Consider the following 122,695-nt stretch of genomic DNA (forward strand, 5'->3'; position numbering starts at 1 on the left):
GTGTGTGTGTGTGTGTGTGTGTGTGTGTGTGTCTTCTGCCCAAGAGCAAATCAGGGACCTCCTCCCAGCATGACCAGGAGGGGGTGAGCGGGGAGGCGGCGGTGGCCTCCGTCCAGAGGGCCCCTCCGTCCGTTCCAAGCCGGGTCCGGGGGGGGGCCGCCGTGCCGCCTCTAAGGCGATTCTGACAAGCACCCTCGTGGGCACGCCCACCCGAAACCGAAGCCAGCCGTCCCAGGACACTTCCGGGGACCAAGACGCCTTGAACAGGAGGTGTTCCTGAGGAGGTGATCCGACCTGGCCCCTTTCCTCCCAAACACCAGCTTCCTGGCGTGGCGCCTCACCCCAGACGGGGCTCACGCGGGCGCCACTCCACCGGGCTGTCCCGCCCTCGGCTGCCGGAAGGGCCGGGGGCTGCCAGTGTTCTGCTTGACAAGCCTCCGGGGCTGGTGAGGAGGAGGCGCTGGCTTCTGGGCGCGGTGATGCCGGAGGCGTAGAGGGTGAGGGTCCCAGAGGGACCTGCCCCTGACCTGCGGCCACAGCACAGCCTTCCTGCACATCCAGAGGGAATAACCCCCCCCCCCGTGCCCCCCTCCAGGGCCGGGCACTGAGGTCCCGGCCTTGCCCCTCCGTCCTCACCTCTGGCCGTGAGCCAGGCCCCTCAGCCCTCCTCCCCTCACACCCAGACCCCCACCTGCAAACACTTCGGCACGGAACGCTCCCCACATGGTGTGTTGTGAGCCCTGGGAAGGCAGCCCCCTGTGCCCGGTGCTGACCACACTCGGTTACTGCTGGACAGACGGACAAAGGGACAGCGGATGCAGGGGAAGCCCTAGGAGAGCGCCTCTGGCCGATGGAAATGAACTCTGTCAGCGTTCGTCCACACGGATCCGAGAATGAGGGGCCCCAGGGCCAGGGCCCAGCCCGTTGGTGAAGGCGCCCACAGCGGTTTCAACACACATTCCACGAGAAGGCCGCGGCCCAGTGAGGTTCTGCGCTGCTGCTCCCGGGGCAGGGGGGCATGCTGGAGGCACGCTCCCCGCTCGGGGGCTTCCTCCCTCCCTCCCCGCCACATGCACCCAGCCCAGGGGCTGAGGCCGGCAATGCGCTTGCCAGTGAAGATCTCTGAGCCTGTGTGCCCAGGTGCCCAACATACGTGTTCTCGTTCCCACGCACACACAGGCACACGGACCACGTGAAGGGCATGCGGTTCACGAGGAGGCCGGGAGAGACAAGGATGACACAGCGGAACTCAACGGGCCCGCAGCGGGACCTCTGGGGTCTGCCGACAGCCGGTACAGGCCGTGAGCCCGCGGGGGCCCCCACGGAGCGAAGCTCTGCCTGGCCTCCCGACGGCTCACACTCACACCTCACTTGCATTTGCACACGCGTTGCTCTGTTTTTAAAATTTCCCTTGGAATGCTGTACATTCGGGCACGTGTCGCGGATGGGAAAATCCACAGCTAAAACTCCACGGATGTGCAATTACATTTCCTCGAATTGCGTTCCTCACAGCACCTTTCCACACAAGCCCTCACTCCCCCAGCCCAGCCTTGCAGGAAACATCACCGTGATGTCCCCACAGCGGTACGACGGTCACCGGATTATTTTTTCTTACTTTAGGAAGATGTCTCTTGCTTGCCAGAGTTGCCCTCCAGTGGAGGGCGCCCAGAGGAAAGAGAGAGACCTCCAGGGCAGAGGGCAGCCCAGGGCACTGATAACTCCAGGGACTAAAATCCTGCACCCAGAAAAGCGGACGTCTCCCCAGCCTGGATCTTGACTCCTGAGATGAGTGAGTCCCCCGACTCCTCCCACAGCTGCAGGCGGCCAGGGACCGGCCCAGCGGGCTCTGTACGCGAAGCTCAGACATCCGTGCACATGGGACCGGCCAGCTCGCCCTGACACGCGGCACCTGGAGCCTGGGCTCAGGGGCAACAGGCCCCGAGGCTCTCTGAGCAGCTCACCATCAGGGCTCCCCTCCCCCAAAGCCAGCCAAGTGCCAAGCTTCACCTGTCAGTGTCGGGGACAGACACCAGCCAAGGGCACGGACCGTCACCCACAGACACAGCTAGACCCAGGATCCGTCCTCCCCACACCGTGCCGACACTTTCTTAGAAGGGTCTCAGCTGTTACAGGACACGCTCGTGCCAAATGAGTGGGAAGATTCTGGCCTCTGTGCTGTCCAGGCTCCCGGGACACGGGACAGGGGTTCCAAGAGGGCCACCAGGGAACCCCAACAAGGGCCTGCTGCCCCCTTTGTAGACCGAGGCCTTCCAAGTGACATTTCCTCCATGGTGTTAAGCAAATGCCTTGTCCAATATTTGCACTAAGTTGACTTTTATGATTTTTTAAGCTCCTAGGCTGGCTCAAGAAGAAATCTTTGAAAAGAAGGCCGGCTTACCGCAAAGGTCAGGGTTTGAAAACCAAACAGTGAGCTTAAGCAGCTGGGCCAGAGCACGCTTCCTCCGGAGTCGTTCGGGGCAGCCTCAGCTGCTGGCCGGCAAAGGGACGGGGACCCAGTGGCCACCAGCTGGTGCCTTCCCCTGGGGAGGCTCCTGAGAGTGGCGACCAGATGCCGCCACCCGTGGGAAGACCCCAGGGTCACCCAGGGCTCCCACGTGGTCTGGCACCGTCCCTTCTTCTTGTGACCAGCATACCCAGGTCCCCATCCCAAGAGCCATTTACCTAGTTGGTGGACTTGCCTTCCAGAGAGCAAGCTGGTCTTACCGTCTGGGGTTTAACGCCACTTTTGCCGGCCTGGGCCTTCCCCCGCACGCCCTGTGAGGCCGCTGCACCATCCCGTCAGCAACACCCACCCGCAGGTGTCCACGGAGCCCCTGCTGCCTGCCCGCACCCTCAGCGTCCAGAGCAGCCCTGGCGGGCGCCGTCCATTCAACCACCACGCCCATTTTACAGATGACAAATGGAGGCACAGGGACTCTAAAGCAGGTGCCGGATTTCGAAGCAGCGAGGCCGGGACGGAGCCGTGCCGGGAGCCTCCCAGCCTGCTCTACCGGCTTCCAGCAAAGGGAGGTTTGTGCTGTCTCTGAAGGCTGAGTTTTTAAGCATGTATTTTTATGTGCTGGGATTGCCTGATGAGAACATCAGGTTTCTGCAGAGCAGGCAAGTCCAAAGCCAGTTGAAAAGAGAGGAATAAATACGGACCCATTGCTGGGCTGGTCTGTCTGATCAAGCTTCTTAGGCCTGACCTCTTCCTCCCACACCCCAGCCTCGCCCCGCTCCACCTCCTCCAGGTTCCCGTTTTCAGCACAGCAGGGACAGCCAGACAGGCCCCCCCCCCGGGACCCCCAGGGCCACCCTTCCCAAGCCTGCTGGACATGGGCTCTGAGGGGGACTTCTGATGATTACATCCAGGTGGTGATAAGGGGCCAGAGTGCCCACTGGAACGCACGGTGGGACAAAGCCCAGCAGGGTGCCAGGTGCAGGACCACGTCGTCTGGGGAGGGGCGCTGCTCTGCTCCCGCTCTCTGCCCCCCCACTCACCACTCCCACCCAGTTGTGCCAGAGCCCCCCTGAGCACCCAGAATGGCACCGTGCGGGCTGTTCAGCCCACGGTACCCCTGTCCCTCCCTTACCCACCCCCCCACCCCCCAGAGCGCTGCAAGCGACCTGGGGGCAGTTCCCTTCCTGGGGGTGGGGGCAGGGCGTGAGAAGTCGGGAAGACCCCAGACGAAGAGCACGCTCCTGGGAGCGGTGTGGGGAAGGAACCCTTATCCCCTACGCACCCCCGGCGGCGCGGGGGGACCCGCCAGCCCCACACTCAGGCTGGGCGGGGACAGAGGTTTGGGCCGCCGCCGCCGCCGCCGCCGCCGCCGCCCCCCACGGCTGGGCGCGCCGCGCTGCCGCCCGCTGAGTGGAGGCGCGGAGCCCGGGAGGCGCGGGCGCGGCGGGCGGAGTGCGGGGCGGGGGCGCGCGGGGAGCGCGAGCGAGGACCGCGCAGGCGAGGGAGGGAGCGTGCCGGGGCGGCCGTGCGTGCGCTCCGCTCGGCGCCACAGGCTCTCCGCGCGCCGGGGACCCGCAGAGCCGCGGAGGCTGGAGTTCGGAGCGAGCCGGGCCCGCCGGGAGCGGGAGGGAAGCGGCGGCCCCCGGTGAGCGCGCCGCGGGCCGGGTCGGGAGCTGCCCGGCTGGACGGCGCGCCCGCTCGCAGTCTTGCGCGCTCCCCGCCGCTCCCTCCGCTGAGGTCCCCGCCGGCGCCGCGCCCACCATGCGCCTCAACGGCTCGGCGCCCGGTCCCCAGGGCGCGCCCGGCGCCAAACCCTTCCCGCTGCCGCCCTCCGGGCTGGAGGCGGCACTCCTGGTCCCTGGCTTCGGCAATGGCACCGGCAACGAGTCCGAGCGCTTGCGAGCGGCGCCCAGCAGCGACCTGGACGTGAACACCGACATCTACTCCAAGGTGCTGGTGACAGCCGTGTACCTGACGCTCTTCGCGGTGGGCACGGTGGGCAACTCGGTGACGGCGTTCGCGCTGGGCCGCAAGAAGTCGCTGCAGAGCCTGCAGAGCACCGTGCATTACCACCTGGGCAGCCTGGCGCTGTCCGACCTGCTCATCCTGCTGCTGGCCATGCCCGTGGAGCTGTACAACTTCATCTGGGTGCACCACCCCTGGGCCTTCGGCGACGCCGGCTGCCGCGGCTACTACTTCCTGCGCGATGCCTGCACCTACGCCACGGCCCTCAACGTGGCCAGCCTCAGCGTGGAGCGCTACCTGGCCATCTGCCACCCCTTCAGGGCCAAGACCCTCATGTCTCGCAGCCGCACCAAGAAGTTCATCAGCGCCATCTGGCTCGCCTCGGGCCTGCTGGCTGTGCCCATGCCCTTCACCATGGGCCAGCAGAACCGCAGCGCCGACGGCCAACACCCCGGCGGCCTGGTGTGTACGCCCGTCGTGGGCACCGCCACGATCAAGGTCGTCATCCAGGTGAGAAGCCGTGTCGGGGGAGAGGGGCGGGGAAGAAGTGGGTCTGGCCAGGGGGCAGGGTTGGCAGGCACTCCCCCCTCAGGGGTGCCTCGAGCATCTCGGGCTTCTCCTTCCTTCCCTCCCCTCAAAAGTCCTTTCCAGCCTGTGTGCCCTCTGGGGCAGGGAGCAAGAGGATATCCCCAGGAGACTGTATTCCTGTGCAGCCGGGAAGGGGGTGGAGGCAGGGGGCTGGGCGCTCAGGAGCAGCCTGACCCCCTTCCCCCACCTTTCACTCCTGAGCTGCCAGATCTCAGACCCCATCTTGTCCCCTCCTCTCAAAGGGGACTGGGCCCTCAGATCAGGGACATCTCAGAGGGTCCGTAGAGGGGCCTCAGCTGTCCCCGAACTCCCTGAGGTTTAAGGTAAACACGTGTGGGCTGGAGACGGCCCCATTCGCCGGCTTCCCGGAAAGGATCTGCGGCCCCAGGAGGCTAGGTCTGTCTCCTCTGCAGGCCAGCACTGACCTCCCCCCACCCCCGCCCTCGGCCAGTGCCTCCTGGCTGCCCCGCCCCCACTCACACTTGGAGCTATAGCCAAACCTGCTGGCACCTGGGACTGGTTCCTTAGTTAAGCCTCAGTATTCCCATCTGTGAACCGGGTAACCCCAGCCCGACCTCAGGCGGTAGAGGATTCGGGAGAAAGTGCGTGGGAAGCACTCGTGTGGTTCCTGGCTCGGGGCAGTGCTCAGAAGCACAGTGTTGGTGGTGGTGAGGACAAAGTTGCTTCTGCTGGGAAGATCCTGAGGTGTTTGTGCGTGGTGGCCGGTGGGGGACCGTTGTGAGGTGGACAACACGGTGTTTGTGCCCAACAGCCCTCCGAGGGTCTGAGCAAGAAGCCACGGAAGCCCCGGCGGGAGCCCTCCTTAGGGACCGGCTGGGGCGAGGCGTCCTGGCAGGGTGAGGCACCGCAGGACGGAGAGAAGGCTTCACCTGGGCAAGGGCCCTGTGTGGAAGAAGTCCAGGGAGAGATGCCACTTCGGATGGTGCTGTGGCCCTAGGACCAGGCGGCCGTGGAGGTGCAGGGTGGGACAGAGGTGAAGGGTCTGGGGGGGCCGGTGCTGGGCAGAGCCAGAGGAGGGGGCCGGGGTGCCCCGTGCCCATCTGGCCATCCTTTCCCACCTCTGACCAGGGCTCCTGCTGGAAGCAGGACAGTGGGCTGGGGTGGGGGCCGGCCACGCGCACAGGAGCTGTTGTCTACGCGTCACCCTCCGGGCTGCAGCTTATGGCCACAGGGTCCCCCCCCGAGGAGCCCCACCCCCAGCCGCACGTCTCAGGGAGGGTCGTAGAGCCCGGCTGCCTGCCTGTGACGCCGACTCTGCACGGGAGGCAAAGCCACACAGGGCCGCGTGCGACGAGCGGTGGGAAACTGTCTTCCGGAGGCCTCAGAGGGCCCACGTTGTCTCCCTGGCTCCTGTCTCTGACCGGCTGTGCAGGGGCCTCCCCTGAGCTGCGCAGGGTGGGGGCCCAGCAGCCACACCGCCAGCCTCCGAAGGTGTCGTGGGGCAGGCTGGGCTCAGCAGCTCAGGTCACTGGCCCTCGCTGCCCACGTGGCAGCCGCCTCTACTCTGACTCCTGCCCCTGCCTGGGCTCCCCAGGGCTTGGCCAGGAGCAGGCGGGTTTGAATCCTCCCAAAGAAGCCACGGTGGCATGAGCGCAGCACCCCCAAGCAGCGTTTCCCCACTCCGGCCTCCTCTCCCTCGGCCCCATGTGATCAGACGTCTAGGTGACACCACGTCTCCCCCACAGGGCCGTCCCCCGAGTCCCTGTGCAGGGACACCGGCAGCACCCAGGGCGCGTCCTGGCGGGTGTCTGCAGCAGCCCCTTCCGCGCCCACGGGCACAGCCTTCACTAAACGCTCGCTGCGGCCCGACTCCCTCGGGGACCGGACGTTCCGTCTCCCCTGAAGGCCCCAGGCTCCAGCTGCCTTCCCTCCGGGCAGCCGGCCGTGAGCCGCTCCCGGGAGTGTGGCCGGGGCCTCACCACCGTCCCCGCTCCCTTCTGCACACCCGGCTCCAGCTCAGGAGATGGGCTCCAGGTTCGCGTCCCCCATCTGGGCTTCGGGGCCCCTGGGCAGGTCGGGGCGAACGTCGCTGCTTTCAAGCAGCGATGCTTGCCTGGGGTGGAGTGGGGGCGCTGCGTGCTTGTGCCCGGGCGTGTCCCCTCTCACCGGCCGCGCTGGAAGTGCAGGGGGGGTCAGCCGATCAGATGACCCCCCTTTTCAAAGCAGGAGAGCCTGCGTGTCTCCCAGGAGGCCGCCAGCCCCCTGTCCACAAGGGCCCCTCCTGGGCCCTGGCCTGCGGGAGCCTGTTTAGAAATGAGGGGATCCAGGATCGGATTTCCGAGCCACTCTGAATAGTCATTGCTGAAAGCAGCTGCGCGATGTCCGGGTGTGTCTCCTGGAGCTGGGCCACGCGGAGCCTGTCAGAGGGAAGGGCAAGGCCCAGGCCAGCTGAGACCCCAGACCCTGAGCCCCAAGTTGACCTGGTAGCTGGGAGGAGGAGGCCACGGGGCCTGCCGCCTTCCCTCTGACCCCTGGAGGGCGCTGATTCGGTCTTTCCGACAGACTGTCAGTCGCAGCGAAGACTTCCTGCCCCTGAGGGCCTTCTCACTAGAAACAGGAGAAACAGCACCACCCCATCACCCCCTCGGTGCACCGTCTCCCCAGGGCGCACACAGTCCCCACAAGGGCCCTGCCCGTATGGGTCAGCCCACACGGGTCATGTCTGATCCCCCTGCGGCCCTGCCCAGTCCCCGGCTCCAACCTCAGGCACCACGTGGATCCTGCCGCCCCAGGCTCTCTGTGGCTGGCTTTGGGGTGGGTCGGGGGCAGGGTTCATGTCCATCCCCCCAGCGAACCTGCAGTGTGACCAGAGACAGGCGGCGGCAGAGTCCTGGAGGGTTTGAGCATCGGTTCAGATCTGACTCGGCCAGATGCGTGCCCGGCTTCCTGATCCCGGCAGCCCCCCAGCCCCGACCCGGGCCTCTGCCTGCCCCGAGGCGGTTGCCATCCTGGTCGCCAGCTCTGGCCTGGTTCCAGCCGCAGCTCCTCCTTGTCTCCTCTCCCCAGGTGTGTTCTCAGTTTCCCAGTTAAAGAAGGAGAGTCGGGTTGGTGCTGACCCCCTCCGGCCCAGTGTCGTAAAGCCTGGGGGGCTGTGTCCACGCATACGCAGACACACAGACGCACACGCAGGGACACGTACACAGACACGCACGTGCGAGTGTGGACACACTGAGATGTAACACGTGTGCACAGGCAGAGGAGACCCGTATGTGTGCACGCACATACAGAGAAACGTGCACACACGTGTGTACACACGCAGCTTGTGACCAGGTTCCCGAGCAGCACCCCTGTCCGTGTTGCAGGCGTCTCTGCCGCTCCGTTAACAGAAGGGGGTCTGGGAGGTCCCATCTTTTCCGTCAGAAGTACGGAGGCCTCTGTGCCACTCGGAGCATGGGACGTGGGGGACGGATGCGCACGGTGGGCAGGAGAGGGAAGGGCAGAGTCTAGACTTCCCTAACAGGTGCCCTGAGCACTGACCCCCAGAGTCAGGGTCACCCCCAGCCCTCGGTGCTGAGGGACACAGCTGGGCAGAATCCCAGAGCCCCACGCTAGTCCTCATGTGGGGCGCAGTCCCTGGCAAACGTCCGTGGGGACGGTAGGGCTTCGTCTCTGCTGAGACCTGAATCTGCTCTTTTCTCAGTAAATTTAGTCTTTGTGATGCTCAAACCAATGGTCAAGTATTTCCACCCCGGGAGCACCTGAGCTCCGGGAACAGAGACAGAGGGCACCTCAGAGCCTCCCCAGGGCAGAACGGCCCCTCCGCACAGCAGCGGTGCCCAGGGGAGGGCAGGGGTCGGGGAGCGGAGGGCAGGGGCGGCGCGGCCTCGCCCACCGTGGAAGCAGCGTCTGGGTCGCTCTGTGCCAACACTTTCCGGCTGTGATTTCGGGCTCCTGGGGCTCCTGCTTCTGTACTCCTTCTCAGACGGAAGTGCTCCTGGTGGGGGTTGGGCCCGAGCTCGGGGGCAGCTGGCCGCCCTGGGCAGGGGTGCGTCCTCTCGCCCCCGGAGCTGAGCCAGGGCGTGGGGGAGGGAGAGGAGCTGGTGCCCCACACCCTCCCGCCCGGGGTCTGCGGCCTCTCTGACGCTCGGCCCTTAGAGTCTCATGCGACTGCACGGACACAGGCAGCAGGATCCATCTCCACTGAGCGGAAGAAAATGGGTTCCACTAGAGTCAGACCATGAGTCGTTTTCTCAGGATTTCCGTCCTGTGGCACCTTGGTTCTCTGCTCCTTCCCCTGCCCGTGAACCGCAGGTAGCGGCTGACCTCAGTGGCGCAGGCTCTCGTCAGTAACGTTCGGCAAGACACAGGTCCCCGCGAAACAGACATCGTCGAGGGGAGGGCGTCCCCCACGGAATGGCTCCCCACTGGCGCCGTCCTGTACCCCTTCTCCGCAGCCCGAGGACAGCATAGCCCTGCCCCGAGCACTGAGCCTCCTTCCCATGCCCGAGTCTCCTGGCTGGACAGACTTTCTGGACTCCCGGCGCACCCAGCCCTGAGAGCAGAGCCCGGCCACGGGCATTAGACCCAGAGCGCAGAGCACCACACCTGTGTTCCAAAGAGGTGCTGGGACCGCCGTGAGGCCCACGGCAGGGGCATTCGCCAAACCCGGGCACCGTCCATGGTGAGATGATGAGGCTGAGTCGCTCTGGGGTGTGGGTTCCCATTTGGAGAGTTGTGCTGCTCCTCTATAAGAGAGTGTCCTTGTCCCGGGACAAAGTCCATCCCAGGGCCTTCCGCAGTGCAGGGTGGGCCCAGCGGGGTACCTGGGGGCCGTCCTCACTCCCAGGGAGAGTCTCCTGGATGGGGACAGGCCGGCCCGCTCGGGATGCCAGGGAGCCTCTGTCTGTCTGCACCGGAGAAAGAGCAGCCAGACACCCCATCTGGTCTCCTCGGGGTTTGTGTTGGAGCAGAAAACAGGATCCAAAACCTTTCTTTCTTGTTTTCTATTGTGGTGAAAGATACACAGCATGAAATTTCCCGTTTCAACCGTCTCAGCACAACCATCCCTGACACCTGTTCCCAGAACGCAGCCATCGTTTGAGGCAGGGAGCTCTGACCCCTTCAGACCCTGACTGCCCCTCCCACCCCAGCCCCTGCACACACTCCACTCTCTGTGCCTAGATTCCTGCCCCCCTCCCCCCCCCGTGGGCTCTCCAGCCCGTCTGCAGGCTTCACTGACAGCCAGAGTGTCCACGACGAACCCTCTATGCCAAGCGGGGACAGCAGCCTCAGAAGGCCGCCCGAGACACGCGTCCCACTGCTGGACATTCTGGAAACGCCAAAGCGACAGACAGATTCGTGGCTGAGGGGCCGGGGTGGGGTGGTGTTGGGCCCCAAGTGTTCTGCCCCTTGACTGCGGTGGTGGCGACGTGGCTGGGCGACGTGGCTGGGCGTTTACGACGAGCTGTGGACTGAGGGCTCCTTCAGGGAACAGGAACTATTACGTCTCTGTGAGTCTGTCAGAAACAAGCATGAAGGGCGCCGAGGCCTCATCCCATGAAGGCTCTGGGGGGTGGCCAGGTCCCCTCTCTGGCGGGTCTCTGGGGCCTGCATGGTTGTCCTGGGGACTCGATGGCCCACAAGGACCAGAGGGGTCCCGGGAACGTCCGTGGGGAGCTCCAGGCCTCCGGCAGCACTCTCTCCCCTCCACTCAGCCCCCGGGAAACCCCGAGTTCCACAGCCGGGGGGGACGATGTTGCTGGGCTCCCAGCCGTGGGGTCTGCCAGCGCCCTGCACCCCTGCCATTCCCCAGCCGCACCCCAACATTCGGGCCGACCCAGCACACCAGCAGCCGCCTACGGGCCAGGCGCCGTCCCGGTGGAAACACCGGGTTCTCCAGGTCCCACCTGGAAGCCGAGGCCGGAGAGGGCAGGGCCCTCGAGCCAGACCCGGTGCCCCATGGTGGGGCCACTGACCTGCAGCCTCGCTCTGCCCACGTGGAGGGCGTCCCACATCAGCTCCTGCCGCTCCTTCGACCTTCCGGGCTGGTGTGGGGGCAGGGCAGGGGGGAGGGGAGCGCCCGTGCTGCCGGGGAGCGGGCACCTTGGGGGTCGTCAGCAGCAGCACAGTGGGCTCGGCATGGGCCAGCGGCCAGATCCCAGGCCAGTCGCGTGACCTGGTGCGTCCTTTCGCCCCCGGAGCCAAGCCGGGGCGTGCGGGAGGGGGAGAGCTGGTGCCCCATAGCCTCCCGCCCTGCTGCCGGTTGACTGCCAGGGTTGTTGGCCTTGAGGCTTGGGGACGTCATACGCTCAAGGTGCCTTGGATGGCTCCGGGTGCCCAGTGAGGGCTCCGTGACCCGCACACAGCCGTGAGGTAGCCACAGGTGTGGGGAGACCTGGCCCTCTGGTTTGGGACCCCCCCCCCCCCCGCCGGGGCCAGGAGCTGTTCCCTGTTATCCACAGGCAGGGTCCTGCAGGAAACCCTTTATTTCAAAGTGGACACCTGGTAAAAATCACTTCTTTTTTTTTTTTTTTGAGAAAGGGACGGTGAGAGAGAGCATGAGAGGGGGAGAAGCAGGGAGTCACAGGGAGAAGCAGGCTCCCCGTGGAGCAGGAAGCCTGATGCGGGACTCGATCCTGAAATCCCGGGATCATGACCTGAGCCGAAGGCAGCCGCCCAACTAGCTGAGCCACCCAGGCGCCCCTCACTTCCCTCCTGTCGACTTCTGAGTTCAGGCGCATGCGTAGAGCCGCGTGACCCCCCACCCCTGGAGGGTCGAGGTCAGTCTCGGGGCCCCCCCGCTTCCTCTACTGCTGCTGCTCTGGGGTCAGCCCCGGCCCCGCCCCTGGGAGATCTCGTGTCCCCGCCGGGCGCCTCTCCAGGACGTCTCGGGAACGGAGCCTCTGCGGCGTGGCCCCGAGTGTGGCTTCTTACTGTGGCCCTGGGCACCGCTCCGCAGCGTCGGCTGTATCGCCATCTTGTTTGTGGAGGACGCCGTCGCTGTGTATCCATCTGGCAGGTGAAGGACCTTTGGTGGCTTCCGGGTTGGAGCGGTTGCGAGTGAAGCTGATGCCATACCCGGCGACCGCGTGTCCTCCTTTCTCCCGAGTGAACGCGTGGGAGCCCCACAGCCGGGTGCCCCAGGAAGTGTGTTCAGCCTTCTGGGAAGCTGCCAAGCTTTTCCAAAGTGGAAAATGCCGAGTGTCCGCAACCTCGTGGAAGGACGAGGGGCCCCGCCTCCTCGCTGACACCCGCCACAGTCGGTTTTCAGTTTTCCGCTCGTTTTCACTCAGCTGTCCCGGGGGCGTGTGATGGGACCCTGTCGTGGCTTGGTTGGCCTTTCCGTGATGGCGGGTGACTTGGGGCGCGTCCCTTCTCTGCCAAAGTCAGCCCATAGGTTGCCCAGTGGTGAAACCGACTTGCTTTCTTACGGTTGAATTCGGAGAGTTTTTAAAATATATTCTGCCTGAGAGTCCGTCGTCCAGATACGTGATTTGTAGATAGTCTCTGCCTCTCTGGGGCGGATCTTTGCATTCTCCTGACCTTGCATGTCCCCAGGGACCACCGATTCTGACGGAGTGCAGTCTCTCCGACCGTGGCGTGGACGCTGCCTTCGGGGCTGTGTCTAGGAATTCCCGGGCACCTTCCTCCCGCCACCTTCCGCCGTCTTTGTGGGTTCACGTCTTGCATTTAGGATTCTGACCTGTCTGGAGTTCATTTCTCTAGAGCGTGAGATCGGGTGCTCTCTCCATATGTACGTGTCCACGGGGCCAGCGCTGCTCACGAAAAGACGGTCTTTCCTGCACTGAAGCTTTTTGGCGCCTGAATCAAAGGCTGCCTGTCCTCCCGCGCGGCACCCTGCCTGGACAACCGGTCTGCGCGTCTGCACCGGCCCTGCCTGCACACCGGCGCCGGCACACTTCGGGAAGCTCGTTCCGAATCGACTTGGCTGATTTCAGCCCTTTGCTGTCTGCGTAAATCTCAGAACCAGCTTTTAAATATCTACAGAAGAGCACTGGGGTTGGGTTTGGATTGGGTCAGCACATCAGTCGTGGTGGGGAGACTTGCCGTCTTCACCCTGGGACCTCCAGTCCCTGAGGACGCTGCATGTTTCCTTTGGGTTGGGTCCCCTTTGCCGTCCTCGGTGCTGGCCCCCAGCATACAGATCCCAGCACACTCACGTTTGAGGGATTGTTTTTCTGTTTCCAGGCTTTCATGGCTGGCGTTCGGGAGTGTGATCGGGTTTCGGATGCTGACGTTGTGTCCTGCAACCGTGCTGAGCACACTAACGAACTCCACAAACTATTTGGTAGGTTCCCTGGATCTTCTGTGCAGACAGTCGTGTTGTCTGTGAACAAAGTTCTATTTCTTCCTTTCCACTCTGCACACCTTTAATTTCCTCTTATCGCCGCATCGCTCCAGCTGTGACTTGTAGCATGACGTGTCATCAGAGTGGAAGAGAAAACTTCCTGCCCTTGTTCCCGATCTTAGAGAGAAAGTCTTCATACTTTCCAATCAAGGACGAGGTTTTCCGTTTATTTAAGTTTTTCATGGAGGCCCTTTATCGGGTTAAGCAGTCGAGAATGGATGTAGAATTTTGTTCAGTGCTTTTCCTGCGTCTATTGGTGTGGCTATGTGGTTTTCCTTCCACAGTTAACACAGTGAATTACATCAGTTAATTTTTCGTTGTGGCAAAATGCGTAGAACGTGCAATTACCGTTCCAGCCATTTTTAAGTGTACAGAGCAGTGGCACTAGGCATGTTCACATCGCTGTATGACCGTCCCCACCACCGGTATCCAGCACGCCTTCACCTCCCCATCCCCACGAAAGAGCCCACCCCCCCCGCCACCCCTCCCCCAGCCCGGAGCCCACCACTCTGCCTCTGTCTCTGTGGACCTGACGACTCTGGGGACTTTGTATCAGTGGAAAATGTTACTGGTTTTCACTGCTGGTCCAGCCTCACATTTCTAGCACCGGCCGCACCTGGCCATGCGTGGTCCTTTGTATCTGTTGCCGGGTTCGATTTAATATTTGTTGGAATTTTTGTGTCTATGCTCATGAGAGATACGGGTCTATAGTTTTATTTTCTTGTGTGTCTTTGTCTGGTTTTGGTGTCAGGGTCGTGCTGGCCTCGTAGAGTGGTTTAGGAAGTACCGGTTCCTCTTCTGTTTCCTGGAAGCGATCATCTGTCTTCCTGAAAGTGTTGGTATCACTCCTCAGGGACTCCATCTGGAACGGGAGTTTTGTTGGTAGGTTCCCAGCGGTGAACTCTGTTCCGTTCACGGGCACAGAAGGATTCCAGTGTTGTGCTTCTGCCGGAGAAAGTTCTGGTAACTTGTGTCTTTCAAGGAACTGGTCCGTGTTATCTAAGTCGTCCCCTTTGGGAGACGGAGCTGGTGGGATTCCTGCCACCCCTAGGCTGCCCACGGGTCCTGTGACCGCCTGTTCTCTCATTCCTGGTACTGGTGACCCGTGCACCCTCTTTCCCCTGGTCCATACGCTGGGGGTTTACCAGTATTACTATTATTTTTCAAATAACCAACTTTCGGTTTCCTGGTTTTTCTTTCTGTTTTCAGTTTTATTTATTTATGCTCCCGTCATTTCCTTTTCATGGTCGGTTTGGATTTAGTTTGTTCTCAGCTCCCTGAATTTCTTGAGGCAGAAGCTTGGAGTATTGACTCTGGGCCTTTGTTCTTTTGTAGGTTAAACATCGAACGCTCTAAGTTCCCTCCTGAGTGGTGCTTTAGTAACGTTTCAAGATTTTTGCAACGTATTCCGATCCAGGTCAAGATATTTCGTCATTTCTCCCGGGACTCCCGCTGGTCTATGGACTGTTGAGAATCATGTTGTTTAATTTCCAAATGTTGACGGCATTTGTCATTGATTCGTAATTCCTTACGGTTAGAGAACACACCGGTGTGACTTCAGTTCCCTGAAGGAGTTCAGGCCTGTCTGACGGCTCAGAGTCGCGGTCTGTGCCGGGGATGACGTGAGCGTCAGGACACTGCTTGCTCCGTCCGGTGTATCTGGGGGTCACTTTGGTTCATAACCTTATCATCTCATTCTAAAACTTCCATTGGTTCTTTCGATGTCGTTTCGTTTCATCTTTGAAGAACGTGCATGTTTCTATTCATTTCAAGAGCGTTGCCTTTATCTTGTAGAGCACAGTGCCTGCACCTGTTCCAAAGTCCTCTCCTAGAGTCCCACCATCTGAGTCTTCCCGAGAGCAGTCTGTATGGTCTTTTCCACGAGAGTTGGTCCTATTTTCCTGGCTCTTCCCATAATAAGTCATCTACAGTTGTGTTCTGAACACTTTGGATATTGCTGTGGTGTTTTGGGTTATTTAGAACACTCTGGAGATGTCGGTGTTTTTAGTGGTTTCTTTGGGCACGGAGCCCAGGTGGAGCAGCCTGATCTGCCCCCCGTCTGGTGGTGGCTCCACTGTCAATGCCGTTTGCAAACCCTCTGTAGTGCTGTCCTGCTCTTCCCCAGGAGCACACGGCTCCAGGTTTTGTCCTGGTTCTGGGAGGTAGTTTATGTCTCAGTGCAGTTTTCAGGTCCTTCCTTTACCCCAGTTCTCTAGGTATGTTCCATGCATTGGCAGGTGAAGGATAAGCCCAGGATTCATGTCAAATCATGCACGGAATTGGGGGGCCCCTTTCCAGCTCTCTCCCTGCTGAGATTTCCTCCCACGCTCACCAGTTTCCAGAGATCCTTTTCTTAGTCTTCTGATGGGGAAGCCAGAGTATTCCATTTTATTTCCCCGACTAACTGTTTTAGGAATACCTGTCTGTAGTTGTTCTTCTGATGGCTGCCCATCAAAGTCTGATGGACTCATCAAAGTCCAACAAGAATTTACCTTGTACCTGTTCACACCTGATATTTCCCACTTCCCGTTGCTACCTTGAGGGCTGTTTTAACCAATTGGTTTTTTCTTTTCCTTATCAGTGGGTCACATTTCCCTGTTACTTTGCATATCTAGTATTTTTTATTTATCCTGAACGCTGTAGATGGTGCGTTGAAGAGACTCTGTGTTCTGTTATGTTCCTTCGAAGACTGTCAACTCACTTTTGTAGGCCGTTCAGCCGCAGACCCGTCACCCTGGTTTACACCTCACCCGCACAGCTTTCCCGAAGCCCAAGCCCTTCTAACTTGGGAGGACTCAACTCCAGTCTCAGCGTCCCCTGCGGGGTTTGCTTCAAGGTTTAGGTGGCAGCATCTAGAGCACCTCCCTCTAGGGCACAGAGCTCGTTCCTCGGATGTGACCTGGCATGTCAGCGGGACACTTGGTGTGTGAATGAGGCCGCTGCCCTCCAGCGCTGTCAGAACGCCAGCCACGGGCGATAACCAATCAAGGTTTCAGTCTGTGTACGCAGCACGCAACGTGGAGGCCATGGAGAGCCCCTCACGGGCTTCTGAGGACCCCCCACACTGAGGGCCCCCTCTCAAGTGCCTTCTCTGCAGATTTAAACTGCTCCTTGGCCCCAGCTTCTGAGTTCTGCCTCCTCGGCCGGAGTAGCCGTGCTGCATCCGGACCCCAGCTCCTCAGGTTACAATCCGGAAAATGTCCCCAAGGAGAGAAACGGGGGATGCCGGGCTCACGTTGTGAGTTTCCCTGCTCTCGGCCACCACGGTCTTACACGGTGGCTCACCCTGTGTCTGAAAACAACTGGCTGGGGCAGGGTACAATTTCACTTTGTTTATGACAAGAGAGTTAGTCCAGCAACCCAAGTGGGAGTCAGCCCTGGATTTTAAACACCGCCTGTTTTCAGAAACATCTGAGACAGTTTACGATAGAGGGCTTGGCTTCAGAGGAACTATTAAAACAAAGGTGCGGCAGAAGGCCCAGCAAAGCAGCAGAGTCCTCCTGGAGACGGGAGGCCGGAGGGCGCCTCTGGGCTCGCGTCAATCTTACACCGAAGCTTACGAGACAGAGTGACATTATTTGGACTCAGACTTTTTTAGTTCGTTGTCTGTTACGAGGTGAATTTATTGTAAAGCTCAGTAACTCTCCCTTGACAGATTTAAAGGTTAAGAGCATTCTTCAGTGAGTTTGTGCCCTGATAACTCAAAAACACTTCCTCTGTTAAAAAAGAAAAAGAACCCCACAGATTTCCACTTCCGCAAGTTCGAGAGGCCTCGGCCGTTTGGGACTCGTCCCTACTCAGGAATGGCGAGGTTGTAACTGCTCACGGAGTATCATTTCCCTGTTGTCTGGCGGGACCGCGGAGCCTCTGGCTCCCGAGGGTCAGACGGGAGTGAGAGTGCATGTGGGTCGTGTCACCCGGGGGCCCCATGCTTCGGGACAGCCAGCACTTGCTGGCGCAGAGCCAAAGTCCAAGGTGCGTCCAGCTGTAAGTCCGTCTGCTTCAGGCCCTCTGCCCGACAGGATGTGTGCGCTCGGGAGCTGCCGAGCGTCACTGTGCACCGCCTGGGGCTGGGGAGAGGCGATCACATCTGTGCCGACCTCGCTCCCCGGATCTCCGGGTCTGGGCGCACCAGCTGCTGCTGGAAACCCTGGCTGGAAAGGAGCGCCGAGTGGGGGCAGGCGGTTCGCCCACGCAGCTGGGACACCCCCTTCTGGGATGTCCTTGGTGCCGGGAGCCCCATAACCTCGCTGCTTGATCTTCCCCACTCGGGGGAGGGCCTGAGGGAGGCAGGGACCAGCCACAGAATGATGCTGTGACTTCGGGGGACAATCTCCTGAGGGAAGCTCGCCGTCTGGGGTCCTCCGGGTGCTCTGCCCATCTTCCCCTGAGCGCCAGCACCAGGGTCCAGGACAGGAGGGAGGGTGCGAGATGATACAGACAGGCGCTCCTGTGAGCCAGGTGTTGAGTGGCCGGGTCCGGGCCCATCCTGGGGTGCGTCTACAGGACGCGCTCGTGAGGCAGGAAGCAAAGTGCCTGGCCCAGAGGCCCCTCTGTCCCCCCAGGCTGCCAACATGCCTGGCCTCTAGGCTTTGCCCCGGCCCGAGGCCTGTGCGACCGATGTAAGCTGTCCTCCAGAGGACCAGAGCCCGCCTGCGGGCCCCCTGCTCTCCTTGGTGCTGGGTGGTTTGAGGAGGAGCAGAGCGCTTGCCAGGCTGGGGGCGGGGCGGGGCAGGGGTCCTGGGGGGCACCCTTTCTGCCCCCAAAGGCCCGGAAGATTGGGGAAGTGCAGCAGCCAGCCGCAGCGGGGCGCCGAGACACGTGGGCGGTGATCTGGGGTTGCGACGCGCACCCCAGCCGCAGGGAGCTTTTCTGGAGCAGCGAGGCGCCTGGGAGGCACCCCATTCGCGCTTGCCGGCATCCTGACGCGGATGAACGCGGGGCACTAGACGAGGTTGACACCCGCTCGACTGCCTGCAATTCATTCTCCTGACAGCTTGTTTAAGAGACGCCCGTCTAATGTATTAAAATACCTACGTTTATGTCAGATCTGGAGATCAGCTGGAAGGTGTTCAGAAAGCTCCAATTAAAACCACCAGGGACAGATACTGGTGCTGGGAGAAGGCTCTAACCCCCAGCACCGTACCAGCTTCCCCCTGTCGTGAGGGTCTCGTGAGCCGAGTGCAAGTGCCCTGGGGCCACGGTGACAAGGGACAGCAGACCTCACCGCTCACACTGCTCGCCGCTCTGGAGGCCAGAGGCCTGAAGCCAGGGGGCAGGGGGCACACCTTCGTGGTTCTAGAGGAGGGTCCTTCCTGCCCCTTCCAGTTTCCCGTGGCCCCGGGCGTCCCTCCAGTCTCTGCCTGTCTTCACAGGGTGTCTCCTCTTTGTCTGTGTTTCCTCTCTTCTATTTAGGGACACATGTCATTGGACTTAGGGCCACCCTAATTCAGCATGAGCTCATCTCCATGTCCTTAAGTGCATCTGTAAAGACCTTTTCTCCAAATAAGGTCACACTCACAGGCTCTGGGGTCCACCAAAAGCCCCACCAGACCACCGTTCGGGACGGAGGCAGAGGGCGGCACCAGGACAGCCTGTCCGGGAGGGGCTCTCTTCCGGGCAGACACGCACTCTGTCTGCTGAGCACGGGACTGGTCCCCTCAGTCCAAGTGCAGAGCAGGAACCCGTACGCGCGCGAGGAAAGGGAAGGGGATGCGAGCGGACCTCACAGCCCTCTGACGAGGTGCCCGGGAAACCTGCCTGGTTCCCGGTCCAGCCCTTCTGCTCCAAGCCCATAACTTTTAGTGCACCTGCAGGTCACTGAGTGTGGGTCAGGGGCCCCATGGAGGTGCCTCCGTTAGCCATTAGGAAGGCCAAAGGGACATGTGTGCAAAGCAGGTCTTGACTTCGTCCTGGGACGGAGACCCAAGGTGGCTTTGCTGTGCTGGGCAGGCCGGAGGGGCGGACATGGGTGCTGGGACCCAGTCAGGAGGTCGCTCTGGCCCAACGGCAAGCTGGAAACGGGACAACAAGCAGGGAGGCCAGGATGGGGTCAAGATCCCTGGCTCTCTTCAGCCAGACGCATGGGGACCCCTGCCACCTGCCAGAGCTCCTGCCCCTGGCACGGGAGGGCTCCCGGTGGCTCTGCCTCAAGCCCCAAACCCTGCCCCACACACTGCCCGGGCCCCAGGGGTTCCCAGAAGAGCCAAGGGGTCTTCTCACCTGTCCCAACCCCAGGGCTTGACCGGACAGGAGCCGCAAGGAGCAACGCTCCAGCGAGTCTCCACAGGGCCAGCAGCGTGGGCCGCGGTCACTGCGTCACCCCAGCCCCCAGGGGGAGCATCTCCGTAGGCTTTTAGAACATTTGGGACCACTTCTGTTGCTTTCTGGGGGTCCCCTGCTGAGTTTTAATGGAGCCCTTCCCTGAACTTAACCAGTTCATGGGATGGATGGGCTCCCGGCCGGGCGCTGGGAGCTGGGGTCGCCAGCAGGACACCGGCAGAGTGGCTCTCCGGGGGCCCCGCACAGGGATTTTCACTCCCCTCAGCAATAAACTCAACGTGTTTTCGTCCCTCCCGCCCTGGAGAAACGGCCACCGTGGGCGAGGGAGCCCAGAAGGACAGGTTGTCTCTGAAGGACATCCCAGAGGTGCCCGGCCTGGGTGAGGGCTGGGGGTGACCGGCCGGGGCCACCCCTCACTCTGCATCCCATGTCCCGCCCGCGAGAGGGCGCTGCTGTCCCCTGCACCCGCGGGCCCGTCCGCAGAGAAGCCGGCCGTCCCGCGGCGCGGCTGCTAGAGCCCAGCCAAGGGCTTTACCAGCGTCGCCGAAGGCTTTCTTCTTTACTATTCTTCGTTATTGATTACTGATCTGGGGATCAGCTGGGACCGTTCTCTGTGCCAGTAATGGGGCCACCTCGGGCGCAGCCGGGAGACCAGCTCGTCCCTTCCCACGTCCCACTGCGAGGCTGCAGGTGTGGCGAGGCCCAGTGAGTGCCTCAGAGCCCACCTGCCGGCCAGGGACTGGGCCTGGTCCCTCCCTCCGGCCCCTCTGAGCCCAGGCAGGGAACGGCAGCGCTGATGGGCTGGAGGGTGGGCTCTGGTGCTCGCCGGAGTATATGGCAGGGATGAGGGTCTCAGCCTCACCTGCGCTCACGGATCCTAGAGGCGCTCCTTGAGTCCCAGAGTGCCCGTCTGGTCTGGCTGGGAGACGAGGTCTGGTTCCACCGTTCCCCCCACGAGGACCCGTGCAGGCTCCTCGGACTCGGCCACCCCCACCGTCCCCCAGCCAGCCCCGGCCCGGGGTTTCCAGGACCAGAGGTTAGCGTGCCGGAGCACGGCGAGGCACCAACCGCTTTGTCTGCCACCAGAAAGAAACAAGGTCGTCCCCGCCCGGAGCCGCAGCCTGCTTCCCCGAGACCGAGCCCCCCAGCAGGCAAGTCTGGAGCCGATGTCTGCACTCTGCGTGGCCACCGACACTTAGCAGAAGGACTCTGAGGAGCGTCGCTGTGCGTGGCCGCTGAGCCTGGGGCTGGCGGGGGAGACTGACACACAGGCAGCTGGACGTGAATTTTCACAAGGACACGGATCCGGGGAGACTGGAAGGGGAGGCCCGGGCTGGAAGTAGTGCACCCTGAAAGCTTTCACAGCAGATGGCCCCAGGCCCGGGCATCCACAGCCCAGGGCCGGGCCTCAGTCTGCAGGGGCTCCCTGAGGGTCACTGCGGACCTGAGAGGCGCTGCCCGAGGGCAGGCCCACATAGGTGCCCAGGATGCTGCCCCAAGCTAATTTGAAAGAGGCCTGGATCCTTCCTCGGAGTCCAAGGAGAGATGTTGTCCCAGACCACCTGGTCCTGGCTCCTGAACAAAGCCGTCAGCCGTGTTTTGTGTCCTGGGCCCCTGGCTCTGTGGCCAGTGCAGGACCACCCAGCCCCAGCCCCGTGTTCTCACTGTGCAGCATCCGACGGCCCCAGCACAGCCCTGGGACCGCCTAAAGCCCCAGAACCTACGAGCCCAAACAAGACCCGTCGGGCTCTTTGCATCCCTCCCAGGGTTCCCTATGAGGACAAGGAAGAGCAGCACCGACTTGTGAGCAGTGTGAGCGGGAACAGCAGGGAGGACTTCCTGGAGGAAGGGGTGAGCAGTCTTGAGTCTGGGAAAGCGGGTGGATCACTGCACCCCGTGTTCTCCCAGCTCTAATCCAATGGAAGGGAGGTTTGGGCTCCTTGAATTTGTGCCCTCATCTCTCCAGATGTCCACGTTCCCCCACTTGCTCAGCTGGGCCCGGGGGTCGCCTCCTCCACGAAGCCCTCCATCCGTCAGCCTCACAGCTCCTGTGCCCCGTCCCTGTGCTCTGCTTCCTCACTGGGTCACAAGAGCAGAGCTGGACAAGGCAGCTCTGACCGCCAATGGGGCCCTCAAGCCCCGAAGCTCAGCTAGGGGACGGCCCCTCGGACGGCCCCCCCGCCAGTGAGTGGAGCTTCTGTTCTCAACAGGCCACTCCCGCGGATTTTTGCTGTCTGGTTTCTAAAAATGGCAGAGGGCTCATTTCTCAACGTCCCTTCTGCGAGGCGGTTTCCATTTTACACTTGAAGCCATTTGCGGCTCTAACCGCCCGCCAGAGCCAGGCCCACACTTCCCCATGGGCCGGGTGAGCTCTCTGCCACAGACAACCTCTGCTCTCCCATCCCTCTGCGCACGAGTCACGTGCGGGGAGTGGTCAGGCCGGACGGCGCAAGGCCTGCAGGAGGGCAGGCATGAGCCCTCCTCAGCCTCCACGTCCCCAGGGACCCCTGTCCAGGTCCCCACCCAGGCACAGCCCAGGGAGCAGGCCCTGCCCAAGTCCAGCCTCTGGAAGCCGTGCCCAGCAGCCCTGGCAATGTTCAGGGTGACCAGCCGGGAGACGGGTGGCCGTGCGTCCGGCGGGGAGGGGAGGGCAGGAGAGTCAGGAGGGAGGGATGGCGGTGGTGATGCCTGAGGGAGGGAGGGACAGCCTGGCGTCCCAGCCTGTGGGCCTCGCATAGCCAGCCTCCCTGCCCTGGTCCCGTGGCTACGAGGACAAGCGGCCTTCAAGGACCTGAGAGACTCGGGCACCCTCTCTGGGCCTCAGCGTGGCAGCCAAGCCCTCAGCTTCCTCCCCTACAGGCGGGGGTGGGGGGTGGCGCTCACCCACCGGTCGGGCCCCCCGCCTCGGTGTGAGGCTGGAGGCTGTGGTTGTGGGGACAAAGCAACAGGAAGGCTGCGGGGGCCAGAGGGCTCAGCCCAAGGGTGTCGCTCCCCAGCCTCCTCCCCCACGGGTGCCGGGCAGCTGACCTGTGCGGGGACGTCCACGAGCCCCGTGGGGGACCCGAGCTCAGCCCCGCAGGCCGTGCCCAGGGAAGGGTCAGCAGCAGGATCTCAGCCCCCGTGGCCATGGGGGGGGCGACCCGGGACTGTGGGCTTCCCAGATGTGTGTCTTGGGCACACCAGGCAGGGTGCCCCCCAAGTGCCAGGGACAGGGCCCCTGCTACACCCTAAACTAGGGTTTAGGTCTCAGTTGGTTTGGGACCCTTGCTCTGGCAGGCTGCGGACGGCCCCCGGGCGGCTCCCTGCCGCTGGCTGTCGTGAGGGCGCTGCTGTGAGCGAGAGTGCGTACACTCCCTCTGGGTCCCTGCTTCCAGGTCTTCGGGGCGCACCCAGACTGGATTGCTGGGCCGCGTTGTCGTCCTTTTCATTTGTTATTACTTTTTTAAAAGATTTTATTTATTTGAGAGAGACGGTAAGAGCAGGAACACAAGCAGCGGGAGTGGGAGAGGGGGAAGCAGGCTCCCCACGGAGCAGGGAGCCCGATGCGGGGCTCAATCCCAGGACCCCGGGATCAGGACCTGAGCCGAAGGTGGATGCTTAGCGACTGAGCCCGCTAGTGCCCCCGTGTATTAGTAATTTTTGAGGACCTGCCAGTTGTTTGCATAGAAACCAGTGCTCAGGAAGGGACAGGGCCTGTCATCGTGTGGGATCAGCCTCGGGCCGGCGGGTCACGCAGCCTCGACAGAAGGTCGGACGTGGTTGGGTGTGGGCCCCTGCCTCCCTCCGACTGTCCAGGCTCACGGGCAGGTCACCAACCCTTGGTCAGCGTCCGTGGCCACTGCGGAGAGGCTCCCCGAGGCTGTCTGCTCTGTGCTGGGCAATGGACGAGGAGGGCCAGACTGTTCTGGGGGAAGCCATCGATCGTTCTGCTCCCGGGGCATGGCCATGGCTGAGGTCAGGGGAGCCCCAGGTCTGTGCCAGCGCCCCTCACAGCCTCCCGTGGTTGAAGGAAAGGAGGTCAAACAGAGGCCCGAGCAGTCCACCCCCGTCCGCCCCGTCCGCCCCCACATTCCCTCGTCCAGCTCTCCTGCTCCTGCCGGCTCCGTCTCCCAGCCTGTCGGGGTCACCGTGGGGCAGCCCGGGGACCATGCTGACAGCCTCATGGGAGGGACCTCTGGCGGCTTTCAGGTTCCAGAACATTCTCTGGAGAGAAGTCACGGGAGACATTGGGAGGACTTGTCACATCACTGCCGAGAGGCGTGGCCCCCAGGCGGGCTGTGTACTGGGAGCGGGAGGAGAGCCGGCGAGGGTAACACATCATGAATATTCACGCCGGCATCGGACTTGCAAATGCCGAGTAATTTAAATGTCACAAACAGCCTGTGGAGAAGATCTGTCAGAGAAAATGAATCTTGATCCTAACAGGGACGCGGCCGCCTGGCTCGTCAGCAGGCGGCTGGCCAGGGGCTCCGTCACAGTCCCAGCTCTGGGGGACGTCACTGATGCCCATTAGGGAGGCGAGCGCTGGCTCCCGGGGAGGCGGTTGGCTGCCCTGCGTCCCTCTCTGTGGTCCCTCGGGCCGTTCCAGCATCCCAGGCTGCGAAGAGAGGCGCCGGTGTCCCCTCGCTGAGGACGAGGACGCAGCCCCCGGCGGGAGGCCACCGCGCTCCGACAGCCACTCGACCTGGGGCCTCGGCGGGCGCAGGGAGCTCCAAGCTGGCTGCGCAGACAGGACCGTGGCCGGCGGGTCGGTGACCTGTCGACTCGGGAAAGCCCTGCAGCTGCCCCCACGGGATGGCTCATGCCGCTCGTGATAGTTTTCAGAACTAACTCGGACCTCACGGCCACCCTCGGGGCTGGGGCTCCTGGGACTGTCCCCACTGATGGAGCTCCCGATGGGAACGCTGTGGGCCGGACACCCTGCCGTGAGTCTGTGCTGACCCCCGGCGCTCCCCCAGCATCCCGTCCTCGGCCGTCCTTCATTTCTGAGATGAGGGTGACGAGGCAGAGAGGACGGCGCCGTCACTGGCCACGCCCTGTGGGCCGCCTACCCCGTGAAACCCGTGGTGCACTGGGCCCCGGTCCCTCACGCTCGGGAGCGGGCCTCGTGGGCTGCAGGGCAGGCCTGCGCCGTTCGCGGAAGCGTGGCCTCAGACGCAGGTGGTCCGGCGTCCCCCTGACGCGCTCACCATGTTTCGCGAAGGGGCTTCCTGCCCTTTGTTCTTGTAGGAGGGCTTCAGTTCCCGGCACAACGCTTTCATGGGCCGTTATGAATGTCCCGTGCACACGTCCTGTTTCGGGGGAGCTGGGGCCGGGGGGCTGTGCGTCTCCCTCCCCCATCCTCGGAATCATCTGCTGACTCTCTAACTGCCCCCTCCTCCTGGGGGACAGACGGTGTCAGGAGGGGGCCCCAGCAGGTGAGCAGGCCATGGGCGTGGTTAGCGCTGCTAACCCAAGACGCCAGACAGTCGCCTCGTCCCCCGGCTGCCCGTGAGGGCACAGGCGGGGCCGTCTGCAGCAGATCCCTGTCTCGGCCCCCCGCATCCGAGCTGTGGGAAGTGCTGTGCTGTGTGTGAGCCCCTCGGGCTGGGCCCGTTGTCACAGAGACACGAGCAGACAGCCCCTCGTCTCTTGGTTCATTCACGTAGGAAGCCCTCGGGCTCACCGGGCCAGGCTCTGCCCCCACACGACTGGCTGCGAGTGGGGATGGCCGCGCGCCCGTGTTCACTGCTGTTGCCGCGCACCCGTCAGGGAAAGGCCGACTCTCCCTCCAGCCGGCCCCGCGCCCGCCTGCCGCTCCAGCCACACGCGGCCGGCTCGCCCGGGCACCCAGGGGAGAGGACGAGCCTGCGGCCGTCTGTGCCAGAGAGGTCAGCCTGTCCGCACGTGCTCCTGTCCCCACTTGGAGCTCTGAGCAGGGCTGCGCGCCTCCAGCCCCGGGCAGGTCCGCAGGTCGCCATCCCAGTGCCAAGTGGCAGGGGTGGGCGCACCGGGGCAGGGCCAGGCGGGGACGAGCCAGGGACTCTGCCTTCCACGGCGGCTCACGGAGGTTCAGCTCGGTCCCCAGTCGGCAACAAAGGCCCCGGCGTTGCTTGAAATGCTCCCAAGTGTGACAAATGTACGAATTAGTCTTTTGACAAACGCCTTATTAGGAAGGAGATAAAACTCCCTTCATGGTTGGAGGAACAATGCAGCGGAGTGGCCCTGGGATGAGAGGCCGGCTCCGGGAGCGGCCTCCCCACGAGACTGAGTGGGTTCCGTGGGTGCCCTCCGTCCTGCGCGGGGGACAGTGACCCCATGCCCCGTGCTTCCCAGGTAGGCTGGTGCTGGGACAGCTCAGCTGGCCGACATACAACCACTCAGAGCCGCTCCGTCCGTCTGCTCGTGCATCCGTCCTGCCCATCTGCCGAAGCTGCTCTGTCTGTCCACTCCATCTGTCTGCTCCGTCTGTCCGCTCTAGCCGCTCTGACAGAGACCAGGGACCTCACAACTCCAGACGCTGAGGTCCACAAGAACCCAGCAGCAAGAGCCCAACGCCCCGGTCGTGATGGCGGCCTCTCGCTGTGTCTCCACACAGTGGACGGGGCGTGGGAGCTCCCGGGGTCTCTGCTACGAGAGCACCATCCCATCGTGAGGGCTTCACCCTCATGACCACCGGGTCAGCCCCCGAAGGCCTCACCTGCTTACACCATGTCCTTGGAGCGTGAGTCCAGCCTGTGACGCTACAGGCACACCGCTCAGTTTGTGGCAGAATCGCTCCCCCCGGGTCACGTGAGGCGAGTGTACCCCTAAGGCTGGCGTCGGGGTGAAGGAGGACGTGCACGGGCCGGGAGCGCGAAGCGGGGAGGCGCTGCCCGAGAACTGGGGCCCCTGCGATCCCTGTTTCGGGTTCAGTTTTATCGTCGGGGATCCGGTCCACGCGCCAGAGTCGTCCCCCGTGTTCGACCACCGTCCGGACCGCAGAGCCTCGCCCCCAGCCATCAGAAACCACGACAGCCCACATACTCGCTGGGGAAAGTCTGTTCTGAAACACGGCGCTTCCGCGGCAGACAGAGGTTCCGGAGGTGGCGGCTCTGCTCAGAATCCCGAGGGCCACGGACGAAGGCGGGAGGCCGAGGCGTCCAGCCCCGCACCGTCCGGAGGCATTTCCACGCTCGAGTGACTTCCCGGTTCTGGATGAGCCGAGGCAAAACAGGAACCTGTGTGGGAGCTCAGCACACACACACACACGCACGCACACAGTAGTCCCAGCACGCACACACACGCGCACGGGCATGCACACACTCAGACACCCATACACACGTGCACAGACGCACACACGCGCGTGCACACACGCAGGCGCGCGAACGCACGAGAGGCCAGTTGAAGCCGGAGCCAGCGTTGGCTGCAGGGACTGAGGGATGAGGCCCGCACAGCCTCACAGGACCCGGCGCCCCCCGCCCCTGCTTGGGAGCTCCCGCGTCTTTGTTGTTGCACCTGAACCCGAGCCCCGCGGAGAGCTGGTTCTCCTCTTTCGAGGCGGAAGGACGCGCTGCTGCTGCTTCAAGAAGTCAGAGCCGCAGAGGAGCCTCTCTTCACGGGAAATAAAAACAAAGAGAAACCGTCCCCGTCCTCCTTCGTGCCCGTCACCCAGCTCTGTGGCACGGCGGGGGGGAGCGCACCACAGGTCTCCTGAGTCGCCTTTACAAAACCAGCCCCAGTTCCGGGCAGGACGCGCCGGTCCCCGTGCCCCCTCCCTGCCTCCCTGGGGCATCTCGTCGGCCCCGGCGGGTGTATTTTCCTTTCTCAAGGGTGTTTCTCTCCAAAGAGAAAACGTGGTGGGCCATGACTCAGGGAGCCCACGGTGCATCCGCCAGCTTCTGCCGCAGCGCAGGACAGCCCACGGCCGTCGGCTCCAGCAGGGACACCGCCTGTCTCCTCCAGGCGGCAGCTGGGTTGGCTCAGCCGGTCTGAGCTGGGCTCGGGGCTGCGTCTGCCGTCATCTGGCGGCTCCACGGGCCTGGGCGAGCCCGAGACGGCCTCACTCTCCTGTCTCAGTTTGGGGCGGGCTCTTGCCTGGGCCTCGCTGTCCAGGAGACAAATCTGGTCCCCGCACACTGTGGCGGCCACATTCTGGGGGAGTGAGAGCGGGACACGTGAGCCTGGCTCAGAGGGCGGCATTTCCGCGGCACGTCCCAGGCCAGAGCCAGGCCAGCAAGGGGACGGGCCACAGACTCCCTGTCTCCGTGGGAGGAGCGGCCAAACACGTTGCAAAAGGTGTGTGTCCAGGCTGCGGGACACCGTCAGCCGTCTTGGAGGACCCTCCTGCACGGGCCACCAGCGGGCGAGTTCATGACGGTCCTGGTAGTGGAGGGACCCGTGACAGTGCCCCATGGCCTGGCCCCAAGAGGACATCACAAGGCTGGATCCGCCAGTGACAATTAAGGCCATTAACTCTCAGGAAGCCTGGCGGCCCCGAGGAGGGCAAAGGTGCGGGTGGGCAAGCGTGCCACCTCGGGGCATGTGGGGACCGGTGGCAGCCGGTCTGGGGACAGAGCAGGCACAGGAGGCCAGAACCAGGCCTGGGGTTTGGGCAGAAGCAGACACGTTGGTCAGATGTCCCACAGCCCAGAGGGTGGCCTCCAAGGTGTTGCTCCAGTTGTAGGAACATTCTTTCTCCGCTCAGTCCCCGCAGAGCTGTGGGTTTTCCCCACAGTTTCTGGCCGATGAGACTTCGTCTCCAGGTGGCTGAGTTCGCTGGGATAACAGCAGACCGGCCACGAGAAGCTGAGACCCCCGACACTGACCCCCGGACTGACCACATCGGCACCTTCGAGCCTAGTCCACCCACTGGCCCGGCCGGTGGAGGAAGCAGGTGCACCCGGAGGCCGTGGTCCTGCCAGAGCCGAGAAAACTCCTCTGACCGTGTAGGGCAGGATCGACGGCGGCCGCGGATCGCCCCACAGGGGCTGGGTAAATGCCCAGGACCGCCGCACACCTGGGACGGGGCTCCAGAGCCCACAGCGAGCCCCGCATCAACAGCGGGACGTCTGCGGCAGCCGCAGCCCGTCGGATATCCGACACGCGTTGCCGTGGCAGACGAAGGCAGTGCATTCGCCCCCTCTGCCCGCCTCTGCCTGCACCTTCCCGCCCGCCTGGGCTCGGCCGGGGGGCACCTCCGAGAACCCATGCTGCGGTTTTCTCTGACTCCACCAGAGCAGGGCAAACCCTGTGTCACCCACGCCTCGTGCGGGAATCGCTGCGGGGACGGACGCTGACAGCCTGCAGACGGCTCTGAGGGAAGGCCTCCGGGCTGTGAGACATCGCACCAGAAAAAGCCTCGCCTCGTCCAGGAGGCCGAGGAGGCCGTGAGGGGAGCCTCTAACCTGGCAGGACGTGCGAGAGGAGATGCCACGGGGGGTTGCTAAAGCGGGAGGAGACGCGCCTCCGAGGAGCCACGTGTGCGGCCCGAGAGGCCAAGAGTCTCACTGGAGTCCCTCCTGGGCTCACGCTGACTGCCTCCTGCCTGCCACTATCCCCACACCCGCCCGCCCCTGGGTCCTGCCTCAGCCCCCAGTTTCTCCCAACCGTCTGCTGTATCCGTCCCCGTGGGCACCGCTCTCTGGGCCTGGGTCCCTCCTTGCACCCGGAGTCAACCCACTTCTTCACCCCCTCCTCTTGCTTCTGAGATAGCCTTTCGTGATGCGACCCCCACCCAGCCCCCATGGGCCCGAGGTCCCCTTTTTCCCCCATCCGTGCCCCTCACCTCTCGGGACTCTGCATGAAGATTCCTCCTCCAGAGAGCGGCCCCTTGTCCCCACCAGACAGCCTCACACTCGCCGCCAGATCGTGCGCGTTCCCCGTCCCCCGCACCTATCTCAGTCTGCACACGCTGCCTCGCACACAGCAGAGGTTCCATGAACGCTCGTGACGGTCAGATAAGGAGGACCTGGGCACCTGGTACAGAGGACGAAGGGTGGGCTGCCGAACCGGGGGGCAGGGGTAGACACGAGGAGGGTGCAGCCTTAGGTGCTGAGACATTCCTAGAGGAGACGCCAGGGCAGGACGTGGGGCTCCCCCAGCCTGGGGTTCCCGAGCTGGGAAGGAGCTGCTGTCCTGGGCCTGTGTCCAGCTGACGGCCTGAGTCCCAGGGAGGCCCTGGTCACAGCCTGGTCCCCTCACACCACTCCGGCGGCCGCTGTGCTCCTGCGAGAAAAAGGGCTGCTGATCCCCAAGTGCAACACCGGGAAATCTCGCAAACCCTCCCACCGCCTGTCTCCGCTCACAGGAGTGAGGTCTCCCTGGAGCCCATCAGCCCCCCTGGCCCTCGGGCTCAGAGCACCAACCACAGCAGGGGTCCACGGCCCAGGGTGATGGGGTCCTTCCAGAAAACCACCCTTCTGCCCACGGGAGCCGGAGGCCACAGACCACATTTGTCCTGGTCCTTGATTCATTTCTGGCCTGGACCGTCCCCGTTTTGAGGACCAGGGTCTTCGAGAGGGACCAGCCCACCTCCTACTTCACAGGCAAGAAGCAGGCCCAGCCTGAGAATAGATGAGCTCAGGCCGTTGGGCCCAAAGCCCGGCTGCCTTGCTCTTTGATACCTAGAATCAGAGAGCTGGGCCCCTGTCACCGCCGCGGCCGGCTCTCTGTGGAGGGCAACATGTCTCAGTTCCATCAGGCCTCTTTACTGTTTCAAAGTCCGTGGCTGAAGGAGGGTAGCAGAGTGAGGCCCCGTGGGTCACATGGTCGTATTCTCTCGGGGGTGGAGGGAGGAATGGTCATCGGAGGCCCTGCTCTGGGGTAACCGGGCTTCCGCCTAGCTGAGGACTACAGCCAAGCTCCTTGCTGAGTGGGGCAGGGGGGAGCCATGGCAGGGGACCCCGTCACCCTCTCTGAAGTCACAGCTGCCCTGGGTGGAGGCCCCAGTGGCCGCCTGGCAGGGAGAGAGGGAAGCATCGCCGCTGGGAGGGAAGCCAGAGCACAGGGTCCCCGCCGGGCCCCAGAGTCACGTGCAGCCCTAGTTGGGCTTGGGGTGTGGGTGGCCCCTCCCGGCCCTCCTCCCTCACGCCGGCCACCCCACTCCGGGTCCACCATAATCAGATTGACCTAAAGCAGGGACAGAGCGTTAATTCTATTGAAAGGCACTGGGTACAGACCAGATGTCCACGGGAGCAGTGACCAACTCTGCCGGGGGACGGTAATGCGAAATTGGGAAGGAACAGGATATTTGCTGAACTGCCCACACAATTACACGGCGAGAAAACACTGAAGGTCACGGGGTGCAGGTCCATCTGCTGGCGATGCCGGGAGCACGGAGGACAGAGCGGATGTGGAGGACGGTCCGCGGCCAAGCCCTGGCTGCGCACGGCTCTCCTGACCCCGCACGGCTCTCCTGACCCCGCTGCTGAGATGCCGTGGACGCCTGCTCCTGCTCTGGCTTGGACTCCCCGTCCCACAGCCCATGAGCTCCCCGTCTCACCGACACAGCTGAGGGGTCTGCTGAACTGCCTCGACACCCACCCCCGCCGCATCCGCGCCTGGCCCCCCACCCCGCCTGGGTCTCGACGGGGACCAGGTCCCACGTTTTCCTGGCGTGGAACAGAGCTTCGATGCCCCGGGCTCTGTCAAAGGCACAAGCAAAATGCCCGGGACGCTCCGCGGACTTGGCACGACATGTAATCCCTTGGAGTCTAATTAATTCCCTGCACATTAGAAAAATGCACGCTAGAAGCTTAGCAAACCTGATCAAATCAGCAACCGTTTGAATTCTTACGAACTGGGAGCCACCCCACAAGACAGATTTGGTCACCACAAGAACACCGTCGCCGTCACGGTGTGAGGAGCAGGAGGGACGAGAGCCGGGCACGCCGCACGTGCACCATGGTCTCCGTGTGTCAGGTGACCACCGAGGCACCTTCCTGTCCCCCTCGCAGGCACAGAAGCGGGGGCCACGCCCCAGGGTTGGCCGGCCATGCACTTGCTCACTACTCTGCCGTCCTTGTCAACCCGTAGCAGATGATCTGAACATTCTCTTGGGCTTTTTAGCCAGCCGATACTTGAAAACACGGCAAACAGGCCTTCAGCCCACAGCCCTGACAGCTTGCCGCACCGCACAGATGGCTTCCGTGTGGTTTCGAGAGGCAGCTCGCCACCCCAGCTGCTGTGGAGGCTAACGAGCCCCCAACTCTGAGCCAGGGCCAGGCCCCGCATGCCCCTCCTGTGTACTCCGTGCCCCGGGGAGGGGCCCTCCTGCTCCTCCTGGGGGAAGGGATAGGCTATTGGGAAGCTGTTTCCCTAATCTGATTGAGGGTCTCCCAGCAGCCCAGCTGGAGCCAGCACAGCGGCACAGCCCCGGCAGACAGGATGCGGCTCGGTGTGGGGGGGGTCTCCAGACTCACTCCCAGACTGCAGGGCTGCGGCTGCAGGAGTGACAGGCAGGGCGGGGGGAGCCCCTCCCACACAGGTCACACAGGTTACAGATGCTCCCCTGCCCCTCATCAGGAGAAGAAGGGTCTAGAGACGGGGTAGAGTGTTCCTGAGGGTGCCTGCTCCTAGCTGGCTTGGGGTCTCCCCGAGTGCTCCCCAGCCCAGCCCAGCCCCGGTCCACGCACCGCAGACCATGACCTCTGGTCTCCCCCAAGCTCTCCCCCACCCCCGTCCCCAGAGCAGCCACCAGCTTTGGTGTCACTGTCCATGGTGCTGAAGCCCCAGCTTCCCGGGCTGGATCATGTCCTCCCTGTGGTCCCTCCTCTCCCAGAAGATCCAAGCCCTAGGGGACCATGGGGACCGTGGTGGAGCAAAAGGGAGAGCAAGAAAAGGAGAGAGAAGTGGACAGAGGTTCAGCCCGGAGAGATCACCAAGGAGTCATGAGTTTTGGACTAGAACTTGTTCTCAGAAATTCGTACTCACCCCAAAACAGTGTCCTCTCTGGGCAGTTGAGGGCAGGGCTTGTGTCCGGCAAAGTTTCGTGGCTGAGGATAGAGTGGCCGCAAGCTAGTCCGGCCATTGCCCAAACCCAGGGGATGCACGTTCCTTCCATCGACTCCCTGCCTGTGAGACGGCCCCGTGACGTGGGAGGCGAGTACGGCAGCTGTGGGTCAGTCGGGGTCTGGGCTCATAGCCGGGTCTGGGCGGCGCTTCTGTACAGTGAGAACACCGACAGAGTCTAGATTGTTCATCCAGTGTGCGTATTCCTTGAAGGACGTGCTGAGCACGGAGCTTGCTGTCCGGCTCACGACAAGCTCTCCGTTCATGCTTAGCAAACGGCTGTGTGTCACCTGCCAGGGGAAGTTAGAGGCGCTCACGGTGTCCTTCTTACATCTGCTTATTAGAGCTGGCAGTGGTGGGAAGGACGGTGGTCAGTGAGCTCCGCGGCCGGAAGCAGACACCTGACCCCTGGAGTCCTCCTCCCTGGGGCGGCCCTGCAGACACTAAACATGACTCTCGTGGCCTCTCCGGGTCACACGGCCCATCCGCTCCCCTCTTCCACCTGTTGGCTCAGACATGTCCGCAGCTCCGCCCCAGAAGCCCAGGCCTGCGGCCAGCACCGACCCACAGTGCAGCGTGCAGCTCAGCGCTGGTCTGTCTTGTTTCCCAGGTGCGTGTCCAGGGGTAGGTGTCCTTGTTGGGTGGTGGGTCTCAGCAGTGTCTGGGGCATCAAGGTGCTTGTTGGATGAGGAATGGAAGATTCTGGGCTGTGTCACCTTGAAGGACCCTTTTCTTATCTTTGGTCCACCCCTGAAGTGAGGACATACCCACTGAGCTCCGGTCCCTTATGCCTCTGGCCCTTCCCAGTCCTGGGGTGGAGGCACGTGGGATTTTCATGTGACCATGCGGGCAAGGACCCCAGGCCTCTGTCACGGACGGTCACGTGGGAGAAGCAAACCACGTGTCCCACTGACCCCGTTCCTGTGCCTTCAGTTCAGGAGAGCGTGACGGGAGCCTCCCAGCCCTCCCCACAGGTCAGCCCATATTGGCCTCCGTTGGGGTCCCCCCAGGAACAGTCTCCTTAATTCCCACTCGCTGTTCCGGGCTTGCTTTCTTCGCTCAACTAATGTCCCGGCCCCATGCCCGGTCGGACTCATTCCTGACGCCGACAGAGTGGTGCCTGCTGTGGCTGCACCACGGCTCACCGGACGGCCGAAGGGTGGACTCTGGTGTTCGTGTTGGGTTCGTGCTGCTCTGAGGGGTGGCGCCACGCCAGACTCTGGAATGACTCCGGTCACTGTCCCTGCTCTCAGCAGCGCCAGAAGAAAAAGGAGCCTGGTGCGTGTTTGCTCGTGTGACGCGCTTGCTGGGTCTGAGGAGGGATTCTGTTCCACCTGGGGACTGACTGGAGGCTGGAGGCCACCCCTCGCCCCCTCTGAGCCTGGGCCTGGTGGCGGCCGCTCACCTGCCAAGCCAGCTAAGGTCCCAGCACTCTCTCCGTTGGGGAGTTTGGACAAGAAGCTGAACCACCGGGATGCGTGCCTTTCCCCTCACTACAGGCTGTTGTTGAGCCTGGAAGCAGGGTGAGCCCAGGGCCCAGCTCTTTATTTAAACACATGGCGTAAAGCGGAGAGGAACGGGCACCACAGTACATGAAAGATGGTTCTGCGGAGGAGGTGAGCAGTGGGCGTAGGTCGTTTGAAGGCAGAAGGGGAGGAGCCTCGTGGAGAACCCCTCGCAGACGGAGGGCCCCAGGGTCGGGCTCGGCTCCCTGCACCCCCCCGCCTGCTGCGTGTGTTCCGCAGTACTGGGGGTCAACCCTCCCTTCCGGGCAGACCTTCTGTCCCTAAAGGCAGACCTCCTCTTTATTGCTTCCCGGTTCCACTCCGTCCCCCTCGCTCGATGACCAGTGCTGGAGCCAGAGACCAGCCCCGAGTCCACAGACAGGGCTGGCCGTGCCCATGTCTCGGGCGCGCTGGCACCGTCCCCGCACTGAGGCCCCCACCTTGCCTCCTCGGCTCTCCCAGTGACAGCCTGGGCACCCCTGAGCGCGGACCGTGCTCACAGCACTGAGCTGAGCGTCTGCACCATCCCCCTTTCAGAAGTGAGAAAGCCAGACCTCGGGAGCCATTCGGGACCTGCCCAAAGCCACAGCTCACCGGCCAGTGCGCAGCCAGGTCTGTCTGAGACCAAGGTCCACACCCCTACCAGGCGGGCGCCCTTGCTTCCCGGAGGCCAGCCCACCCCAGGAGTCTCCAGCTCTGGCCTGGGCTTCGGAGCCCAGAGGCCGGGCAGGGAAGGAGGGAGACAGGAGGCCTCCACAGTCCTGGCCTGGCGCTCAGAAGAGCTGTCCTCCCCCCGTCAGTCAGAGCTGGCCGAGCGGTCAGTCAGGGCCATGGGGGATGGAGGACATGCTCCGGCGTGAGGGGTCTCTGGAGGCCGCGGGGCTGAGAGAATGTTTTTTTCCATCATTGATTTTTTTACAGCAAAACCTTAAAGCAGTGCCCGGACGACTTTATTTCCCAAATCCCGATAGCCTGGTGTATGTGATGAAAGTAGCCCTCCGCGGTCCTCCTGGTAGTTTCCCGGCTTTGGTTTCTACATTTTCATCTTCACTCCATCTGGGTTTTTGGTTTGGGATCTCTGAGCTACGGGACAAGCTTCGAGAACCCATTCAGATGGTCCTAAGGGGACTAAAGAAACCTTTATCTCACTGAGGAAGATCTGGAAGTCTGGCAGCGGCGGCCAGCGGCTGGATCCGCAGCTCCCGCGATGCCCTGGGTGCCCTCCTCCCCCTCGGGCTGGGTTCCTCCTGGGCCGGGCTCCTCGCAGGCTGGGAAAATGGGACCAAATCTTGCGAAGGTGAAGGCGCCTTCCCTCTCCGCGGCGGGCTCAGCAGGACGAAGAGGTGGCGTCTCCTTCCTGAATTCAAGGCCTGCGGGAGGGTGGGCCACGGGGTAGAGGGTGGGCGGTTTCAGGGAAGCAAGGGGAGGTCCCGGGAAGGGGACAGAGGCTTTGCCGGCCGTCACCCGCCCTCTCCCTCCTGCTTGGAGGCCGCACTTGGCCTCGTCGGGAGCCATTTCTGGCCTCTGTCTGCGCCGCCCGTCTCTTTGTCCGTTTACCTGTGCCAAACCGTTCTCACAGAGTCTCTGCATCGTGTGCTGGGTGGTTGGTAAGTGGGTGGGAAGTTGACGGTACTGACCCGCCGCTCTTCCTTTCCAGAACTTTCCTGGCCACTGCCGCATCGTGTGTCTCTATTTTAGAAGTGGCCAGTCTGTCCCCAGGCCTTCTGTGTCCCTGGGACAGATGTGTAGGCCAGGCCCGGCGCCCACCTGCCTGCGGAGGCCCCGGCTTCCCGCGCCCGAGCCCTCCTGCCCTCCTGTGGTGACAGGACAGCACCCCCAGAGATTGTGCGCGAGGCTCACGAGACGTGGTCCTGTTCGCACGTGGCGAGAGGGTGGGCTGCTCCCCTGTTCCCAGAATCAGGGGACGGAGGGCAGGAAGGAGCCCCCCCATCCACACCGCAAGCTTTGGCAAGAGAAGGCAAGCCCTAAGGTCACGTGTGCCTCCCAGGGCATCCACAGTCCAGTTTCGGTCTCGGTCTCCGGGCTGGAGGGGTGGGGGACTCAGGGGCAAGACGTTCTGCCCTCCAGCAGCCGGTGCCGGCCTGAGCCCGCGATCAGGGCAGGCCTGCGGGGTCGGGCCGCTCCTCGCTCCGGACTTCAGCGGCAAGGGCCTGGACCCCTTCCCATGGGGGATCCATGGGGGCCTCCGAGCAGACCCCAGAGGCCCCCAAGCTGGCCCTGCCCGCTGCTTACAGCCCCCACTGGCCCCCGGAGGCGGCAGTGTTTGCCGTCTGTGCTCAGCGGGGTGTGGTATCTCAGTGTTTTGACATTTAAAATCTGTGTTGGATACATTCGTTCTGTTTAAATTGTGCCGGGCCGAGGTGAGTCACAGGGAATTAGTCTGTCTCCGGGGCCCAGAGCCGACGTCCTGCTGCACCCCGGCCCGGCTTCCAGCCCAGGAGCAGCCTCAGAAGCCTTCCTGGATGGCCTCTCTGCCCCCGTCACCTCCCCACCATCCTGCGGGAAGTGGATTCCAAACAGCAGAGCTGGGAAGGGGCCCCCCCCGGGGGCTGCCCCCAGGCTCGGCAGACCCAGGGGAGAAGGGTGCCGGCGTGGGAGCTGTCAGGAACCCGGGCAGGCAGGCAGTGAGCGAGGCACCCTGGGGGCCTGGGGGCCTTTCTCCGGCCTGTGTGTCCTCCCGTTGAGCACAGCCTTGTTCCAGTGGAACTGGAGCTGACCCTCGGGCCCCTGCCTCCTGGGAGGCCTTGTGACCTCCCGGGTGGGGCGTGGAGCACCACGAGGGTGGGCAGGCCCTCTGCAGGTCTGAGCTGGTGGTCGCAGCCGACGTCTGCTCAACGGAGCAGGCCTGGGAGTCCGCCCTGTTCTGGACAGACGCCCGACAACAAGGAGGGCCGCAGAGCAAAGCTGCCCGCAACCATGGTGGCCGCTGGGTCTGGCTGGGCTCTGCCTGTGTGAGCAGGACAGAGGTGCGGCCGTCCTCACCCCGACGAGGCCGTCTCCGTTGAAAGATTGAGGGTCCTCGGGCCGCAGACAAACCCGGTTGGGGGGGCGGCAGGAGGGGCCGGCCAGAGCCCAGGGAGCCCCCGTGCAGACCCCTGGAACTGTCCAGGCCGGAGCCGTGCAGGCAGCATCTCCAAGGGCAGCCAAAAGCCTCTGTGAAGGTGAAGTTCAAAGGAAGCACACGGGGCAGCGTGGCAGGGCCTGGGACGCGCCCCTGTGACTCCCCTCGCAGGCGAGGCCACCCGGCCCCTGCCACAGAGCAAGGGGCACCAGACAACAGAAGGTCCAGGAAGAAGAAACAGCCAAGTGTGGTTTTACACGCTGAGAACCTGCCCTGGAGCTGAAGCCAGCTTTAGGACCGGCCCCAGGGGGTACCTGTTCCCCATCCCCCACCACGGCCACCCCTCAAAGGGGCCGCAGGGATTGGTCTTGCTTGGCCTAGTGTCCTGGAAGGGCCCGGTCAAGTGTAGCCCAGCCCCTCTGACTGTCCGGGGCTCAGTCTCCCCGGATACAAATGACGTGGAAGTTAGAGGTGCTCGTGAGAAGCTCTTCTCAGTGAGCCGAGGGGCCGTGGGTGGGGCAGGAGAAGGGTCTTGCCTGTTTGTCCAAACATGGACTGTCCGTATACGGGAGGGATGCTGGGCTTGGCCATCCTGGAGGAGAGCCCGGGGCTCGGGGACTGCAACCACGACGCGCCGTGTCCTGACCTGGGACCATCGAGCGCAGCCCTTCACCACAGCGAGGACACAACGGAGTTTGTACCCGCACTGTCGGTGGGCTGAGCCCTGTGCAGAGGGGTTTGCCAATGTGGCAGACAGTCTGTGAAGCCCTTCTGAGCCCGGGGTGGGTGGGAAGCAGGCGGCACTTGAGCGTGCCCTGCCAGTCTGCCCCCAAAGACCAAGCACCTTCCATACTCCAGGTCCCAGCCTGGCGGGGCTGATGGCAGGGTGGTGTCCCCTCCGCACCAGCCTGACGGCTGTCCTTCTCTGCCTCTCTGCAGATTAATACCTTCATGTCCTTTGTGTTCCCCATGGTGATCATCTCCATCCTGAACACCGTCATCGCCAACAAGCTGACCGTCATGGTCCGCCAGGCCGCTGAGCAGGGCCAGGTGCGCACGGTTGGGGACCAGCACAGCTCATTCAGCATGTCCATCGAGCCTGGCAGGATCCAAGCCCTGCAGCATGGCGTCCGGGTCTTACGTATGTAACTTCTGGGCCCTTAGGGATGGGCGGCAGCCAGGGGCCAGCAGAGCAGAAAGCCACACACCACCAAACAGGGCAAAGTTTAAGACCCAGGAAACGGAGCAGTCCCAGCAGACATTTAGAAGCCTGACTCCACCCAGGGGTCAGTGCTGTTTTCTCCACGCACTCATCTACCCGTCCACCCACCCGTCCATCCATCCACACATCTACCCATCCATCCACCATCCATTCATCCGCCTCTCTCTATCCACCATGCACCCACCCACCAACTGGTCCATTCGTCCATCCACTCATCCGTCCATCCACCCATCTATCCTTCCGTCCGTTGACCCAATCACCCATGAACCCATCTGTCCATCCACCCATCCTATCACTCACCCATTCACCGATTCCCATGTCGCCTGAGCATGGGCTCAGGGTCAGGCAGCTCGCTCACCCAGCCAGGGAGCAGCAGAGGTGTGGGTTACCGTGTGCGCCAGGAGACCCATGTCGGCTGGAGAGACGTGAAGTGCAACCCCCCGGACGGCGGCCCACATTCTAATAAGGAAGCCTGAAGACCAGCCCTTACAAAGACCCCAAGTCAACCCCCTTCACAGGAGAGTGCAGGGTCGAGCTTGCGCTCATGTGGATTGTGGTGCTCCCTGTGGGGGTCCCTGGGCCTGGCTTGTGCCCAGAGAGGGCATCCTCGAGGACGGCTCTTCCTCAAAACACCCTGCCCCCCGGTCCCCACTGCTGAAGGCGGCCCCCCAACCCAGCGCCCCCCACCCCGACCGCCTACTTCGTGCTTCCCAGCAGCAGCAGCCACTGTTCCTGGAAGAAGGAGTCCCAGAGCAGCACCATCCAGTAGGAAGGTGACCCAGGCCCACACACAGTTGTAAATGCTCTAGTGACCACATTTTTTAAAGAAGAAATAGATAAAATTCATTTAAATAATGAATTTGGGCTCAGCATTAGTCATGGTAATAGTAGAAGAGCGTTCCTCAGCCCACGGTAATCTTGCGGCCAGCGACCAACAGGCTGTGTCCAGGGGTCAGCGTCACAGCCTTCGCTTCTGCTGTGTCAGGGACAGGCTTCCTGGAACATTCTGGTGCCACCGACCCGTCTCCTGCTGCCAACAGGCAGGCCTCCCCTCATGGGGTCTCCCCCAGGCCAGATCTCCTGGGCCAGTGGGGTCAGGGCAGCCGCCAAGGGGCCCGGGCCCCCAAACCAAGCACCTGCTGCAGGTTCCCCCCATGTCTCAAGACGAGGACACGCCACATCCGGGACGAGCTTCTCTTGGCACCAGGACAGCCCAGCCAGCCCCGGGTTCTCCCAAGTGGCTTTTTTAGTGCTTTCTTTCTCACTGTGCTGGAACACACCTAGCACGCAATTTGCGGTCTGGGCCGTCTGTAAGTGTCCGTTCAGTCCATTACAAATGTTCATGCCATCGGTCTCCAGACACTTTCATCTTACCGAGCTGAATCTCTGTCCCCGTGAAACACAAACTCCCCAGTCACTCTTCCCCAAAGCCTGACAACCACCCCCTCCAATCCGTCTCTATGAATTCGGCCGCTCGAGGGGCCTCGGTAAGTGGGATCGTCTTTTTGTGCCGGCTCACGTCTCTGAGCGTGATGTCCTTACCGTTCGCCCAAGTCATGGCAGATGTCGGAATGTCCTTTCTTTTTAAGGCTGCGCATACTCCAGGGTCCGGATACGCTGCGTTTCCCCGCCGGGCGAGTGGACACATGGGTTGCTTCCGCCCTTTGGCCATCGTGAACAGTGCCACGGGCATACAGACATCGGGTTGAGTTCCTGCAATGCCTTGGGGATTATACCCAAGGGCAGAATTGTTGGATCATAGAGTAATTCTATTTTTAATCTTTTGAAGAACTGCCATACTGTTAACCAAAGCGGGTGTTTTGGACACCCGCCGGACGTCCGAAGTGGACATTCCATTTTGCATTCCCACCAACCCTGCAGAAAGGTTCTCATTTCTCCACATCCACACCCAAAATCCCCATTTTCTCAGGGTTTGGGCGTTGGTTTGTTTTATAGTAGCCATTGTGGGCATGAGATGGTACCTTATTGTGGTTTGGGTTTGGATTCGTCCCAGGGTGAGTGACGAGCACTTTTTCATGTGCTGATTAACCATTTGTGTATTTTTGGGAAAATGTCTGTTCAAGTCCCTTGCCTATTTTTATTTTTTTAAAGATTTTATTTATTTATTTGACAGAGAGAGATCACAAGTAGGCAGAGAGGCAGGCAGAGAGAGAGGGGAAAGCAGGCTCCCTGCTGAGCAGAGAGCCCGATGCAGGGCTCAATCCCAGGACCCTGGGATCATGACCTGAGCAGAAGGGAGAGGCTTAACCCACTAGCCACCCAGGCGCCCCTTGTCCATTTTTAAATACGTAATTGGGTTGTTTCATTTTTGCTGTTGCCTTTTCGTTCTCTGTGTGTCCTGGACGTTACTCCCCGGTCAGATGTGGGATGCAGTGTTTTCTCCTGTTCTGTGCATTAACTTTCACTCAGTTGCCTGTGTCCTTTGGTCCTGCATCCAAGCACTCACTGCCGGACTCGGTGTCGTCAAATTGGTGCCCATCATTTTCCTCCAAGAATTTTGTACTCTTTGCTACATTTAGATCTTTGATCCATTTTGAGCTAATTCTGTATATGGTGTGAGGTAGGCGTCCAGTTTCCTTCTGCACGTGGCTGTCCCGTTTCCCCAGTATTGTTTCTGGCACAGTGGTCTGGGCAGCCTTGTAGGTAATCGTCTGCCCATATCGGTGAGGGTTATTTCTGGGCTCTCTGTTGCGTGGTCTCTGTGTCTGTCTTGAGGTCGATGTCCCACTGTTCCGACCACTGCAGCTTGGTGGTGGGTTGTGAAACCGAGACATGAGAGTCCTCCAGCTTCACTGTTCCCCCTCGAGATGACCCCCTCGAGGGGTCCCTCAAATCTCCATGTGGACTTAAGACGGGTTTTTCTTTTTAGCAAGAAGCGCCGTCAGCATTTTGAGACGGGTGGCACAGAGTCTGTGATAGCTGTGGGTGACGTTTTAACAGTGCTCAGTCTTCTGTGCGCGGAATAAGACCCACGTCTCTCTGTGTCTCAGGGGCCGTGGTCATCGCCTTCGTGGTCTGCTGGCTGCCCTACCACGTGCGGCGGCTCATGTTCTGCTACATTTCCGATAAGCAGTGGACCCCGTGAGTCCCGGGAGCCTGGGGCAGAGCGGGGAGCCCTGGGCTGGGAGAGCTTCATCCCACGGGTTGGCCTGGGAGGCGGTGACGCTGAACAGAGAAGCTCAGGGCAAGGGGCAGGCCAGGGGTTCCCACGGGTTCGTGGTGTGGCCGTGGATGGGCGGGGGAAGGAAGGAAGGCCACAGAGGGAAAGATGCCACGGGACAGGTTATAGCAGAAAAGGAAAGCAGCCCCTAAGAGAGGGGGAATGAGACAAGTTTAGAGCTGTCTGAGAGCGACAAGAAGGGCTGGCTCTGCTGGGGGGGGCCGCTGTGTGGGCGCCCTAGACCACCTCCACGCTGGGAGATTTGCCGGGGGGACTGCCCAGACTCAGGGACAGCCACACCCATGCTGTGCCCCATCGTACCCCAAGGACACACGGCAAAATCAGGAAAAGCCTGTGGACGGGTCAGGAGACCAGGCACAGCTTCCAGAACCCCCTGGCTATCCATCCCAGAACAGGCTGAGGCCACAAGTGAAATGGTGTCTCCCAGGAAGGTCACCAGAGGCCCAGCGCCGAGGGCGTCTGCTGGGGCCGGTCACGTGGGCACCCCGGCTGGCGGGCGCCCAAATCCCAGACTCGCGGCGCGGAGGAGCTGCTCAGCGTCAACCCCGTTGCTGGCACAGACAGTTTAGGCCCGGAGAGCCCCTCCTCTCAGGACGGAGAATCCCCGAAATCCACGCTCCCAGACAGTGGTGAGGCTAGCCCGGCCGGGAGGCCCCTCTGGGATGGCAGCCCTGGGCCCACCATGTGAGCTTTTCTCTGTGCAGCTCAGAGCCTGGCAGCAGGTTCTTCACAGTGACGCGGAGCCCGCGGGGAGGGCAGAGGAGGAGAAGTTCAGGGAGCAGAGCCCCAAGGTCAAGGGCTCCTGGAACCCAGGGCTGCCTGCTGGGAGCGAGCTCCCTGGTAAGTGAGTGAGATGCCTGTGAGTGGAGGCAAGCAAGCTGAGGGCAAGGTATGCAGCTGCCCAGGAAGCAAGGAGGGGGTTCCTGCCCTGGCTGTTCGGTGGAAGCTGGGGACCAGCACCCCTACAGCCCGGGCGTACCAGGTTTCTGCACAAGGAAGGGCGGCCCAGGTGTCGTGCAGGGAGAGGTGGAGACGGGCCCAGCAGGGCTGCCACAACCCAGCTGCGCCGACTGGTGCCAGCAGGAGTGTGGGCAGAACTTCCGACTTCTCCAGAGAAGCCAGAACCTGAAACTTATCATGAAACAGCCCCACGTCAAAACATTTACGAGGCGTTTTTACGACTCTTGTCCCAAGCCAGCGAGGGTCCGCGGCTGTGCGGCCGAGCCGGCCTGAGCGCCTCTCCCTCGGCCCCGCAGGTTCCTGTACGACGCCTACCACTACCTCTACATGCTGACCAACGCGCTCTTCTACGCCGGCTCTGCCGTCAACCCCATCCTCTACAACCTGGTCTCCGCCAGCTTCCGCCAGGCCTTTCTGTCCACGCTGGCCTGCCTCTGCCCGCTGTGGGGACGCAGGAGGAAGAGGCCGGCCTTCTCGAGGAAGACCAACAGCGTGTCCAGCAACCACACCTTCTCCAGCAACGCCACTCGGGAGACGCTCTATTAGAGCCGGGGGGGGGGCCAAGGAGGGGGCCGGGGGGGCCAGGGAGGGGTGGCCTCTGGGCCTCCACGTCCCCCACCCCCAGAGCAGGAGTGGGGCTCAGCGGAGGCCTAGGACCTGGCGCCCGTCCCCAGAGGCCCCGTCTCTTTCAGCGTCTCCTTCAGCCTCCCCCACCCCCCGCCGCGCCTCTTTGAAAACCAGGAGAGATCGCTCCTCTCCCAGATCCAGAAAGGGCCTCTAATCAGAAGACATTAGTGGTGGCTGAAAGGCAGACTTCTTTGTTCCCACACTGCTGGGTGGTAGACAGGACAGAAATGAAAGGCACAGGCCGGGCTGGGCGGGCACGGGGAGGCGGTGGCCCCCAGAAGCCGGGGCGCGGGAGGAGTCTGACTAGGGGCTGCCCCTGTCCTCCGCAAGGAGGGGGCGCGACCCTCCTCCGGAACGGCAGGCGTCCGGACTCCCACCTCTCCAAGGGCGATTCCCAGGAAGCTTTGGTGTGCCCCAAAGGACAGCACGGGAGTCCCACGGGTCAGGCACTGGCCGGACCCAGGCCTCCCTCTCCTCCCTGCCAAGACAGCCAGGCTCTGCCCGGACGCCCCCCAGGAGCTGAACTGCATGTCTGCTTGGCTTGGCGGGGGCGAGGTCAGGTCGCGGAGTCTTGCCTCCTCGCACCTGCTGTGCTTCCCAAGCCAGGCCGGGGACGTCCCCGTGTGTTCCCGCTGCGTGGGTGAGCTTCCTGAGGGGAAGGGCGGGCTCCCTGAAGAGCAGAGGCGATGGCCAGGTCCCGGAGAGAGGCCATTGGTGGGGACTAGGCCACAGGTGAGGGGGAGGGACCGTGGGTCCAGGCAGCTCCCCGGGCCAGCAGCCAGACCAAGGCCCAGCATCCCAGCATCGTTGGTCATGGCCCCAGGCCAGGCTGCAGCCCCCGCCCCAGGCACCCGGGAAGGCAGGCGTCTCCTTGATCTGTAAGAGCCGGTCTCCAGACAGGATGGCCTCCTGGCCTTGCCCTAGAAGGTCCCCTGAGCCAGGGGGAGACAGATCCCGGATGAACTGCCCAGAACAAGCTGACCGGGAGCAGCGAAAGGTCTGGAAAATGAAATGCAGCTTTTTTAAAGTAGGTCTTCACTGTCCTGAAGGGGGACAGTCAGGCAGACAGCCGTGAGCCTCCCTGATTCAGGACACAGGAGGCCTGGTCCGAGCCCCAGGGCACCAGGACTCGATCCCCCACCCAAAAATGACAAGCTGGCAAGTTTCCACGGTGGCTTTGGATCTGGGCCCCCGACTTGAACCCTACAGGATCCTTCTCCAAGCCACAGGACCTTTCCGGGCAGTCGGCCCAGCGCCAGTCCTTGGCCAGGGAACCATCTCATGACCCAGGGGCCACCTGCACGGGGAAGTAGGCCAGCCCAGACCTCACGCACGGGCACCCGCTCCGGGCAGGCGAGGGGGCCACTGGGCCCCGATGAGCAGGCAGCGAGCGGCCATCAGTTGGGCAAAGGCTGAGGCAAGGCCCAGGCGGTGGGCATTGGAACAAGAGCCTGGACCCCTTCTGAGACCCCAGACCCCTCCCTGACCCAGTGTTTGGTACCTCAGGCACACCTGCTACTCGGAGCCTGGTTCTGCCCCCGACAAGTGCACGTGGCCGTTCGGCCCTCTTGAGAGGCGGACGGCGTGGGTCCTGGAGGACGCCAGCCAGGGTGGACGGAAGAGACAGTTCTCTGGGCTGGGGGCAGAGTCGACGTGGGATGGGGAGCTCCGCCAGCCTGGACCCGCCTAGACGCAGCTGGGACGGAGCCTGTGCTGTGGCCCCATTTTACTGTTGTGCTCCCCACGTTCCCATGCGTGTGCCCCGTGCAGCCCCATGGCGTTGGCGGTTGGCTGCGTCACGCTGTAGCCCCCCCAGCCGGGCTCAGCGGCCAGCGTGGCTGGTCACTAGGGATGCTGAAAGCCCTTCGTGTCGCTCACACACGCAAGCCCCCAGCCCTCACCAGCACATCCCGCCATCCGCAAGAACAAAGCCCCGAGTCTCTCGGTAGAGGAGACGGTAGCCCCCGCGGTTGGCGTCGTCTGTTGGGGCTGGGGGACTTGCAGGCGCCTGGACGTTCCCTCAGTCATTTACTCAGCGGGCACTTACGGGCGCAGCAGACAGCCCTGCCGGGGCCCTGGGACCAAAACCACACAGGCTTTGGCCACGTCTCCCAAAGGCTGGGGGGACTTGGGGACCCTGATTCCCCCGTTCAGGTCCTGCCCCCACCGGAGCGTCGAGAAGCGGCAGGAGAGGAGGGAACGGGAGCAGAAGAAAACCCCGTACACCACGGGGTCCCCTCGAGGCCTGACACCAGGGAGACCCGAGTCCACGCCGGTGTGTACCCAGCACCTTGCCTGCCCTGAGCCCGTTTCCCGCCCCACGGCCGAGCACAGAGGAGGCTCCTGACGGGCATGCAGGACCCTATGAGAGATGGACTCGGTCCTCCAGCCCAGAAAACAGGGAAGCAAGTCAGCTTCCCCCCAGGACTCAGTGGTGGGGGATCCCCTGGGGGCCCATCCCTAACATAGCCTCCCCCACCCCACCCCCCGCTCGCCTCCTCTCCAGCCTTCCCTGCTAGGCCTTCGCCTCTCACTGGCGGCGTCCCCGCGGGCCCAGCTGGGGGACGAGCAGCATCCTCCCGGGCTGTGGGGCTCCAGGGAGGTCCCTCCATCCCCCCAGTGTCCTCGACCGGAGGTGCCAGCTGGTCTCCGAACCGCTGTGCGCCCGGAGCGCCAGCTTGGGGGTCCCAGCCCAGCCCGTGTGCACGCACAGAATCTCCTGGACCCGGGGTGGGGGGCACCGCACTGCAGCAGCATCTCTCGCACGTCCCATGCCCGCCCTTCACTCCCTCATCCCCTCACTCGTCTGCCTGCTGGGTGCACAGTGCCGTGCCCACTCCCCGCTTTGGTCACTCACGCGCTGGCTCACCGCGGGAGTTCCGCGAGGCGGCCTTGTTGCCCCGCTCTGGCTGGCGCAGGCGCGAGGCGTGAGGCTCCAGGAGCTCCCGCCCCGCCGCAGGCGTCACCGGCCCCTGGCCAGCAGGGGAGTCTTGGACACGCCTTCATTCCCAGGGTGAGGGCCTCACTGGCCAGCTCCAAGGGGTGCACTGACATCTCACAAGAATATCCAAAGGAATGAAACTCTAATGGTAGAAGTTCAGGCCAACCAAAGAGGGGAAAGTTGGGGGACAGTGGGCAGGCAGTCTGCAACCCAGACCCCATGTCTGTGCCACCGTCCCAGGAGACCAGAGCCCTAGACCCTCCTGCAAGTTTCCTGAGCTTGGACCCCTGTTGCCCCTGTGCACAGGAGACGAGTCCCCCTCCCGGTTCCCCTAGAGGCCTCCTGGCTATGACCATCGCTAAGCAACAGGAGGAGGGCTCGGGAGAGAATTTAAATACGCACTCGAAGGAAGAAAAGACAGCCGTCAGCCTGGGCCTGCCCCTGGAGCCCGAGCGCAGGAGGTGCCCCCCCACGCCCTCCCCCTCCCACTGCCCCGCACCACTGCCCCGCACCACTGCCCCAGTCATGATCTCAGTTCCAGTTTTCATCAGAACTCCATGGAAACCAGTCCAGGCTGAATTTATGAAGGGAATGACGCTATAGAGTCGGGGACAGGGCAAAGCCCGGAACCAGAGTTGGGAGGGAAGGAGCCCCGCTCTGCACGTTGAGGGGACACACGTGTGCGCACATGGGTGCACGGGCACACACACGTGCACACACACGTGCCCACACGCCAGGGCACCGACCCTTTGCCCTGTCGGGCCTCCTGCCGTGGCTCCGAGAGGCCCAAGGCCCAGCTCCTGAAGGGCAGACCCCTGTGCCCGGGCCCAGCTCTGGGCAGAGCCATGTGAGGGCTTCACGCTGCTCCAGGAAGCCCCCGGGGAGGCCCAGCCAGGCCCAGAGCCAGGGCAAGACCCAGCCCCAGCCACCCCGACCTGTCACCTCTGACAGGGCGGCGGCAGGGATGGGTGCCAGGCTTCACGCACCCTGCGGCCCCAGGAGCAGCCGGCTCACGCAGAGGCCCCAAGGCCCACACCGCAGGAAATATTTTTAAGATTTTATTTATTTATTCCAGAGAGAGAGAGAGGGACACAAGCAGGGGGACCAGCAGAGGCAGAAGCAGGCTTCCCGCTGAGCACGGAGCCCAATGCAGGACTCAGTCCCAGGACCCCGGGATCATGACCTGAGCTGAAGGCAGACGCCTCACCGCTGAGCCTCCCAGGCGCCCGGAGGGCCTTGTTGTCACCCCCAGCATGGTTCTCGCTGTCTCGTCTCAGCTGGGAATTGAACGGGAGAGTAGGGCAGTCGCTCGCACCATGGGAAGTACGAGCCGGCTAGGTCTCAGACCCGCCGGCACCTGCCGGTCCTGCCCACATGGAGCCGGTGCTTAACAGATGCTCAGAAAGTCTAACAAACTAACCGAGAAGCAAACATCCACGGCCCTCCCCGTTTCTTGCTGGGGGGCCACGGGGCCCTCTCTCCCACAGGGCCAGGGGCAGGGGTCACGTCGCTAAAACACGGCACCCAGAGTCACAGACACACAAGGTGAACCTGAGGCAAAGCCGGACCCACTGTGGTGTCCCCTGGAATGACAGGCCCAGAACTGCCGTTCCTGCACAGCTCCGCAGACCTCTGTCCCCCCACCCTGAGCAGAGGGAGAGCGGCCAGACAAATGTGCCCAGAACATTCTGGCAAAGCATCCCTGTGAGGAATCGATCCTGTAGGTGAAGACAGATGGTAGCCAAGGGGGCCACAGCCGGCCTGGGTGCAGCTTGGCATGGCGTGAGTGCCCAAGTCCCCGGCCCCGAGCATCCCCTCGGGGACTTGCAGGATGGCCAGAAGACCTGAGGGGTCCCGGGGCTCCTGTCTCCCGGGAAGCAAGAAGCTCCCCAGGACTCTGCCTCTCAAAGTCCCATCCGAACCAAACTCCACAAAGGACACATCTCGGTCTCTTGCCAGCCGCCCCTCTGCTTGGAGGTGCCCTGCATGGCCTTGCTTGCCTCCCAGGACCCACAGGTCCTCTGTGCCGCATGCCGGTGGGCATCCCAAGTTGGGGGCTCCCCCTGCCGTCGCTGTGCTGGGAGGGAAGTCCCCCGTCCCTGACCTCTGGGACTGGAGGCCCAGCAGCCTCCCATCCCTGTAGCAGAGGCGGCTCGGATGAGCACACGCGTCCAAGTCCCCGGGTACCCGGCGGCGAGGGGATGCTCTGGGTACCGTGCGCAGCCTGGGTGCCACATGCAGGCTGGCCCCTCCCCTCCCTGGCCAGCTGCAGTCCTAGGATTACCTCCCGGACAAGTGGGGGGGACTCAGTCCCTTTGTCCCAGGGTGGGTGGGACTTGGGGACTGGTCGCGAGGACCCCGCTGCTGGCTCTCCATGGGGCAGGAGCTGGAATGGACGGGTCCCTCGGGCGGCTCCCGCCGCGTCACCTCGCCCCTGGACCCGTCTGCGGGCAGCCCCACCTGCAGGGACGACCGTGCCTCCTCGGGCTTTGCTCTTTGCTTTCCGTGCAGGGGTTCAGCTCTTGGTGACCCGAGGGACAGAAAGTGCCTCTGGCTTCTCCCGTCCCACTCGGAGCTATAAATGGGCAACTCGCCCGTTGCACGTCTGACATCTTAGAGCCCGCGCCGAGTCTGCTCCTGAGGGGCACTCGTGTCTTCCCAGCGCGGGAGACGATCTTCCGAATGGACACACCAGCGCGTGGCGGACGCACGTGAGACCGTTTCCAGCGCTTCCCTCTCCCCGGGGAGCTCGGAGCCCGGCCCGTCTTCCGCTGGGCTCCTGCGCGCGCCTGCCCTTTCCTCCCCACAGTGGGTTGGAATCTCCGAGCCGCAGGTTTTGTGCCTTTTCATTTCACTGCTGCAGCACCCTGTGAGCGCCCGTCCCTCCGGCAGCCAGCGCTCACCACGAAACTCTGCAGCCCCTTGAGAAGAAGGTTCTGGGAGGATGTCCCGTGACATTGTCTCTCTGCCACCGGCAGGTCAGAGGAAAACGTCGGCCTCACTGAAGCTCCAGGATGAGCCATTTCCTGTGATCTGCACAGGGAGCCCGGCCCCCGGGGTGCCTGTTGCGGCCGCAGCACCTCCCATCTGGACCGGGGGCTCCTCGGGGGGCAGAACGGCTTCGGAACAGAAGGGGACCTAGACCCTGTGCTGCTTATTGGCACCGGTGAGGGGAAGGGCAGCCCCAGCCGACCCTCCTGGTCCCACTGGACGTGACTCCTGACTCGCCCCTTCCAAGCAGAGCCTCACCTCCCGGCAGCGATTTCCCGCCTTGAGCCCGAGTCACTCCCCGAGAGGGTCTCTGAGACCGCGCTCACCCTCTCTGAGTGTTTGTGTGTCTTGTCAACGTGACATGTGCCGGCTCAGAAATACTAAATAAAATCATCCTAATAGTAAGATATTTGGGCGTCTGGGTGGCTCAGTCATTAAGCCTCTGCCTTCGGCTCAGGACATGATCCCAGGGTCCTGGATTGAGCCCCGCATCCGGCTCCCTGCTCCGCGGGAAGCTGCTTCCTCCTCTCCCACTCCCCCTGCGTGTGTTCCCTCTCTTGCTGTATCTCTCTCTGTCAAATAAATAAATAAAATCTTTAAAAATAATAAATAAATAAATACCCAACGGCCGGCCAAATCCTGAAACGCTGACGCTGCAAGGAAGCTTCCAGAGAGCCGTCTGCAGGGGCTGCCCGAGGCCATCCCGGGATTCCTGCCCCCCCGCCCCCCAGCCTGGGCCCCAGCCTGCCGAGGAGCTTCTTTCCGGTGTCAGCCTCCGACCCGCTCCCGTCCACACAGCTACTCGGCTGCCTCTTTCCTTTGCATGGAGCCCAAGCTCCACCGCTCGGGCGGTGCAGGACTTGGAGCGAGAGTGGAAGCGGCAGGGAGGCCGGGCGCCCGCACCCCTGCCTGTCTAGCTGGCTGCGCGCTTTCACTTTCAAGATGCAAGACAGCTTTCCCCAGTGATGAAGTGACTCCTTCTCTTGTGACGTGGAAGAGAGTCTCGAGGACAGTGTCCCCTTGGTCCCACCTAGAGGTGATCCCTGCTGGCAGGGGGCCCACCGTCCGGCCCAGGGCCACGCCAGCCGCCACACAAACATCCCTGGCCTGGACGGCGGCCAGCGCACTCTCATGTACGCGCCCCTGCGTGTCCCCACGCGGTGCCGCCCATCACCCACACAGTGCTCTCCCTCTGCACGCCGGCAGGCCATGCTTTGGACACAAAGTTAAAGTAAGCTTCTGATACTCCGCTGTTTCCAAAGGGGAAACGGTCTGTCATACAGAGTGAGGTCCCTGTCCCCGGAGGGCCCACACAGAGGACTCGCCGTGTCTCCACACGCCTCGGCGGACCTGTGGAGCTCAGACATGAGGATGGCCTTCCAGGTGTCCTGCCGGGGGACGCAGGGGGCCCGGCCTTTCTACCCCCACTGAACAAGCCAGCAGGGGAGGGACAGGCACAGTAGAAGGGGGCGGGACAGCAGAGAAGGGACACGAAGACCCCTGCTGCGCGCTGGTCGGCTGGGTGGCCTCGTGGTGGTCACTAAGCAGGAAGGAAGTTCCTTTTCCCAGTGAGGAAATGGAGTGTGGGAGGGAGACCCAGCAGCATCCCTCAGGGTCGGCAGCAAAGCGAACGCTCTGGCCTCCCAGCCACGGCCCAGAGTTCTTTCCACCTGGCACCCTCCCGCGCCCCCGCCCTGGGCTGCGTCCCGCCGACACGCCCCCCGCAGGTGTCACGTCACTGTCCTTCCTCCCCCCAGATGAGCTCTTCTCTGGACGGCCCGTGAGCGCAGCTGGCGGCTTCTCCCAGGTCCTCGGAGGGGCCGGAGGGAAACGTGGAGACCCCATTTCAGATCGTCTGTGTCACCCTGGACGCCTCGGCCCCAAGGGGAGGGGCTCCCAAGAAAACCCCGAATCCCCACCCAAATCCGCACCTCCCGACGTCCCCCGGGGAGTCCGAGCCAGACTGGGCCACCCGTGGGGGACAGCGCCTCCAGCACAGCAAGGAAGCAGGGCCCGCAACACCCCAGGCAGGCTGGTGGCTGTAATCCAGGGAGGCTGCTTGGAGGAGGCCGTGGAGGGGACAGCCTGGGCCGTGCTCCCCCAGAGCCCACCAAGTAAGCGGAGACTCCCATGGACAGATTTCCCTGAGCCCCTCCTGAGTGCCAGACCCGGGCTGTGTGGAGACCCTGAGCTGAGAAGGTGGGCCCAGGGGCCTCCCAGGAGGGTGGGTGGGAACCAGGAAAACAGAGCAGGAGATGAGGAGGCTGGGGTGGGCGGCCGGGCGCAGACGGGGTGGCTGGGAGGAGCTCACTGTCCCCGGGGTCGGGACAGTGACCTGCGGTAGCAGAAGGGGTGCCAAGGGAGGACAGGTCGGCAGGGCTGAATGAGGCAGCTGGAGGCCTCGTTCTGAGCCTCTTGGTGCCGTCGGGTGGGGACGGCATCAGAGCCGCCCCAAAGCCCCGCCCCGGCCGCTGGCCAGCCCTGCAGGTGGGACCCTGGTGTCCGAGGGAGGGTGGCTCAGCGGGGGACCGGCACCGCGGCTTCTGTCCGCCCACATTAATCACTGTGCTCTTGGGCCCTAATTACTCTAATCACGTTCCTCCTCCCGGCAGTCGGGCTCCTCTGGACATCCCTGTCATCCGTCTACATCGGAAAGTGACGCATCAGTCGGGCGTCAGGAGGGGGAGAGGCCGGCGGGTCCAGCCACACGCGGCTCCCTGCAGAGCCCCAGCTCCTGGCGACCCTGGCCCTCCGGAGGGGCCCCTCCCGGCCCCCGCGCACTGCTGGCTTCACCATATCTGACTCTGTGCCGGGGGCCTCCCACCTGTCCCCGTGGCCCACACAGCCAGCCCGTGCGTCTCTCTCCCAGGCATCTACTCTAAGTGCCATGCCAGAGAAGGAATCCAGATCGCCCTGGGGGAGGCCCTGGGAGCCCAAACATCAGGCTGCCTCTCTGGGTCGGGACCCCCGGGTCAGGGCTCTAGGAAGGAGCCCAGGAGGTCTCATATGGACTGGCTCCCTCAGAGCCTCCCCGGAGCCCCGGAGACTCCCCTCCTCACTGTCCGATAACAGGGGAGGGAGCTGCTGAGAGGGAGACCCAAGCAGTCATCACCCCTGTCCCCTGCTGCTCCAGGAACCCAGCCTTGCTGGGAGTGGGCAGGAAATGAATTTTAGGGGCCTCTTTCCACCCTGTGTCCTGAGCCCCCCTTCCCCTGCCCCGACCCCAATGTGGCCTCACCAGTCGGAGCACCAAGAAGGGGGAGAGGTGGATTCTTGCATGACAGATGAGGCGAGATCTGCGATGGGAAGGGCCTCACAGCCTGAGTCCTGGGAGGCTCCAGCCGTGCCCGGATACCCCGTGCCGCTGCTCCCCCGCCCCGAACCTGCCCCTCGCCCTCCGCAGCTCCACGGCCCGCTGCCCCTCAGAGGGCGGCCTCTGTCCGCGCCCCCCGCTCACCCCACTTCCCCAGAAGCACGTGCCAGGTTTTAGCCTCGTGACCTGGCTCCCCGACCATGGGGATGGTGACCAAAAGCCGCATTTCTCCAGCGTGACGTCTGTGCTTACCAACCTCCTGCCATTTCCCCGTCCTTCCCGCGGCCCCAGAGAAGGAACATCAACACAGCCGTGTCCCGGGGGCCCTGGGGCTCGGGAGTGATCGCCAGGCTGGGAGCCACGGTGGGCTGGGGCCTGGACAGGGCCCCCTGTGCCTCAGCACCGCAGCGCCCAGGACCGGCCCCGCTCCAGCTCCCGGGGCCGCAGCGCCTGGGAGTATCGTCAGGACCACGAGCCCCCCGGCTGATGCTGCTGTGAGGGAAAGACCCTCCCTCCCCTTTCCTTCCAGCCCCTCCTTTAGAAAACTAGGAACTGAAAAAAAAAGAAAAGAAAACTAGGAACTGAATTCTTTCTCAGAGGGGGTGTACATTCCTTTGACAGGGTATGTAAATCTTTTTAAAACTAAACACACCTCTCGCCAGCTTACAGCCCAGGACGGTGTTTCTCGAGGCCCTGGAGCCCCGTCTCTGAAACGAACCCTGAGGAAGGTGGCGCCCCTCCCCAGCCTGAAGGAGGCAAGGGCCAGACCCCCACAGCCCCTGCCATAAAGACGCGAGGCTTCTCCGTCCTCCGAGGAAGTCAGTTAGCGGACGCCGGTGGGCACACTCTGCCCGGTGGGTTTAGGATGAACCGCGAGGGATGGACGGAGCCGCGAAGACCCTCCTTGACAGCAAACCCCGCTGGAGAATGCGCGTGTGCCGGGTTGTGTGTTCTTGGTGCTCGAAAAGGTGCCATTTTCCTGTCTTTGGCCCCTCCCGGCAGGTGGTCTGTGAGACACACTGCCCGGTCCACTGCATTCTGGCTTCGTGCTCGTTCGGTCACCAAACCGTTTCCCTTCTCCTCCACCTCCGCAGGCAGGTCTATCCGGCAGGCAGATTCCGTGTTTAGCTGTTTCCCCCACAGGCCATGGGCCCGTCCAATGCTGGGGGCCCAGCCGACGTCCCTCTTCCCTCACCCGGCCGCGTTCCAGCTTGAAGCTGCTCGATTGTGAACCCTTGACTTTCTCACACACCCGTGGACGCGGCAGCTTTTCCGCAAGGAGCCCACGTGCCCCCACAGGCCCCCGAGAGAGTGGTATGTGTTACCCCAAGATGTTGCCACCGCTAAAAATAAAGGGAAACCCCGCACCGCCTCCCACAGCCCCAGAACACGCAGAGCGCGCACACAGTCACTGTCCCTCCGTCTGGAAAGCCAGCGCAGTAGGTGAGCCCAGGAACCGTGACGACAGCCGCCACCTGCAAACCCCAGGCTGAGCCCACGGTTCTTCAAAGGCAAGTGCCTGTAGGTGACTTTAAATGACTTTCCGTTAATGACTTGCCAGGGAGCCCAAGACAGCTCCCCAACCTGCAAGTCTGCATGTGAGTCCGCACCGGGACTTACGGCACAGAGGGCCGAAGCGGGTGCGTGGAAACATCCTTCCCCCGCGGCCCCTGAAGGCCTCCCAGAGGCGGCCCGCGAGGCTGTTTCTGCCCTCCCAAAGGGAGAAGCCTCCAGAACGTGGGCAAACAGGTACGCCCCGCATCTGACGGCAGCTTTGCACTCTCCCGGGTCAGGCTCAGACGCGCCCCGCTCCTGTGCAGACTGCCCGCGGCCCGCGGGAGGCAGGACGTCCACTTCTGTCACTGGGGCCGGTAAGTGTGTGTCTGTGTTGCTGGCAGCGAGCAGGCCCTCTGCAGACAGGATCAAGGTCGTCACCAGTAAGGGAGAGAGAATATCCCGAATTTCCAGGCGGGCCCCAAACAGTCACATGAACCCTTAAATGCAGAGAACCTGCTTGGGCATCCCCAGAGTCAGGATGGGAAGTCTGAGAGACCCCAATGTGAGAAAGACCCCGCTGCTTTTCTGCCTTTGGAGACGGAGACAGAGGCCCAAGCCAGAGCGACTGGGGACCTCCTCCGACCGTGGCCAGACGGGACCAGGGACTCAGTCCTACAGTCATGAGGACCCGGATCCTGAGCACGGCCTCTCCCTACAGGCGCCTCCAATTTGGGGAGCTCTGCAGCCCTCACCTGCCTCGAGCTGAGCAGGCTCCAGACAAGATCTGAGCTGGGTGCCAGGTCACACGGGGCGGGGGCTTGGTCTTCAAGGCATGGACCGGTCTGAGCTCCCAAACCAGCAAGGCCCTACTCGCTGTGGCATTCTGAGCACTCTTCTTGAGGAAGATGGCTGTAGGGCAAGACGGGCGGGGACAGCATGGTCCCTGGTGAGTGACAGGGCGGGCAGAATGCGGATAAGGGAGCAGACCACCCTAAGCTGGCTGAGCCCCTGGCCAGGCCCACGCCTTGCCAGCCCCTTCCCTCTGATGCTTTGTCATGTGGCTGTTGGCTACCGGGGCTAAGCCTTTGGCTTTCCCAGAAGGGCCTTTTTTGCCCCCAGGGTCCAGCTGCGACACAGGCTCAGCGCTGGGGTCACTGGAAAGATTGTGTATGGATGAGCTGAAGCTTCTGGGTCCATTTCTCACTCTAGTCAAGGAGAAAGGGTTTACTCTGCAGAAAAACGCTCCAGGTGATTTCTCAACAGCATGGAGGGAGACCTCTCTGGCGGATATGCCAGGTCTCCGAGTCCTGGAATTGAGCCTGTTGTGTCAAAATTGCAAAGGAAACAGTTTGGTCCAACATCTTGGCTTGGCCTGTGTCCACCACACTGGGAAGCTGGATCCCTTCCCACCCTTGGTCAGAGTTTCCTGGACTTGCCACATGAAGGCTGCCGAGCTTTCTGATTTGGCACGAGAGGAGCCCGGACATCACAGAGGCAATCGTTCCGAACCTCACAATCAGGTGGAGGAAAGAGAAGGCTTCAGGGGAAATCAAGTGTCCGTTTTATGGGAACAGAACCCACCCTGGCCCAGAATCAGGATGTTGGGGGAAATGACACCGACAGAAAAACATGTGTGTCATTCAACACGATGCTGCAGAGAAGTGGGCAAGCTGGGTTGGCCTGGACCGCACAGTTCTGAGGGCGAGAAATAGCTGTCAGATATGGCGAGAGATGGTACGGAAGAGCTGCACGGGAGCACCCCGGGGCCTCAGGACAATGGGGCCTCCCACTGCCGCTGACACCGCCTCAACCCTCTTTCGCTTTTCTTCACTACCAGTGGATTATGTTCTCTTAGCCCCGGTCTCTCTTCTCTCCAGTGTGAGCTGTGTTCACTCCTCAGTGCCTGGTGCATAGAGAGAGTGGGCACCCCTTTAGTGTTTGAGGGATGGATGGATGGATGGGGGTGGTTGGACTGTGAACGAATAGGGGGCTGGATGGAAGGGGAGTGGGTGGATGAGTGGATGGATGGGTGGGCGGGAGGACGGAAGAAGGACAGATGGTGGATGGCGGATGGATGGTGGATGGATGGATGGACAGACGGATGGTGGATGGTGGATGGATGGATAGATGACAGAGGGATGGATAATGGACAGATGATGGAAAAATGGATGGATAGATGGACGGATGGATAAAAAAATTGATGGATGGATCAACGATGGATGGTGGATGGTGGGTGGATGGATAGACGACAGAGGGATGGATAATGGACAGATGATGGAAAAATGGATGGGTAGATGGACGGATGGATAGAAAAATTGATGGATGGATCAACGATGGATGGTGGATAGTGGGTGGATGGATGATGGATTTATGGATGATGTATGGATGGTGGATGTATGGATGATGTATGGATGGTGGGTGGGTGGATGGAAGATGATGGATGGATGGTGGATGGTGGATGGTGGATGGGTGGATGAAGATGGTGGATGGATGGTGGATGGTGGATGGGTGGATGGAGATGGTGGATGGATGGTGGATGGTGGGTGGATGGATGGTGGATGGTGGATGGGTGGATGGGGATGGTGGACAGATGGTGGATGGTGGGTGGTGGTGAAGGAGCTGTACAGGGCACCACAGGAAGAACCCACTGTTCTTTTCATTGATTGTCCTGTCAGCAGAGAGTCAACGTGAGGAAGCTTCTTCCCTGTAGAGCCAAAACAGCAGCCAATAACAAGGGCGGTGTCTGCCAAACTTTGCCAAGGAAATTTCCATTTGGAAACTAGGATGGTGCTGAGTTTCAGCGATGCCATGGAGATGGACTGAACAGCTGCCCCAGAGGTGGACTGCAAGGATATGGTGCACGCGCACATCACAATTAGAACTTCCCGCTAGCAGCGCCAGGTGGGGCGGGACAGTGATACTCCCACGGAACATGAGGGTGGAAAATCAGCCATGGGCCAAGCCCCAGACTCCCATACTAGGGAGCCCTAAATAGGCCCAGCCCAGAGGCTGGAGATCCAAGCCCTTCCCAGAACTCTATCTGCCTGATGCTTCTAGATGGTTCCTCCCTCTTTTAGGGGCTTCACATAGGAGGGACCTCCCACCCTCTGGCCATCCTAGTGTGGGGGGAGACTTTGCACCTCTGGGCCATGACAGGGGCAGGGAAAGCAAGGCCTCCAACAACGAGCGCGTACTCCTCATCACTTACAATGGAAATGGGGGAAGGGAAAGGAGGCAGGATAGGGTGTGGGCGACGAGCTTGGCAGCAGCCCCCAGCACCCCGTCCAGGACCAGGTGAGGAAGCCAGTAGCCCACACCGGGTTCGGGGCAGCGTCCTCCCCGCTTCCTCTGGGTAAGCTCCCGAACTAGAAAATAAGGGAATCCTACCCCCCGCCCACCAAAGCCCGGGGCCTTGGTCCGAGGAGGGTCTGTTGATGACTTCATGGGGCGGTGTGGTACGGTAAAGTCTTGTGCTTATGATCACTCCCTGCCAGGGAGGAGCAAGGGACTCTGTGTCCCACACAGGGGGTCTCGGGGATCGGGGGCCTGCGAGTAACGCCTCTGAAGCCTGCGAGGGCAGCTGCCAGGACTGGGCTTCTTCCCCGAATCCTCCCCTCTGACCCAGACGACCCGGTGTACTCCGAGGGACCAGCAAGAGGCTCCTTCGGGGGTTGTCAACAATCAAGTTCTGGCCCAGAGACGGCAGCCGAAATGTCGTCTGCTGCGTTTAGACCGTGGTGGCCCCAGGCAGAGGCCGGCAGGGAGTCCCAGAGGAAGCACACAATCTTCTGTCCACCTGCCAAGCCTCCCTAGATAAAACCCAAGAGCTTTACCCAAGCCAGAGGCATCAGCGCCGGCAGCACGGCTCTCCAGCTTGGACTGCCAGAGAACCGCATGTGCTCAGGTCCCTGGCCAGGAGCACAAACAACGCCCCAGAGCACCCCAGCGAGCGGACTGGCGCGTGGCTCAGGGGCCGTGCCTGGCGGCCGGGAGCTCCGGAATGACCCCGGGCACTGAGGGCGGCTCTCCAGACTGCGGCGGCCCAGGCCCCGACTGACATCCCTGGCTTCGGGCTTAATCAGCCGCTGTTCAGCTCCGCCCAGCCTGGAGCCCAGCTCTCAGCTTTGGCTCACCACCGTCTGCCCCGGAAGGGGTGCTGGGCTCTGAGCCCTACTTGCGTCATCCCAAGGCTGGAGTTCGTCTTGGGAAGGGCCAGCACTTCCAGGTTAACCCAGCATGAGCGTGAGCTGGCCACTGGGACCTAGCCTGACTCACCCGCCTCAGAGAGGAACCCGCCAGGGGTACTCGGCCCAGGCCCAGGTGGGGGCCCTGTGTGGGGACCGAGCACAGGGCCCCGGGACCCAGTGCACAGAGCTGCAGGGCAGGGAGCCTGGGTGGAAGGGCTCTGAGCCCGAGAGTCCTGCCCCACATAAGGATTGTAGGGCCTGCCCCTGCCCTTCAAACCCAACTGAGGCAGCAGGGACGCACGTTCTCACATGACCTGGAGTCGCCTGTGTACAGTGGGGCCCCCAGCCTCTCTCCCAGCACCTCAACTTTCCTTAAGAATAGGCCTTCTTGGGGCGCCTGGGTGGCTCAGTGGATTAAGCCGCTGCCTTCGGCTCGGGTCATGATCTCAGGGTCCTGGGATCGAGCCCCGCATCGGGCTCTCTGCTCTGCAGGGAGTCTGCTTCCTCCTCTCTCTCTGCCTGCCTCTCTGCCTACTTGTGATCTCTCTCTCTGTCAAATAAATAAATAAAATCTTTAAAAAGAAAAAAAAAAAAAAAGAATAGGCCTTCTTGGGGCGCCTGGAGGGCTCAGTCGTTAAGCGTCTGCCTTCGGCTCAGGTCATGATCCCAGAGTCCTGGGATCGAGCCCCACGTCGGGCTCCCTGCTCAGCGGGAACCTGCTTCTCCCTCTCCTACTCCCACTGCTTGTGTTCCCTCTCTCGCTGTGTCTCTCTGTGTCAGATAAATAAATAAAATCTTATAAAAAGAGAGAGAGAGAAAAAAAAAAGAAAAGGTCTTCTTCCCGACACGGCCCGCCCCGCTACGAGCTAATGAGCACAAGCACCCGGACTAGAGGAACAACGTCTGAGAGCAGAGAACTCACTGCTCCGGGCACCCCCGTTTCCCGTCAGCTCCGCAAGCCCAGGGCTCTCAGTCATTCTCCACCCCCTGAGCCGGCCAGGGTCCCTTCGGCTGATGCCACCCCATGCGTCTCCAAGAAGGGCCGTGAGGGGGGCGCCCTCCAGCCGCGACAAGACAGGAGCCCGATGAGCACCCCGCACACTGTCAGCCCAGCGACTGCCATGGAGAGGACTTACGGCCAACACCTTCCCTGCAGGCCCCTCCTGGGCGTCACCCCCGCAGACCCCCGGGCCCATCCCGGGCAGGAGCTGCCCCAGCAATGTGCACCAGATGCCAGTGGGAGCTGAGCGCCCAGGGGTGGAGCAGAGTCCCCGCCATCACGCCCGACCGGGAGGACGAGGCACAGCCCTTTGGGGCAGCTCTCTGCAAATACTCTGTCCGGGACAGACCACAGTTGTTGCCACGACTGCGGTGGCCCCAGGGGGGACCAGAGCCCCAAACTCACATGGTCATTGTTGCTCCAGCCAGAAGCCACGGGGGGGGCCCTTGGTTGCCCCACAATGGAGCAAGGGGGTGCTTCCCTTCATGTCTAAAACCAAGGGGGCAGCTGACCATCTGTGCGTGTGTTTCCTCCGACCAGAGCTGAAACCCTGCTCTGTGTAAGTTCCCAGGGACCCAGACCGCATGACTCCCCACAAGGCCTCCACAACCCATCTCTGACTCTGCGTGGTCCTAGCAGGGACCCCCAGTTGCTGAGGAAGAGTATGCGTGCGCGCGTGCCCACACGCACTGACCGCCGCCTCTGTCTATCAACACCGGGGATGCCAAGTGACAGGAAGTAGATTTACGGGTCTTTCTCTGTAAGAAGCAGGTTGGGGATTCGCTCAACCAGAAATTCGCACTCCAGGGCACCGAGAAAGCCAGGATTTGGGAATCACGCATGCAATTACACAAAAGCTGTTTGTAAAAAGCTGCCGTGGGCATAGGTCTCCTTCATGTGTCTGCTTTCCTTCCCAATCCTTACATATTTCTTTAAAGTTTTATTTTAAACTAATTTGAAGCTAAGCAGTTGCCTGGCTTCTGTAAGGCCCCACGCGGCCCCGGGCTCCGGGCTCCCCCGATTTGCCTTCCAATCCCTCTCTCTGGGAAGAGTTTTTCTGGATAACTTGAGATTATTTTCTTTGTGTATTTTCATTTTTTTTAGTAAAGTAAAAGCTGAGTGGGTGGGGAAAGGTCAGACAGCGGGGCAGCGTGGTGACAGTCTTCCGGCCGCGCACCAGGCTCCATCCTGACCGCGCGCCCCCTTCTCCCATTGGCGCAGGCCAGGCCCATGCCCCCCGCCCCAGGGACGCTGTCTCAGGCTTCCTCCTAACCCTTCTGGGTGCTATGGCCTGAGTGCCTGTGTCCCTGCGAAGCCCCTCTGTTGAGAACCTAATGCCCAGGGTGATGGTCTTCACTCGCAGGGTCTCTGGGAGATGGTTAGATCATGGGGACGGCGCCCTATGATGAGATCGGAGGCCTCTCAAAGGCATGGGAGGGAACCTCCGCCCCAGCTCTGCGCCTGGGGAGGACACGGCCTGGGCAGAGGCAGCACCCTGACCGCGGGGCTCGGCCACAGGTGGAGCGGGAGACGGGGCCTCCGTGTGCATCACAGTGAACGGCCATCAGGCGGGAAGTTTCCATCGGTGGACGCTTTCCCTCCTCGTCTCCCAGGGCTCGCTCGCTCTGAAGGACGCCCTGCCTGGGGCGCGTCTCCCCTCACTGCCCCGGCCGCGGCAGGGCGCCTCCGCTTCTGGGGACACCTGCGTGACTCGACACAGGTCAGTGTGGGGCCGTGACCTGCGCCCACCTGGCGCCCACCCTGTGCCCCACGGGACGCACGCCCTCTGCTCCCTGACAAGCTCGGGCCCTCCTGAGCTCTGTAAGGCGGGTGTAACCGGCCACGCCGTGGTCAGCACTTGATGTTAGGATGAGGCGTGAAGTGCTGGGTTTGGGCCGTGGGGGGGAAACCCTGTCCCCTTCCACCGGACCACAGAACCAGACTCCAGCCGCGCCGGCTCCCACATTCCCTTCGCTGCCGGGCTTGGGCGTCTGGTGAGCTGTGACCCTGGGCACTGCATCTTCACACCCAACCGGGACGCAGGCTGGCGGGGTCTGAGCCCAGCACGGTCGTCCTTGGGGTCTCTGCCCGCCTGAGCCAGCCTTCATCCAGGCTTGGAGTTCTCTCGCGGCCGCACCACTGTTTCTCTCGGAAAGCTCACACTTTTCCTCCTGATCTCTGGAGTCGAGACCGGCCCAGCAGGTGGGCCCTTCTGCCCCAGTGCGCTAGGTTCGTGTCCCCCCGTGGTCCGTCCCACCCAGGCTCCAGCTGACCGCCCTCCCACCTGGCCCCTACCTCCTCACAGGGGACGGAAGCTGCACCAAAGCCCGGAGACCTCGGAGCCTGGCGCGGGGGCGGGAAGCGCGGGACGTGGGGGTGTGCTCCCAGGGTGACTTTTCCTACCTGTGAAACAGAATTGTTCGCTGGTACAAAGAGAACGTTAGTCATTCTCCACGTTGACCCACGAAGCCTCTCTGCTGTCGTAGGTACACAGGGAAACAGAGCCTAGAAGGTGAATGAACGGGAAAGATTCCATCTTTGAGCAATAAACCTGGTACCTCGTCTGTACCCTTGAAATGGACGTGAAGCCGAAGTGACCAGCAGCCCAGGCACGGCGCCAGGGCATTTTACTGTGGTCACATCCCAGCCCTCGGGGTTCTGGAGGTGGGAGTCGTCCCAGGGTTCCTGGAGATCCAAGGAGGCGGGGGCAACAGTCGGAAATGCTGCAGGACACTTGGCATCAGACGGCTGGCAAAGGCCTTCGTGTTAAACAAATAGAAGGGGTCGGGGCTCCATGGGGCAGGAGTCGGGCTGGAGTTACCCGAGTCATCTCGGGGGCAGGAGGTTTTCAAAGCCAACATCCATAGCTCCAGATCAATTGTCTGTTCCTGTGCCCCAGGGCTGGGCCCTGTCCAGCCCAGGAGCTGAGAACAGACAACCCGGCCTGTGCCGGGGCTCCCCTCACTGCATCCCGCTCACACTCTCCACGGCCCTCTGCGTCCACACTGTCCTGGAATAAGGGCAATCCTGCAAACTGGCCCACAGGCTCCCTTGGGGCCATGGGACAAGAAGGAGGAGGGGCAGGTCATCAGTCCCCTCAGGGGGGATAAGATGAGTGCAGTCCCCTGGGGACCCCCATTCTCAGGGGTGGGGAGATGGTACAGGGTTGGCCCCCACGGTCAAAGCCCTGCTCACAAGCTGGTGTAGGAGAGCACTTACCTGACGTTCGTGTGCCTCAGTTTCCCTGCCCGCAGAAGGGAGTGTAATAGCCACCAGCAAAAAATAATGAGGGTACTTGCTGACGGCTGGGCCCCTACGGTCACAGCTGAGGCCACTGCGCTCACAGCTGTATGCAGGGCCTGGCTCTGATGACCAAGGGCTTGGGAGGCCACATGTCCCCTAACACATAGCGGACAGGAGGCTCAGCTTCCCCAGGAAACTGGAAATGGAAAAGTTGATCCCGTGAGCCGCCCGTCCCCCACCCCCACCTCAAGGCCACCTGAAGCCTGCAAGAGAGGCTGCTGGGTGGAGCCCCCTCTGTGCGCCTCACATGAAGCCCCTGGAGGGCCGCTTCCCCCAGAGCGCTGCCCCCCACACCCTGACTCAGCAGAGCTGCGTGCGTGCGCGTGCACGTGTGGGAATATCTGCATTTCTGACCCGTCCCGCGTGATGCAAGCTGCTAGCGAGGGGCTGCCCTCACAAAAACCCAGGCTGCCAGAACTGAGCCCCCCTCGGTGTGGTCTGTCCTAGAGCGCAGGGGCGGGAAGTGCACACAGGCACCCCACTGCACACCAGCAGGGCTTTTCATCGCACACGTGCACAAGGGGCTTCCCCATCAAGGCGGGAGGTGATGAAATTGATTGTCGTGTGTTCTTACCTGGGGCCCTCTGCACCCACAAAATCAGTGCCTGGAAAGCCAGGGCCCGGGCTCTGCCCTTGGCCATCACAGCCCGAGTTGCTCACTCCCCCTTCAAACCCTCATGAGCGCCAGCAGGGACAGGACCATCCCATCCCTCATTCACGTGGCTCACTTCAGTGACAGGCAGAGGGGACATTTTGGGCCTGGCAGTCTCTCCATTGCAAGACAAATCAAGCTGCTGACCAGACCATAATTAAGGCAAAAGGAGTACGATCAGCAGATACAACACAGAACACCCAGTTAGATTTGTACTTTAAATAGACAAAGAATAATTTTGGACAGAAGCGTGTCTCGCACAGCATTTGAGCCATACCGACACTGCAGAATTACTCATTTTTTATCTGAAATTCAAATTTAACTGAGCGTCATCCTTTATTTTTATGTGTTAAATCTGGCTACCCCGCAAAGAAGGCAACACGCCACCTAACTGATCTGCAGTGACCAGCCGGGAGCCTGGCGTCCCACGGCTCCCCGTTGCCGCTGGGCCAGGCCTAGCACCGCAGGTGACGTGGGGCAGCCGTGCCCGGTGGGCAGGACAAACGGGATCATCCCGGTGATTCCTCATATGGCCCGTGTGAAGAACTGGACTTTCTTTCCAAGGGAACAGGAAAAGCCTTCACTTGGTTCCCGACTGCAGGTGTCTGAGTGGGGAGTGCTGGTCTGAGTCAAACAGTGGGCGGGAGATGTCCCCTAGCGGCGAGATGTGTGGGCTGCAAGTCACAGAGAGCTCTGGGAGGGACGTTCCTGCCACCCTAGCTGGCAGCCCTGGGTGCCTTGGGCACCTCCCGCCTCTGAGGCCCCCTCAGCCCAGGAACGGGGATAATGCTGTTGCCCTTGACGTCCAGATGTCAGCACAAGGTCCGGGGAGGCCCATGTTTGAGTTCGGCCATGTTGGAGCCGAACCACCACAGCGGGCCTCCCGACTCTGGAGGCTGTGCTTTCTGCATCAGCGCACTCCTCCGATGTCCGGCGGCGAGCTGTGCTCCGTGCCACAGAGGGGTGCTCCACAGAGCGGTGCCAGCCAGGCTGGGGTAGGATTCTGTTTCCACCCCAGAGACTCGGAGGCGAGGACAGAGTGCCCAAAGGAAGGTGGACACACAAGGGCATGTCTGACCAAAGCCTTCCAAATTCTCCTTCCCGGGAACCCAGCTCTCACAACCAAGAACCAGACGTCCCCTTAGGAGTGGAGGACAGGTGCCCTTTGATAAGCAACGGTCACTACCTTCCAGAGGTGACATCAGCTTCCCAGGCAAGAACCTCCACTTGGGCAGAACCCAGAGCATGTCTTGGGAATGATTTATGGCACCCAGACTCATACAAGACTGATGAACAGACCAGACGGCTCGTGTGCTTGTTGGTCCCTTTCCAGGGCCTGGGTGCTTCCCACATGCGGTCCAAGCCCCCGCTGCTGGGATGAGGACACCTGGGAGGCCTACTGCATCTTTGGAAGATGTGGACGCCACAGGTGGCAGCCGGGGGACGGGGGATCATTCAGCCTCAGGGATCAAGAGAGAGAGTCGGTCAGTTGGTTACTGGGTCTGCGAACAAGTGGTCGCGGTCGTCCCGCTGTGGGCCAGATCAGCCCTGGCCCCTGGATCTGAGTGACAAGCCGGCAGGGACGGCAGACGCCAAACAAGCAGTCACCGAAGGTATGGATGACAAGCAGGCGGACTGTGGGCCCATGAGGCACCAGGTGGGATCCTCCTGCGTGGGGGTCAGGGTGAGAAACCTCAACACAGTCTGACCGTCAGACAAGGAGCGAGGAACTGATCTCCAGAGGCCACCACCCATGACCCAGCTCCCTCCCCAGCCTGCCAGGCCTCTGGTCCCCACCAGACCCCTAGCTGGGCTCCCCCTGCAAGCGGCCTTCTGGCACCAGGACCACACAGGCCTCTCCTCCCGCCCCTCAGCCTGTGTCCCAGGCCTCAGCTCTCAGGTCCAAGGTCACCCCCTCTCCCCCCCCCCCCCCCCGTGCTCTCCGGACCCCGGGACAGGAGGGCCACATCTCCCCGGTGTCACGCAGGGGGCGCGAGTCGCCAGCAGCCCCCTTGGCAGCGAGGACTCAGGCCCCGGCCCGCTGAGCCGTCCGAGGGAGCGGGGCTGACCCGAGTCCGCACCGGCCGGGGGGGGGCAGCGCTCGGCGGGGGGGAAGCCCGAGCCAGCACCCGAGCGGCCAGCGGGCGGGGCGCCCGACCTTCGGCAGGACCCCCGGGGAACGCGCCGTTACGAGCCCCGCTGCACGCGGGAGGAGACGGAGGCCTAGAGACGCCGGGCACTTCGCCCAGACCGGAGTCCGCGCCCGGCGGGACGAGAAGGACGCGGCCGCCCGCCCCCGGGGACCAACACCGGTGGGCGTGGCTGGGGCGGGACGGGGCGGAGCCGGCGGCCCTGATTGGGTAATGCCCCGATTCCTGCGGGACTTCCTCCCGGCCGGCCTTTTGGCCCCGCCCCGGAGCAGGCCCCGCCCCCGTCCGGAGCAGGCCCCGCCCCCGCCGCGGACCCGTGCGGCGTGCCGCGCCGAGGTCCGGCCGGGGCAGTGGAGGCCGCAAGGAGCCGAGGCCGGCGGGCGTGGCCAGTTGCCTGCTCTTCCCCCTAAGCGCCTCAGTCGGCGAAGTGCGGCCGCCGACCCGCCCCTGGAGCGCACGGCTTGGAGGGGCCGCCCCGGGCCCCGCGCCGCCGGCGCCAGCACCAGCCCGCCGGAGCGCTTCCGCAGTCGGCCCGCGTCCACCGCGCTGCGCCGCGGGGCCCGGCCGCCAGGGGGCGCCGCGGGGGCCGCCCCTCAGCTGCGCCTGCGCTGGCGCCGCGCACGAGCCCGAGAGCAAACCCGCCGAGCGCGCGCTCGCCCGGCAAGTGCGCCTGCGCGGAGGCCGTGGCCGCGCTCGCTCCCGCTGGGGGCTCGTCGCTGGGCGGCCGGGCCATGGGGGAGGCCGAGGTGGGCGGCGGCGGCGCGCCGGGGGACAAGGGGCCGGGGGAGGCGGCCACCAGCCCAGCCGAGGAGACGGTGGTGTGGAGCCCCGAGGTGGAGGTGTGCCTCTTCCACGCCATGCTGGGCCACAAGCCCGTCGGTGAGCGGACCCGCGTGGGGGCGGGGCAGGCCGGGCAACGGCCGGGGGCGCGGGGCGGGGCCTCTCACGCCCGCCCACCCCCTGCACCGCCTCCTCCCCCTGCGTCCGGCCGCCCCTGCTGCACCCTCCCTCTGTCCCCTCCTGCTCCCACCCCCCCCCTCCCCGCCGACCCCCCCACCCACCCCTGCTGCACCCTCCCTCTGTCCCCTCCTTAGCCTAGTCCCTACCGCTGCCGACCCTGCCCCCTCCTGCGCCCCTGCTGTATCCCCCACTCTGTCCCCTCCTGCCCCCTCCTGCCCGCTTCCACCCTCCTGTCGCCGCTTTCTTTCCCTTCTGCACCCCCACCGCCCAGTATCCTCCCTCCGTCCCCTGCTGCGCCCACCCCTCCCGCAGCATCAGCACCGCACACCCGCCTGTGCTCTTCCACCCCCGCCCCCTCCTCAACCCTCTCTTTGCGCCGCCACACCCACTCTTCACCCCGTCTTTGCCCTTTTGCTGCTGAGCCTGCCGCCCACCTCTCTCCTCCCCTCTTACGTGCAGGCTAGCGCCCTCTCACAGGCTTACCCCTCTCTCCCGCAGGCGTGAACCGACACTTCCACATGATCTGTATCCGGGACAAGTTCAGCCAGAACATTGGTCGGCAGGTCCCGTCCAAGGTCATCTGGGACCATCTGAGCACCATGTATGACATGCAAGCGCTGGTGAGCCAGATCCCGCCCTCCCCCAGACACAGCTCCTCCTCTGGGGGCCTCTGGCCTGTGCACATCCCTGGGGGCAGCAGGAATTAAACCAGGGAGCTCAAGCAGTTTCCAAAACCCCACCCTGGTGGCGGTGGCTGGCTTCCGGTGCAGAACCTCTTTCACGGGGGGGGGGGGGGGTGGCCGGTGACGGTCCTTGCAGGGAGATGACCAGGGAGCTGAGGCCTGTGGGAGGAGGCAGGAGGCCCCACAGTGCTCTAAGCAGGAAGGTGGTGGGATCTGAGTTTGAGTCAGGGGAATCTGGTGGCTTCTGTGAGAACCAGGCAGGAAGGGTCCCCTCCTCAAAGGACCCACAGCTGGTTTCATGGGAAGGCAGGCAGCTTCACTAGGCGACTGGGAAGGCTCAAAGGAACAGGGATGTTCCCAGCCCAGGAGCGGCAGCGGTCCAGGCCCTGTGGCAGCGGGAGATGGTGGTCACGGAGCCGAGAGGAGGCCAAGGCCCCTGGAGAGTGGTGTGGGAGTGGGAGTTTGAGGCACGCACAGGGGTGGGAATCTGTGCAGGGGGAGGTAAGGCTCTGCCTCCTGACTGACTCCAGCCGCACCAGCCCTCCCAGCTGAGGCCTTGTTTGTCCAGACCCAGTGTTGCCCTTGCTCCCTGGGGGCTGTGGGCAGGTCATTTGCATCTCCTTGTCTATCCTAGAGAGGGGACAAAGATGGCAGATGTGCTGTGGGGACTGAATGCTCAGCCTGCGGGAGGCGGCCTGTGAGGAAGGCCGCAAGGCCCAGCTGTCATGAACGAGCTACTTCCCGGGGGGCCTTAACCCCATACCCATCCCGTCATGGGGTCACCTTGTCCCCAGACTTCCCGGGCCCTGATTCTAGGCCAGTGGGGGCCAGAAGCCAGATACAGACGTGAGCGTGGCGGGGTTCCTGTCCTGGGGGAGCCCCTGCTGCAGCCCGGGAGACAGACATGGACACCCAGCGCCAGGTCCACATGACCTTGGTGAGCCGCAGGGCACCCCTTGGGGACTTCGGTCCCGGACAGGCAGCCCTTCTCCCATTCTCCTCAGCTTTTTCCTGCCTGTCCCTTGTGCAGGATTAGGCAAGACATCCAGGCTGTCCCCTGCTTAGACCCCTGGGCTTCCCTGGGACTGCTGCTGGGGTCAGGCGGGACCTTGGCCATATAGGTCCGCGACCCCCGCTGCAGGGGGACCCACAGGCCCGGGAGCCGTGGGGCTGCCGAAGCTCCAGCAGATGCTGATGGCCCGGGGTGCGGGCTAGCAGCCGGCTCCAGTACGGTCCCAGCCTGCAGAGAGGAGCGGGTCTGCTCGTTCACAGGCCCACTCCTTCCTGCCGGCTCCCCTTTCCCTTCAGCCGGGGGTCCTGTGTCTCCAGGGTCCCTATCCCTTTTGGCCTGTGGGGCCCCTGGGACCTGTAGAGCAAGTGGAACTCCAGTAAGCGCTGTGTCCCTGACGACTGCTTCGCCCGGCTTGCCCCTCGCACACCGTCCGTGCCTGTGGGCGCCCGCTCCGAAGACAGACCGGAGGTGCCCTGGCCTTTGGCCTTTCCTCAGTGCGGTCACTGCCCTCTGATGCCACTGCGTCCCGCCGTTGGCCGGGTGGGGGGCAGGGGGTGTGTCGGGCCAGAAGTGCCCCCTGCTGGCTGGTGGCTGGCACCTTAGCTTTGCCTTCTGCGGGCCTGTTGGGAGAGCCCAGCTCCCCGCAGACCAGGAGCAGAAGGTGGTTCAGCCGCTCCGCCACCTCCGCAGCCCCTGGTGCTCCGCAGCTGCTCTTCCACGTTTTTGGTGACTTGCTAAAATCATGGTTTTTTTTCTTTGCTTCTGTAACAAAAATCGCCGTTTTTGCCATCAGCACGAATCTGAGATTCTTCCATTCCCAAACCCAGAGAGGAACTTTGTCCTTCCTGAAGAAATCATTCACGAAGTCCGAGAAGGTGAGGCTCCGCGCGCTGGGGTCCGGCCCGGGATTCGCAGGCAGGATGCGGCGAGGGTGGTGATGTCAGGGTGAAGGTCACGAGCCTCAGGGAGGAGGTGAGGGTCGCTGGCCTGGTGATTCTTGGCCCAGGTGGACTGGGGAAGGGGCGGTCCGGGGGTCCTCGGGGACTGGAGGGAGATCGGTCAAGAACAGTCGGCTCTCTTTAAAAGCGGCCTGGCGGCAGCTGAGACACAGCCATCCCCGGCCTGAGCCATCCGCAGCATTGGGCAGGGCCGCGTCTCCCACCGCTTTGGTAAACGTCAGCTGTCGCCCCACAGGAAAAGTGGTCATTGAAGAAGAAATGAAGGAGGAAATGAAGGAAGATGTGGACCCCCACAACGGGGCTGACGATGGTGAGTGGGGGGCACCCCAGACCCTCCCCTAGGCCCCGCGGGCAGCACCGCCATCCCCAGCCTGGGTGTCCAGTCCACTTGTGGCCAGAGCTGTCCTGTCCGCCCTCCATCCGCTTGGGTGGGAGCCTCGGGTGGCGGCGTGGGCGGCCCAACTCGAGCAGGCCCCGGAGACCTCAGGTCCAGCACCAGCTGCCAGGCAGCGGGCACAGGCCAAGCTCCACGAGGCGGGGTCGGCGGGCAGGCGGGCAGGGTCCTGCGGCCCAAGGCCGCGAGAGAGCGCACCCTCAGGGCCCCAGCTCCCTGCAGGCCCCGTGGCGGCGCCAGCCCAGAGTGCCTTGTGTGGGTGCAGGTTTCTAGAACTCGGTAAGAGGATGAAATAAAACTCTGGATATTCTGTTTTCAGCCAAATGATTTTGTCTCCCAGTTTTTTCGTCTTCAGGAAGCTTGGGGAAAGCAACAGAAAAGTCCAGCAAAGACAAGAACCCTTCGGACTTGGGGTCCAAGGAAGGGGCGGACAAGCGGAAGCGCAGCCGGGTCACCGACAAAGTCCTGACGGCGAACAGCAACCCCTCCAGCCCCAGCGCTGCCAAGCGGCGCCGAACATAGTCGTGGCTCAGCCACGGCAGGGGGCCGGGCCACTGCTGTCACCTGGCCGGACAACCCCAGCCCGCCGCCTGCCCCCAGGCACCTGGGGCTCCCGCGGGACCCACTGTGACCACCTGGGGCCCCAGAGGGCCCCGAGACACCAGAGCTGGCTCGGTTGTGGAGAGCCGGGGGCCTGGGCCTGTCTCCCCCACACCAGCGGGTGAGCCCCAGCTGTGCTGGCCCCTGGCCGGGCCGTGGTCCAGGCTCCACGGAGCAGAGCGCGGGGCGTGAGCAGGACAGCCGGAGCGATGAGCAGGGTGCCTGCTCTCTCTTTGGGGAGCACTGGTCTTGCTGGACGACGCAGCTCTCCCCGTCCATCGGTGTGTCCGTCTGTCAGCTGCTCTTCCTAACCGGGCTGCCCCCTGGGGAGAAGGAGACTCAGGCCGCCCTGCCCCCCTGCACCCAAGAAACCCAGAACTGGAGACTTTGCCTGACTCACTTGTACTGTAACGATGTATATAATTTGGTGGTATTTCACTATTTAATTTTTAAGAAGCCTATTTTACTAGTGTTTTATATGAAAAAAATACTGCAGAAGTTAAACGTGTTGTATTTTTCCTGAGATGCTTTGTGCTCGGTAGTAAGTACTGAGACACTCCACTCGGTTTTACATGCCGGGAACAGAGTTTGTACGGGCTATTTTTGTATCTCCGGGACCTTGGGAACAGGCCGGATGAGTGTGTGGAGGGCGGTGCTGCGGCCGGGCCGCCGAGGTGCTTTCGTTTGAGCGCCGACCATTAAAGCACGAAAGAACAGCGGCGGTCTCGTGATTTTGGCGCCAGAATAAGTCCCCTTTTCTAACAGTAGGAAGCGTTTCTTTTCCCAAGATTTACAATGCAGGCTATGCTCTCAGACCTCCTGGTGTTCACTCGATACAATGTGTTCACCAACTAGAAACAGGGCCAGAGTGGAAACTTTGTTAGTGTGGCGGGTCCTTCAAATACAAAATGCGAGGGGGGCAAACAGGGCGGAGCTGACTGCGGGCGGAGCTGGGACGTCTGGGGCCTCATTCGCAGGCCATGTGGGACTCGGGCTGGATCTGTTCTCCACGGAGGAGGGTCCAGCCATCCAGCCAGAGTGAGAAGAGGATGCCCTCCCTCCTGGTCCCAGGCTCTTCATGTGGACAAGGTACCTGGAAGCTGCATCCCCATCCACCCAGAGCCTCTGCTAGCAACTCGGAGCAGCAGCCCGGCCCGCGGAGCAGCCCACCAGGCGAGAGCAGGAACCTCCCACTCAGCGAGTGTGGCCCAGCGTGGTCGGAGACTGGCCTGTACCCGGCCCGCCATCACACACGTGGCCTTGAACACATCGCTGGTGCCCCTTCTCCCCAGCAGGGCCCAGTCCACCCTGCGCAGAGAGACCAGCTGTGTCCAGGCTCCTGAACCGGAGCACCCCCGTGTCCAGCCCAGCTGCCCACGCTGCGCTGGAACCAGGAGCAGAGGCTTGGCGCGGGTTGACCTCCTGCTGTGGAGCGTGGGCAGGCCTCCTGCACGTGATCTCCTGGAGCAGGAACCTGGTCAGCGCCCAGCATGGAGTCCCAGACGTCACCTCCCCACTGTGGAAGTGGGCCTGCCACTGGCGTTCCTCCCGAGGTCTGAGAGCCAGTCCCGTGGGACCCGCTACAGCAGACCCCACGCTCGCCCCCAGATGCCCAGACGGGACTGGCCCTGTGCTTGCCACTGAGCAGGGAACATGCCTCACGTGTGTCCAAGGGGGAAAGGTGAGCAGAGATCTGCGTCCCAGCAAGCTCAGTGCCCTGCAACCCTCCCACGAGGCCTGCTCTGGGCCAGGTCCTGTGGCGGGAATTGTAGCGCCTGCCAGAAGCCCAGTCCCTGGAGATAACTTCAGGGAAATGGGCAAACAGCTCTGCGGTCGCAAAGTGGTAGCAGCAAAGATTGGGCTCTTCCCCAGGCTTGCTGGCAAACCCCCACCTGAAACCATATCTTCAGGGCCCTTCGAACTTGCTGGAAAAGCCTAGTGCCTCGTTTGGTGAGTTAACGTCTGCTGCACGCCGAAGAGAGGAGGGGGAGGGGCGTACTGAGCCCATCATGACAAAAGCGCGGCTGTCCCCACCACCCCCTGGCTCAGGCATTTTTGGGGGGCCCAGTCCCCATTCCCTTGTGCCTGTGGGGGCTGCAATCCTCAGCAGGGGTGAGGCCAGCCCAAGCATCCCTGGCTTGTCCCGCACAAGTGCCCAAGGCCCTGCCCAGCTCTCACCATCCCAGCTTTCCTGCCCGGCAGCCAGTTCAGGTCAAATTCACAGGCATCTGGGGCACTGAACCTCTCCCGGCCTAGGGATCCTGTCTGTGACGTGGGGGTGTCGCCCTCGCATAAGTAGGACTTTTCTGAAAGAGGCCAGGAGCTGGCCTTGCCAGATGTGCGATGCCCCCCCACCCCACCCCAGAACCCTGCCCTGGCCACCTGGGGCAGACCATCTGCAGATGTGCCCAGATGGGGGCGCACAGGTGGCTCAATCAGTTAAGTATTGAACTCTTGGTTTTGGCTCAGGTGGCAATCCGGGGTCTGAGGTAATAGGGCCTCCCTCTCAGGTGGAGGCCACCTGGTTTCTCTCTCCCTCTGCCTCTCTTCACCCCCCACCCACCGCTGCTGGCTCGCTCGCTCCCTAAAATAAAGCTAAAAAGAGAGAAGGGAATGGCTTGGTGGCTCAGTCATTTAAGCATCGGTCTTTAGCTCAGGTTATGATCCCAGTGTCCTGGGTTGGAGCCCCACATCAGGCTCCCTGCTCAGTGGGAAGCCTCCTTTTCCCTCTCCCTCTGCTTCTCCCCCTGCTTGTGTTCTCTCTCTCTCTCTCTCTCTCTGACAAATAGATAAAATCTTTAAAAAGAGAGAGAGAGAAAGACAGATGGACTCAGATGCCCGCACCTTCAGGGCATCCCTATCCTCCTTTTAGAAAGTAAGGTAGTGTGAAGACAGCTCCCGCCCAGTGAGAGTGTACCCAGAGAATTAACAAAGGTCGACCAGCCAGCAAGGAGTCCGGACCTGCACAAGAAAGGCCTTCTACTGTGCCCACAGCCAAGACTGGAAGGTTCTGGTGAGTTCTCAGCTGTCTCTGGCTGCACAGGCAGCCTGGGGCCTGTTATCGGGCTTGCAGGGCTGGGAGAGGTCAGCGTCCCCGGGGGCTGGCTGGGCTTGACCCCAGAAGTCACCCTCAAGGCCAGGTCCATCTAAAAGCCATCCACTGTTAGCTAAGCTTTTTGACATTAGGAAGTGGTGTAGTAGCTAGTTAGAAGACAGATGTTTCCTGGGGAGGCTGTCCCCACCTTCTTTTCGAGGACCGGGTCACCCACTGTCCTGTGACCACCAGCAGAGGTCAAGGTGGAGATGAAGTACGGGACCCGCAGTGTTGGGGAAGGTTGCGGCTGAAGGCGGTTCTCAGCCGCGTCCGGAATGTGCGGGTGCATGCAAAGAGGGCCTCCAACAGCAGCCGTCCCCCGGCCCTTAGAGAGGCCCCTGAGGGGGTGTTGAACTGGGGCCTTAGGGTGACCCCCAGTCATCTCTGAGTCCTGGTGTTTGGTGCTTTGTGCATGCCTCCCTCTAAGTGCGGGGAGCCCCTGTGCTTGCTTTTCATGGAGAGAACGTCACAAGACTAATGGGACAGAGTTCAGGCCCACGAGGATGGCCCGTTCTAGGACTCTCAGCACGCTGGAAAGACACTCCGGCCTCGAAGAGGCAAACTGCCCAGGTGTGGACTATCGGAGAGACACGGGGCTCTCCATCCTGTTCCCACAAGAATGAGTTCTGCGGACAGTCTGGGGGATCGTGGAAGCAAACCACCTTCCAGAGGAGCCTCTGATGAGGCCGCAGCCCCGGCCTCCACCTGCAGGGAGTATCCTGGGGCCTCTTCTGGGGAGGACTTCCAGGGGATCTTCCTGGGGTTCATCCTCATGGAGGGACATTCTCCAAGGAGGTGGGTAGACTTCCTCCAGGAGAGACGTCCCTCTGGGGGGACTTCCTGTAGGACGACACCCCTGCAAAAAGGGATATTCTGGAGACAGGAGCCTCCCGGCCGGTGGGCATCCTCCCGGTTGAAAATCTTCCTGGGGGAGCCTTCCTCGAGGGAATATTGTCCTGGGGGCATTCTGGGGACTGATTCTCTGGGATGAGCATCCGCAAGGGACATGCCCTGCATCTAGAGTGGGGGCGCTCCAGACGGCATCCCGGGAGCGCGTTCTCAGAGAGGAGGACTTTGGGGGAAATTCTCTAGGGGGAGGTGTCCAGGCGGGAATACTGCGGGGAGGGGGATATTCCGGGACGGATTCTCTCGAGGGAAGACACTCTCTACGGACAACCTCGGGGAGAAATCCTTCCGGGGGGGGGGGCATTCTCCCAGGGGGAAGGGATATTGTGGGGGGATCCTGCGGGGAGACCCCGGTGGGCAGCATCCTCCCGGGAGACATGGCCGCGGGGTTGGGGGGCGTCCCTCCGGACGGACGTTCGCGGGCGAGGGATGCTCTCGGAGCCGGGACCTCCTTCCGGCAGGCGGCGGCGGCGGCGGGGGCCCCGCCCCGGCCCGCCCCCCGGCCCGCCCCCCGGCCCCGGCCCGCCCTCCGGCCCGCCCCCCGGTCCCGGCCCGCCCCCGCGCTTCCTCCCTCGCTCACTTTCGCTTCCGCCGGAGCGCGCGTCCCGCGGCCGCCGGAGCATGGACGACCCGGACTGCGACTCGACCTGGGAGGAGGACGAGGAGGAGGACGGCGAGGGCCCGAGCGCCGGAGGCGACGAGGATGGCGAGGCCGGCGCCCCGGGGGACGCGGACGCGGAGGACGAGGACGAGGACGAGGAGGACGCGCGGGCGGCTCGGCCCGGAGCGCTCCAGGTGCAGCCCCGACGCGCGCTGGGGTCCCCGCGCCCCCGGGCAGGCCTGCCCGGCCGTCGCGAGGTGGGGGCGAGGCCCCATTCTGGGCACGCCGTCCTCCCTGGAGATCCGGCCTGGGGCCTGGCTCTCCCTCCAGCTGTCGTCCTCTCCCCCGCCCACAGCCCCCTCATGCTTCCCTCAAGACCCCCGGACACCCTGAGATCTGCCCGGACCTGCGTCCCCCAGCTCTGGCCCAGCCAGGGGACCTTGCAGGGAGATCCAGGGCCACCCTCGGATCCGTGTCCCCAGAGCCGAATCGTGCGCTGACACTTCCTCAAGGGGATGCCCTGGGCGCATTCTTGACTCCCCTCTCTGTCACCTCCCACCTCCAGGCCCGAGGCTCCGTCTCTGGGTAGATCCTCCGCGCCGCCCTCCCCTGCTTCCCCGGCCTCCCTGCCTCTCGGTGCTCCCCGCTTCTGCCCCACCGGCTCCGCGCCAGCCCGCCCCACCCCCACCTTTGCTCTGGGGTGCAGCGCCCACCTACCGGGGCCTCCCGCCTCCTTGGAGGTGGCCTTGGAGGCTACACGAGGTGGCCTGGCTGAGCCAGGCCTGCCCGGGAGGCGCTGGGTTACTGGTGGTGACCAGCGGCCGCTTACACTTGGGTGCTGGTTGTCCTTACCAGCTGTCCCTTTGTTACTACTGATTACTTGGGACCAGCAGTTGCTTCTGTCCCCACTGATTGTCATTACCATGGTGACTTTTGTTGCCACTGGTTACTCCCTGTCATTGTCAGTTACTTTTGTTGCCATTGATTTTCTCTGGTTACCACTGGTTACTTTTCTGTTACTAGTGTTACTCTTCCTTACCAGGGGGAGGATTTGCTGGGCAGCACTTCCTTCCCCGTGTAAGGACAGTGGTTCCAGCTGGGGTCCCAGGTGTTATGGGGGACATAGTGCAATAGGGGTCGCTTCTGGAGGAGAGCTTATTCTCGTGTCTGATTTCCAGCCTGCAGGCTCTCCAGGTGGGGGTTTCCCACTGGCACCCGAGAGCTCCGGCTCTTGGTGGCTCTCTCTGTTGGGGAGTGGTCAGTGAGAGGGACCCGAGGGGTCCTGGACCTGCCAAGAAGCCCAGGAGCCTGAGCATATCTATGGTGCTTGGGGCAGGCACCGTAGGAAATGGGCTGGGCCGTGGTCAGGGTCACTGGGCTGGAGTCAGAGGGCAGGAATCGGGCTCTTTTCCTGGGCCACATGCACACTTGGACGGAGTGAGAGGACCCGGCCCTTGCTATGGTCTCATGGGCCCGGCTCCTAAAGCAGTGCTCCGGCACCCCGGCCATCCTGTGATGTGCCCACGGTCCTCTGCCGTCTACCACTTCTGTCCCTCCTCAGGTCCTAATCCCCTCCCCTTACCCCAGCCCCCGCTCCCACCCCATCCATAGCACACCCCAGCTGCCCCAGACCGAGCCCTAGCATGGCTGTTTGGTGCTTTGCCCTGGGCTGTGTTTTCTGCGCACCTGCGGGGCTGGCCCTCTTGCGCTGACCTGGGGAGGCGCCTGGCTGGCCCCAGGGAGGAGGAGAAAAGGAAACTGGTGGTGGGCGGGGCCAGCTTCTGCTGAGTTTTGCTTTCTCTGCTGGCCCTTGGCTGATAGGCAAGAACATCAGCTTGCCCTGGTCTATAAATCGCGGATGGGGGCGCCCCCTGATCCTTGCTGGGGCTCAGAACCACTTGGAGGATCTTAGGGAGTGGGAATGGGGTGGTGTCCTGACCTCCTAACCTCCCTTCCAGTGCTCTTCTGCTCCTTCCAGGATCTGGGACCCAGGTATTTCCTGGCTCAAGCGGTCCCCTGTCATGCCCAGGAGCTTGATCTGTCTGGGCCTTTTCTCCTCGCCAGCGCCCGTGGGACCACAAGCCACGCTCAGCCTCGCTCATGCCTCCCACCCTGTAACAGGATGGGTCAAGCAGTGCCGACCTGGCGTCCGGGTCGCCAGTTCCCTTCCACCCTTCCCAGGACCCCGGGGTGCTTGGCCTGCCGTTGTAGGGGCCGTAGCTGTTGGAGGGCAACGAGGAGCTTCTGTGTCTTGCCAAGGGGGCTCCGCCACAGGACTGGAGGACAGGAGATACGGGGTCTGGTCTAAGAGCTCCGGGCTTGGGCAGAGACAGGACTGGTTCCCTGGGCCTCGGTCAATCATCTCTTGGTCAGACAAGTGTTTGGGGCCCCTCCTGGGGCTGTAGGCTGTGAGACCGCTGCCTTTGGGGACACAGCCTGGTGACAACTTGGAGCACAGTGCAAAGAGGAAGCAATGGGGTAGGTCCCGTGGGGGTCCTAAGGCTGGGGTGCAGGCAGAGATAAACAGCGGACATGGGGGTCGGACGTGAAGTTAGAAGTCGGGGGGAGGGTCTGTGTCCCAAGAATGTGCGGGTCAGCCTGGGCGTCCCGAGAGCCGGGGCAGGCGGCAGGGGCCGAGCAGCGGGCCGACCTCGCTGCATGCCCTCCTGTCCCCTCTGGTTTTGTTGATAGCTGACCGGTCCTTGCTGCCCTCACCATGATGGGGGCTCGCCAGGGGTGGGTCCTGCATGCTGGTGGGTCTCCCACGGGGGTCTCAGCCCCTCTCCTCTCTTCCCAGGCCAGGATGCTGGGGTCCCGGAACTGGCGAGCCATGCGGGACACACGCAGGTACCGGCACAACTACCCGGTAGGTAACTGCTGTCCGGGGCGCCCCCCCACCTCGCCAGCCCCCCTCGGCTCAGCGTCCTCCCACCTTCCACCCGGAGAAGGCCGTCTAGACCGTGTGCCCATCAGCACCTCTTCTTGGACGAAGTCCCACATCCCGCCTGGGGCGGCTGCTCCTTCCCCTGCTCCTGGGGTGACGGGGATAGCGGGCCAGGCTTCGGAGCCTCCACGCCCTGGCCTTTAAAACGCGGGGGCAGTGCCAGCCGGCAGGCACATCCACAAGGTCCCGCGTGCTGGGGCCTGTGCCGGTGGCATTCCTGTTGCCCCCACCCATAGCCCCTGCACCCTGACTTTCAGGCAAGCCCTGAGCCGCCTCCGGTGGGGAAGGGGAGCAGGGGATGGGGACCGCCAGCCCTGGGCCGCAGCGCGAGCAGGGGAAGGTGGTGGTCAGAGGGAGCTGCCGTCCTCGCCTGCGGGGTACCTGGGGTCCTCGCCAGCCCTCAGCATGTCAGAGGTTTGCGGGCCCCGGAGCAGAGGCCCCCTGCCCCGGCCAGGAGCGTTCCAGGGCGAGGGACCCTTGGAGGCAGCCCGTGTCTGGAGACGTTCCGACGGGCACCTTTCTCTGGCTCTTCAGGACTTGATGGAACGGGACGGCAACGGTGACATGCCAAACCTGAGTTTCTACAGAAACGAGATCCGGTTCCTGCCCAACGGTGCGCGCTTGCCAGGCGGCCCGCGTCTCTGTCCCAGCGGGGGCGTCCAGGCCATCTCCCCTCCACTGGCTGCCCCTGCTCCCGCTCCCCGGGTCCCCGCCGGTGGGCCCCAGGTTTCGGCCAGCCGCACGGCGCCCCCTGGAGGCCGCTGGGGGGACGCCCGGGCCCCAGCCCACAGCCTGTTCTCTGTGCAGGGCCAGGCAGTGAATAGGCCGCCCTAGTGGGGAAGCCGCATGTGTACGCTAACAAGGAAGAATCATTGTATGTTTTCAAATGGTTGGAAAAAACGTAAGATGGAATCCTGTTCTGTACTGTGAAAGCTACACGGAATTCAGGGATCAGTGTCTGAGACGTGCCAGGAACCCCCTCGCCCATGCTCTGTCCGTGGCTGCCTTCCCCCCACAGGGCCCCACAGGACCTGGGGCCTCAAGCATTCACTGTCTGGCCCTTTGCAGAAACAGCAGCTGCCCTGCCCGAGGCCAGGCTACGGGGTGGGGCTCTGCTACACGCCCCATTTGAGGTCAGATTCCAGCCGACAGGCCACGGCTTGGTGGGGGCAGTGAGGCCACCTTTCTGCAAAGACAGGTGTGGGGCTGGAACCCCTGCGTCCTTCTCTCAAGGAGCCTCCTGGGCTTTCCTGCCCCCAGGCCCAGCGTGGTACTCTCACCCGGGTCCACACTCAGCCAGCAGTGGAGGCCCCACGTCTACAAGGCAAAGAAATCAAGGGCTTTGGTTGGGGGAGTTGGTCACATGAGACGTATACAAGCTTTGGAGCCCCAAGGTCCTCGGGGGGGTGTAGCTTCCAGCAGCTCGGCACTGACTTGTCCCCATGGGGTCCCCAGGCTGTTTCATTGAAGACATTCTTCAGAACTGGAGGGAGGACTATGACCTCCTGGAAGAGAATCACTCCTACATCCAATGGTGAGTGGGCGGGGCCAGAGGGGCGGGGCTTGTGGAGCAGGTGCCCTCTGCCTTTCGCCCTCTTCCCCCGCCCCCACTGCACCACTGCTGTCCTGCAGTCTGTGTGTCCAGCTGCCGTGCAGAGCCTTTGAGGCTGGGAGCTGAACACAGACGTAGGGGACAGGCAGAGTGGCACGCAGACTGGGTCCCCAGTCCCAAAAGGCCACGTGGCCCTGCAGAGCCCCTCGGACGCTCGGGGTGGCAGGGTTCTAACGTCCCTGAGTTGATCCTTGTCAGCATGGCAGCCTTGGGGACCCTTGACATTGCCCCCCAAATCTGCTGTGCATTTGAAGATGGCATGGTTGGGGCCTCTCCTGGGCATACAGCATTGTGGGGAACAGCTCTGCAATGTTAAGGACAAGACAGAAAGAAGAACGAAAGAATAAAGAGGAGGGGCGCGTGGGCGGCACAGTCAGTTTAGCGTCCCACTCTCGGTTTTGGCTCAGGTCAGGATCTCAGGGTCATGAGATCGAGTCCGCAGTTGAGCTCTGTGCTCAGCAGGGAGTCTGCTTGAGGATTCTCTGCCCCCTCTCCTGCACGCTCTTGCTCCATTCTCTCTCTAAAAATAACTAAATCTTTAAGCGAATAGAGGACAGCTTGGAGCGCCCTGCTGCGCGTGCACGCTGAGCCTCCCGTGGCCATGCTGCCCCTGCCCCGCACCCTGGTCCAGAACAGCCTCCCCCCCACCCCCAACCCTCCTGCCCTCGCCCCCTGGCTGTGACTCGTGAGAGCCCACGACACGGGTTCGTCCAGCCGGACCATCAAGAGCGGAGCCTTGAACCCCGAGAGGCTGGCGAGCACCTGGCCCATGGCGGGGAGCCCGTGTTTGCCGCGATGGGACCCGTGCCGCACCCTCTCCCACAGGCTCTTCCCTCTGCGCGAACCGGGAGTGAACTGGCACGCCAAGCCCCTCACGCTGCGGGAGATTGAGGTGAGCGGCGCCGGCTGGGAAGCTGGCCTACCCTCGAGCCTTTTCCGTCCACGGTTCCTTGCCTCTGCCCCCCGGTGCTCCCCACAGGCTTCTAGAGAAATCTGATTCTCTTCAGCCCTTTGCCTTAAGTCAGGGAGCCCAGGGCCAGGGCTGAGAGCAGAGTCATGGTGACAGGGGCTTTGTCACGCCCGATTTGGGCTGGCGCAGGACACCTGGAGCGATGGCAGGCTCTGGGGACCCGAGGAGACTGTGTCTCCTGCCATATGCTCCCCCCTGGGAGCCCCCTAGGCTGTCCTGGCGGCTGGCAGGATTCCTCTGGGAGCTGGGGCAGATGCCTCTGGCCCCAGTGAGACCTCGTAGCAGCTAGAAGAAAAGTCACATTCTGAATTCTCGTCTGAGTCCAGGCCGGTAGATGGACCGGGGCCTGAGGGAGGCAGCGGTCAGCCCGCTGTGCCTGCAATGGCCCCTGAGCTCCCGCTGGCCTGCGGGGGGGGGTGGGTGTTCCAGGCATTTAAAAGCTCCGAGGAGGTCAGGGAGCGGTTTGTCCAGGCCTACGAGCTCATGCTGGGGTTCTACGGGATCCAGCTGGAGGACCGGGACACCGGGCAAGTGTGCCGAGCACAGAACTACCAGAAGCGCTTCCAGAACCTTAACCGGTAAGGACTGGCCCTCGCTCCACCCCAAGGGAGGGGGATGGGGCTGTGCTAGGTTCGTGGCAGGTGTGGGGAGCACTTTGGGGGAGGAGGGACTGCAGGGGTGCTCTGGCAAGTGCCTAAGGCTCTGAGCACCGTCCTTGTTTGCAAGGTGGGGGTGGTCCCAACACTGGGGGTGTGAGAACCCAGAGAAAGTCAGTTTCTTTACCTGGGCCCTCACCGTCCACCTGGGTGTGGGTCGGGCTGTAGGCACGGGACCCCTCACCCCTGCCGAGAAGCGCTGGGTGGGGAGGGAGCAAGCCCCCCTGCTGGTGGGTAGCAGGCCCGGTGCTCTAGAGGGTCCCTTGCTGCCGCGCGCCGGGGCTGGGGGCAGGGGAGGTCGGTTCCGCGGGGCCGAGGGGCAGCAGCCTTCTAGAAAATACATCGCAGCCCCCACCTGCACCATCCGGAGCCCCAGGCCATTTTCTCCGGGGGGGGGGGGCGGAGACCCCCGGGGGCCAGCCCGGAGGAGGACAGTCCTGGCCCCCCCCGCCAGCGCCCCTCCGCTTGCCCCCACCCCCGCCCCAGGCACAGCCACAACAACCTCCGCATCACGCGCATCCTCAAGTCCCTGGGCGAGCTGGGCCTGGAGCGCTACCAGGCCCCGCTGGCGCGCTTCTTCCTGGAGGAGACGCTGGTGCGCGGGGAGCTGCCGGCCGTGCGCCAGAGCGCGCTGGACTACTTCGTGTTTTCCGTGCGCTGCGCGCGCCAGCGGCGCCAGCTGCTGCGCTTCGCCTGGGAGCACTTCCGGCCGCGGCGCAAGTTCGTCTGGGGACCGCACGACAAGCTGCGCCGGCTGCGGCCGGCCGGGGGCGCGGGGAGCCGCGGGGAGCCCCTGCGCCAGGCCGGCGCCTCGGGACGGACCGGCGGGCAGGGGCGGGCCAAGGGCGGGGACGGCGCGGCCCCCGGGGCCCCGTCGCTGCCCGACGGCGCTCTGGCGGGGGACCAGGAAGGGGAGGCGGGGGGCCGCGGGGAGGAGGACCCGGAGCCCCCGAGCCCCAAGGAGAGCAAGAAGAGGAAGTTGGAGGCCAGCCGGCGGGAGCAGGCCCCAGGGGAGCCGGGCACCCAGAGCGCCTTGGACGTGGAGAAGATTGCCCTGAACCTGGAGGGCTGCGCCCTCAGCCAGGGCAGCCTTGGCGGGGGGTCCCAGGAAGTGGGCAGCCAGGCCCCTGGGGAGGCCGAGCAGCCCGGGCTCCAGGACGCGGGGGCCAAGGTGGCGGAGGAGGTGAGGAAGAGAAGGAAGGTGGATCAGGGCCCTGGGGACGGTGCCTCGGTGGGTGGCGATGGTGGGGACAGTGGGACCAAGAGGCCAGTCCCTGCCCAGCATGGCGCCATGCCAGGCTGCCCTGAGGCCCAGGAGGGTGAGAATGGGGTGGAGGAGGCAGGCTGGGCAGGGCTGGAGCCGGCTGCCCCTGGGGGCTCAGCCACCGCAGGACCGTGGCTAGATAAGGAAGCTGAGGTGGGGCCTTAGACCAAACCCAGAAACCCTTAAGAGAAGCGGGTGCCCGTGGGCATCCTGGCCGGGCCACAGGTCCGGGGAGCCCTGTTGCCATCTGCCAGCAGTCCTGGCCTCTCTCTGATGGCCACTGTGGTGGCCACCGCAGCTGCTGGAACGCCAGGACTTCGAAATCCTGACCTCAAACTCCCCTCCTGCCGCCGCCTCTGTGCCCTGCCCCCTGCCCGTCTTTGTAAATTGGCCTTGGGGGGGGGGTCATTTTCTTAGTCTGGTGCAGAGGCCTTTTCTGAATAAACTCATTTGACTTTGAGCGTTTGAGCATGGCCAGCGGGGCTGTGGGTGGCCAGAGTCCGGGAAGGGGCTAGTTTGACCTGTGGTACTGCTCCTTGGGCTTCTGCCCCTTGGGTGCAAAGTGGCCTAGCCCAGCTGTGGCCCACTTGGCCATTGTGAGCACCCGTGGAAACAGCCATGTGCAGTCCCCCGAACACATGCGTCTGTCCTCGGCACCCTGACCACACAGCCTCCTGGGCCCTCTGGAGCTGGGCGTTTGGTCCCATGGCTGCCTCTTGTCACTGGTGTAGGAGAGGGTCTGGGACTCGTGTGCGGTCTCCTCGGGTGGGCTGAGCGGGGGGAGCAGCAGTTTGACGGGGCGCTGGGTCTGGAGGAGATCTTTGCCTTCCGTGGTCTGGGGTGTGCTGTGGTGCCTCAGGGCCAGCTCCCCAGCGTTCTCCGTGGCTGTTTCCTCCTCCCTACCCTGGTAGCCCTACGCACCACACCAGGACCCCCTTGGCCCCTCTGACTGTCAGGGACGGGGTGCACTCCCTGTCCTCAAGGACCAGTGGGCTCTCAGCCAGGCTTTGTCCCCCTTGGCCGGGGTCCCCCTCCTGACACACTGGAATTTCTCCATCAGCACCAACAGGGCGAGAGCCCTGCAGAGGGCTGCACGCTGGCCTTTGAATCACTGAGGTGACGGGAGTCACAGCTCTTCTAGGAGGGGAGGGGCCCAGTCTGCTCTGAGTCACCGGCTGTGATTTGGGCTCCGTGAACCGTTAGCTCCTGTCCCGGTGGGAGAGGTCGGCAGACTGGCAGTCATCTTGGGGGAGGGCCAGCCCCTGAGTTAACGTTCCCGGTGCTGGAGCTGGGGCAGGCTGTGTCCTGTGCTGCCGACGCTCTCCTGCCCCCTCCGGTCTGTGGGAAGGGATGGTCCCTTGGTGCCTGAACTCAGTTTGGCTCAGGGATGGAATTTCTACCACGGAGGGGCGACGACGTCACAAAGATGAGGGGGGTCATCCGACACTGAGTCCTTAGCAGCCCCCCCACACACACACCGAGCCCCTAGTGGTTCGATGGAGAAGCTTGAACCCAGGGTGGGAGGAAAATCCCATTGGAACAACCCTAGGGGAGTGTGCCTGTGCTCAGCAGTGGACCTAGAGACTGGCAGGCAGCTCTGGCCCGCCTGCCCCCCAGACTTCACGGAGAGTGATGGCCTGAAACAGGGGTGATGCTTTGGTTCTGCCTGGGGGTGCCAGGTGTGAGGTCGTGACCCACTCGAGCCCACTGGGGCTCAGCTTCCAGGCAGGGGCAGCTCCCCAGGGAGAGGGGCTGTGTGGAGCCAGGGACCGGTTTGGGGTGAAGGCTGGAGCCAGACTTCAGGCTCCAGCTCACTCCCTTGACCCCTTGACCGAGCTGGACTTTCTCTGAGTCTGATCCAGGAGGGGGGGCAGGGAGGAGGGACTGAGGGGGGACTGGTGGGGAGGAAGTCTTGCTCCCCAGCCTGTGGGCTTGTGGGGGGGTGGATGGCTGCGGCGTCTGAGGATGTCCTAGGATGACCTGAGCTCTGCTGGAGGGCGAGAGCTTTCGAGCTTCTCTTCCTTCCTTGACAGAATTCACACACCCCCAGGTGACGGAGTGAGCAGCCTGCACCCAAGCGGTGAGCTGACCCGAATCTGTTTGCTTCCCTGCACTCTCCCTTTCCTCTTCCACCCGCTGGTCCCTTGTGAGCTGACGCCCCGCACAAGTCCCGGGTTCGCACCCACGGGAGTGGAGTCGTCCACAGCCGGGCCCGCGCTGGTGAGCCTCTCCGCCATCCAGGTACAGATCCGAATCCGTACCTCTCGCTGATGCACTTGACTAGTGAAAGAGGAACACGACGTTCACACGGTGACCGTAAACCCCAAAGCAGCGTCTCCCGGGGAATTCTAAACATTCCGAGACTCGGCTGTGGGCGGGGCTGAGATCCTGCCAGTTCGGTGGGCCCGGAGGTGACCTGGATTTGTGGGAGTCCTCTGGGGTGGGCATGGAGGCTCCTGGCCCCCGGTGCTGCCCCGCACCCTGCTGCTCCTGTGCCTTCCCAGGGTGGAGCAGAGTTTGCCTAAACCCAGCGACCCTGAGCTGCCCGAGACTGGGAAAAACAGGAACAGCCACACCAGCCTCAGAGGTCGTGTTCAGTAGCAGCTCTGCTCAGGCCGCGTGGTCCCAGCGCCGCTCCCGTCCTCTGCCGGCACCGCCACTTGGCTCTCTCTTGTGGTGGGGAGGGCCGGGTAAGAGTCTGACTTTTGCCGGTGATGGATGCCATGATTGGAGCACTCCGGATGGTTAAGCTTCAGGGTAGGGACCCTGGGAATAGGAGGTGTTCCCAGCCTTGCAAGCCTGGCCTGAGGCTTCTGCCCACGGCTGGACCGGGTACCAGGACGAGAGCTGTAGTGGGCCTGGTCTGGCCCCCTGCACAGGGATGCTCCCTCTCTCTGGGGGTCTTCCTGGGTCTCGGGCAGCCTCAATCCCACTCAGGACCCTGCGGAGGTCACTCTGTTTCTAGGGCTGAAGCTGCCCCCTCTCCAGAGGAGCCCTTCAATGTGGGATTGTTGCCCTCTCCATACCCCAGCGGAGGAGCAGGCGGAGAAAAGAGCGTCTTTCTTTCTGGCTAAAAGGTGTATGTGTGTAACTCACCACTCCGGGGATAAATTTAACTCAGAGGCCAGCCAAAAAAATGCCACTGGGTTTCTTTCTTATCCCTGGCCGGCGTGGCGGGGAGGTGTGGGGCGGTGCGGAAGCCCCAGGTGGGCCCTGCTGAATGGGGGGCTTGTGCCTGGCCGGCGGGGCGGGAACTGGCGTCCGGCCCGCCGCCCGCCCCGCCCGCCGCTCCGAGTCCCTGCCGCCACCTCCGGCGCCGCTCAGAGCGCGAGCGCAGCCATGGCCGGAGCCACCACGCTGGTCCTGCTCCTGCTCTGGCAGCTCCTGGCCGCCACCGGGAGCGCGGCACAGGTGAGCGCGGGCTGGAGAGGTGCGCCAGGCTCGCACTGGAGATCGGGGCCTGGGGAGGGGGGCTGAGATGGGGCATGGAGCAGTCCGGCCCCGAGACCACCCTGGGCCAGCGAATGAGCCTGGAACTCGAGGACGCCTAGAGACCCGGCGCAGCCCTGAAGCCCATGGCCACCCTGGCCCCCATGGACACCGAGACACCTCAGAGACGAGCCCAGGACGGTGCCCTGTCCTCGCCTGGCCGGATCGGCCACCGCCACCAGAGAGGCACAATGTCGCCTTTGTTCCCTGAGGCTCCCGTGGGGCAGTGGCCAGCCCCTCCTGGTCTGAAGATGAAGGCCACAGATCCTGCCGGCCCGAGGCTTTGGGGGGTCTCCAAGGCAGGCTTGGCTCAGGGGGGCCCCCGGAGCCAGGCCCCAGCGCCGCTCCTGACCCAGGAAGAGGGAACACTGTTGGGCCAACCTGAGGCCGGCCGGTGGGACCTGCACCGCAGGAGATGGGGAGGGCACAGCTGCATAACAACGTTTCTCCATTTCAGAAAGTGGGACCTCAAGGACCCCCTGGCCCCCAAGGGCCACCTGGAAAGCCAGGCAAAGATGGCATTGATGTGAGTTGGGAGAGGGAGGGGGCAGGAGGGTTCGGTGGGTTCTAGTCCAGCCCCAACTTCCCTGAGCCCCCAGACCTGATGGGGACAAAACCAAGCCCCACTTTCCAGGGCTGGGACAGAGTGGGGAAGGGGTGTGGGTGGCTCGTGCTCAGGGTTTGCCCCACCGGGATTATGTCCCCAGAGCAGGGAGAGGTGCTGCGTGGTAGTCTTCGCACCGGAACTGTGGGTACTGAGGTGTGTCTCCGGGTCCCCAGAGGGGCCATGGCAGTGGCAGTGCAGGGCCTGCCCCTCTGGGCGGGTCTTGGAGGGCCGCTAGGGGCTGGAGCCAGCTCTGCAGGGGGCTGGGTTGGGAGCTGGCTCTGCCCCAGAGATGGCGTCCTCCGTGGGTGTCCCCGGACTATCTGGGCTGAACCCCCACTCCAGCCACCTCCGCGAAAGGTAGGGGTCCGCTCCTGGCGTCTCCTCACTCGTAATGTATACGGGAGCAACCCCAACCCCCCCACCCCGTCCTCAGCCTCTCTGAGCCCCCCACGCCCTGGATGGCCCCGAGTCTCCTACCCACCCCCACCCTGGTGGACCCGGACCCACAGGGTGCTCAGCGACAGTCCTGCAGGGTGGAAGCAGGGAGGGCTGGGGATAGCTCACGGCTGGCCCCCACGCCCCTCCCACTAGGGCTGGGCCCCCGCCCCGCAGGACTCCCAGGCTGATGGGAGTCAAGTTGAGTCTTTCCTTCCGGGATGGGCTCCCCTTAAAAACGTTACAGTGTCGACTGGTCATGGGTGGGAGGGGGCTGCGGGGCCGCCTTGGGCCTCTGAGAGTCTTGGGGGGCTGCCGCCCCTCATCAGGCAGGAGCAGGAGACCTCTCAGTGCCCACAGCCCACCTTCCGAAGCTTCTCAGGCTGGTGGGTGCGGGTGGGGGCTGCGGGACCTGTTCCTCTGCCCTCAGAACCCTGCTCGAAGGCCTGTGGGCCTCTAGGGGCGGCGTCCCGGGGGTCCATCTCTGCCTCCCCAGCCCCCACCTCTAGCCTGACCCCAGAGGGGACGTGCCCCCCAGATGTGCATGAGGTGGGGTGCTCCCACGTCATCTCCGGGGGCCTCGAGGCCCGGGTCATCAGGAGACAGTGCTCACATGCGGGCGTCTTCCCTTCTGCAGGGAGAAGTTGGGCCTCCCGGTCTGCCTGGGTCCCCGGTGAGTGTCCAGCGCCGGTGGGGGGAGGGGTGGACCTGGAACAGAGGGGTCATTGACACCCCTTCCGCCACCCCTGGCCCCGTTACCTGCCGGGGGGCGGGGCTCTCCGAGGGCCCAGAGCAGGGGCCTGGCCAGGAAGCGCGTGGGAGGGGGTGTGTGGGATTCGGCGGGTCTCTGGATGCAGGGTCCGGCTTGGACCGGCTTGGAAGCTGTCCTCGGCCGGGCAGGCCAGGTCCCACCGCGAGCTTCCCCAGAGCTGTTCGGGCTTGGGGGCTGAGGGTCCTGGGCACACGGGCCGTCCCACAGAGGGACCCACCGGCCCTTCGCTGGGGCGTCAAAGCAGCTGGCCGGCGGAGCATCCTGGCCAACGTGCCCCAGGGCGAGGGGCGGGTGGGGGCAGCTGGGGAGGGCGGGCGGCGGGGGCCCGCGAGGCAGTCGCCGGAGAGCGGGGGGGCGGGCCTCTGGGGGACGGGAGCCAATCTCTAGCTGCTGGGCGGGGCCCCAGCCGGAAGGCGCTTCTCTGATTGGCGAAGGCCCCGGCTCTGGGCGGGGCCTGCTCTCACTCCCCTGCGCGCCCGCCCCCCCTCCAGGGACCGAAAGGGGCCCCAGGGAAGCCGGGGAAGCCAGGAGAGGCCGGGCTGCCGGGACTGTCTGGCGTGGACGTGAGTGTGCTGCCCCCGCTCCCCTCCCGAGAGCCCCTTCTGCGGTCCCCCGCCCCGGGCCTGGACCTGGAGGGTTGGGTCCGGGGGCCGAGTTTAATTGCCGGCCTCCAGCTGTGCGCGCTCTGTCCCCGAGGGTCTCGGAGGTCGCCCAGCAGGGCTCCGCTGGCCTTCAGCCCAGACCCTTCCGCGCCGGCTGGCGGAGACCCAGCCCGCCACGACCCAGGAGAAAGTGCGACCTGCTCCTGCTGGTCTGGGAGCAGACGCCCCTCGCCCTCGGGGCCCCAGGCCGGCCTCCCCGGCTTTGTAGGGAGCGGAGCAGGGGCTCCCAGAGAAGTGGGCCCCCAGTTGCTCGCCCTCCAGGTGGACGGGGGCGGGCGGAGCCCAGGGGGCCTCACGCTGGGCCCTTCTCAGCCTCTGAACCCATTTTTGTTCGGAAAGTGCCCTCTGTGGGGACTGTCCTCCCCGCGTGGCCCCTCGAGCCCTCCCTCTGCCTCTCCCTTCAGGGCCTGACAGGCCAGGATGGACCACCCGGCCCCAAGGGCGCGCCTGGAGAGCGGGTCAGTGCTGCCCGGGGAGGGTGGGTTCCGTTTGCGGGGTGGGGGAAGCCCCCCGTTGGCGGTGCCGCTGGGCCCCGTGTCTGCAGGGAGGCAGAGGGTGCCGAAGTGGGCACAGGGTGGTGAGGCACCAGCCCACCAAGGCCCACACTGCCTCTGTCCCGGGTGTCCTCAGGTTCATACCGGGTCGGGGAGGGGGGGTGACCCAGCCTTCCAGGTGGCGGCTTCCTGGGAAGAGGGGTGGGGGGGTCAGCTGCAGGCTTTCTGGAGGAAGCCCCAGGGGGGCAGGGACATGGGGAGGGAGGGGGTCTCCAGGGCCAGGACCGTGTCTTCTGGATGCAGAGGAGCAGGAGGCATGGGCTCCCCGGGGTCCCCGGGCTTCCTCGGTAACCAGAACCGGGCGTGGGGCCCTCCAGTGGGGGCTCCGGGAGCCCTGGGGCTGGGCCTTCTTGTTGGCTGGCCTACCTATGCGCTTTCCGCGTCCCCTTCCAGCCTTCTGCACTTTCCTCAGCACGATTGTTGACAAAAGACCTGTCCCGGGCCCCTGGGGCATCCGGGGTTCCCCCTGGGCCTCCGTCTTCTGTAAAATGGAGACCCCCCTTCCGAGTGGGGGAGGGGAACAGCTGTGCTGTCGGAGACCTGGGAGCCTGGGCCCAGCGTGCTCCTGACACCCTGGTTTCCTTCTACAGGGAAGTCTGGGACCCCCGGGGCCTCCCGGGCTGGGGGTAAGTATCACTTACGCTGCAGCAGGACTGACCAGGGTGAGGGGGGGCCCTCCGGAAGCCCTGAGAGGCAGTGTCCAGCTCTCTTGTCCCTGGGTCATGCCCTTTCTCTCCCCCAGGGAGGGTCACCCCCTGAGGGCTTGCCCCCTGCACCCCACCTGTCTTAGGGGAAGGGGTGGGGTGCCAGGCAAAGCCGTCCTGTCCCCGGCGAGTTCTGACTCAGTGCTTGGCATTGCAGGGCAAAGGCCTCCCCGGACCCCCGGTGAGTACTGACCACCCTCGCACCCCACCTGCCAGCAAGCCCACAGCACACAGGGCTAAGCTGCTGCCAGGTCCCAAACCAGGGCTGGGGCGGTCCTCCTCAGGGGCAGCTGCCCGACGGACTGCCTGGGGTTCCTGTCCCTTCCGAGGGGGCAGACCAGCACTGTGTGGGGTCCTCAGAGCTCTGCAGGTGCAGACCCCCGTGTCTCTCTCCCTTCCCCCCCAAACCAGGGAGAGGCAGGAGAGAGTGGCGTCCCAGGTGGAATAGGTCTCCGGGGTCCGCCGGTGAGTGGCTGCCCCTGACCTTGCCCCATTGCTTAGAGCAGGGGCCCTGCCTGTCAACAGCCAAGGGCTTCACCCCGCTTTCTCCTTCCATTCTCTCCCCCTCTCCCAACTTCTTCCTCCTTCTCCCCCCCCCCCCCTTTTCCTTTTTCTGCAGCCCTGATAGAAGCCCTGACTGACCTTCGGGGACAGGGAGAGACTGGGCCTCGGGCCACCGGCACCAGGCCAGGGCGGGGGGAGGCTGGCAGAGTGGGGGCGTTCCCGTAGGGCACAGGGGAGGGAGGGAGGCCTCTCTCTGGAAGTAGCTGGTTACCTCCCCTCCGGTGGGGGCTGGTCCTGCTCCACCTGACATCATACCTCCTCCACAGGGACCCTCTGGACTACCCGGCCTCCCTGGCCCCCCAGGACCTCCTGGACCCCCCGTAAGTTTGGGGCAAGGGCCCCAGAGCTTCTTGGGGCAAGTGCCAGGCACGGTGGGCTTGACTTTCCTGTCCCCTCCGGGGCCCTCAACCCCAAATCCATGCCCTGTAACTCCCGTCCACTTCCTGGATGTGCGTGAAACCCGGGGCTGCGGTGGCGGCTGGGTCAGCTGACACGGGGATGGGCAGCGCCTGGGCCTGGTGACTGTTCCACCCCAAAGGCAGCTGGTATCTGTCCTTGTTAGTGCCCAGCACCGGCCACTGTGGGAGAGGCAGGGCCTGAGCCCCCTGGCAGGCCTGTAGGGGCTGGGGGGGGGGCAGCTTCAAAGTCAGCTGTCTTTGTGTTCCAGGGTCACCCGGGGGTCCTCCCCGAAGGCGCCACCGACCTTCAGGTAGGCGCTCGCAGCCATCTGTGAAGGGGGCTGGGGTGCCCCACCCCACCGCCTTGGGGACCCGTGCGGAGAGTGGCCTGTTCCCCACCCAGAGGAGGGCAGGGGTGCGGCCTGCGCAGGCGGCGCCGGCTCTGGGCACAGCCTCCCTGCAGCCTGGCCGCAGGCTGGTGCACGAACCCGGGCTGAGAGGGACGGGATTGTAAATGGGCCTGGGCCTCTGTGGTGCGGCCACGTCGGGAGTGCCTAGCCACACGTGGCCAGTGCCTGCCACCCCGGCTGGCGCGGACACAGGGCGTCCCCAGCACAGACGCCTCTGGGCTAGTGTCCGAGACTCCCTTTTCTCTCCGTCTCGGAGGTGTGCCACTCCCAGAAGCAGAGAAGCACGTCCGGGGTGGCTCCGGGTCCTTCTCCATGGCGCGTGGCTGTTGGTGGACGGGTCAGCGTCTGGCTGGCGTGCAGCAGTCTTGTGCTCCTGAAGGGTCCAGAGTACTCGACCAGCTGGTGTCCCAGAGGGAGATTGTCCAGAATTCGGGGAAGGGCCTGGCAGGAGCAGCAAGGGCAGAGATGGACGGCACCGGGTCTGTGCCGGGTCAGCTGTGGAATGATCTAGAAAATCCCGTGCCGTCCCGGGGCTTCACCATGCCCCTGGGTGTGGACATCCCATCTGCGCCTGCAGGACACCTGTGCACGGAGGAGAAGCCTGGCCTGAAATTGGCCGCAGGGAGCACGGGACTCAGGCCCCTTTGTGAAGCTGATAGCCACGGTGGCCAGATGACCCCTGAGAAAGGAGGGGCGGCTCTGAGCAGGAGGCCGCGAGGGTCCAGGCTGCCGAGGGCCGGCTCCGGGCAGGCCTCCCTGCACCCCGCATCCACACTGAATGAGACCCTGTCTTGGGTCCCAGGAGGCCCTGGTGTGGCCTGTGGTCCCCTTCGCTTGGTGGAACAGCCCCTCCGAGGGCCCCTGGGAGCTGAACTCGGCCGGGTCCGGGGCTGTCTGGACCAGGGCTCTGACTGCTCTGTCTTCCAACAGTGCCCAGCTATCTGCCCTCCCGGCCCCCCCGGCCCCCCAGGAATGCCAGGGTTCAAGGTGAGCAGCGGCTGCAGGGTGACTGAGCCCCTTCCACGCCCCACAGGAGGAAGCAGGCTGGTCCAATGTGGGCCTCGAGATCCCTAGGGGACTTGGGGGGACACAAGGGTCCAGAAAGTCCTTCCAAAAGGAAAGGAGGGCTGACTTCGGGCCCAGCCTGGGGCCTCGCTCTGTCTGCACCCCCCGTTCCACAGTGGTAACCGGTGGGCACTGGCGTGGCCGCCAGGACTGGGAAGCCCTGCCCCTCTTGACCAGGCCTCAGTTTGCCCGCCTGGACTGGCGGCTGTGCAGCCTCCTGTTCAGGGCCGCCGGGGGTGGGCTGTGACTTGCCGCCTACCGCTGGCTTTCAGGGGCCCACCGGCTACAAAGGGGAGCAAGGAGAGGTCGGCAAGGATGGCGAGAAGGTGAATGAGGGCCCTGGAGGGTGGTGGCTGGAGGGAAGGGTGCTCGGGAGTCCGGGGGTTCCCACGGGTGGTGGCAGTGCGCGAGGGAGCGCCGGCTGCCTCTGGGGTGCACCGTGCGCGAGGCCTGTGTGGGGTGCGGCTGGTCAGAGCCCGGGTGGGTGAGGCGGGCCGGGGTGCCCGGACACACCCCCGCCTGCCGGGTCTCACATGGTTCCCTGAGCTCAGGCGCCCGCTCCCCAGGTGGATGCAGTGTGTCCTGGAGGCCCCGCCCCTGCGGCCGCTCCGTGCAGGATGTGTTTGTCCTCACCCGCAGGCTCCGGCGAGGCATCTCGAGCCAGTGAGGCCACTGCATGGGCGGCAGAAGGGCCCCCGCCAGCCGGGCAGGGGTGTCCGGGAAAGCCTGGGGGCCTCTCTGGCGCAGGGTCAGGAGCCTCAGGAGGCTGCGAGTGGGGCGATGGGCCGCACGGCGTGGGCTCGGGGGGGCGCCGTGGGCTCGGAGAGGTGCCGCAAGAGCCTAGGCTGACCCCACTCATAGCCCTTTACCTCCGCTGCAGGGTGATCCTGGCCCCCCTGGGCCTGCTGGCAACCCGGGCACTGTGGGACAGCAGGTGAGGAGGGGGAGGGGCTGGACAGGGGTGAGGAAGTGGGATGGGAGCCCCCTGGACTGCCTAGGGCTGCAGGGGACGGTCCGCCAGATGCCTGTGCAGGGAACCGGCCGGGGTCCAGCGTCTGCCAGGCTGCGAGTCCCAGGCCCTCACCCCAGGGCCTGTGGCTCCATCTCCCCTGATGTGTGGCCCCATCCCCCTCCCCGTCCCCCTTCCAGGGCCTGTGGCCCCTCCTCCTCCCCCTCGCCCGCCCCCTGCAGGGCCTGGCTGAGGTCAGGTGCTCCTGGGAAGACTGTAGGGCTCTCCGTGGCTCCCAGGGGGTTTGCAGTCTGGGGGTGGGGGCAGAGGCTGCTGGCCAAGCCCCGCCTTCCCAGCTCTCTCCCTGCAGGGACCTCGGGGACGTCAGGGCCTGCCAGGGCCGGCCGGACCCCCAGGGGATCGGGTAAGTCCGGCCATCTCAGATCAGCCCAGGCCGTTGTGAGGCCACCTTCAGGAGGGGGGTGCTGGGGGAGGCCCTGGAAGATGGGGGAGGGGGAGGGTTGGGCCTCTGGGTGGCCAGTGGGGAGGCGCCTGCTGGGGGCCATCTGGTTGGGGCTGCTGGAGCCGAGATCTTTCTGGATGGAGCCAGGTCCGCAGAGGGACACTGGCTAGGCTTTGGACAAGAAGCCCAGATACCCCACTCTCCCTCACAGGGTCCCATTGGATTCCGAGGGCCGCCAGGGATCCCAGGAGCCCCGGGGAGAGCGGTACGTGTGCATCTGGGGGCGGAGGGCAGCCAAGGCTCTCTGTCCCGTCGCCGCCGCCGCCTCCGCAGTCTGGTGCCTCCCCCAGTCCCACTGGGCTGTGCTGGGCTGGCCCTTCCCAGGACCGAGTCCTCTCGTGGGCCCGTAGCCCCCGGGCACACCTGAGCAGGTGGCAGTGGGCACCCCTGGGGGGCGGGTTGAGTTTGCCGGAAGAGTCGGGATCCTTCTGTCTGGACACGCACGGGATGCGGTCAGCCCTCTGGCCCCCGTGGTCTAGGGCAGCATCGGTCCTGCACCTCTGACCACTCTGGGCCCAGCCTGGTCCGTCTCCCCGCGGTGCAGCTCTCCAACCTGCAGAGCTGTTAACTTTCTGTCCCCCCCCGCCCCTGTCGTTTCAGGGTGACAGAGGCGAGAGGGGCCCTGAGGGTTTCCGTGGCCCCAAGGGTGACCTTGTAAGTAAGATAACCTAGCTTCTCTGGGTCCTTCCTCCAAAGAACCTGATCTAGGGGGGTGGGGGAGGACACCCAGATGTCACGTGCCAGGGTGGGGGGCCTGCCCTTTCCCGGGGGGGCTCATCACTGGATAACACCTCGGCCTGGCCTGCGGGGTCCCGGGCAGTTCTCCAGGGGCCTCTAACGAGCTCGTGTCTGGCGGCTGACATGAACACGGGATGCGAAGCTGGGTCCTGCGTCCATAAGCCTTTCCCCTAGTGTCGGGACAGGCCACGGGGCTGTCCCCCAGCCCTGAGCACGCAGGCCCCTGGAATCCATGGTCCCCGACACAAGCCTGCCTGGGATCGAGGGGCAGCACCCAGGAGGAGCTTTCTCAGGCTCCCCCCAAAATGCAGCCAATTGTGTGTCTTTTAGGGCAGGCCTGGTCCCAAAGGCGTCCCTGGGGTAGCGGGCCCGGGTGGAGAGCCGGTGAGTACCCACGGCCGCGCCCGCACTGGCAGAGGCTGGGTCCCTGCGCGGGGCACGGCGTTGCTGCCCCGACCGTCCCCACCCCATCCCCTAGGGAACCCCTCTCCTTCGACGACGGGGCACCCCTGGCGTCTTTGTGGTGTTGGGGGGCAGGTGGAGGGTCTTGTGTGCCTCGTGCCATCCAGGGCCTGGAACCAGGAGGTTCTGAGGGTCCTGGGGTGCTCAGCCCAGATCCGAACCCCCTCCTGCCCCCTCCCACCCCAGCCCCTGAGGACAGGCCCGCTGGGGTCTCCTTCGGCCTCCTCTGGGAAAGCAGGACGAACGGAGGGCACATGAGGGAGGCTGTGTGCTCTCCTCCTGGCTCCCAAGCCTGTTCCATCACCTGGGACCGAGGCCGTGGGGGAGTGTCTCTGCGGGGATGTGGGGGGCAGCGTCTGGGGCCCTTTACACTGTCCTTGGCCCCTTGCCATGCACCAGTGGCCCTCGGCTGCAGTCTGAGGGCTGCCCACATCACCGCGTGGAGTGGGGCGGCCTGGGGTCTGCTGACACAGTGCGGGGACCAGGGAGGAGGTGGACGAGGGGCACACCAGGCCTCACCCCGCCCCCGTCCCCAGGGTGTGCCAGGCAAGGATGGCCGGGATGGTGTGCCGGGACTCGACGGTGAGAAGGTTGGTGTCGGGCCGGTGGCCTGCGGGGCGGGGGTCTGCGGGAGTTCAGCTTCCTGGGCCTCAGCAGCCTGTCCCCGATCTCCTGCAGGGAGAGGCGGGTCGCAATGGTGCCCCAGGAGAGAAGGGTCCCAACGGGCTGCCGGTGAGAGCACGGGCTTCCTTCGATGTTCCTGGGGTGGGGGTCCTCTCCCCTGGGTCCCCGAGCGGGGACTGGTGCGGGGGAACCTGCCCTCTTTGGGGTGCTCTGCTGCGGGCTCGGCAGCCCTGACCTCTGACCCGTGCAGGGCCTCCCCGGACGAGCAGGGTCCAAGGGCGAGAAGGGAGAACTGGTATGTGACTTCTTTGTCCTGGTGGGTGGGCGGGGCAGCCCCGGGCCGGGATGGCAGGGCCAGCGGGCACTGAGCGCTCTCCCGTCCTGTGCAGGGCCAAGCTGGAGAGCTGGGAGAGGCTGGCCCCTCGGGAGAGCCTGGCATGCCAGTAAGTCTTCCGACCTTCCCCGCCCCCCACCCCGCAAGTCCGCGGATTCCGCCGACACAGGCGCTCCCCTTCTTGTCCAGGGAGACGTCGGCGTGCCTGGGGAACGCGGGGAAGCCGGCCACAGGGGCTCGGCGGTGAGTGAGGGGACGCAGGGTGACCCAGGGGACGGGCGCGGAAGCATCACCATGTGACCGGGTTTCTGTGCAGGCGGGGGAGGCCTCTTGGGTGCACCCACGGGCTGACCCGGTGAAAGCCGAAAGACGGTGAGGGCCAAGCCCAGCTGGTCCGTGCTGGAGACCTCTGTGCCGAGGGACTAAGTCGCCACACCTGGCCGAGGTCTGCCCTCACCTCCCACCCCCTCCAGAGGTGGACGGGGGACCATGAGGACGCCGGCCCCGCGGCCCTGCTTGCGGCTGCCCGCCTCCCCAGACTGAGGTGTGGCAGCTGAGGGGAAGGCCAAGCTCTACAACCCCAACTGCCCCCCCCCACCAGGGTCCCACGTGTGTCCACAGCCCCTGGGCCTGATGCCCAGCGTCCCCGGGGCAAGCAGAGCGGGACTCATGCCTTCCTTTTCTCCTTCAGGGGGCTCTGGGCCCACAAGGCCCTCCCGGAGCCGCTGGTATCCGAGGCTTCCAGGTGGGTGAGGGTTGAGGCCAGGCTTTGTGCCCAGTGAGCCCAGGGGAGCCTGCTGGGTGAGGGGCGGTGTCCCCGCCAGGCTCCTCTGCGGGTGCTGATGGGCTGGGTCCTTGTCTGTAGGGCCAGAAGGGCAGCGTGGGCGACCCTGGCCTGCCGGGCCCCCAGGGCCTCCGAGGTGGCACGGGTGACCGGGTGAGTGGCTCTTCTCTGCTGGGGGGATCCCCGGCCCGTTCTCCATCCCGAGGACCCACGCGGTGGGCCTGCCCACTGCTGGCGGGCCCCGCGGAGCCCAGGGGAGGCCCAGGGCTTCATGTTTTGGGTTTTCGAGGATGGCTTGTCGCACGTTTGGTGAGCGAAGCCCCAGCTCTAGGCACCGGGAGGCCTCACTGCTTCTGACCATCCTGGGGGGCCTCGCGCCCGTCGGGACGTTTGCTTAGGGTCCCCGTCATCTGGGGACGGTCAGGGCAGCCCGGAGCCCTCCTCAGATGCGTGCTCAGGGTCCCACGATGGCCAGCTGGCCGCCGGACTTCACCGCAGGTGGGAGGCCAAGGAGCTGCAGGGGGAGGCAGGGGCGGGGGCACGGAAACCACGGGCCTGTGGCTGGACGGGGCCCTTCATCAGCCTCCAGGCAGGAAATCCCAGGCATCAGGGGCCGCCAACTGGGCCGGGGCCTCCCCGGGGGCTGTGCCCACCGGCTGTGCTCGAACCCCCGCCCCTCGCTGCCCCCGGCCCCCAGCGTTGCTGGGGCGGACACATCTCTGCCCCTTGGGCAAGTGCTCACTGCTGCTGTTGGAGCAAGGGGAACAGTTTTTATTTCCCTGTTTTCTGGGCGGTCCTGGTGGTTCCTCCAAACCTGTGCCTTGTCTCAGGGTCCTCTGGGAAGGTGACGAGCATGAGCTCTGGGCGCTGTGACCCAGCATTCCATGCGGGCAACGACCCGCGCGGCCCGTGGTACTGGGAGCGACGCCAGATTTGAGGAGGCCTGTGACACAGTCACGGCACCATGGGTGCGACGCTCTGGGGCCCCCATGGCGGTTTTTCAGGAAGATTCCAGAGACGGGCATGCGCAGAACACTGCCACGGACAGGGAACGCGCCCGGGGAGGGCCTGCTTTCCCAGCCCCGCTGTGCTCCGCAGCTTGGAGGGGGCCGCCTCAGGGATCCCCGAACTCCCTCTAACACTGACCTTCTCTGTGCCAGGGCCCAGGAGGAGCTGCCGGCCCTAAGGGAGACCAGGTGAGTAGGCGCCCAGGAGTCAGGTCCCTTCTTCTTTTTCCCTCCCTCCATTACCTGCTCTCCCTCATGCTCTCTGAGCAGAGGGCACCGCTCTGGACACCCAGCCGCCGATCACAGGGAGGGTGTGTTCCCGCTGACCTTCTGGGAATGCGGCCTTGTGAGGGAGGGTGGAGTCTGGGCCCCAGGCCCGTCTGTAGAAGTCGCATTCTCTCGGGAAAGGCTCGGGGGCCGGACCTGTGAGCTCCGGAGGCTCCTCTTTGTACTGGTTGAGAGCCCGGAGTAAGCCGCAGTCCCTTGAGATGCGGCTTGGCGAGAGAGGGTCAGTGTGTCCTGCTGGTCTGTGCAGTCAGCCGGCGTCCCCACCCTGGGCCTAGGGCTTGGGGACCGGCGCCCGAGCTTGGAAAGCCACTCTCTGACCTTGGGGCATGTGGTTTCAGGGTGTCGCAGGTTCCGATGGCCTTCCTGGGGACAAAGGAGAGCTGGTGAGTGGGATTAAATCGGCCTCGCTTTTGTCAACAGCTGAGAATAAATTAGTCCCATTTGTGGGGTGGGCGTCCAGTCTGCAGCTCCGGGAAGCGTGGGGAGCCCCAGGGACGCGGAGGGCACGGCCCCGTGGCTGTAGCCAGGACAAGCTCGGCTGCACGTGCGCACATGCCTGGGTCCTTCTGCCGAATTCCTGGACAAGTCTGACCAGCCGGCCCCGGCCCCCAGCCCTGTCAACCTGATGGGGCAGTCGTGCCTGCCTGCTGGGAGCCCCTCAGGCGGGGACCACGACCCTACGCACGTGCGGCTGGGAAGCTTCCAGAGGACGCGGCTGGGGAAGGGGGCTGTAGGCACAGAGAGGTTCAGCCGCCCGTTACTAGAGCGAGTTGAAGACAGGGAACAAAGGAAACGCATGTAACAAGACGTGCTGAGCGGCTGCTGCAAACACTCGTTAGGAAAATAAGTCACAAAAACGTCCGTGCGTAGAACACAATCCCAGCGAGAGGAGAACCTCTCAGGAGGGTGAAAGGAAGTCGCCGCTTGATGTCCCAAGGCAGCCCCGAGGGTGGTTCCTTGGCGGTTCCCCACCTGCCCCCGCGCCTGCGCACTACCGCGGTGCTTCGGAAGCGGACGCACGCCGGCTAGCAGCGCGCGGACAACCGCTCTCTTGCAGGGTCCCGGTGGTGCGGTTGGGCCCAAAGGAGAGGTAAGTGGCCGCCAGCTGGTCCAGCAACAAAGTCCGCAGGAGACTCCGGGCCGGCCTGCGGGGGTGGGGGGCGGCAGCTGCTGGCCGCTGTGTGCGTGGACCGGCCTCGTCCTGTGTCCCTCTAGGCCGGCAGTCGAGGGGAGCTGGGCCCAAAGGGCATGCAGGGTCCCAACGGCACCAGCGGCGTCGACGGCCTCCCAGGCCCGCCTGGCCCCGTGGGCTTCCCGGGGGTACAGGGCGTGCCTGGCATCACGGGGAAGCCCGGAGTCCCGGTACGTCTTTCCCTCTGTTGAGGGTGGTGTCTGCCGTCCTCGGTCACTTTGCCAAGACTGATGTGGGGCGGGGGCCGCGTCTAAGGGAGCCGGCCTGCCCCCACTCTGCTGCCGCACTGACGGGGTGCATTTCAGGGGCGAGAAGCCAGCGAACAGCACATCCGGGAGCTGTGCGGAGGGATGCTGGGCGGTGAGTGACCTCCACCCCTGCGCACCCCGGCCCCCTCCACCTCTCCCCTGCCTGGGGGCGGGGGGCTAGTCTCCATCTGCGCCGGCGGGGGCTCCCTCCCCCCAGGCTTCAGCGCAGGCAGGGGCATGGGGGTCGGGTCTAGATGTCGGGGACGCTGTCAGCAGGGACAGAGACCTGCGCTTCCAGCCTTTACGGACGAGGCGGCCAGCTCTTGGCCACCGCGCCACGGGATTTGTAAGGGGCTCCCCCAAAATGAGCACCTCCTGGGCACGCGGGGGAGACGGAGCGGTATCAGGGCTGTGCCCCGAAAGAGTCAGGGGCGGCTGGTCTCTTCCACCACGGCGGAGGCCTTCGCTAGTCCGGCTCGAGTAAGCGCTCGCGTCTTTGTTTTTCCAAAAGAACAAATCGCGCAGTTAGCCGCCCACCTGAGGAAGCCTTTGGCGCCCGGATCCGCAGGCCGGCCCGGTCCGGCTGGGCCCCCAGGTCCCCCAGGACCCCCGGGCTCCATCGGCCACCCTGGTGCCCGAGGGCCCCCTGGATACCGCGGTCCCACCGGAGAGCTGGGAGACCCGGGGCCCAGAGGTGAGTGGGCCGCGCTGACCTCTGTAAGGCCCGGTTAACCCCTTCTTCACGCCGTGGGCCCCACGGACACCACCAGAACAGCGGTCGGGGGCGGGGGCTAGATGAAAAGCTTAGGGACGAACAAGCCTAGGGACGAACAAGCCGGAGCCCGTTCGCGCTTAACCGCATCCGCCCCTGAGAAACTGACACATGCGAACGTTTCTGTTGGAAAAGGCAATAATCACACAAAACTCCCTCTTAAGCGTTGGGGAGTACAACTGAGAAACCAGATGGCCTCATGGCTGGGCCCCGTTGCTGACAGGGTCCGTCCAGGTCCCCGCTGAGCCGCAGCCGCGGGATGCTCGGGCCCATGGACTGGGCCTCGTGGGTGACACGACTGGGAACTCGTGGACACTGGGCTTTTCCGAAACGGCCTTTAACACCCACTCCTGTCCGAGTGTGCACCGTGTCCTGCCCGCGTCCCGCCGCCGGGCTTCCTGGCCCAGTTCTGGACTTCGAGCTCGGCGTTCCAGTCCATGCCGGCTTACTGATGCAGGAGTTCTGTTTCTAGAAACAGCATAAGAAAGCCGTTCCTGAGAGAAACTTAGATTTCCTCTCCTCATCGGTGAGACAAAGTTTACCGCAAGTCCGGCTCTTCCAGAATGAGCGGGGCCGCTGCCCTTGTATTCGAGAAACTCCAAGGCTGAACAGTTTCTGCCCTGGAGACAAACGCGGTGTCGGTCCCGAGGTCACGGTCACCCGGCTTCGCGCGGCGGCGGGGATGGCTGTGGGCTCTGAGTGTCCCCAGCACCGGCTCGGGGCGCGAGGCCTTGCTGTCATCCAGCAGAAGGCTGAGCCGGTTGCTCCAAGCAGGGATCTGAAGGCCTTCCGGCCGGTTACCAACACCATTCCGGACGGGCCTCCGTCACCCTCCCTCCCCGGGGTCGGGCTCCTTCTCTCAGAGTGTTTTCGCTTCAGGAGAACACTCACCAGGTGGAGCTCTGCCCCGTCACAAGGCGGGTGACACGCTGGCGGGTCCCTCCTCGAACCCCAGCCGGGTCCTCACGTGTCTGGTGCTTTCCGACAGGGGCTCCGGGAGACAGAGGAGACAAAGGTGCGGCGGGCGCGGGTCTGGACGGGCCGGCTGGGGACCAGGGGCTGCAAGGTGGGTGCCCGTCCCCGGCAGCTTCCCCAGGGCGTTTGGACTTGACCCGGGGTTGCGTCTGGGCGGGGAACGTGTGTCACGTCGTCCTTCTCTGGGTGAAGCTGTCTCAGATGGTCAGGAACCATCGGACCGACCCGTCCGGGCTCGGGCAGTACCGGGTCCGGGAGGGTCTCGTCACGCAGAGCCGGTTAGTTTCCACTCGGTGAGAGCAGGCAGGCGTCTAGGTCAGTGACCTTCCAGAATTCACTCCGAGTTGGCCCACATGTATCCTGAGTGTTTAGTGTCCAATGAGGAGCCCCCCGGCCCCACGGTGCAGCCCGGGCCGGCCTCACAGGAACACGAGTCCCCTCGCGCAGCCTTCCACACGCCCCCACGCTGCGGGCCGGGCGGAGACCACGTTCCAGTCCTCCCTGAGAGCCCAGAAGGCCTCTCCTCTGCTGGCCCTTGAGGCCGCACCCCTGCTCCACACCCTCCCCCAGCTGCCCCACCCTGCTCCACCTGCCAGGGGGCCCATCCCCAAGGTGGGTGCCCCGCGGGGCTCCCGCGCAGGCCATGCTCACGGTCACCTGTCCCCGCTCACCAGGCAGCCCCGCAGCCCCATCCCCGGCTTGGCTCTCTTCCCTCCGCTCCCCGGTAGCCCTGCTCAGTCCGAGCCGCAGCTGGGGACAGGCCTCAGGCCCCACCTCCTCCCCGCCTCGTCCTCTGCCCTCGCTCTCCCCCCGCCCCCGCCCCGCACGGTCTCTAATGAGCCCCACACAGAGGGGCGAGGGGTGGGAGGCTCCGGGGCTGTTCTAGGCTTAGGTCTAGCACTCACCTTCCTGCTGCGTCTCCAGGACCGCAGGGCGTGCCTGGCGTCAGCAAAGACGGCCGAGACGGGGCCCACGGCGAGCCCGGCCCTCCGGGCGATCCTGGCCTCCCCGGTGCTGTCGGTGCTCAGGGGACCCCCGGCATCTGTGACACCTCGGCCTGCCAAGGAGCCGTGATGGGAGGCGGCGGGGAGAAGTCAGGTTCTAGAAGCTCCTGAAACATAAGCGGAGGAAGCGAGAAGCCGGTGCGGACGCCACGGGGAGCCCGGGAAGGGTGTGAGGAGCAGCAGCGCGCTGGGGGCGGGAGGCAGCGACACATGGCATCCAGACGGCCCTCACAGCCCTCCTGACCTGCCCCTCGTGTCCTCAACGGCAGCGACTGGACACTTGGTCCCTGACAGTGTCCTTCATCGACCTGTTGTCTGGTGCCGTCCCTAGCGCATTTACAACTGCCCGTCAGCGGTCACCGCGCACCCCAGACACAGGCCCGAGTGCGCCAGCTGGACCCCAGCCCCGAGAGGGGGACGGGGCGCACGCACGCGGGGGCCTGGAACGGCCGCCTGTTCGCACCACACTCGTGTGAGGACTGAGAGCCAATCCCAGTAAGACGGCGGACGGACCCAAGCAACCCCAGTCTAACAAATAAAGGGTTTCATGTACGGCACCCCTCCACATGGTCTGGTCTGATTTACCTGCTGCTTTTGTGTGCAAACTGTCTCCCAGTAAGTGTTGTTGAAGGTGAGTCTGTACCGCGAAAAAACCCACTATTACCTGTTGTGAGAAATAAAGCCACTCGTGTGAAAACCTCAGTTCCAAACACTACAGTTTATTACACACCAAGTAACGACTCTGAATACGAAAATGAGGGCATCGAAGGAATCCACGGGGACAATATCTCCTTTATGGGCAAAAGTGGCTTCAAAGGGAGTCTCTGGAAAATGTTCAGCGACGAGGCTGGACACGGACCGCGTCGCAGAACACGGTCCCATGTCACCGGAAGTCAGCACAGGGGAGGGAGAAACAAAGGAGTAAAATTTCCAAACTACTTCTAATTAAGAACAATTTAACTTGTTCCAATCGCTAAGTGGGCATATTTGAAATGTAAATAAAGTAAGTAAAAAGCGGTGCACCTTGGAGGACTAAGGAAATTACAAAGAATGTAATTTTTGAAGTCATCATGTTAAGAAAACGTGATGGGATCAGGCAGATGATTGAAAAGTCTCTTGCTAATTGTCAACATGTCTTCATCCCCAAATGGTCTAAGAGGACACGAATGGCTAAGTATTTTGTTCTAGACAAACATCTTTACAAAACGTGCTGTAACGTCCCCACGGAGGCCCCTCAGCTGGACTCACGCCCCCCAGAGCCAGATCGCCGGGGCTCCGGGGCCGCACGGACGCTGGGGGCCCCGGGCAGCAGCCGACGCTGCCAGAACGGGCGGGCCCTTCCCGTCACTTGACGTCCATGGCTGGGCTGCTCTGTAGGCTCTCCTGCGCAGGACGGGCCGCCAAGGAGTCCGGTCTGGTCAACTTGAGCCTTCTGCCTGTCTTACCGCAGAACACACTCTCGAATTCCTGAAGTTGAGAAAGAACCGTTAATGCTGTGAATTTACAGACTCGGAAACGACCTCAAAACACACAAGGCTGGGGACGCCCGTCTGGCTCAGCCAGCGGCGGGGGGCAGCTCTCGGATCTCGGGTCGTGAGTTCAAGCCCCACGCTGCGTGGAGAGATTACTTAAGACGAATAAATAAGATTATACAAAATTAAAAATACACCAAAGTTTGAAATTATGACCTAAACTACTTCAAAAGATAGAAACGTGTCATCCACAGACTCACGTCACCTCTTGTAAGGGGGTGTGCGGGGTGCGGAAGAGTCACGTTTTTCTCAAAGAGTCACATTCACACCTACTATTAATTTTCCAATAACTCGCACAATGCCCGCCCATATTAAAAAGCCTTCTTTAAAAACCAACACCCACACTCGTGTTTTCTAGCCAGTACAGTCTGCACGCTGCTTTACCATTTTCGCGTGTGTGTGCGTGTGCCGGGCCGGCGGTCCCGCAGCATCACTACGGTGCCCCGGCAGAACCTCCATCACCCACTAGACACCGGGCCCATCACGACCCGCACCCGTGGGGGGAGTGCTCCAGGGCGGGCCTGGCATCAGGGGTCGGCTCCGGAAGCTGAAAGCTGGCTCCCGCGGAGCCCTGTCCACCACGGCACTTGCTCTGGCCCTCTGCCTCTAGGAACTCTGACAAATCCCAGGGTTCACAGCAGGGTCAGACTGGCCGGTCCTGAGCACACCGGGCAGCCCCAAGCTCACAAAAGAAGGCGAGAGCAAGCACATGGCCTGATCTCATCAGCCTCTGGGAAACAAAGACAGGAGTGTGCAAAATATACAAGGGGGGAGAGACTACAGGACGGATGATTGCATCTCTTCAATAAAAAAAGGACAGGGAGGGGCGCCTGGGTGGCTCAGTGGGTTAAAGCCTCTGCCCTTGGCTCAGGTCATGGTCCCAGGGTCCTGGGATCGAGTCCCGCATCGGGCTCTCTGCTCAGTGGGGAGCCTGCTTCCTCCTCTCTCTCTGCCTCTCTGCCTACTTGTGATCTCTGTCTGTCAAATAAATAAATAAAATCTTTTTAAAAAGGACAGGGAGGAAAGGAGGGAGCCATCAAGGACTGAGAGATGCTGAGCACCACCAACCAACGTTCGGCTGGACGGCATCTGGATCCTGACTCAAGGGAGTGGGCAGCACAGAGACGGCTGCAAACCCGTCAGGGGCATCTGGACGCGGTGTGGCTTTTCAGCCACGTGTCTGCATTCAGAGATGCCCTTGAAAATGAAACCGAGAGATCCGTGGAGGCTTTAAACCACCCATCGAGGGCCACAGGACGGGGGTATGACAACGCACCCTTGCGTCCGAGGAGCACGGAGCTCTGAGCTCTGCTCTCCCCGCGCCTGTGCATGGGTACGGTTCTGGAAGTTGTTTTCTTTAAAGCATAACATTCTTTTTTTTTTCTTTTAAGATTTTATTTATTTGACAGACAGAGATCACAAGCAGGCAGAGAGGCAGGCAGAGAAGAGAGGAGGAAGCAGGATCCTTGCTGAGCAGAGAGCCCGATGCGGGGCTCGATCCCAGGACCCTGAGATCATGACCTGAGCCGAAGGGAGAGGCTTTAACCCACTGAGCCACCCAGGTGCCCCTAAAGCATAACATTCTTAAAAATTAAATTTACGTTTACAGATTTTCTATTACGGTAAAAAAATACAGAACGTGAAGTTTTCCATTTTAGCCACTTTAAACGGTTTTACCCAGTGGCACTCCCTTCACGATGCCATGTGATCAGCACGGTTTCTGACTTCTCATCAGCCCCCCATGGACACTCTGTCCCCGTGAGACACAGACTCTCGCCCTCCCAGCACCCACCCCATGCCCCACTTTCTGCGTACAAACTGGGACCACACAGAGGTTGGTGCAGAAGCTGTCCTTCTGTGAGCGGCGGCCTCGGGGGCACCCGGGCCGTGCCAGTGTGCGGAGCGCTGCCTTATTGTGGCCGAACCCCATTCTGCTGCCGGCGCACACGCTGCGCTTATCCACTCCTCTGCTGATGCACACTTGGGGCCTCCACGTCCAGGCTGCTGTGAACATTCCCGTACAAGTGTGCCCCCGGGTCCCCACACACACATGCAACGGCCCATCTGGCAATTGTGACCTTCTGAGGACTGTCAGCCCATGTTCCACAGCAGCTGCGCGCTGTTCTGCTCCTAGACCTGCTGTTCCGTCCGTCTGTCCGTCCGTCCACCGCCGGTGCGCGCCAGCCACACCTACTGTGGGCAGGCGGCAGAGCCCCGTGGTTTGGATCCGCATTTCCCTGACGATCAGGGATGTTGAGCATCTGCTCACGGACCTGTGGGCCATTTGTTTATCTTCTTTGGAAGAAGGTACTCAAATGCTGTGCTGGCTTTGAATCACGCTGTCTTTGTCGCTGGGCTGTAGTGGGTTCCTCCTGGACTCACATCCACCAAGGGACGCAGGAGAACCGCGCCGCCCTGATAACAGCAGGCCCACCGGCGGTGGCCGCAGCGCGCTTCCTGCCGCCTGCACTCCGGCTCTACCTGCCCAGATCTAGTTTCTTCCCGAGCTTTAAAGGACTTGAGGGTTTAAGATGAGCCACATTCTGACAATTTCCTATCTATATCCTGACACTCAAAAGCCCAAAATATAAAATATTTGTCCATATATGAGAAGGTAGAATTTACCTCTGGGAATAATTACATAAAAGTCACAAAGAAGGAAACCGTCACTTCCGACAAAGAAAGTACTCGAGACTTCGGGAACGTCGTGCACATGACAGGGGAGCGCTGGGCGTCCACCCGGCTGTGCACACTCCCACCAGCAGTGGGAAGCCGCGGTGCGGTCTGGGTTCCCCGGGGCCCCGGCATCTCCTTACCGGGGCCAGAGGCGACCCGGCAGCTGGCGTCCTACCCTCTCCACCAGCATGTGTTTCAGTGAACTCAGTGGAACGACGGGAGCCTCACGAGTCAGAATACCCTGAGGTGACGTCTAGCCGAAGCTGATAGGCACGTTAGTCTGTAAAGATGAGAATGCCTGATAGAAAGAGCGACTTTTGGGGGCACCTGGCCAGCTCAGCAGGAAGAACGTGCAACTCTTGACCTTGGTGTCATGAGTTTGAGCCCCAAGTTCGGTGTGGAGACGACATAAATAAAAACAAACTTAAAAAAAGCAAATTTCCTTCTTTTTTTAAAAAAGATTTTACTTATTTATGACAGACAGTCACAGCGAGAGAGAAAGCACAAGCAGGGGGAGAGAGAAGCAGGCTCCCCGCCGAGCAGAGAGCCCGATGTGGGGCTTGATCCCAGGACTCTGAGATCATGACTTGAGCTGAAGGCAGACGCTTAATGACTGAGCCACCCAGGTGCCTTGGGAAGCAAATTTCTTAATATACCAGAGAGCGATGGTTCAACCGCACGTCAAGGAGCGGTGCCAGGAAGCTGTGAAGACTAGGGGCGGAGGCCGGCCCCTGTGAGCACACGCTCAGGGAACCAGGCCGGGCCTCTCGGAGCAGGTCTGCCCAACAACAGAGGACAGGAAGAGTCTGGTTTGTTTTTTAAAGAATTCTTTTCTTAAAATTTTTATTTATTTATTTGACAGGGAGAGAGAGCGCGCGCGAGAACACGAGCAGGACCGGGGCAGAGGGAAAAGGAGACTCCCCGTTGAGCAGAGAGCCCGATGCAGGACTCGATCCCAGAACCCTGAGACCATGACCTGAGCTGAAGGCAGAGGCTTCACCAGCTGAGCCCCTCAGGTGTCTTGAGAGCAAAGGTCTGAGTCGCTATTAATGGTCTCAACCTAACAAACACAGAACTCACCAAACGGACAATACATGTTTTTTCCAAATAAATACAGAACTTTTAAAAACTGACCACAGCAGAGGTCACAACGAAAGTCTCAACAAACTTTCAAAAACTGTTTCTTTATACAGACCATCTTTGCTTATGAAAACATAATAAAAAAATGTGAAAAACAGACCAAAAGCTTTTAAACTCAAGATGTCAGAAAGATTAAAACTACAAACAAATAAAGTAAGCTTTCAGAACAACATAAAGCAAATTATAACGGAAAAAAACACTACCGCGTGCCCCCCTCCAAAAGCCAATAGAGCAGAACAAGACCAGAAGCCGGGACACCCACAGCCGCCGGGAGACAAGGGCACAAACGCCCCGCCTTGGGAAGGGCAGGAGCAGCCCACGGGGAGCGCCCACCAGTGAGACGTGGGACCAGGGCCGTGACCCGGCAGTGCCCGGCCGCAGCGCTGGTCCCAGGTCTCCGCGGGGAGGTTTTCCTCCTGCCATGCCCACCGAAGCCGTATTTCTACGTGAGATATAAGATATGAGTTTTAACTTATTCAGTCTCTGAGCACATGCGAAGACAGTTAACGGATCTGTTCTATGGTGAGCGCCTTCATCACGTACGGATGAATCATATTAATAACTCACTGCTAACAGGTACAAAAGCCAAATGTTAAATCATTTTCATTTTTGGTTTTTTAAAAGATTTTATTTATTTATCTGACAGAGAGAGAGACAGTGAGAGCGGGAACACAAACAGAGGGAGCTGGAGAGGGAGAAGCAGGCTTCCCGCGGAGCAGGGAGCCGGATGTGGGCTCGATTCTAGGACCTTGGATCATGACCTGAGCTGAAGGAAGAGGCTTAACGACTGAGCCCACACAGGCGCCCCAAATCATCTTCAAAAATATAAAAGCTTTTCTCCAAAGAAGACATCTGGGTGGGCAACAGACACGTGAAAAACTGCGCAACATCACCCGGCATCACGAGCATCATCACGCCAGTCAGAACGGCTAGAACTGACCATCAGGAACGACAGATGCTGGCGGATGCGGGGAAAGGGGGACCCTCCCGCACGGTCGGCGGGGACGCAGGCTGGAGCGGCCGCTCTGGAGAACAGCACGGAGCTTCCTCAGAAAGTGGACAACAGAACTGCCCTATGACCCAGCAACCGCGCACAGCAATCTCCCCCAAAGATGCGGACGCAGTGGCGCGAAGGGAGACGTGCCCCGAGCGCCCCGAGCAGCGGTGTCCACTGCAGGCGCGCTGTGCCGGGGGCCGAGACGCCCTGACGGGCAAGATGCGGCCACGGCACCACCGTCAGAGGACGAAGAGCAGCTTTTGCATCAATGTGGTCGGAACCGGAGGGGATTGTGCTGAGTGAACTGCGTCGAGCAGAGTCGTATGTTTCACTGACACGTGGAATTTAAGAAAGAACACACAGCAGCCAAGGGAAAAAAGAGAGAAGTCAAACAAGAAGCCAACTCCTGTCCAGTCTTGCAAGACGGCGCGTGGAAAAGCCGAGACGGTGGGCGCCGGCGGCGAGGTGGAGAAGGTAACTGGAAGGCTAAAGCGCCAGGAGGGGACGCGCCGCCGTGACCGAAAGCCCGTCCCCGCCGCGGCACTGGCGGGCGCTCCCCATCCACCGCGCGTTCCGGAGGGGCCGGAGCCGGTGAGGCACTCTGCAGCTGAGTCCAGGCCTGGAAAGAGACGGAAGGTTCGCGAAACTGTTGCACATGCAGCTGGCGGTGACGAGGCCGGTCGGCGCCCGGGCGGTAAACTTCGCAAAGCGCCGAGGGCTTCCTACTGAGATGAGCCTTGCACGCAGCTGAGCTGGGGGTGGGGGGTGACCTCCCAGTGAGCGTGTGAGCAGGGGTGAGCCCGCGAGCAGGGGCGAGCGAGCCCACATCCCCCGGGCCACCGTGCCTGGACTCGCTGGGCGCCGCGGAGCCAAGACGGCGGTTTCCCTGGAGCCGTGCGCCCCGGCGTTGCCACTTGTGCCTGCGCCTCTATCCCTCCGCTGAGCTCCCACGGCCGATCGCATCGGAAATTCGCCACCGCCACCTGCCCAAACCCGGAGCCTGAAAACCCCCGAGCCGCTGACGCCTCCCGCAGGAATCTGCGAAGCCCAGACGCCGGAGGGTGGGAGCGTCGACACCGAGAAGAGAAGCTGGAGGTGGTGGAGGCGCAAGGCGGAGCGGAGAGCCGCGGGCCCCGCCTTTGCCGCAGCACGAAGCCACGGCTCAGTTCAGAGCCGCCGCCGCTCCGTGTTTTCTCTCACGACGGACTCGGCCCTCACAAAGCGGCGTTCTAAATTCTTACAAAGACCCTCAGCAAATACCTCATCCCTTAAGAAAAACCCGGCGTTGGTGGTACAGTGGTGAGCATAGCTGCCTTCCTTAAGAAAAACCAAGAAACAGACTCTGCACTGCAGAGCACTGGGAGGGCCAGCAGAGGGGCACGGGCGGCGGGGGCCGGGACGGGCGGCAGGGGCGGGACGGGCGGCGGGGGCTGGGACGGGCAGGAAGCGCCTGTGCTGCCGAGCTCCAGGCGGACGTGCCCATCTGTCCTACACCTGCCACGGATACGATCACGCTGCGCTAACCGGCTGGAATCGAGAAAAAAAAGCTTCACGAAAAATGCACATGAAAGCATCATTTTATTAAAATTCACAGCCTGCCTCGAACACAGCATCAAACGCGAGCCGCAGGGTCACCATAAGCGATCCACTCGGAGGGCACGGGACGCAAATGCCGCTCTGAGACACGATCACACGGTGATGCCACGGCGCCGTGCGGAGACTGAGGGGGGATGGAAACACAGCCGCGGTCCCCGCCCCGCCGGGATCCACCCGCAGGAGGCTCTTTGGAAAAGGCTTCGCATCGAGGGAAAAGGCTTTGCATCGACACGCCAACCTCAGCTCGGTCCCTGCCAGACGCCGCTGCCACATCAGCCACATGATGGCCTGGACAGGGAGCAGCGTCGGGGTGCGCGGGGCTTGCCCCCCCGGGCCTCAGCAGGGCTCAGCCTGACCGCGAGCACACTGAGGCCGGCACCGGGAGCCGAGGTCCCCCCAGGGCAGAGCAATGAAGCCAATGCCGGGAGCGCCCCGTTCTCCCATCTGACCCCCGAGGAAGGGGCGGCTGCGCTCCTGCTCACACCACGCGTTCGGCCCTGCCGGGAGCCAAGCACGCGCGCGGGAATTGCCCCGGGACCGAACAGACAGGGTCAAGGCGGTTCTGGCTGCACTGGGGGGCTGGGTGCTCGAGCCCCAGGGCCCCCATATTGTCCCCGGTCCCCAGTCCATGGAAGAGAATCTCTTTCGTGCCTTCTGCATGCACATGGGTTCCAGACTGTTGGACTCCGTCTGCCTCTCTCTTCCTGCCTAACCGGTCTCGCTTCAACCCTTCGCGAAGCTGTCATAGGGTAACAGGTGTCCGAAACCCCGGCGAGCCCCATCCGGTCCGCTGCCTGCAGCAGGGGCTCAGTCCCTCAGCCGCCGCAGGTCAGCGAACCGACCCAGGCATGACTATCAGCCCGTAAGTGACGCGCTACAACACTAACGAGCTTTTGCTCGAAGCGAACTCAGTATCCGACGCTGGATTCCAGGAAACGAAGGGCCGTCGGGGCAGCTTAGGGAAAAACGGGTAAAAACCATCCCTTGTAGGTTTGTAACATTCTGAGACTGCGCCTGCCCTCATTACTGACCTTTTTGAGAGCGTCTCCGTGTCTTTCCTGAATGTACTTCAGGAACGCCGTGGTCCACTGCAGGGTGGTCGCCTTGTCTGTCTCCGCGTTGCAGAACGGGACTAAAAGGTTCAACTCGTCACAGCAAATGCGGATCCTGCGCCTACGGGCAAAATCCAAAGTAATCACGCTGAGAAGCAGGCGCCAGGCCACTGCTCCCGGCCTGGCCCCCGGCGCTTGGCCGCACTCCGCTGGGACTGCCCTGCTCGTGGGCCAGGAGCGAGGGCCAGGTTCAAGTCTATAGACCAAGGACAGAGCCAAACCCCCCAAACAGGAAGCAAAATTGCGTGTGTGCTTTCCCTGGATAGGTCGCTCCTTACTCAGAAGTCACGACCCTGCTCTCCACGTGCCAAGGAACTCACCTGCAGCCACATCACAGCTTTGACTGCCAAGGGGCCCCGACTCACAAAAGGACCACAGACCGCCCACCTGCTAAGACCCCGACACCCAGTCTTTTTAGAGGTAATTGTTTTTTTTCCAGAGAGAACTTAAATCACAAATTGGGCCTCACGATTAGCCCACGTTAACTCTCACAGGTGACACTCGGCGTCGTGTCAAGTCCTGGAGACGCTGACGCAGAGCAGCAGACGGAGCACGACCCTTGCTGTGCACCTTCCCACGCGCACACATGGGAGCTGACGCAGGGATCTCGTCAGGCAAACACGACAGCTGGCGCTTATCTCCAGCCCGTGCAGGGGACAGATCGACGCCACCGACCAGGGACGGAGGTGAGAGGGAGCGAACCGGCAGCGTGGTGCCCTAGGGGAGGGCAGGCTGCCGATCTACGGGGAAGGGTCCTCCCCTGGGCAGGTGCCCAGGAAACGCTGATGAACTGTCAGAGTGGGGAAGCTGCCCCTTGTAGCTCACAGACATCCTTAGTTTGGGAGACAGAGCGTGGGCGAGAGTCCGTGTGCGTGTGCAGGTCTAAGAATGACCGCGGGCGGGCTAGCTAGCTGTAACACGTCCCTTAAAAAGAAAGAAACTGGGGGCGCCTGGGTGGCTCAGTGGGTTAAAGCCTCTGCCTTCAGCTCAGGTCATGATCCCAGGGTCCTGGGATTGAGCCCTGCATCGGGCTCTCTGCTCAGCAGGGAGCCTGCTTCCCTCTCACTCTCTCTGCCTGCCTCTCTGCCTACTTGTGATCTCTGTCAAATAAATAAATAAAATCTTAAAATAAATAAATAAATAAACTGCCTCAGTTCAGCGCTGGAGCCGGAGCCCCAGCTACATACCTGCCTTGCCCCGTGCTGCGGAAAGGAGACTGGGACGAAGTACCCATCAATGACGACGTTAACTACGTTAATTTTGTTACAGAAACATCCGGTAAAAACCCAGCTGCAATACCGAGAAATTAACCACCTTTTGGGTCTACGTAAAATCTAAATAAAATTCTAAATAAAATCTGCAGATAAAACGACCTAAATAACCGTTTTAACCCCCTTCCTCCCCAACATTCTTAAAAGAAACAGGCAAAGCTGGGTGGCCTGGTGTGCAGCCCAGCTGTCTCCTGAGGCCCACTCACAAGGCTGGTGCCTGACGGCTGCTGGGAGCTCCGATCTCGGGAGGGTTCCCAGCACCACGAGTGAGGTGCCCAGCTGTGCCTAAAATGTTGGTACAAACAATACGGTTCATGCCGAGCGCAGGCTCTCCTTCTGGGGGCCTGGAGTTTGGCAGCTCACCAGGGAGGGAATGTCCCCGCGACCCGCTCTGCCAATAAAATCCTGGGGCACCGAGTCTCCCGCGAGCGTTCCCCACTGGGAAGCTCACCGGCCTCAGGACCGGGGGCCGAGGGAGCAGAACGCATCTGGGAGGCGACACCCAAGAGCTCGCGTCTGGCTCCCAGACTTCTCCCCAGGCACCTTGGCTAAATTTGCTGTGTCCTTTCTCTGTAACCGGTCACAGCTCTAAGTCTTCCTAGTGAATCATCCAGCCTGGGGTGACCCTGGGGACCCCGGCCCGCCGAGCTGAACCAAGTCAGCATCTCCTCGGCCAACTTTTCTCCACTGGGAACACATTTTGAAATGACTGAACTGCTGTTTCAGGAGTAACCTGCCTATCATCGCCAGTAACTGTAGTAAACCTGCGTGTCGACAACCAAGCACACGCGTTACCTTCTATCTCTTTCCATGCGGTTGTGCCTCTCCCTACGCTGCGACCTTCCTCCCTGGGGCCCGCTCTGGGTCTGCTCCCCGAGGTTTGCCTGCGAGGACTCCGTGGGCGGCCAAGCGCCCTGTGTGGAGGTCGAGCCTTCGCCCACGTTCTGAATCTCTCCAAGGGCTCTTCGTTCTACACCTGCGTCCAGCTGGCGCGCTCTACTCCGGTTCCGCTTACTTACGGCTTGCTTACATAGCGCTTCTTCTTTGCAAAAGAAGAAAAGAGTAGCATTTAATTTTTTATTTTACTTAACTTGTCCCCATTAATGCTGAATGTATTTTGTGGCATTTTTTCAAGCCTGAACAGACACACGAGCAGGCAAGGAACGCCCAGAACTGAGCGGGAAGAGCTGCACCCACGACGGGAACCGCTACACGCCGTTCGCGCAAAGCTCCAAGCTCCAAAGCACAGACCTGAACATAAATCTGTAACTAAATTAAAACACCCCGAGTAGGGCGCCTGGGTGACTCAGTGGGTTAAGCCTCTGCTTTCGGCTCAGGTCACGATCCCAGGGTCCTGGGGTCGAGTCCCGCATCGGGCTCTCTGCTCAGCAGGGAGCCTGCTTCCTCCTCTCTCTCTGTCTGCTTCTCTGCCTGCTTGTGATCTCTCTCTCTGTCACGTAAATAAATAAAATCTTTAAAAAAACAAACCAAAAAAAAAAAAAAAAAACCACCCCGAGTAGTGTGATCAACAGAACCTTGTCAGAAGTCCCTCATTTATCAACAGGTGTTAGCTGCTGTCTGTGAATAGGGAAACCAAGAGATTGTTCGAATTTTCTGATGTTCAGAATGGAAAAAACAAACTTTCTCCCCAAGATTTTCTTTTGTACAATCACTCTAGCGGGACAGCAGGTGCTCCACCTCCCATGCTCAGAAGAGGACAAAACCTGTGTGCCCTAGAGCTCAAGGTGCCCCCAGCTGACCAGCAACTCTGCCCCTGGGAGGAGGAATCACGTCACAGCTCTTATGTGTGTTGGGGGAACACGGCAAGCCCCGCCGCATCGAGGCTAGCCGCCACCTGACCCCTGTGTGCGGTGACAGGCATTCCCGAGACGCCAAATGAGACCAAAGTCTCTGTGGCCAAAGGGTCCCTCCGTACAGCTTTCACTTCGGGACCTGCAAGGAAGACATGGTGGGGAATTCACAGCGTTGGGACTATCCTGTTCGTGAAGCAAAGGAATTAGTACATGGTTTGTTGCGCCACCAACCCTTCACTGTGCACACGGAAGCACCTACTTCCGCATAAAAAGTCCAAACAGGGAGAACGACCCACTGCCTGGAGGAGGCCCCCCCCCCATGAGCTCTGGAAAAGCTAGGTGTCCTTTTGTCAGGTTAAGTCGAAAAATACTTTGTTTGCAGGGAGAAAGGGCTTGAGCCCACTCTCAAGGTGAGCCACGTTTGCCTTCGGCGCTTTCTTTATTTCTAAAACTTTCGGAATCACCTTATGGCCTCTTGCTCCCAACTCAATCCTCTGCCCACCTGCAGACTGTCTCCTAAAGCTTTTAGCAGATTTCAGACTCCTGCCTCACTCACGAAACGTAAGAAACAAAAAACCAAAAGCACAACAATTAAGTGCTTTCAGCAACTCGAAGGAAAACAGAATTTACACAAGTCTATCATTTTTCCGTTTATGGAGTTACCAGTAAGAAAAAGCAGGCCTCAAACTCAACGACTCCGTCCAAAGCATAAATATGACGTGTGAGGGGCGCGGGGTGGCTCAATCGGTTTGTCGGCCGACTCCCGATTTCGGCTCAGGTCATGAGATCGAGCCCCACCACAGGCTCTGTGCTCAACAGGGGTCTGCCTGAGCTTCTCTCTCCCCTTGCCTCTCCCCTGCTTGTGTGCTTGGTCCCTCCCTCTCACTCAAATACAAGCATAAATCTTTAAAAAAGAAAAGACAGCTTCATGTTTATACTTGGCCTCTTGCCGTCCCCACCCTCGGCCAAGAGGCCAGCAGAACGGGGCTCCCTCCGCTTTACGGCTTACCTCCTACTTTAATCCAAACCTGCTCAGGCAAAGCTTTGTTTCTACTGCCCAAAGTCTGTTTAGTGGATTCAATTTCCTGCTGGTAACAGAAAGAGAATGCTCTAGGCAATCCAATGTCCTGATGCTTGGCAGCTTCGAGTACAGAACAGGGGTTCCCAGAACCCTGGAAAAAAATGAGGCGACAGCAAGTCAGATCACTCAAATCAAATGCCTCCAACCGAAGACACGGCAGACAGTAGCGCGATTTGAGGAACTCCGCGTACATCCAGGACTTTAAGACGTTCCCAAACCGCGTTAATGCTCTTGATTTTAAAGACTATTAAGCTCAATGAAAGAAAAGTCCTTCAGGACTAACGAAAATAAAATCCACCTAGTACAAAAGAGCAGCCCTGGCGGGTCCCTCCCTTACCTGCGTCTGTGAGAGGCTCGAGCCCCCCGAGGCAGGGCAAGCATTCGCCGTGAACAGAGGGCATGTAAACTGCAAAGCTGTGGTGGCCGCTGCGGTTTTGTTTTTTACCAAGGTCGTGCATTTGTTTTGTTGCTGATGAAGAGGGACGTTCATGAACTCGGAAGGATGTCGGATAAGAGTTACCAAACTGCCAAGACAAAGGAGACCGGAGACGTGTGAAGACGGTGTGGCAGGCGAGCTGCCGAAGGCCGTGGCCGCGACCGCCAGCGCGCTCTCCCGGCTAGCCGCGGGCCGTCTAGACAGTCCCTCCTCGTGGAAACCTCTACAGAGCCAGGCTCAACCAGCGCGGCGGTGGCCAAGCTCAGGTTTCTCCGTGGAAGAAGGACCAGGGCGCTGGATAGTAAGTGATACCAATCTCTCGCTCTTTTTCTGGCCATTCTCCAAAATCTGGCGACTAGGGACAAAATAGGGAAAATCCCCGGGTTGGGAGGGACAGAGAGCCAAGGAGGGCCACCCCCCCCCACACCCGCACAGTGGCTGCTCCTCTTCAGTAGGGGAGATGCGAGTGACGGGTGGCATCCTGGTGGGAGACTGGAGCTGTGTTCTGTCATCGGGACACTTTCCAGCCCCCAAGTCTGTCCCGTGTGTGGAGTCACCCCTGAGCTGAGTCGCGGTGGGGGGAAACAGGCCTCTCCTGGCGTTTGGGTGGAAGACCTGGTGCAAGAGGCCTGGTTCTCAGAAGCGCCTGCACGCTCAGCTCGACGCGGCCCGCAGGTGCAGACGCGGGGCGCACACCGCACGCTCCCACGCGCGGCGGCGGGCTCTGCGCGGCGCACTCGCTCAGCACGGGCGGGCGGCCCTTGCCCAGAGCGCGACCTTCCGGGTGGGCCCGCACCCAAGGGGGTCTGCTCCCCGCGAACACCGGCCGGAGGCGGCTGCTGGCGCTCTCCCGCGAAGGCTCCACCTACAGCCCGACCCGCCCCCGCCTCGTCCGCGGGGAGACCCAGGCTGCGGCGCGGCGGGCGGCCTCTGCTCCCGGGTCACCCTGTCCACACCCGGACCCGCGGGGCGGACGCCAGCCGCCCAGCTAGGCGGGCGGCCGCTCCACGGGGCCTCGCCGTGCGCACCCCGCGGGCCCGCGCCCCCCCCCCCCCGGCCTCCCGGAGGGCGGCGGGTCGGGACACCCACTTGTTGAGCGCCACGCCGGGCTCGGGGGGCTCGGCGCCGCGCGGGGCGGCCGGCGGCTCGGCGGGGAGGCTGTTGAAGCGGTCCTCCAGGCGGACGCGCACGGCCGACTTGGCCCGCGCCTCGGGCGCGCCCTCCGCGTTCTCCTTGCCGCCGCCGTCGGGCGCCTTGGGCCGCGGCGCGCCCGCTCCGGGGCCGTCGGCGCCCGGCGTCTTCTCGGCGGGGGCGGCGGCGGGGGGCGCGGCGGCGGCGGGGGCGCCCGCCTCGCTCAGCAGCATCATGCGCAGCTCCTGGAAGTCGACGTGGCCCAGGCAGGGCGCGGCGCCCGCGAAGCCGCCGTCGGCCAGCGCGGGCGGGCACAGCACCGGGTACACGGGCGCCGCGCCCCCCGCCGCCGCCGCCGCCGCCGCGGCCGCCGCCGCCGCCGCGCCCCCCGCCGCCGCCGCCGCGAAGCCGCCCGCCGCCGCGCCCGGCGCCGCGGCCGCCAGGAAGGCCGAGCTGAGGCGCGCGTCGAGCTCGCCGTCGGCCGCCGCCGCCTCCATGTGCGAGTAGAGGATGTGCTGCAGCTGCGTGTACTCCACCTCCGTCATCTCCACCAGGCTCAGGTCCGTGGTCGTGAAGCTCAGCCCCGCCTCGCCCGGCGCCGCGTCCGCGCCCTCGGGGCCCGCCGGCCCGCCCGCCTGCGGCGGCTCCCGCGGCCCGGGGCCCGACATGCCGGAGCCAACGGCGGGGGCGCGCGCGCGGCGGGGGGCCGGCGGGCACCGGGCCGGCGCGGCCTCGCCGGGCGACGTTGGGGGGCGGGAAACCGCTGGGCCCGCAGCGCGCCTGCGCCGCCCCGCCCCGCAACGGAAACCCCACCCCCTGCGCCGCGGCCCCGCCCCCGGCCCCGCCCCCGCCAACCGCCCGGCCGCCGGCCCGCCGCGCCGCGCCGCGCCCCGCCTCCGACGGCGGACGGCACGGGAGCTGCGCGCGCAGGTGTGTGCGCGTGTCTGTGTCTCTGTGTGTTGCTGCGGGAGGTGTGCGTGTGCGTGCGTGCGTGCGTGTGGACCGGCGGGGGTGGGGCGGGCTGCGCGCGCAGGTCAGGGGCGGGGCCGGCGGGCGCGTGCGCTGTAGCGGTTCCCAGGCACCGCCTGCCGCGTGCCGCGCGGGGACCCGTGCCCAGGCCGGACCGCGGCCGTGTGCCCGGCCGTGCGGCGCTCCTCCGCCGCGTCCGGCCCCGGAGCAGGTGCGAGGTCGGGCCCGCCGCGGTTCTACCTCGCTTCCCTCGGGTGGCAGCCCCGACGCTCTGCGGAGGCCGGGCGGGCCGGAGGAGGAGCCGCCCCGACGGAGGAGCCCGCGGAGGAGCCGCCGCGCGCGTGCGGAGGGGCCTCCGGGCCTGGCCGTGGCGCGCACCGAATCGCCGGGATCGTGCCGGGAGCCGAGGCTGGTCGGGCGCGGGGGGCCTGGAGCCGCGATCCGGGGCGGGCGCAGCCGGTCCGAGGACCCCGACTCCAAGGGCGAAAGCACGGAGCCCCGCGAAGGTGCGAGCGCGGGCAGACGGAGGCGGTCCGCTGTGGTTCCCTCCCAGCGCGGGCGGAGAGCCGGCCCGGCCGTGTTCGGCTGTCGCGCGCCGGGAGCTGCGACGGCCTGGCTTCCCTGCAGGCTGCGCCCCCGGCCCCGCGGGAGCAGGACACCAGACCTGCTTCCCCAACGTCCGCGGAGCGCGGGGGCTCTGCCCGGCCCTCCGGAGGCGGCCCGTGGGCCCAGAGCCCTGGTGAGGGGTCAGGCCAGGCCTAGTGTGCAGCGCGTGGGGAAGGCTGCCGCCACCGCTCCTGTGGGCAAGCAGCAGCCTCTGCCCCACGCGTGCAGGAGGATAGCGTCGGAGAGGGACTCTGAAGACAGGACTAGCCCTTCAAGGACAGGAGGGCAGCGCGGCTCGCGTGGTCATTATCTCGGGAAGACCCAGGGCGGGCCGTAAGGTCAGTTCAGGCACCCGGGGCCCACAGCTCACCATCCGTGTGAGCCGTGGGTCAGGAGGGCAAGTGTTGAACGTGAAACCGTTACACAAACGCGCATATTGTGAAACCAGCGTGACTTGACGTCAAAACCACAAAGATACTACAGGAACATAAGAGCACAGGGCACCATCTGACGTGAACAAACATGTAAAAACTTTTAGTCGAGTCTTTGCAAATGGAATCCAACGAGATTTTTGAAAAAGGATAAAAGATCATGACCCCGTAGGACTTACTCCAGTGACACAAGTGTTGTTCACGTTTGAAAGTCAACCCAACATCGTTTACTCTATTAACAAATCAAGGGGGGGGAGTGTTTGACGAATGTAACATCCCTATAAAAACTCTGCAGGCCGCGAATAGAAGGGAATGTCCTCAACCTGACACGGTGTCTGTGAAATACCTACTGAAATACCTACTGAAAGCATCACACTTCCCAGTACGACACTAAATGCTCTTTCCCTGAGGTTCGGAAGAAGGCAAGGACGTCGCCCGTCGCTAGTGCTGCTCACCATCGTACAGGAAGCTCACTCTGTCCAAGAAAGCACGCAGAAGAGAAGGCACCAGATCGAGAGACGTACAGCTGTCTTTCCTTGCAGAAAACCTGACGATCTATGTCGAAAAACCCATGGGATCTATGAAAAAGCTACTGACCTCACCATGGTCACGGAATAGAAGAACAGCCGTCAAATATCAATGTTTCCCAGGCACTTGGGTGGCTCAGTTGGTTGGGCGTCTGCCTTTGGATGGCGTCATGGTCCCAGGGTCCTGGGATCGAGCCCTGCATCAGGCTCTCCCCTCAGCGAAGAGTCTGCTTCTCCCTCTCTCTCTGTGTTCTCGCTTTCATTCTCTCTCAAACAAATAAAATCTTAAAACAAAAACAAATCACTGTATCTTACACCCTAGCAATGAACATGTGCACATGGGTTAGAACACAACACCACTTACATCACTCAAAAATACGCTTAGGTATAAATTTCAACAAAACACATAGAGAACGTGTATGTTGGTCAGACTGAGTATTTTCCTCAAAACTCCCCTGTGTTCCGCCTGCTCATCCCTCCCTCCCTGTCCCCCAGAAGCCCCTGATCTTTGTTTTTCCACCGTGTCGTCCATATCACCCAGTGTGGAGCCGTTTCTGATCGGCTTCTTTCACTTTGTTGTATGCAGTTAAAATTCCTCCGTGTCTTCTCAGGCTCTGATGGCTCATTTCTTTTTAGCCTTGAATAGTACTCCGCGGTCTGGACGGCCCACAGAGTGTCTGTCAGCTGCTGAAGGACGTCTTGGTTGCTTCTGAGTTTTGGCACTTACGAATAAAGCTGCCAAACAGCCACGTGCAGGTGTTCCTGTGGATAAGAGTTTTCTCCTTCCTTGGATACACACCAACGGAGTGGCTGCAGGTCGCATTCTGAGAGTTTTGTAAGGAACCACCAAACCACCTCCCAAGCTGGCTGCCCTGGGTCGTGCTCCCACCGGCAGTGGATGAGGGCACTCGAGGCCCCACACCCTCGCCAGCTTTCGGGGTCCACGTCCTGGATTTTGGTCGTGCGGCCTTCTGCAGACTCCATCACCGCGCCGGCTCGGTGGCCGCATCTGCAGGGCTGGGTGGTGCTTCCGGGGCCCAGCACGTGCTAGAAGTCAGCAACCAGCTTGTCGCGCTCCTGCATAGTCGGGACTCAACAGATCTGGGAATCAAGAGCTGGAAACGGGGTGGCTCCTCTCACTGTTCCCTATCCTGATCCGCGAGCTGAATCTCTGCTGCCAGTTCCTGCAACTTCTGGTTCTAGAAGCCTCAGTTCAAGCGGAAGAGAGCCTCGTCCAGAGGACGTAGTGATGGTCTCACTGGGCTATCGGCTGGGGCGGCCACCTGGCCAGGTGGGACCCTTTGTGCCAGTGAGTCAAGGGGCAAAGAAGGGACACTGTATGTATGGGTCAGGCTGATTGGGCCTGCCTGTCAAGGGGCAGAGGGCCTGCAGGACGTGCCCAGAATGCAGGAGGATTCCCAGGGCACCTCCCGGTACCCCCAAGTCCTGTGATTGAAGTCGGTGCAAAAGTACAAGGACGCGATTCAGGCGGGCTTGCCGGGAGCTCGGCTGTGAGGAGGGAGTCTTCGGGGCTCCCACCAGGCAGGGAGTCCAGGCCCGGGAGTACAGACTGGGTGATGAAGAAGGCCCTGTGGCCAGCTGTGGAGATGAGGACCACAGCAGCTGTTTCTGACCTTGTCCCCGCTCGTTCGGGGAGAGACCGTCTTCTCCTGGGATTGGCCCGTTTTTAGGACGGCTGCATCCGGTTAGGTGGGGCGTGATTTTGCTGTTGTCGTAGTTTAGAAAATATGGTTTGTTTGTTTGTTTATTATTTTTAAGAAAATCTTATCTCTTTGGCAGAGAGAGAGATCACAAGCAGGCAGAGAGGCACAGGGGAAAGCACGTTCCCCGCTGAGCAGAGAGCCCGATGCGGGGCTCGATCTCAGGACCCTGAGACCAGGACCTAAGCCAAAGGCAAAGGCTTAACCCACTGAGCCCCGCAGGCGCCCTGGAAACGTGGTTTAAGGAGTGGCTGAGAGCAAGGCTTCAGGGTGTGCTCGGGGCTGAGCTGGGGGCGGTGCTGAGGTCCGTGCTGGGGTGGGGGGCTTCTTGCCGGGCCGTCCTGGGGTCCGTGCTGAGGTCCGTGCTGGGGCCATCCTGGGGGCGGTGCTGGGGGCCACACTGGGGGGTTGGCGTTTAACTGGAGACGTCACTGGTCCAAAACTCGCGAGTCTTTCCGGGGAAGGCCTGGTTGCTCCTGCCCTTCCTGCGGCGGCACGTGCTTGTGTCGGAGGCCCGACCTGCCGCGCTGACCCACGCTGTGTCCATGGTGGCTCGGCCCCTCCGTGTTCACCGGCTGTCTGCGATCTGTGGTGTGGCCCTCGGGGCAGCCGTGTGGCACCGCGCGGCCAGCAACGTGGGACCTGAAGCTGAGAACAGCGCGCAGGCGGGGATGCTGTGATGCCTGCAGAGGCAGCCTTCTCGCAGTGACGAGGACCGGCTGTCCGTGACACTGAGGCCACTCGGCCCATTGCGACTGCCTGCCTCTAGGTTCACGTGAGGCACGCAGACAAAGCTCTGTTTAAAATCTCTGTTCGTTGAGCGTTTCCTAAATGTTCTCCCTGGGGTTACAGCCGTCAGCATCAGCACCACAAGCACAGAGAAAAGGGGCCAGAGATCACCAGGAGTGCTTGAGTCTGGACGACCGCATTCAAGACCCCAGGGGTGTGTCTTGGTTTACTTAATACCTTACTTTCATTTCCCATTCTCCTGAGTGGACACTTAGGACCCCATAGACCTACAGGAGCATTCATTCTCCACAAACGACAAGGATATGAGCATTTTGAACAATGCGGAAAAACACAAATAATGCTTTTGATGAATACTTGATGCCTTTGGGAATCGTCCAGGATAAGACAAATGAAAAAAAAAATTAAGAATGTGTACAATTCCAGGGTCGCCTGGGTGGCTCAGTGGGTTAAAGCCTCTGCCTTCGGCTCAGGTCATGATCTCAGGGTCCTGGGATCGAGCCCGGCATCGGGCTCTCTGCTCAGCAGGGAGCCTGCTTCCTCCTCTCTCTCTGCCTGCCTCTGAGCCTACTTGTGATCTCTCTCTGTGTCAAATAAATAAATAAATAGAATCTTTAAAAAAATGTTTAGAATCCCAATTTTGTGAAAGAAAAACGGGAAGAAGATTCAAAGAAACAGACAAATGTTACCAACAGTTACTGCTGGGTTTCAAGTCACAAGGCCTCTCAGTGCTCCTGTTTCCCCCCGGGTCCTATGGTAAGCACATACCACAGGCCTCAGGGAGACCCAGCAGCCCGGGGCAGAGGTCCCCCTCCTCTCCTTCCCCTCCGACGCCCTCAGTTGGGCTTGTCCATAGGGTCCTGTGCTTGTCTGGCCTCTCACTCAGGGCCCCTTCAAGAGCAGTCCCTGCGGGCCTCACCCCCCTCCCGGCACCGCCTCTAGGCAGGTCCCTGGACTAGATAGGTGGGGGGTGGAGCTGGGGAAGGTGCCCGGCCTCTTCGGTGTTGTCTCGGGGAGGCGGGGCCCCTCCCGGCTGCTCCAGTGAACGTGCTCCTTTCCCACTCCCTTCCAGCTGCGCAGCTGGCGAAGCCTTAGGACTAGGGGCCACAGCCTGGGGGCACCCCCACCAGCCGACACCGTGGCTTTCAAGTCCCAGGGACTGCCCTGCCTGGCCATGTCCTGAAGCAGGCCCCTCGCTAGGCGGGCTTCTGGAGAGCCACGCACAGCTCGTGGGTCCTGGACTGTGGGCGGCGCCGGCTGCAGGGGTCGCAGGTTGGAGGGCTGACGGGGGCGACGGGTGGCAGCGTGAGGACGGCACTACCCGGTGCTGCAGGGAGGGCTACGTGGAGCCTCTGGAAACGAGACCACGTGTCTGAGTAGACAACGGACCGAGGATTTTGGAATGGGACCCGGTTTTCCGCCATTTTGGGGAGACCCCTCTGGCGGCAGCCGCCAGCCTGAGTGCCC

The 122,695-nt window shown here is 62.8% G+C and overlaps 6 protein-coding genes across 13 annotated transcripts; 4 read left to right on the forward strand and 2 right to left on the reverse strand.

Annotated features, from left to right (window-relative positions):
• Positions 1 to 3,735: 3,735 nt before the first annotated feature.
• On the reverse strand, positions 3,736 to 4,224 carry LOC123926656 (nematocyst expressed protein 3-like). The gene has a single exon (XM_045980593.1). The coding sequence runs from the start codon at positions 4,222 to 4,224 to the stop codon at positions 3,736 to 3,738; it is 489 nt and encodes a 162-aa protein (XP_045836549.1).
• On the forward strand, positions 3,992 to 49,533 carry NTSR1 (neurotensin receptor 1). Its single transcript, XM_045981891.1, has 4 exons — positions 3,992 to 4,936; positions 38,121 to 38,322; positions 41,415 to 41,505; positions 42,862 to 49,533. Exons 1-4 carry the CDS (start codon positions 4,223 to 4,225, stop codon positions 43,109 to 43,111), a joined length of 1,257 nt encoding a protein of 418 aa, XP_045837847.1. The 5' UTR covers positions 3,992 to 4,222; the 3' UTR covers positions 43,112 to 49,533.
• Positions 49,534 to 65,834: 16,301 nt separating this feature from the next.
• Positions 65,835 to 70,550, forward strand: LOC123926320 (MRG domain binding protein). 2 transcript variants are annotated; one of them, XM_045980071.1, is made up of 5 exons: positions 65,835 to 66,105; positions 66,685 to 66,806; positions 68,675 to 68,756; positions 68,968 to 69,150; positions 69,575 to 70,550. In XM_045980071.1, exons 1-5 carry the CDS (start codon positions 65,958 to 65,960, stop codon positions 69,754 to 69,756), a joined length of 717 nt encoding a protein of 238 aa, XP_045836027.1. In that variant the 5' UTR covers positions 65,835 to 65,957; the 3' UTR covers positions 69,757 to 70,550. The 2 variants fall into 2 exon arrangements, with proteins under 2 accessions (XP_045836027.1, XP_045836028.1); XM_045980072.1 differs by having other exon boundaries at positions 65,840 to 66,105; positions 69,076 to 69,150.
• Positions 70,551 to 74,415: 3,865 nt separating this feature from the next.
• On the forward strand, positions 74,416 to 82,341 carry OGFR (opioid growth factor receptor). 2 transcript variants are annotated; one of them, XM_045981401.1, is made up of 7 exons: positions 74,416 to 74,629; positions 77,233 to 77,301; positions 77,914 to 77,992; positions 78,835 to 78,913; positions 79,817 to 79,883; positions 80,391 to 80,539; positions 81,104 to 82,341. In XM_045981401.1, exons 1-7 carry the CDS (start codon positions 74,456 to 74,458, stop codon positions 82,044 to 82,046), a joined length of 1,560 nt encoding a protein of 519 aa, XP_045837357.1. In that variant the 5' UTR covers positions 74,416 to 74,455; the 3' UTR covers positions 82,047 to 82,341. The 2 variants fall into 2 exon arrangements, with proteins under 2 accessions (XP_045837357.1, XP_045837358.1); XM_045981402.1 differs by having other exon boundaries at positions 80,469 to 80,539.
• Positions 82,342 to 85,220: 2,879 nt separating this feature from the next.
• On the forward strand, positions 85,221 to 101,778 carry COL9A3 (collagen type IX alpha 3 chain). Its single transcript, XM_045980594.1, has 32 exons — positions 85,221 to 85,292; positions 85,828 to 85,896; positions 87,050 to 87,085; positions 87,676 to 87,747; positions 88,251 to 88,304; positions 88,991 to 89,026; positions 89,262 to 89,285; positions 89,516 to 89,569; positions 89,935 to 89,988; positions 90,336 to 90,377; positions 91,407 to 91,463; positions 91,814 to 91,867; positions 92,422 to 92,475; positions 92,861 to 92,914; positions 93,165 to 93,218; positions 93,614 to 93,667; positions 94,082 to 94,135; positions 94,750 to 94,803; positions 94,892 to 94,945; positions 95,088 to 95,132; positions 95,227 to 95,280; positions 95,361 to 95,414; positions 95,863 to 95,916; positions 96,037 to 96,108; positions 97,116 to 97,151; positions 97,589 to 97,633; positions 98,308 to 98,340; positions 98,466 to 98,612; positions 98,748 to 98,802; positions 99,202 to 99,384; positions 100,451 to 100,528; positions 101,362 to 101,778. The coding sequence occupies exons 1-32, from the start codon at positions 85,221 to 85,223 to the stop codon at positions 101,550 to 101,552; spliced, it is 2,049 nt and encodes a 682-aa protein (XP_045836550.1). The 3' UTR covers positions 101,553 to 101,778.
• A 366-nt stretch (positions 101,779 to 102,144) lies between these two features.
• Positions 102,145 to 116,933, reverse strand: TCFL5 (transcription factor like 5). Of its 6 annotated transcripts, none has more exons than XM_045981700.1 (6): positions 116,186 to 116,933; positions 114,998 to 115,184; positions 114,589 to 114,751; positions 112,561 to 112,804; positions 110,414 to 110,555; positions 102,145 to 102,908 (listed from the first exon to the last, which is right to left on the reverse strand). In XM_045981700.1, exons 1-6 carry the CDS (start codon positions 116,893 to 116,895, stop codon positions 102,786 to 102,788), a joined length of 1,569 nt encoding a protein of 522 aa, XP_045837656.1. In that variant the 5' UTR covers positions 116,896 to 116,933; the 3' UTR covers positions 102,145 to 102,785. The 6 variants fall into 6 exon arrangements, with proteins under 6 accessions (XP_045837656.1, XP_045837655.1, XP_045837654.1 ...); XM_045981699.1 differs by having other exon boundaries at positions 112,561 to 112,807; XM_045981698.1 differs by lacking the exon at positions 102,145 to 102,908 and adding an exon at positions 107,587 to 108,405.
• Between the last annotated feature and the right edge of the window lie 5,762 nt (positions 116,934 to 122,695).

Source organism: Meles meles, chromosome 16 (genome assembly GCF_922984935.1).
Source record: "Meles meles chromosome 16, mMelMel3.1 paternal haplotype, whole genome shotgun sequence".
NCBI lineage: Eukaryota > Metazoa > Chordata > Mammalia > Carnivora > Mustelidae > Meles > Meles meles.

What these genes read in the sequence shown, in the direction of transcription:
- OGFR (XM_045981401.1), top strand. Translation starts at nt 74,456, where the DNA reads ATGGACGACCCGGACTGCGACTCGACCTGGGAGGAGGACGAGGAGGAG. An exon ending in CTCGGCCCGGAGCGCTCCAG is followed by an intron (nt 74,630 to 77,232) that starts GTGCAGCCCCGA and finishes CTCTCTTCCCAG; the next exon opens with GCCAGGATGCTGGGGTCCCG. An exon ending in CGCTTCCAGAACCTTAACCG is followed by an intron (nt 80,540 to 81,103) that starts GTAAGGACTGGC and finishes CCCCCGCCCCAG; the next exon opens with GCACAGCCACAACAACCTCC.
- TCFL5 (XM_045981697.1), bottom strand. Translation starts at nt 116,895, where the DNA reads ATGTCGGGCCCCGGGCCGCGGGAGCCGCCGCAGGCGGGCGGGCCGGCG. An exon ending in CGAGCCTCTCACAGACGCAG is followed by an intron (nt 114,752 to 114,997) that starts GTAAGGGAGGGA and finishes ATTTTTTTCCAG; the next exon opens with GGTTCTGGGAACCCCTGTTC. An exon ending in CGCATGGAAAGAGATAGAAG is followed by an intron (nt 110,556 to 112,560) that starts GTAACGCGTGTG and finishes TTTTGCCCGTAG; the next exon opens with GCGCAGGATCCGCATTTGCT.
- LOC123926656 (XM_045980593.1), bottom strand. Translation starts at nt 4,224, where the DNA reads ATGGTGGGCGCGGCGCCGGCGGGGACCTCAGCGGAGGGAGCGGCGGGG.
- COL9A3 (XM_045980594.1), top strand. Translation starts at nt 85,221, where the DNA reads ATGGCCGGAGCCACCACGCTGGTCCTGCTCCTGCTCTGGCAGCTCCTG. An exon ending in CCGGTCTGCCTGGGTCCCCG is followed by an intron (nt 87,086 to 87,675) that starts GTGAGTGTCCAG and finishes CCCCCCCTCCAG; the next exon opens with GGACCGAAAGGGGCCCCAGG. An exon ending in TAGGTCTCCGGGGTCCGCCG is followed by an intron (nt 89,570 to 89,934) that starts GTGAGTGGCTGC and finishes CCTCCTCCACAG; the next exon opens with GGACCCTCTGGACTACCCGG.
- NTSR1 (XM_045981891.1), top strand. Translation starts at nt 4,223, where the DNA reads ATGCGCCTCAACGGCTCGGCGCCCGGTCCCCAGGGCGCGCCCGGCGCC. An exon ending in CGATCAAGGTCGTCATCCAG is followed by an intron (nt 4,937 to 38,120) that starts GTGAGAAGCCGT and finishes GCCTCTCTGCAG; the next exon opens with ATTAATACCTTCATGTCCTT. An exon ending in TCCGATAAGCAGTGGACCCC is followed by an intron (nt 41,506 to 42,861) that starts GTGAGTCCCGGG and finishes TCGGCCCCGCAG; the next exon opens with GTTCCTGTACGACGCCTACC.
- LOC123926320 (XM_045980071.1), top strand. Translation starts at nt 65,958, where the DNA reads ATGGGGGAGGCCGAGGTGGGCGGCGGCGGCGCGCCGGGGGACAAGGGG. An exon ending in TGTATGACATGCAAGCGCTG is followed by an intron (nt 66,807 to 68,674) that starts GTGAGCCAGATC and finishes TTTTGCCATCAG; the next exon opens with CACGAATCTGAGATTCTTCC. An exon ending in CCACAACGGGGCTGACGATG is followed by an intron (nt 69,151 to 69,574) that starts GTGAGTGGGGGG and finishes TTTGTCTCCCAG; the next exon opens with TTTTTTCGTCTTCAGGAAGC.